Raw genomic sequence first — 144,179 nt, forward strand, 5'->3', positions numbered from 1 at the left:
TACGAGCCTTTGGTCATTAATATGGTTGAATCCGGAAACTATCAATTCGAAAGCAAAACGTTTATTATTTCAGTAAAATTCGGAACCATTCGTAGTTTTATCTAACGGGTGGCATCCCTAAGTATAAATATTCTTGTTACATTGTACAACCTTCAATGTTACGTCATAATTACGTAAAAGTCTGGCAAATTAGTTCACAATGAGCCAGGCTACCCAAACTTGCATATACATTGACTCTGCGTACAATGAACGCAAGAGTGACACAATTTCACCTGGTTAATTTTGCTTGCTAACCTGGATTTCTTTTAGCTAAATATGCAGGTTTAAAAATATATACTTCTGTGTATTGATTTTAAGAAAGGCATGGGTGTTTATGGTTAGTCGTGCAACGATTGTGCTTTTTTCGCAAATGCACTTTTGTTAAATAATCCCCCAGCGTTGCATCGATTATATGCAACGCAGGACACACTAGATAAACTAGTAATATCAACCATGTGTAGTTAACTAGTGATTGATTGATTGTTTTTTTATAAGATAAGTTTAATGCTAGCTAGCAACCTACCTTGGCTTCTACTGCATTCGCGTAACAGGCAGGCTCCTCGTGGAGTGCAATGAGAGGCAGGTGGTTAGAGCGTTAGACTAGTTAACCGTCATTGAAAATAAGAATGTGTTCTTAACTGACTTGCCTAGTTAAATAAAGGTGTAAAATAATAATAATAAAAAATTGGAAATCGGCGTCCAAAAAAAACAATTTCCGATTGCTATGAAAAATCGATTGTTATTGAAATCGACCCTAATTAATCGACCATTCCGATTAATCGGTGGACCTTTAATACAGATGCACTTCACTCAGCCATTCTGAACAGACTCGGTGACGTTCAAGGGTGAACTGGCTTCCCGGGACAACCCTGACACTCTGGATGAGCTCATCGTTCTGGCCATCCGGATTGACAACCGGCTTTGGGAATGTCGTAGTAAGAGGACAGATGGGTTCCGAGTGGTCTCCAGTGTTTCGGGTCACGCAAATGTATTTTAATTTTTCTGCAGCCCTTTCAGCACCCCTTCCTGCAGCGCTGTTTTCTTCCATGTGCTGTGCCGCCAAGGCCAAATAAATGTATCAACACTTACTATCATTAATTCAATCGATTGTGGTCAGTAACCCCATATGAGGTTATTGTGTAGGTGGGCCTACTGTTACAATAATACTTAAAATAATCTATCAGCATGTAGCCTAGCATAAAATTACGAGAATAGATTCAGTAAATGAATGAAGCCAATAGTGGTTTCAACTATATTGCTATTGAAACGATGTAGGCCTCATTAACTTTTTAAACAATAAAATATGTCAAATGACTTGAATAGTCTATTGGAAAGGTGTCAAATGTGTTCACGTCAATAGGCTAAGTGACTGAAATGCATCGGAAAAGTACTGGAAAGTTCAGGAAAACATCAGGGAAGCTCATCAGGTAGGCTATAGGCCTAATGTGTGTAGATTTATCAAGATGAGTTCCCATGCTTCGCCATGACGATTTCCCAAACAAAATGGTGCTGGAATCATCAGCTGACCACACATGGAAATTTCTTTACATTCATTTTAACCGGTGGTCTAGTGGTATTTTTTGGTAGCCTACCGGAGCACCATTTTGTATTATTAAGCCATAATTTCTGAATGAAAGTTAGTACCAAAATGAGGTTTATTGTATAAAATCATTTTAGAATATAGGTTACATACAATGCATCATCCAACTTACATTATGTAAAGGCATAGGAAATAATGCAAGAGGAAGTTTTTATATTTTTTAAATCCTAAAACACCAAATTACGCCCATTTTATTATAGATTATGACATCATCATGGTCGATCGTGAATGATAACATCCATGCTGCATACATGCTAACCATTTTATCCCAATCCGTTTCATGGGAATATACATGTCGATCTTCTTGAATGATGTAAGGAAAGTTGACTAACTAGCCTAACTAATCAAATTTTAGAGATGAAATCAAACACAGCCACCGCATGAGGAACAAAATGCAGCATTTGAGCACAATCATCCTAAATTGTCATAAGAAGTTACGTGGTGTTTTTGGTATAACAGTAGCCTGATATTATCATGCTATTATATTTGGTTTGTTATGAAGAATATAATTAATAATGAAGTGATCTTGCAAGACAAAGCACCATTCTAAGAAGAGGCGTAGAGCCGCTCCGCTGTGCACCCACAGCACTGCAGCCCTGATTATAAAGGTTGGACTGAACGTCCATGAGTAAGAGACACCTTCAAGACCGCTTAGTGGAACACAAGTACGCCATAAGGGTAGGCATTGAAGACTACCCCATGGCAAGGCACTACAAGTTCTTACACCATGGCGACCATGCCTTCCTACAAGTTTTAGGTATTGATCATGTTCCGGCCTCAATTAGAAAAGGGGACCGTCTTAAACAACTAAACCAAAGGGAAGGTTTTGGGATTTACAAACTACAGGCCACTAAGTGTCCTAGTTTAAATTAAGATATGGATTTCTCACTTTTCCTGTAGGGTTGAGAGAGTTCCCTTTGCCGTCACCTAGTGTACATACTGCTGTATTGCCCTCCAGGTATGTTTAGACTGCCGCGGCCCATGTTCGCTGTTATCTAGTGTACTATAAACATACATGGCTCTCCTATTCTCAGTTGTGGAAGAGTACCAAATTGTCATACTCTAGTAGAAGTAAAGATACCTTAATATAAAAAGTAAAAATGAGTCACCCAGTAAAGTCTAAAAGTAGTTGGTTTAAAATCTACTTAAGTATCAAAAGTTAATGTAATTGCAAATATATACTTTACTAAAAGTTTAAATCATTTCAAATTGCTTATATTAAGAAAGCCTGATGGCACAATAATGTATTATTTTGAAAATGTACAGAGGCACAATCCAACACTCACACATAATTTACAAACAAAGCATTTGTGTTTAGTGAGCCCGCCAGATCAGAGGCAGTAGGCATGTTGTCTTGACAAGTGTGTGAACTGGAACATTTTCCTCTCCTGCTAAACATACAAAATGTAACGAGTACTTTTGGGTGTCCGGGAAAATGTATGGAGTAAAAAGTACATTATTTTCTTTAGGAATGTAGTGAAGTAAAAGTTGCAAAGAATATAAATAATAAAGTAAAGCACAGATAACAGTAGTACTTAAGTAGTTTTTTGGGGTAAGTACTTTACACCACTGCCAGTTCTTACCACTTTGCAGTGGCGACCCGTCGTTCAGGGAAAAGCCCTACTGTTTTTTTTGTTTTGTTGTTGTTGTTGCCTGTTTTGCATGTTATTTTGGCATTAATTACGTGTCAAATATAAAAGTTTGCAGACAATGTCAACATTTTTTAAAATAATAATTGATTTAATAAAGCCGTATACAAACGTGGTCTCTTTTTTGCTTTCTTGAGTAAGGCAGCTACCAAATGCAGGTGTTTCAGCCTATCTCAGTGTTTTCTGTGGTGGTGGGGCAGCCAGAGGTAAATACAGAGCCTAGGGGTTGGTAATGTTCTCTAGTTGCGCCGTGGTTGGATCCGTGTTCTGTCACTCATGGGGACACTACGTCACCGAAAAATACAGGGAGAGCTCGAAAATTCAAGCTGCCATAGAGTTACATTAGAAGTAACCTTCCAAGAAGGGTGGAGGTCATTGGCCACATAATTTTAAAATCTTAGCTAGCAAGCTAGCAGTCATCATCATGACTCAAGTCGACAACCTACTGTCTAATCAATACTTGTCATATGAAGAGAAATTATAGATAAAGTATCAGTGTGCATCGGCCATAAACATTACACAACAAAGTTGGAAATCGCAAATTCAACAATGAGTGATTTGGAAGGAATCAGTGCCTAACTGCAAGCATTGCAAACAATCACTGGCCTGCTATTCAGTGGAGTGGATGTGTGGTCCAAGTCTGGGTTTAGTGGTCTCTTTTACAAGTTTAAAAGGTTAAAGATTCAGCATTGGTCAATCCAGCATGACTTTTGCCCGGTTCAAAACAACTGGAAACAACTGGAGTTCAAGAGAACTGAGAACTCTGGGGGGGGGGGGGGGGGATAGCTCAGACTGGGAAAACTTGGAATTCCAAGTCTCAAACTGAAGATAACTAATGTCATGATTTGAACTCGTCCCCACCCAGAGTTCCCAGTTGTCTTGAAAAAAAAACAAATCCAGAGAATGCCAGAATTTGCCCACGAAGGACCACTACACCACCTTCCTGTTCAAGTGAGCACAGCACAACAAGAGTTCAAAAATGTATTGTATGCTACTGCATAAATTATGTAATATGCCAGGGAGATATGTATACTGTAGCTAGGAAAGTAATACGTGTAATAAGTGTATGTTGTGTAGTAAGCTGTTTGTAGCCTATGTGACTCACCCTAATAATGTGGTCCCTTTTCCCCCTCATAATTTAGCCGACTGTTCTGACTTGGTGGAGCACATGTAGCCTGTAGCTTGTTTTAGAGAAATGTCAAATATTTTAAGAGCTTTCATTGTCTGCTCATTTTCTTTTCACCATTATATGCCACCTGTATCTGTCCTACGGTTCTGACTTGGTGTACAGGGAGAATACTGTAAGAACGGCCTATGTTCTGAATTCTGACGCTTTAAACTTAAAGTGCTAAACATATAGTTATATTAACTAACGTCCGTCCGAGCTCGCTCTGGAGCGGTGTCCCGAAATCGGGACAGTTTTTTGTTAATCAATATTCAAACATGTGACTAGAATTGACATTGTAAACAACAGCCAACTTTCCGGGACAAAGACAATTATTGTATGGGCAGGACGCTTAAATGATTGCTGATCTGACTGCAGTGTTCAATTTACAGTAGCTATTACAGCGAAAAAAATACCATACTATTGTTTGAGGATAGTGCACAACAACAAAACACTTATCAAGTGGTTTGATTACATTCACCTCTGAAGGTAAATAATGTACTTCCATTCAGTAGTCTTGCTCTGATTTGTCATCCTGAGGGTCCCCGAGATAAAATGTGGCATAGTTTTGTTTGATAAAATACATTTTTATATCCTATCATGATCCATGTTGTATACAGCGTTTCTCATGAATTCCGACTCAACTTCCATCAAAACAATTGATGAAATATAAACACTATACCATGCTTTACCCAGTAAACTTCTATTACTGTGCAATCCTCAGACACTCTAGAAGGCAACCAAACATTGTTTCACCATTCTACATTAGGTATTGGCTACACAACACCTCTTTTAGCCCATGAAGGACAGACATTACGCACCAATAAGACAGGTGGTGTTCACTTGATTGACTGTATTTTGGTCCAATGACCACCGATCGTGTTTGAAGTATAACTAGCTAGCCAATGAGCTGGGCTTTACATGAGTATGTGATGGCCCTTTGTATGAGTAAAGGCCATTGTGCTAAGCCCACGCGCAACGGGATTCATTCTCCATTGAAAATAAACTGGTCGAAGAGGAGTTTGCATTATGCATAGCTCAATTAGTTCTTCCCCATACTCTGTATAATATGTTTATTTGATGTATTGATGCAGGGCTCATCTGTAAAATGGTTGATGCTCATCTCCTGCTAAAATAAAGGTTAAATCAAATAAGTAATAGTAAACTTGAGTTCTAACTGATCTGGATCCTTTAGTCTGACCATTCGGCTGTCTCTGGCTCCACACTAACCCCGTCCGGACATCTAGATGTGTGAAGGTTAGTGTCTTTTATGTAGGGAAGCTAATGATCCATCATGTATGACAAATTTATTACCATAATATTTTTGCATGTTCTCTATAGTTACGTACTTGGGAATTTATCAATTGACCAATTCAGACACTTGGATATATTTGGGCAAACTCTTGAGGGACACCAGGGATAAAAAATATTATGTAGAATCAGTCTGATGCACACACACTGGCGCCATCTTCTGGACAACATCTAAATTACACCCATATTCCTAATGTATGGCCTTCTTTTTGCATTTCAAAGAAAACTTGTTATTTTGTTTGTTTTATCTTGAACCATATCTAATGTGTTATTCTCCTACATACTTTTCACATTTCCACAAATGTTAAAGTTTTTCCTTTCAAATAGTTTCAGAAATATGCATATCCTTGATTCAGGTCCTGAGCTACAGGCAGATGATTTGGTTATGTCATTTTATTTGCATTTTGATAACATATCTACAGTATTTCACTTTTTAATGAGTATAGTATTGCTTACTAGGTATTGTCCAATGAATTATGTAACCTCTCCCCCTTCAAATCGGGGTTGATTGGAAAAAGCTGTTCAAAAGAGGACATGGTTTTATCATATCTTTGTACTCCCGGCCAAAGCCAAGCAGCCAAAACGCGTTGTCGTTTTTCACCTTTGTTTCCCTTGAACATGTCTTAGAAATGAAGGCATTTTAATTAATTATATGAAGAGTGCCCTGGTCCTCCTTTATTTTTGATTACCAGTGTTCCCCTTCTACGAAAGTGCGCCTTCATGTCGACCAAACCCTACTATTGTGTACCTTAGCAGTGCTTCCCTTCCTTTTTTCTGCAACATAGTACCATACTTGGCAACATTCTGAAGATAGAAAATGTTGGTAATGCTTTTGGAATGACAGTAACAACCACACCAGTTTAACTGCTACATGCATACTTGGAAACAAAGGTCGCCACCTAACTATGTTATTTATTGACATTGCCATCAAACAAAGAAAATGTGTGGTATATCACCATTCATTCTCAAAAGTTATCCTACATGAACACATACTCCAAGACCCTTTGTCGATATTCGCTCTGGTAAAATTTGGCCTAATTTACTACATTGTTTACTTAAGGCCAAGAAAGCATTACTGGTGTGGCACCAGGAAAAAAAACACATCGATTTATATTTTGCTTATGACAGAATTTCACACTACTTCGCCTCATATAAACATTCTTGAAATGGCTAAAAAATGTAGTTTAACATAACTTCAGATGCATTGCCTACTTTGCTCATTGATAAGATCACCGTTGTTATTTTATTAACCTTTAACTAGGCAAGGCAGTTAAGAACAAATCTAATTTACAATGATGGCCTACACCGGCCAAACCTGGATGACGCTGGGCCAATTGTGCGCCGCCCTATGGGACTCACAATCATGGCCAGTTGTGATACAGCCTGGATTCAAACCAGGGGGTCTGTGGTGATGCCTCTAGCACTGAGATGCAGTGCCTTAGACCGCTATGCCACTCAAGATAGTTTAGAAATGTTTGTGTCAGATGTAACCTGTTGAGAAATAACCTTTCCGATGGACTATATCAACGTTACACAGCGCATGCATTAGTACTTGTTCTTAAAACACATTATTGCAAAAACTATTGGCGTACTTGTACTGTATACTGTATCAAGCAAGCCTTAGGATGACATTTCAAAACCCTATTTATTTAGATAGACAAATCAGTGTACATGCAATCTTCATAACGAAAACATTAACTTACCTTCATAATAATATAGATACCCTTCATGGAAGAAATGTTAGCCTTTGTTTTTTCCTAAATTTGTTTGTAGATGCCATGTACCAAGTTCTGTGGAGATCGATCATTCAGTGCCAGAGGAGTATCGAGTGTTTTTCCACAAAATTAAAAATAGCGAATAATTCATCATGGAGCCCATTATGTGTTCTTAAGGCAAATTTGTTCCTTGTGAGGGGAGGGACCTATGTACTGAATTTCAGGACTTTAGGTCACATGGGGTGAGGGGAGTTTCCCTTTTCAATCGCTTGTTATAGCACCACTATGTGGCCAAATGGCATTGCATGAGAGTACGTGGCCTTTACCATTATGCAACTTTACATCCTCCTAGGCCTTGTTATGTCAGCAAATTTGCATTGCAGTGTATTATAGTGTTTTATTGTATTTCTACACACCATATATTTCAGAAAGTAACAATACTTTTTTCACAGTCAGTCAGACAGTGAAGTATGTTTTATCTACAGTAGGAGCAGACAATATATTGTCAGGCTGAAAGCTGAAGGTAAGTATAATGTCAAAGGTTAAAGTTTAAGATTGTTGCACTTCTATAGGCTTTCACCTCACGCCCTGTCTATTCACATTAAGTCATCCTCTGTAGTCAATGATACCGGACCCTGCCATTGAAATCACATCTGTACCATTGTTAAGGTAGAATTTGTTTTACATATATATGAGAAAATAGGGAACATATTCTATACAATCAGAAATAGAAAAGATAAAGGATGGGGAGAATGAGAAAATACTCACAAAATATAAATACAATAAACAAGATAATAATCCTCCAACTCTAAGACCACACACACACACTTTCTCGAACTCACTTTACACACACACACACACACACACACACACACACACACACACACACACACACACACACACACACACACACACACACCACACTCTCCATGGGACAGCATACTCCCGAGTTGCAGCAAGGGTGATGGAAGCTCATCAAGACAGGAAGCGTACATCACATTGATAATCAGCCAGGTGGGAAGCTTCAGATGTGTGGGACTAGGACAGTGGCTTAGTGTGTGTTTAGGGGGATTGATGCTTCACCCCTGGGGTGGGGAGGGGTCACCTCTGTGTGAAGGGGCTGGTGCTGCAGGACAGGGGGTGAAGGGGGCAGGGGGGAAGGAGAGGGGTGAAGTTGTCGCTCAGTCACTCTGGGCAGGGTGGGTTGGAGCTGAGTCTCAGTGTGTTTCTCCATAGAGCATTCTCTCGCTCCCTTTTTCACTATCACTCCCTTCCTGGTCAGGACAGTCGGTCTTCCAGTCAACCATCTTGCATCTACAGCTGAGGTAGAGAGAAATACATGTTATTAGTAAATGGATACCATTATCCTTGGAAACACACGTTATAACTACTACTGTTCCCTGAAGGTGGGAAACAAGGTTCAACACAACTATGGGCAGTTGCACTCTAGCGACCTCGATTGAAGAACAAAAATCAGGCCAAAAATCATGGGTGATAAAAAAAATGCTCGGATTAATTCCTTCAATTCAGTACTGCACTTCACAGAGCCTAGGAACGGGCGGTGCGGGGCCAAACAGGTGTTGTACCTCATTTCCCTCCTTCAGGGAACAGTAGTTATATTCATAACATTACGTTCCCTTTCAGTCAGTACTCGTGGTACAACACAACTATGGGGAACTAGAAGCTGGCCCCAACGGATACCAAATGAAATGGCCCATTGCAGACCACCCAGACCTCCACCCCTCAAGATGCAGTAGTTGGGTATTGTGCACATGGGACATGCTGCCTAATGACCCTCTCCTGTCCTAGCTGTATACATGCTGTGGGCTACGCTGGGAGCAGTGACATCCAAGCAATAAAACCTCACAAATGTGAGTGGTGATGCTCGCCTCAGCACAAATATGCCCTACAGTCAACCCTTTAAATAATGTCCAAGACGCTGCCAGACACCTGTTGGAGTGGGCGCGAAACAACGCTATGTAACCCTTGGCCCTTTCTGGTATTTGCCAGGGAGATAGCCTCCACAATACAGTGGGAGAGACGCTTAGAGAGTGCCCTGCCGTGAGCTGGTAAAACAGAAAAAAAGCTGGTCACCTAACCGGAAATCCCAGGTCCGCTCAATGTACGTGCGCAAAGCTCGTACTGGACACAGGGCATGTGACCTCTGTTGCTCTTCAGAAGCAAAGGGAAATTGCTCAATCTAAAGACCTGTGGGACATAACCATGACTTTCAGGAAGAAGGCAGCATTCGGATGCAATGTCCCCTTACCGTTGCCAGGGGCGAACTGAGTACAGGAAGGGTATATGGGTGACGCGTGCAGGTCCCCAACACGTTTAGCTGAGGCCAAAGCCATGAGCTGAAAGGTCATGTAGGAGAGAATCTTAAGATCCACCGACTTCAGAGTCTCAAAAGGCGCCTCCAAAACCATAGCCAAATCCCATGTTGGCGCAATAGGTTTAGAGACCGCTCTGAGACAGCACACACCTTTAAGGAACCTAACAACCAGGGGTTGGGCCCCCAGTGTGGAGAATGCCCGACCCTGCTCGGAAAGCTCCTGTAGGAACACTAGGATGTCTCTCACAAAGAACTGAAAATGAACAAGTCCTTTATCTTGGTACCAGAGCTCAAACGCCTGTCACTTATACACATACAGCCCTCTCATGGAGGGTGTCCTTGCAGACAGAATAGTCTGGGCCCGGCCCTCTCAACTAAATTATGTTGATTTGTTGATGCTCCAGTGCGTTCCGAAAGTAATCACACCCCTTAGAAAAATTGTAACATTTGTAGAAGATTAAAAAAACACACAAAAAACACGTCTTGATTAGATAAGTATTCAACCCCCTAAATCATTACATGTTAGAATCCCCTTTGGCAGAGATTACAGCTGTGAGTCTTTCTGGGTAAATCTCTAAGAGCCTTCCATACCTGTATTATGCCAGGTGAGGAAGGCCTCTGCATGGATATAAAAATTGTGATTCACGTGCAAGTCTAACTCTAGACCCAGGAGCAGAATGCACTGCAATGGGGTCCGACAGCTCTTTTTCTGGTTTACAATAAAACCTAGAGACTGAATATGGAACACTAGCCTGGATGTGTGCAACATCGCTTGTTCCCTTGACTCTGCTGCTATCAGCCAATCATCCAGATAGGCCAACACACTCAGCCCCTGGCCCCTCATGGGTGCCAGAGCTGCCTCCACTACCTTTAAAAAGGCACAAAGCGAGAGGGACAGACCGCACAACAGGACCAAAAACCCGTAGGCTATTGCCTCATAATGGAACCTCCAACATTTCCTGTGACTGGGGTACATGGGCACATTAAAATATGCCTCCTTCAGGTTGATTGTGGCGATCCAATCGCCGGGACGCATGGACCATAACAGCCTCTGGTTTGTGAGCATCCTGAATGTGCAAACCCAGAGTTGCTTGTTTAGGGTACGAAGGTCTAGAATGGAACGTAGACCCTTCCCTTTTCAGAATATTGACTGTACCAGTCGTTCTGGGCCTCCGACAGAAGAACCATCCCTGAAGGATGCACTATGCAGAAATCGCTCCGCCATTTCCTGGTTGCAAAAATTTGAATAGTTCACCTAATTTCAGTTTATGTGACAAGACACGGAAGACAACTGTCTGAATGTGGAAGAGGGACATGAATGATTGAAATCACATGTGGGATACACAATACATTTTGGATGGCTAGTTTGGATGGCGCAAAGTTAGATAGTCTTGTGTTCCCAAAAATGTAGTTTTTAGTAGAGTGAACCGTTATTGCTCACATCGAGGTGAAGAGTGGGAAAATTCTACTAATGAATCTGAGCCTAACGCTTACACTTGTCAAAGTCGTGAGAGTCTGACTCCCCAAAGTTGTGTTGTACCGAGAGTGCTGACTGAAAGGGAACTGGTCTCCATCTCCCATCCTGTGGATAGCAATTAGGCAATTGAGTTATCTAGAAAAGTCCATTCAGTGATTGAATTTTCTTCTAATAACTTTATGACTCATGTGTCTGAGTGGAGAATGTTTTTTGGGATATATTGTAGATTACATCTCTCGCTCTCTCTCTCACTCTCCCTTCCCCCTAATAAAAATAGGGCCCATTGTTATTTTTAAAAAGCCACCATGAGAATATTGTGTGATACCCGACAAAGGAATTCTGGAAACAACAAAATAAATGTGGGTACTCTTTTTTATCACTCTTTCTTTGCTAGTGGAATAAAATAACCATAATAACATATCTAGACTTGATTCCTTGGTAAAACACAAGAAAACGCTTTCTTTCACTTTCTTGTGGTAGAAGACAAGGCAGAGGGTATGATCAGATGACTAACATTAACTAAATGCATTTACAGTAATTATGGGGAAATATTTTTGGAACTCTTTGACAACATCCACTCATTGCTTAAAACAGGTAATTGTATAATATAGACTGCTCACCTGCTCACGATGCTGCCTTAAGCTCTTAGGAGACAGGTTTGATCTACTTCACCACCTCCTCAATCACCTGCACCATCACCTCCGCACACTTCACCGACATCGCCTTCTCTGCCGCTGCCTCCGCTGGGCTGGCAACTGTCACAGCCATGGCAACAGCAACCTCCTCTTCCATGCTGTTAACGGGGGCATCTTGGATGGCAGCCACAGCCTCTATTGAAACATACATTTGATGCTCTTCCAGTGCTGTCTGGGGGTCATCCGATACCTTTCCCTGAACTGCGGCACTGTCATATTTCATGTTTGTTTCGACAACATCGGCAACAGTTGGAGCAGGGGCGGGGGTATCTGGTGTGGGTTCAGGGGTGGGGGTGTCTGGCATTTGTTCAGGGTCTGTTGTGTCTTCTTTGGCCGGAGCTTCCTTTGTCTCTGGTGAGCTTACAATGGCATCTTTTTCTACCACCTCCAACATGATTTCCTCCTCTGCCTCTTTAATGATCTCTGTTGCCTGTATGACCACCTGTGTGGTATGTGGGACTACGACCTCTGCAGTTGTCCCCTCTGGCTGGGCTGGGGCTTCAGCAGTCTCTGTGGGGGCATCTGGGACTGGGGTCTCTTCTGTTACAATCGTTGCTTCTGACTTCTCTTCAGCTGTCTCTGGAGTGGGAACATCTGCTATCACTTCCTGAACCACCGTTATTACCTCAGCTTGTTGAACCTCAAGTTGGCATTCCTTAACTACTTCCTCTACCTCAGATTGTGGAACTTCCTGAACCTCTAATGCCTCAATGTTGCCCTCTACCTCTTTGATCTCCTCCTCTGCCTTTCCATCTGTCTCACTCTCTGTCTGTTCCACCTCTGTTACAACTTCAACAACTTTCTCCACACTTACATTGACCTCCATTGCTTGCTTTAATTCCACTTCATGTTTAATTTCCTCTACTTCCTCTTTGAGAACATACTCCACCTCCTTGGTAAACTCTTCCATGATACTCTTTGTGATTTCAATTGTGACTGGAATGGTCTCAATGACCTGGACAGCCTCGTGGACTTCCTTTGGTGGTTTTTCAGCCTCGGCTGGTGCCTCTGGAGTAGTAGACACCTCTGCTGGGGTTTCTGGTGCTGGTTCCTCAACTTGGACTACAGGTGTTTCAGCAATGACAGGTTTCTCCTCTGCTACTAGTTCAATCTCTTTCTCTATCGTTGCTACCGCCTGGACTGGTAGAGCATCTTCAGTTGTGATGGTAGCAGTGGCAGAGGCAGGCGCTTTGGGTTCAAACTCTGCTTCAGACACTTTCTTCACAGCACTCTGGATAACCACCTGAGCGATGACCAAGCCCGTCTCCTCCATGGCCTCTGACTCCTTTGTCTCTTCAGCCTCTGTAATGCCAACCTCAGTCACCTGCACTTGAATTTGGTCATCGCCAGTGGGCTCTGCAACTGCCACTGAGAGCTTTTCCACTGCCACAGCCTCTGTGACCTCCACTTGCTGGGTTTCCAAGGACTCGGACAGTGGGCAGACGAGGTACGTGGTCTTCTTTACAATGGCAAACTCTAAAGCAGGGGCAACAATGGCTGCCTCGCACACTTCAGTGACTGTGGGCTGGTTGGCATCAGTTAGTGAAGTGACCATTTTTTGGGCAGCAGGCTCATTCACCTCCTCTACAGCAGCAATCTCTTCGACAGCGGCCGTCTCTTCTTTACTTTTGACCTCAATGACAGGTGCCTCAGAGCCATCCACAATGTTAGCGGCAATGGAGTCTTCAACAGTTGGTACAATGAGGTCCACGATATTCTCATTCACCGCAGGGGCCTCAACAATTTCAACCTCCATCTTGATATTATTGACCCTGGCGACCTTTTCATCTTCATGCTCTTTACCCTCAGTGGCTATATCAGGATCTGGGATGTCTTCAATAGATTCCTCTAGTGGCGGCTCCAGGAATATGCTTTCGACCTGCTCCACTTGAGCCTTGAATACTGGGTCTTCATTAGCGTCAGCCGCCTCAGTTGGATCAGCCTTATCTTCTACCGGCATCTCAGCAGACAGACCATTGCTGATCTCAGGTAGACATTCCATGGTGGGAATTACAAGTTTCTCCACAGCCACCTTGGTGATCTCCTTGGTGCCCAGGTCAGTGCAGATGGCAGAACCCTCAATTTCTTCATGCACCATCAAGACAACCTTTGATTTGGTTTCGGTGAACTTGATCGGCGGTGTGGGTTCTGGGATGGAAGCAGCCTCCTCCAGTTGGATCTCTATGATTTCCATAGAAGTCAGGCTTGGAAGATCACTGAGCAGCTCCACAGCCTCCTGCGGGACCTCCAAAGACTCTGTCTCAGGCTCATTGGGCAGAGGGGTGGTTTCGCCATACGTGGCTGGGATCATCTCTTCAGTTACCTCAAAAACAGACAGCTCAGGCTCCTGGCAAGTGACTGTTTCTGGGATCTGCTCTAAAATGTTCTTGGCATCAGAATTTGCAGTCACCTCGGCAACAGACAACTCAGGTTCCTGCTCTTGGCATGGGACTGTCTCTAAGGTCTGTTCTGCAATGTCCTCTGCGATGGTGGTGTCAGCAGATTTGGGGGTGGCGGCACCCTCTTCTGGGATGTCACTCAGCTGATCATGTGGGATCTCCTGGAGGTTTTCCATGACAGCCGTGGCTGAGATCCAAGAGGGGGATCTCTCTTCAATGGACAATTGGACCTGAGTGATTGGTGCTGCTTCCTCAGAGTCCTTTGTCTCTACTGTCATTTCGGCTTCAGCCTCTTCTTTACTCTCGGCGTGCTCATTGTCGTACTCTGAGAGAGGGACCACGGCTGGTGTGTCGGAATCTTCCTCACCAGACCCCAGATTGGAGGAAAGCACCTTCTTCTTTCTGCGTCCGGGAATGAGTTTCCTCAGAGAGAAGGAGGAATCTTCTTTGGGAATTTCACTGTCTGAGATTACCTGTTCGCCACCAGATTCATCTGTCCTCTCCTCGTTTTTGGGCTTCTTTCTATGGGTGACAAGACGCTTGAGAGTATCCCATGTGGAGTCTCCTGCGGCGGGGCTAGTGGATGGTTCGGGGGATGACACTGTGTTTTCCTGATCTGCCTCTCCAGAGCTGTCAAAAGGAGAGACTGCTGTCTTAACCTGCTCTTCCCCAGTTGGTGGTGCCTCCTCTTCGATTTTGGTCTCCTCATCTTCAGAGTCAGAGGTCTTCCTGGTCCTCTTCTTGTTTCCGCCCATACACATCAGGGCCTCCCAGGAGAGTGAGGTGTCCATCTTCATCTTTTTGGGGTCCTCTGTGGTGCCTTCCAGGTCCTCTGTGGTTTCGGCTTTTGGCTCCTCTTCAGGGAGTTCCGGCTCCTCTTTCTTTTTCTCCACAAACACGGCACTGTCAGTGGAGAACAGGGTGGCCGACATGGCCTTCTCAACAGTTGCCTCGTCCTCGCTCTCAGAGGGCCTCTTGACTCGTTTCTTGGGTGTCACCAGCTTCTTGAAGGAGGACCAGGGCATTATACCTTCTTTCTTCTTCCCTTCGTCTGAGCTTGTTACCTCCTCATCAGCCTCTTGGCTGGCCTCAGCTTGGGTGGCTTCCACCCCGATGGCATGCTCACCAGACTCCTCTGGAGATGATGCCCCACTGTCAGGTTTCTGGACCTCTGTCAACTCTGTAGAGGACTGGAGCTGTTCAGCCGCCTGTTCCCCAGACTCGGTCAGCTTGGTCTCCGTATCTTTCTTGTCTTTCTTCTGTTTCTTGGTAGAGAGCTTCTTCAGGCCAGCCCCAGTAAACAGTTTTTTCAGTGGGCTACCCTGGGCCTTGACCTTCTTCTGGGGTGAGAAAAGCTCAGCCTCGGTGGTGACCTCAACTGGGGCCTTGTCTGATTCCACAGCTTCTTCAACATTCTCCTCCGCTTGTTTGGCGTCATCAGTAACAGCAGCTTCTGAGGTTTCCATGGCAGATTCGGCTTGGATCTCCTCTTTGATCTCTTCCGCAGATACTTCAGGTTTCTCAGTTTCCGGTGTTGTCACGGGCTCCACCTCCTTCACCCCTTCCTTTGCTTTCTCTCGCTCCTCCTCCACCCCAGCCTCTGCTTTCTCCTCTCCCTCCTTTATCTTCTCCTCAGCAGCTTTCTCTTTTGGTTCCTTCTCTTTGGCACTTTTGATACTTGCCTTCTTGCGCTGATTGGAGAAGATTCCCTGTGTAAAGAACCTTCTGAAGGGGGATAGGGGGGCCTCCTGGCCATGTGGGGTATTTGCTGCTGCAGCTGGGTCCGAGGGCTCTTTTTCTGCAGCGTCTCCATCCACAGTCTGAGATGGGGAATCCACTGGAGTTGCAGCCTCAGTTGTGGTTTCAGAGAAGTCAGCCTCAACAGTGGCGGTCTCTGGCTCCGCTGCCTTCCCCTCCTCTGCAGTGGCGGCTTCCTCCTTAGTTTCCTCAGACCCCTTTGTCCCTCCTTCCACTTCCTTGTCCATCAACTTCAGCATCTGCACCGGGTCAGTCTTCTCATTCTTGTCCTTCTTCAGAGTGAACTTGAAGCCGATGAAATTGAAGATCTTCTTGAAGCCCACCTCATTGGCCTCGCCCGGTTTCTCCTCAACAACCTTCTCTTCAGGCCTGGTGATGTTGTTGGCATCAGAAGACTCGTTCTCCTCCTCCTCTCTGTTCACCTGAGAGGCCACCACAGCCTGGAGGGAGTCCATCGTCTCAAGAACCTCCTCCTTCCGAGACACGGACACGCCATCAACTGAAATGACAGAGATAAGTATTCATCTTTAGGTTGAGGTAATAGACATTCCCACAAACAGAAAGATAATTATTTATTTCAACATTCCCAGTGGGTCAGAAGTTTACAAATAGTATTTGGTAGAATTGCATTTAAATTGTATAACTTGGGTCAAACATTTCAGGTAGCCTTGCACAAGCTTCTCACAATAAATTGGGTGAATTTTGGCCCATTTCTCCTGACAGAGCTGGTGTAACTGAGTCAGGTTTGTAGGCCTCAATTCTCACACACACACTTTCAGTTCTGCCCACACATTTTCTATAGGGTTGAGGTCAGGGCTTTATGATGGCCTCTCCAATACCTTGACTTTGTTGTCCTTAAACCATTTTGCCACAACTTTGGAAGCATGCTTGGGGCCATTGTCCATTTGGAAGACGCATTTGCGACCAAGCTTTAACTTCCTGACTGATGTCTTGAGATGTTGCGTCAATATATCCACATAATTTTCCGGCCTCGTGATGCCATCTATTTTGTGAAGTGCACCAGTCCCTCCTGCAGCAAAGCACCCCTACAACATGATGCTGCCACACCTGTTCTTCACGGTTGGGATGGTGTTCTTCGGCTTGCAAGCATCCCCCTTTTTCCTCCAAACATAATGATGGTCATTATGGCCAAATAGTTCTATTTTTGTTTCATCAGACCAGAGGACATTTCTCACAAAAATATGATATTTGTCCCCATGTGCAGTTGCAAACAGTAGTCTGGCTATTTATGGTGGTTTTGGAGCAGTTGCTTCTTCCTTGCTGAGCGGCCTTTTAGGTTATGTTGATATAGGACTCGTTTTACTGTGGATATAGATTATTTTGTAACTAATTCATCCAGCATCTTCACAAGGTCCTTTGCTGTTGTTCTGGGATTGATTTGCACTTTTCGCAACAAAGTACGTTCATCTCTAGGAGACAGAACGTGTCTCCTTCCTGAGCGGTATGACGGCTGCGTGGTCCCATGGTGTTTATACTTTCGTACTATTGTTTGTAGAGATGAATGAGGTACCTTCAGGCATTTGGAAATTTCTCCCAAGGATGAACCAGACTTGTGGAGGTCTACAATTTTTTCTGAGGTCTTGGCTAATTTCTTTTTATTTTCCCATAATGTCAAGCAAAGAGGCACAATGACTCCAACCTAAGTGTATGTAAACTTCCAACTTCAACTGTATCTAAAGATTCCATCTTCAACATTTGAAGATCACCACATTACAAAAACAATAGCTGAGAGATTTTGACCCCCTGAGTGGATTCAATCATTTGATAGATTAATTGCAGTCAGATTAAGTAAAAAAAGAATGGTTTGATCATTGACACCAGCCAACAACAAGCCCTGGAGGAGACTGCAGCATGTTTCACAATGAAAACAATTCCATTGCCATCGCTTGAACAAAGATTCAGTCTCAAAACAAAGAAAGCTTACAGACAAGGGTATACTGTAAACCTCTCGGCTGTGTTGCTTTTTCCAAAATTATAGCTGACTTCATCCACTCATGCATCTACTGTAAGACATATTTTCTCTATTGTTTAGGTTATAAAATGGCGCCAAAAGAAAAGGCAGCAGTTTTACGGGCACCTCACCAATGTTTTTGTTTTTTTTGCGTTATTTGTAACTTATTTTGACAACTTGTTTCTGCAACCGTATCTTACAGCAAAAAATTGGTCTGTGCATATTTGTAAACAACAGCTGGTGCACGAAAACTAAGGAAGTCTCTAGATTTTGCTCGCCTGAAGTAGAGTATATTGTGATATATTGCAGGCCATACTACTTGCCTAGAGAGCTATACTTTTCGCAGCTGTTTATTTACCACCACAGACAGATGCTGGCACTAAGACTGCACTGAGTCAGCTGTATAAGGAAACAAGCAAACAGGAAACCACTCACCCAGAGGCGGCGCTCCTAGTGGCCGGAGACTTTAATGCAGGGAAACTTAAATCAGTTCTACCTAATTTCTATCAACATGTTGTTTTTATTTCTTTACTTACCTATTGTTCACCTAATACATTTTTTGCACTATTGGTTAGAGCCTGTAAGTAAGCATTTCACTGTAAGGTCTACACCTGTTATATTCTGCGCATGCAACAAATAAACTTTGATTTAACAGGAAAAAAATGTGGCTGTTGAACTAGTGACAGGTGAGATAAAAAGAAACATACACACACACTGCCTGAAATTCCTGCCATGTGTATCTGTGTTTTGACAGAAGTGGGGTGGAGGTAGTGGGCTGGGGGTGGGATAAGTTCACAGGCTCTGTAAACCTATGAGGCCCTCTTTCCTGTGACATCCCCCTACAGCAGGGGAAAGCTCAGATCTGGTGCTGGGACTCTCAAAACAAACTCCCAGCATTTTTTATTAATGGATATCACCTTACCTAGATACACACCCAGACTGGGAGACACACACAGTCTCTTAATCAGACAAACATGCTCATATCCTCATAGTGACCATGTCACTCTCTCTTCTGACTCTCTATCTGCCAGATCAACACTCACACACACAGGCCCCTAGCCCCCCACCACACACACACACGCAATTTACCCATAAAACAACAGTATTAGAATACAGTTCAATATGAATAATTTTCCCTCTGACAACCTTCGATCGGGTTCAAGTCCAGGCTCTGGCTGGGCCACTCAAGGACATTCAGAGACTTATCCTGAAGCTACTCCTTCGTTGTCTTGGCTGTGTGCTTACGGTTATTTTCCTGTTGGAAGGTGAACCTTCACTCCAGTCTGAGGTTCTGAGCGCTCTGGAGCAGGTTTTCATCAAGTACCTAATTTCATCTTTCCCTCCTCCCAGTCCCTGCCGCTGAAAAACATCCATACAGGATGATGCAGCCACCACCATGCTTCACCGTAGGGATGGTGCTTGGTTTCCTTCAGATTTGACGCTTGGCATACAAGCCAGAGGTTAATCTTGGTTTCATCAGATCAGAGAATCTCTTTTCTCATGGTCAGAGTCCTTTAGGTGCCTTTTGTCAAATTCTAAGTGGTGTGTCATGTGCCTTTTACTGAGTAGTGGCTTCCGTCTGGCCACTCTACCATAAAGGCCTGATTGGTGGAGTGCTGCAGATTGGTGGAGTGCTCCCATCTCCACAGAGGAACTCTGGAGCTCTGTCAGTGACCATCAGGTTCTTGGTCACCTCCATGACAAAGGCCCTTTTCCTCGATTGCTTTGTTTGGCCAGGCGCCCAGCGCTTGTTGTTTCCAATCTTTTTCCATTTAAGAATGATGGAGGCCACTGTGTTCTTGGGGACCTTCAATGCTGCAGACATTTTTTTGGAACCCTTCCCCAGATCTGAACTCCTTCAACCTCATGTAAATAAGGTATTTGTTTTTTATTAGTAATACATTTTCAAAAAATCCCAAAAACCTGTTAATCAATTTTAGAATAATAATAACAAAATATGGAAAAGGGGAAGAGATCTGAATACTTTTCAGAATGCACCGTATATCCCTAAAAACATTTATATTTTAAGAGAGATATGTGAGGCTAGGGCTGTGGCAGTCATGAAATGTCATCAGCTGGTGATTGTCAAACAATTAACTGTCGGTCTCACAGTAATTGACCGTTAATTAACAAACACATTTATCATCTCCTGGAAAAGTCTAATAAATCCATGTAATATAGCCTACACCTTCACAATAAATCCATTATTTATTTTAGACCGGTCTAAAAGAAGCATGATATGTAGAAAATGTAGTCCATTTTAGAAAAAAATTATAGCATATTGTTAGGTTCTAATTATTATATTAAGAACTCGGACACTGAAAGCTTAAAGCAAGTTTATTCTTCCCAAAGGATCAATCAGCTGAATCGACGAAAACATATTCACACGAGCACTTGCAGCCCTTTCTCCTATGCCGAGTCTCCTCGTACACATCTGAACAGCCAATACATCTCTGTTGCTAGACAGAACCTGTAGTGATATCTGTTCTTCCTCACTTCATCTGACCTGACCTCTGCTCCAAAGTGCTCACTCCTCCCCAACTCACATGAAGGATGCCTGTATACCTGTAGTGAATGGGTGTATTGATACACCATCCGAAGTGTAAATAATAACTTCACCATGCTCAAAGGGACTGGTACCAGACTGTATCTCGTCTACTCCCAGAGTATCCCTGATGGCTAGCAATAACATATCTTGACATAATATAAGCGTTATCCATTACCCTCTCTACCTTAGTGACGTGAATAAGTATATTTCCTATTCTCAGAACCCAAAATACTCTGAGCTGTCCTTATGTTAGATCCTGATGTGGCTATGCCAAATGGCTGTGGGCTACACTGGTTAATTTAGCAGACAAGATTTGTTTAATATTCCGTGGCATTATTTTATAGTATGAAGAACACAATTGAACAAAGCTGAATAAAATACATATTTTCTCCAAACGGCTATTCTGTCTTGAGCGGTTAAGAAATCGGTACTCCTACGTATATGCTTAATTTAGAGTTATTAATGTAGCTTTAATTGTTCTACAAAAATTTCAATACATTGTAAGGCTGTATGATGAGACTGTTGATATGAAAAAAGTTGCTTGAAAGGCATGAGCTCTGCTTTGTTTGTTTGTGTGCAAGCTGTACACACTCCAATAGTCTCTCATTCACAATTTGACAAGCACTTGATAATGCCTCGAGTTTCTCGGCGGCATCCCCTTCGTGGCCGTAATGCACCCTAAACAAATCGATGCCTAATGCGACCCGGAGTGCTGTGTTGTGCCTTTCATAACCCTTGACTTATTCCACATTGATGTGTTGGCCTGAATTAGAAAATGTCTCTCACCAATCTATACACAATATCTCAATGGAAAAGTGAAAACATGTTTTTATGAAATTGTTCAAAATGCTTGAACATATGAAGAATGGTACTCAGTGATGTGTTGTGTGGTTTTGCCTCAAACCATTTCTTTGACATTTTTTGCAGTCTCACTTTAGTGCCTTATTGCAAACAGGATACATTTTGGAATATTTGTATTCTGTACAGGCTTCCTTCTTTTCACTCTGTCATTTAGGTTAGTATTGTTGAGTAACTACAATGTTGATCCATCCTCAGTTTTCTCCTATTACAGCTATTAACCTGCCTAGGACTGCTAGCGGATGTTTAAAAAAATATTAGAAAATAAATATTTTTAAAAAACAGTACACCCTTTGGAAGTCCTCTACACAATATTTTGCTGCCTGTGCCATGTCCCATAGCAGTCTCTTTCTGATGTAAAGCATAGGCAAACTGAACAAGTGGTGCAGTTCATGCGACACAGAACACAACAACGCCTCCATGCTGTGCCCTTTTGGCCCTGAGGCACAGTCATGCCTGCAGTAATGAACTGTGGCATATGAACACCACTGGGGGCAGAGGTAGAGCGGGCAGCTTGGCACAGTCGGAGTCGCTATCACTGTGAAAGAAAACATAAAACAAATATATTGTGTTGATATTTATTGTATAGAACAGAGGGAACAGTCACTAAGGTGAAGTGCTGTTCCATTCAACTCCGGCCATTGTTGTGGGCCTGCCTTCCCCTGAACAGCACTCAATGGCTATTTCATATGGAAATGGAGAGGAGTAGCAGGCGCAGTGGCCATGTGTGTGTTTGCTGTTCTACTCCATTCCATTTGAATAAAAAAATGGAAAATATAATCTGACATGGAATATATATATATATATATATACATACATACACACACACACACACACACACACACACACACACACACACACACACACACACACACTTCATTGCAAATTGCAAAATATATATATATATTTTTTTTTTCCTTCATAAAACGGCATTAGCACTTACCCGTCCAGAAGTACGTCCTGTCCTTGCAGAAACAGCTCCTCAGTTCCTGTTTGAATCATAACACTGAAAGATTCCTCAAAAAAAATCTCTCATTTCCACTTTTTCACTTTCACTTTAGACTTCTTCAATGAAATCGTTGGAAATACTGCTGCGTGTAACAAGCATCACAGCAAGTCCTGTGATAGTCAAGGCGAGAATGGAGTTCCTTACGCGTGTATTTACAAACAAGGAATGGTGGTCCAACCCAAAACCATTACATACTGGCGTTTACCTCAGCTCATTGGCTATCTACCCAGCTAGATTTAAAAAAGATCAGTGGTCATTGGGCAGAAATACAGTCAATCAATGAAGCTTCGCAAAAATGATTGGTGAGCAAGGAAGTAATTGCTCGTTGTCTTCAAATCAGTTCACTTCGGTCAATACTCCCCGCAAAAATAACTATGACGTTTGGCTGTGTTGCAAACATCCAGAGGAATGCACTGAAACCAACCATGACTAGATAAACGATTGTTTACGTTGTGTAATCACGTCGAATGCTCTAAAAAAATGATAGAGATGGAATTCACGGCACAAACGGTTTACAAAATGTTTCGATTTAGGCTATAAAAATGTATTTTATCAAAGAAAACAGCACTTCATTTGATCACTGGGACCCTCAGGAAGAGAAATAAGAGCAGGATATCAGAATGTAAGTCATAATCTTACCTTCAGATGTGAATGTGTAAAAACTGTCATGGTGGAAAATGTTTCTGTTGTTGATTGCTCTTCTCAAACAAAAGCATGGTATTTGTTCTCTGTAATAGCTATTTTAAATCGGAAAACGTAGTTTGATTACCAAGATTCTAATATTTTGAAGGATACATTTTCAAGAATGCTTAATGTTACAACGTTGTATTTTTAGTTGTCACTCTGAAATTTCCCCTGATGTTGATCCCTGTACAGGGATCGCAGCAATAATAGGTTAAAAAGGTCTACAGCAATCGTGAGGGCGAACAGACACACACACGTTGTTCAATCGATCCTGAGGAAAAGAGAGAAAAACTTCAGAGCGCGCATTGGGTACACTTTTTTTCGGCGTGACCGAGACCTTTCGGCACGCTGAACGTCTTGTGAGCGCGCGATTCTCACAGTTACACGCCTCATCGAAAGCAGGCTTCGCGCTGAAGACGTAGAAACTGTTCCCATGGTTATAACTGCTTGGTAAGTGCGTATACGATGACGTCAAAGTGGTGGCAACTTTTGCCATTACAAGAGAGACTTTGGGAGAATGCATGCCCTGACACTTCTGCTTTACATAGAGACAAAATTTAAACGGTTTTAGAAGCTTTAGAGTGTTTTCTATTCGATAATATTTTTTATATGCATATATTAGCAACTTTTGACAAAAATGTATCATGTTTTATATGGGTACCGAATTCCTCCAGAAGGGGCAGTAATCAGGGCTAGCCCTAACAGCCACAGTGTCTGATTTCAAAAAGGATTTACAGCGAAAGCACCACAAACGATTATGTTAGGTCACCACCAAGCCACAGAAAAACATTTTTCCAGCCAAAGAGAGGAAGGAGTCACAAAAAGCAGAAATAGAGATACAATTAATCACTAACCTTTGATGATCTTCATCAGATGACACTCATAGGACCTCATGTTACACAAAATATGTATGTTTTGTTTGATAAAGTTCATATTTATATAAAAAAATCTGAGTTTACATTGGCACGTTACGTTCAGTAGTTCTAAAACATGCGGTGATTGTGCAGAGAGCCACATCAATTTACAGAAATACTCATAATAAACATTGATAAAGATACGACTATTATACATGGAACTTTAGATAAACTTCTCCTTAATGCAACCTTGTATCAGATTTCCCAAAAACTTTACGGAGAAAGCAAACCATGCAATAATCTGAGTACAGCCTTTAGACAACAAAGCAGCCAAAAAGATACCCGCCATATTGGGTAGTCAACATTACTCAGAAATAGCATTTTAAATATTCACTTACCTTTGATGATCTTCATCAGAATGCACTCCCATGAATTCCAGTTCCACCATAAATGTTTGATTTGTTCGATAATGTCCATCAGTTATGTCCAAATATCTTCTTTTGTTAGGGCGTTTGGTAAACAAATCCAAAAGCGCGATCAGGTCGCGCTGAACGTCGGACGAAAAGTTCAAAAAGTTCCATTACAGCACGTAGAAACATGCCAAACTAAGTATGGAATCAATCTTTAGGATGTTTTTAACATAAAACTTCATTAAAAAAAGTGAAAATGCTGCCCCCTATCCCAAAAAGGTTCAACTCTAACTGTTGTAGAGTCTCCATTTGCCTCATGGTGAAATCCCTGAGCGGTTTCCTTGCTCTTCCGGTAACTGGGTTAGGAAGGACGCCTGTATATTTGTAGTGAATGGGTGTATTGATACACCACCCGAAGTCTAAATAATAACTCCACCATGCTCAAAGGGATATTCAATTACTGTTTATTTTATTGTTTTACCCATCTACAAATAGGTGTCCTTTGAGAGGCATTGGAAAACCTCCCTGGTCTTTGTGTTTGAATCTGAGAAGAGACCAGACGAGTAACCAGTGGTTAGGATAGACATAAACACTTTACTGGGAAAAAGTTCAACAGTAGTGTGGCGTACAGGAGGTCAGCCATGATGGGGAGACTCGTCGAGGCCTGGTAACAGATGGTGTATACATCACGAGACGATGGCTCCATCCGCTGGACGTGCCAGGTCTCGACGGGCTCTCCAGCCAGGACTAATTGGGGCTGATTGCGAGCTAGTGAGTAATCAAGGGTGGATTGCTCATCAGCTGTGCAAGGCCCATAAAGCTGCCAGAAGGGAAGCACACAGGAGGACTGAGGGAAGTGAGGTGACTTCCATGTGGTTGGATACGGTTACCCGAGCTAAGACGAGGGAGTTGAGTTTGTGTGCCCGACAGGATACAGGAAGACCCAGAGCCCAGGAGAAGGTATCCCGGAGAGGGTCTCATGGGGGAGACCTTTTCTTTTTTATTTATTATTTAATAAACACCCTTCAAACTGAGCTAATCATACTCTGTCCGTGTCTGATCTATGTAAACATCTTGACCAAACCCCCGGTTCTGCAACAGAAGGTACAAAGTTTGTGAAAACAAAAAACACAATGAACCCGAACTGACACTCGAATGGAGACATTCCAGTGGACGAGTTCGGCAGTGTGTTGTGAGCATCTTGCTCACCAGACGAGGAACTTGCTCCAGTCAGTGGCCTGAGTGGTCCAAAACAGCGGAGGAAACCTTGTGATATACTTGATACGATTCCACCTATTCCGCTCCAGCCAATACCACAAGCCCGCTCTCCCCAATTAAGGTGCCACCAACCTCCTGTGGTTGAATACTTGCTACGGTTTGTCTGTGTTCTTTTGCCCATCTTAATCTTTTATTTTTATTGGCCAGTCTGAGATATGGCTTTTTCTTTGCAACTCTGCTTAGAAGGCCAGCATCTCGGAGTAGCCTCTTCACTGTTGACGTTGAGACTGGTGTTTTGCGGGTACTATTTAATGAATCTGGCAGTTGGAGACTTGTGAGGCGTCTGTTTCTCAAACTAAACACAAATGTACTTGTCCCCTTGCTCAGTTGTCTACCCGGGCCTCCCACTCCTCTTTCTATTCTAGTTAGAGGCAGTTTGCGATGTTCTGTGAAGAGAGTAGTACACAGCGTTGTACGAGATCTTCAGTTTCTTGGCAATTTCTTGCGTGGAATAGCCTTAATTTCTCAGGACAAGAATAGACTGACGAGTTTCATAAGAAAGGTCTTTTTTTGAGTCTGTAATTGAACCCACAGACGCTGATGATCGAGATACTCAACTCGTCTAAAGAATGCCCAGTTTATTTCTTCTTTAACCAGCACAAGTTTTCATCTGTGCTAACACAATTGCAAAAGGGTTTTCTAATGATCAATTAGCCTTTTAAAATGATTAACTTGGATTAGCTCACACAAGGTGCCATTGGAACACAGGAGCGATGGTTACTGATAATGGGCCTCTGTACGCCGTTTCCAGCTACAATAGTCATTTTCAAAATTAACAATGTCCACACTATTTCTGATCAATTTGATGTTATTTTAATGGACAAAAAAACGATGCTTTTCTTTCAAAAGCAAGGACATTTCTAACTGACCTCAAACATTTGAACGGTAGTGTATACAGTCGTGGCCAAAAGTTTTGAGAATGACACAAATATTAATTTTCACAAAGTCTGCTGCCTCAGTTTGTATGATTGCAATTTGCATATACTCCAGCATTTTATGAAAAGTGATCAGATGAATTGCAATTCATTGCAAAGTCCCTCTTTGCCATGCAAATGAACTGAATCCCCCAAAAACATTTCCACTGCATTTCAGCCCTGCCACAAAAGGACCAGCTGACATCATGTCAGTGATACTCTCGTTAACACAGGTGTGAGTGTTTACGAGGACAAGGCTGGAGATCACTCTGTCATACTGATTGAGTTCAAATAACAGACTGGAAGCTTCAAAAGGAGGGTGGTGCTTGGAATCATTGTTCTTCTTCTGTCACCATGTTTACCTGCAAGGAAACATGTGCTGTCATCATTGCTTTGCAAAAAAAGGGCTTCACCGGCAAGGATATTGCTGCCAGTAAGATTGCACCTAAATCAACCATTTATTGGATCATCAAGAACTTCAAGGAGAGCGGGTCAATTGTTGTGACGAATGCTTCAGGGCGTCCAAGAAAGTCCAGCAAGCGCCAGGACCGTCTCCTAAAGTTGATTCAGCTGCGGGATCGGGGCACCACCAGTACAGAGCTTGCTCAGGAATGGCAGCAGGCAGGTGTGAGTGCATCTGCACGCACAGTGAGGCGAAGACTTTTGGAGGATGGCCTGGCGTCAAAAAGGGCAGCCAAGAAGCCACTTCTCTCCAGGAAAAACACCAGGGACAGACTGATATTCTGCAAAACGTACAGGGATTGGACTGCGGAGGACTGGGGTAAAGTAATTTTCTCTGATGAATCCCCTTTCCGATTGTTTGGGGACCTTGGAAAAAAGCTTTTCTGTAGAAGACAAGGTGAACGCTACCATCAGTCCTGTGTCATGCCAACATTAAAGCATCCTGAGACCATTCATGTGTGGGGTTGCTTCTTAGCCAAGGGAGTGGGCTCACTCACAATTTTGTCTAAGAACACAGACATGAATAAAGAATGGTACAAACACATCCTCCGAGAGCAACTTCTCCCAACCATCCAGGAACAGTTTGGTGATGAACAATGCCTTTTCCAGCATGATGGGGCTCCTTGCCATAAGGCAAACGTGATAACTAAGTGGCTAGGGGAACAAACATCGATATGTTGGGTCCATGGCCAGGAAACTCCCCAGACCTTAATCCCATTGAGAACTTGTGGTCAATCCTCAAGAGGCGGGTGTACAAACAAAACCCCACAAATGCTGACAAACTCCAAGCATTGATTATGCAAGAATGGGCCCAGAAGTTAATTGACAGCATGCCAGGGCGGATTGCAGAGGTCTTGAAAAAGGGTCAACCCTGCAAATATTGACTCTTTGCATCAACTTCATGTAATTGTCAATAAAAGTCTTTGACACATATGAAATGCTTGTAATTATACTTCAGTATTCCATAGTAACATCTGAAGCAGCAAACTTTGTGGAAATTAATATTTGTGTCATTCTCAAAACTTTTGGCCATGACTGTGTGTGTGTGTGTGTGTGTGTGTGTGTATATATAGGTATATATTGTGGCAAAGAAGGGGGTCGAGTGATAAATGGCAGATATTTGAGAGCAGAACTAATAAACAGGCTCTTCCCGATCACTAAAATGGCCACCCTGATCAGAACTACAGATCACAAAATGGCTGACTGCCAAAACTACAAATCCCAGAAGCAAGGGGAACCCTCAGAAGGTGGGTCCGGCTCACAGATAAAGGGTCAAGACAAACCAGGAAGAGAGAGAGAGGATCTGTGAACCATAGAGAAAGAGACAATATATATTGGCTGGATTTACCGTGTATGAGCTAGACTGTTGGCATTTGGACCTGGACCCTCTGAGAACCCGATTCGTGTACCGAACCCTGCTATCCTCGATCTTGCCTGCGGCCTGGGTGGACCCGGATGGAGAAACAAACACACAGGTACTGTCCTGTTTGGGGAAACTATCATTCTGGGGTGATTTTGGTGACAGTTTCCCACTTAATTTGCGACAAACACTCCTAACCTTGAAGAGGTTTGTCACACGTGGTGGAGAATGGTTAGGTAGAAGACAAAAATCGTTCAGTTAGCACTCCAAAGGGGAGTCAGGTTTTTTTTTTGTGTGGCTTTGTTTGGTTAGGACAGTTTCTCAGGAAAATGACTATGGAGGGAGCCATACAGGCCCTGTTACAAGCGGTGTCCACCCAACAAGAGGCAACTAGAGCTCAACAAATAGCTCATCAGGATGCAATGCGAGTGTATCAGGACACGTTACAGGTCCAACATTGCACCAACCAGCTGCTCAGAGAAGAGCAAGAGAGAAACACCCGGAAGTTAAGAGGAGGCCTAAAGGAGCTAGCGGACCAAATTGGGGCTCAGTTACCAGCTGCAAATAGCCATAGGCAGGCCAATCATTTTCTTTAAAAAAATGACAAAGCAGGATGATGTGGAAGCATATCTTACCACCTTCGAAGGGACGGCAGAGAGGGAGAAGTGAAAGAAGAATGGGCAGGACTTCTGGCACCATACCTGTCAGGGGACGCTCAAAAAGCGTATTTCGACATGGAGTTGAAAGATGCACAGGATTATGATAAACTAAAGGGAGACATTCTGACTAGACTGGGAGTGACCGATACCGTGAGGGCACACCGCTTCCACCAGAGTTCGTACTGACCTGGCCAACCCCCCGAATATAGATGTTTGACTTGATTCACCTGGCACGGAAATGGTTGCGACTGGAGATCCGTTCATCCGCCGAGATCGTCGAGGCCATCGTACTCGACCAGTTTCAGCGAGGTCTACCCAAAGAAGTGCAACGATGGGTTGGCCAGAACAAGGTACTTTTTGCCGACCATCTTGTGGGCCTTTTTCAACGGTATTGTACGGCAGGAACAGTTGAGCAGGCACAGGAGGAAAGATTCCCATTCCCCAGGCCTGGGCAAACCAGCGGACAGGGTAAAACTGTCCCAACATGTGGAGGTGGAAGAGAGCAGCGGTGGGCCATGAGGAAAGAATCAGTATTGGGCCAAGACACTAAGGAAAAAACTGAAAACCGGGACCGGGGGTTGAGGGGTCTCCCCCCCGAAACCCTATTCTCTGTTACAATTGTAATCACCCGGGACATATTGCAGCCTCCTGCCCTATAAAAGAAGAGTGAATGCAATTTAACCTCTGTGAAAAAGAAGATGATATATGGTATGCATGTCCTGTGGTAACCACTGTACTTGAAAGATCAAGAAACAAACGTATGTGCAGGGGGAAGGTTGAAGGGAAAGAGGTTGAAGCACTGCTGGATTCCGGCAGTATGCTAACCCTGGTCGTTGCAGGCCTAGTGCCGACTCATAAACTGGATACAAGTCAGGATATCAGTGTTACATGCATTCATGGGGATAGCCATCTGTACCCCACAGCCTTAGTGAGCATACAAACCGAGGACGGTCTGCTGGATTATGAGGTCGGCGTGGTCCCAAAGATACCATATGATGTAATATTGGGTAGATACTTTGCAAAGTTAGGCCAAAAGAATGGCATATTTGAATCATACAGACGAAGAACCATATATGTGACAATTTTTCAATTTTTTAAGATAATCAGTTATTTTTATATTATTAATTGTGTTACCACATTAGGTGTTTTATGGTTGACAAATAATTCACCATACCCATATCTTCCAACAACAATTTTTATATTTTTTGTTATTTCAAAAAATACTTTTTTTATTGCCGTTTTAATTTTTAGAATGTGGAAGAACCATATATCTCCAGTGATGATTTCAGTTTGTGGAAGAACAGTATATGTGACATTTTGCATGACTCTTGTAAGATGTCCTTTTTTAACACCTGATATGATGTTTTAAGTACTTTCAAGTACAGATGCCCTTCATGTAAATAACTTAAATGCAATATGTAGTTAATTAATTTGTATGGAGGTTCATTTAAAGGTGGTCTATCAACTTTAGCACTGATGACTTTTCTTAAAAGTTGAGTCATGAAATCTTAGTCACATTTAAAATGAAGCCCTCAATGTAAACATACCATAGAATAACTACAAAAATAGAATACAATTAAATTAATTTAGTCAAAACAAACACAACTTGTACATATCAAATATGGATCAATGTGATGTACCAATATGCATGTCCATTATGCAGGTCCCTAAGGTCAACATTATAAAACGTTCAGAAAACCATACTCTTTGCCTTTAACACGATGATCAGCAAATAAGTTTTGAATCGCGTTAAAATCATGCTAAAGGCAAGAAATGTCCTTCTGTACTGAGGTGACGGCAGTAAATAAGTATTACAGTGGGGCAAAAAAGTATTTAGTCAGCCACCAATTGTGCAAGTTCTCCCACTTAAAAAGATGAGTCCTGTAATTTTCATCATAAGTACCATTCAACTATGACAGACAAAATGAGAAAAAAAATCCAGAAAATCACATTGTAAGATTTTTTATGAATTTATTTTCAAATTATGGTGGAAAATAAGTATTTGGTCACCTACAAACAAGCAAGATTTCTGGTTCTCACAGACCTTTTTTAAGAGGCTCCTCTGTCCTCCACTCGTTACCTGTATTAATGGCACCTGTTTGAACTTGTTATCAGTATAAAAGACACCTGTCCACATCCTCAAACAGTTACACTCCAAACTCCACTATGGCCAAGACCAAAGAGCTGTCAAAGGACACCATAAACAAAATTGTAGACCTGCACCAGGCTGGGAAGACTGAATCTGCAATATGTAAGCAGCTTGGTTTGAAGAAATCAACTGTGGGAGCAATTATTAGGAAATGGAAGACATACAAGACCACTGATAATCTCCCTCGATCTGGGGCTCCACTCAAGATCTCACCCCGTGGGGTCAAAATCATCACAAGAACAGTGAGCAAAAATCCCAGAACCACATGGGGGGACCTAGTGAATGACCTGCAGAGAGCTGGGACCAAAGTAACAAAGCCTACCATTAGTAACACACTACGCCGCCAGGGACTCAAATCCTGCAGTGCCAGACGTGTCCCCCTGCTTAAGCCAGTAAATGTCCAGGCCCATCTGAAGTTTGCTAGAGAGCATTTGGATGATCCAGAAGAAGATTGGGAGAATGTCATATGGTCAGATGAAACCCAAATTGAACTTTTTGGTAAAAACTCAACTCGTCGTGTTTGGAGGACAAAGAATGATGAGTTGCATCCAAATAACACCATACCTACTGTGAAGCATGGGGGTGGAAACATCATGCTTTTGGGGCTGTTTTTCTGCAAAGGGACCAGGACGACTGATCCGTGTAAAGGAAAGAATGAATGGGGCCATGTATCGTGAGATTTTGAGTGAAAACCTCCTTCCATCAGCAAGGGCATTAAAGATGAAACGTGGCTGGGTCTTTCAGCATGACAATGATCCCAAACACACCGCCCCGGGCAACGAAGGAGTGGCTTCGTAAGAGGCATTTCAAGGTCCTGGAGTGGCCTTTCCAGTCTCTAGATCTCAACCCCATAGAAAATCTTTGCAGGGAGTTGAAAGTCTGTGTTGCCCAGCAACAGCCCCCCAAAAATCACTGCTCTAGAGGAGATCTGCATGGAGGAATGGGCCAAAATACCAGAAACAGTGTGTGAAAACCTTGTGAAGACTTACAGAAAACGTTTGACCTTTGTCATTGCCAACAAAGGGTATATAACAAAGTATTGAGAAACTTTTGTTATTGACCAAATACTTATTTTCCACCATAATTTGCAAATAAATTCATTAAAAATCCTACAATATGATTTTCTGGATTTGTTTCTCTCATTTTGTCTGTCATAGTTGAAGTGTACCTATGATGAAAATTTACAGGCCTCTCTCATCTTTTTAAGTCGGAGAACTTGCACAATTGGTGGCTGACTAAATACTTTTTTGTCCCACTGTACATTTTAGTTACTGTACTCCATAGCTAGCTAGCTTGATTGTTTGATATACGGTTCTTCCACATACCTCTTGGTTTTTTTCTTGACCCTTACGATTTGTATAGGGTTTTCCCGCATCCCGTAAGATCTTCCTTTGCCTGTCTTTCCATTCTTTTATTTTGTTTTACGTTTCTTTCCTACATTTTGGCGATTATCATCAGCCACAGAAAAGTTGTGTGCTTGTCCGTCCATTCTGAGTGGAGCCTATCTTTAAATTTAAAATGATTGTTAATTAGCGCGTGGAACGCTTGTGAAACGGGTTCACTGTAGAAAAAGGGTGTCCAATAATGATTGTTGATTTATCTATATATTTTTTTTAAAATATTTATTTTTATTTTTATATATATATATTTTTTTATGTCACATATATGGTTCTTCGTCTGTAGGATTAATTTGAGAAGTCAACAACCATGACCAAGCAGGAAGAAGCATGGGGCCTTTAACCAAAGCCAAGAAAAGAGGTCTCCCAGGGGCCAACGTCACAGGTACTAGTAGGGGAGGATGAGGATGAAATGGCAGACCTCGTTGATAACGAACTGCCGGTACTAGTGGGGCTGGGGTCGATCTCAATCCAGAGGAAAACTATCTAGAACCAGCAGATCTGGCAGGGTCCTTGACTAATTTCGGGACCGCCCAAAACCAGGATCTAACCCTGCAACAATCCAGAGCAGATGTGCAGGTCGTAGATGGTACTCCCATAAATGATGGGACGATGCCTAATAGTTTTCCCCACTTCATCATGAAAAAGGGTTCGGACGATAATTGTCAGGCGCATCTCTAGAGTTACACCAACCTCAACGGACTGTTAGTGTGTGTCACTTCCGGTCACAACTTGCAGACTTGTTTATGTGCTGCTGTGCGTTTTGTTGCTAACCTTGCTTTGCTACCTGACAATTTGACGGTTTTTACTTTTTAATTACGTTTATATTTTTAGTTTTCATTAAACTTTTTCACTCCGGACGCTTTATCTGAACGTGGTTCGTCAGGACATCCACTAGCCAAAGCTAAGTAGTAACATTAACATGATGCCTTCTAATTTCAGTCATTGTACTCATAATATACAGGAGTACGATTGCCTTACGGCGAGGATAGCTGTGCTTCAGACGCAATCGTTAGGCAAGGGTAATTTCAGAGTAGGAAAGGATAAAATAGCGTCTGTGCCACCAGTAAGTACAGATAGTAGTATAAATCCCCTCGCACAGTCCCTGCAGCTGGACAAATTTCTCATGGCTTCTGGAGGGAAATGCTGTAGGAATGCTCAACCGGTGTCGCTCATTCATCCGACAGAAACTTTCAAACGGTTCTCTCCACAGAGGCCGAGCCTTCCCGGGTCTCTACTCTTCCCGTTACGGGCTCTGAGACGCCGAAGCCTCGCACCATTAGCTCTGACAAATTGAAAACCCTAGTCACTGGCGACTCCATTACACGTAGTATTAGACTTAAAATGAATAATTCAGCGATCATACTGTTTACCAGGGTGCAGGGCTACCGACTTTAAGGCTAATCTGAAGATGGTTCTGGCTAAAACTAAAACTGGCGAGTGTAGAGTATTGGAATATTGTTATCCACGTTGGCACCAACAATGTTAGGATGAAACAGTCAGAGGTCACCAAGCGCAACATAGCTTCAACGTGTAAATCAGCTAGAAAGATGTGTTGGCATCAAGTATTTGTCTCTGGCCCCCTCAAAGTTTGATGAGCTCTACAGCAGAGTCTCACAACTCAATCGCTGGTTGAAAACTGTTTTCTGCTCCTCCCAAAACATAGAATTCGTAGATAATTGGCCCTCTTTCTGGGACTCACCCACAAACAGGACCAAGCCTGGCCTGTTGAGGAGTGACGGAATCCATCCTAGCTGGAGGGGTGCTCTCATCTGATCTACGAACATAGACAGGGCTTTAACTCCCCTAGCTCCACAATGAAATAGGGTGCAGGCCAGGCAGCAGGCTATTAGCCAGCCTGCCAGCTTAGTGGAGTCTGCCATTAGCACAGTCAGTGTAGTCAGCTCAGCTATCCCCATTGAGACCGTGTCTGTGCCTCGACTTAGGTTGGGCAAAACTAAACATGGCGGTGTTCGCCTTAGCAATCTCACTGGAATAAAGACCTCCATATCTGCCATTATTGAAAGAGATTGTGATACCTCACATTTCAAAATAGGGCTACTTAATGTTAGATCCCTCACTTCCAAGGCAGTTATGGTCAATGAACTAATAACTGATCATAATCTTAATGTGATTGGGCTGACTGAAACATGGCTTAAGCCTGATGAATTTACTGTGTTAAATGAGGCCCCACCTCCTGGTTACACTAGTGACCATATCCCCTGCACATCCTGCAAAGGCAGAGGTGTTGCTAACATTTATGCAAGCAAATTTCAATTGACCAAAAAAGCTTCAAGTCATGAAATCTATGCAGCCAACTCAATCACTTTTTATAGCTACTGTTTACAGGCCTCCTGGGCCATATACAGATTTCCTCACGGAGTTCCCTGAATTGCTATTGGACCTTCTAGTCATGGCAGATAATATTTTAATTTTTGGAGCCATCATCGACGACATCGACTCAGTGGGTTTTGTCCAAAATGTCTCCGGACCTACTCACTACCACAGTCATACTCTGGACCTAGTTTTGTCCCGTGGAATCAATGTTGTGGATCTTAATGTTTTTCCTCATAATCCTGGACCACCAGACCACCATTTAATTACGTTTGCAATCGAAACAAATAATCTGCTCAGATCCAAACCAAGGATCATCAAAAGTTGTTCTATAAATTCTCGCACAACCCAAAGATTCCTAGAAGCCCTTCCAGATTCCCTCCGCCGACCCAAGGACGTCAAAGTACAAAAATCAGTTAACCACCTAACTGGTGAACTCAATTTAACCTTGCACAATACGCTAGATGCAGTCACACCCCTAAAAACATTTGTCATAAGAAACAAGCTCTCTGGTATACAGAAAAGTCCCGAGCTCTGAAGCAAGCCTCCAGAAAATTGGAACGGAAATGGCGCCACGCCAAACTGGAAGTCTTCCGACTTGCTTGGAAAGACAGTACCGTGCAGTATCGAAGAGCTCTCACTGCTGCTTGATCATCCTTTTGTTCCAACTTAATTGAGGAAAATAAGAACTGTCGCACAGCTACCTAAAAAGCTGGATTCCCCAAGAGAGGATGGCTTTCACTTCAGCAGTGATAAATTCATGAACTTCTTTGAGGAAAAGATCATGATCATTAGAAAGCAAATTACGCACTCCTCTTTAAATCTGCGTATTCCTCCAAACCTCAGTTTCCCTGAGTCTAAACAACTGCCAGGACCTAGGATCAAGGGAGACACTCAAGTGTTTTAGTACTATATCTCTTGAAACAATGATGAAAATAATCATGGTCTCTAAACCTTCAAGCTGCATACTGGACCCTATTCCAACTAAACTACTGAAAGAGCTGCTTCCTGTGCTTGGCCCTCCTATGTTGAACATAATAAACGGCTCTCTTTCCACCGGATGTGTACCAAACTCACTAAAAGTGGCAGTAATAAAGCCTCTCTTGAAAAAGCCAAACCTTGACCCAGAAAATATGAAGAACTATCGGCCTATATCGAATCTCCCATTCCTCTCAAAAATATTAGAAAAAGCTGTTGCACAGCAACTCACTGCCTTCCTGAAAACAAACAATGTATATGAAACGCTTCAGTCTGGTTTTAGGCCCCATCATAGCACTGAGACTGCACTTATGAAGGTGGTAAATTACCTTTTAATGGTGTCAGACCGAGGCTCTGCATCTGTCCTCGTGTTCATAGACCTTAGTGCTGCTTTTGATAACATCGATCACCACATTCTTTTGGAGAGATTGGAAACGTCAAATTGGTCTACACGGACAAGTTCTGGCCTGGTTTAGATCTTATCTGTTGGAAAGATATCAGTTTGTCTCTGTGGATGGTTTGTCCTCTGACAAATCAACTATACATTTCGGTGTTCCTCAAGGTCCCGTTTTAGGACCACTATTATTTTCACTATATATTTTACCTCTTGGTGATGTAATTCGGAAACATAATGTTAACTTTCACTATTATGCGGATGACACACAGCTGTACATTTCGATGAAACATGGTGAAGCCCCAAAATTGCCCTCGCTGGAAGCCTTTGTTTCAGACATAAGGAAGTGGATGGCTGCAAATGTTTTACTTTTAAACTCGGACAAAACAGAGATGCTTGTTCTAGGTCCCAAGACACAAAGAGATCTTCTGACATTTAATCTTGATGGTTGTACAGTCGTCTCTAAATTAAACTGTGACGGAGATCGGCGTTACTCTGGACCCTGATCTCTCTTTTGACGAACATATCAAGACTGTTTCAAAGACAGCTTTTTTCCATCTACGTAACATTGCAAAAATCTGAAACTTTCTGTCCAAAAATGATGCATAAAAATGTATCCATGCTTTTGTTACTTCTAGGTTAGACTGCAATGCTCTACTTTCCGGCTACTCGGATAAAGCACTAAGTAAACTTCAGTTAGTGCTAAACACGGCTGCTAGAATCTTGACTAGAACCACAAAATTTGATCATATTACTCCAGGACTAGACTCTCTACACTGGCTTCCTGTTAAGGCAAGGGCTGATTTCAAGGTTTTACCGCTAACCTACAAAGCATTACATGGGCTTGCTCCTACCTATCTTTCCGATTTGGTCCTGCTGTTCATATCTACACATACGCTAAGGTCACAAGACGCAGGCCTCTTTACTGTCCCTAACATTTCTAAACAAACAGCTGAAGGCAGGGCTTTCTCCTATAGAGCTCCATTTTTATGGAATGGTCTGCCTACCCATGTGAGAGACGCAGACTCGGTCTCAACCTTTAAGTCTTTATTGAAGACTCATCTCTTCAGTAGGTCCTATGATAGAGTGTAGTCTTTCCCAGGAGTGTAAAGGTGAACGGAAAGGCACTGGAGCAACGAACCATCCTTGCTGTCTCTGCCTGGCCGGTTCCCCTCGCTCCACAGGAATTCTCTGCCTCTAACCCTGTTACAGGGGCTGAGTCACTGGCTTACTGGTGCTCTTCCATGCCGTTCCTGGGAGGGGTGCGTTACTTGAGTGGGTTGAGTCATTGACATGATCTTCCTGTCTGGGTTGGCGCCCCCCTCCTTGAGTCGTGCCGTGGTGGAGATCTTTGTGGGCTATACTCGGCCTTGTCTCAGGATTGTACGTTGGTGGTTGAAGATATCCCTCTAGTGGTGTGGGGGCTGTGCTTTGGCAAAGTGGGTGGGGTTATATCCTGCCTGTTTGGCCTTGTCCGGGGGTCTCGTCGGATGGGGCCACAGTGTCTCACGACCACTCACTCTCTATGATGCAGTATTTTGTGTCAGGAGGCCAGTCTGTTATATCTGGAGTATTTATCCTGTCTTATCCGGTGTCCTGTGTGAATTTAAGTATGCTCTCTAACTCTTTCTTTCTTTCTCTCTCTCGGAGGACCTGAGCCCTAGGACCATACCTCAGGACTATCTGGCCTGATGACTCCTTGCTGTCCCCAGTCCACCTGGCCGCGCTGCTGCTCCAGTTTCAACTGTTCTGCCTGCGGCTACCTCTAGAGACAGCAGGAGCAGCAGAGATACTCTGAATGATCAGCTATGAAAATCCAACTGACATTTACTCCTGAGGTGCTGACTTGTTGCACCCTCGACATCCACTGTGATTATTATTATTTGACCCTGCTGGTCACCTATGAACATTTGAACATCTTGGCCATGTTCTGTTATAATCTCCACCCAGCACCGCCAGAAGAGGACTGGCCACCCCTCATAGCCTGGTTCCTCTCTAGGTTTCTTTCTAGGTTCTGGCCTTTCTAGGGAGCTTTTCCTAGCCACAGTGCTTCAAAACCTGCATTGCTTACTTTTTGGAGTTTTAGGCTGCGTTTCTGTACAGCACTTTGAGATATCAGCTGTTGTAAGAAGGGCTTTATCAATACATTTGATTTGATTTACAGTTCATAGAAGGAAATCAGTCAATTGAAATCAATAAATTAGGCCCTAATTTATGGACTTCACTTAAATGGGCTGGGGAGCCAGGCCCACCCACTGGGGAGCCAGGCCCAGCCAATCAGAGTTTTTCCCCCCAAAAGGGCTTTAATACAGACAGAAATACTCCTCAGCACCACCCCCGCCCTCCTCAGACAATCCTGCAGGTGAAGAAACCGGATGTGGAGGTCCTGGGCTGGCGTGGTCACAAGTGATCTGCGGTTGTGAGCCTGGTTGGACATACAGCCAAATTCTCTAAAACGACATTGGAGGCTGCTTATGGTAGAGAAATTCGGATTCAAATATTTGGCAACAGCTCTGTTTGACATTCCTGCAGTCAGCATGCCAATTGCACGCTCCCTCAACTTGAGACATCTGTGGCATTGTGTTGTGTGACAAAACTGCACATTTTAGAGTGGCCTTTTATTGTCACCAGCACAAGCTGCACCTGTGTAATGATCATTCTGTTCATTAGGCTTCTTGAAATGCCACACCTGTCATGTGGATTAATTATCTTGGCAAAGGAGAAACGCTCACTAACAGGGGTGTAAATACATTTGTCCACAACGTTTGAGAGAAATAAGCTTTTTGTGGGTATGGAACATTTCTGGGATCTTTTACTTCAGCTCATGAAACATGAGACCAAAACTTCACATGTTGCGTTTATATTTTTGTCCAGTATTTAAAAAAACTGGAAAATCACTTTAATTGCACTGCCACTTTAATACTGGAATGTTGAAGTGGGGATTTTAACACAAGAGGGTGATGGGGTTGATAGAGCAGTCCAAACGGTCTCACAACCGCAGACCACGTGTATGGCATCAACTGTAACGGGCAGATGGCAGACAGCGTGTGTGGTGCCATGTTGGCGATTGGTTTGCTGATGTCAACGTTGTGAACAGAGTCCCCCATGGTGTTGGTGGGGTTATGGTATTGGCAACACAATTGCATTTCATCGATGGCAATTTGAATGCACATAGAAACCATGACGAGATCCTGCGGTCCATGCACAGCTATTTTCAGGTCTCTCCAGAGATATTCGATCAGGTTCAAATCCTGGCTCTGGCTGGGCCACTCAAGGACATTCAGAGACTTGTCCCGAAGCTGAGGACCATTTTCCTGTTGGAAGGTGAACCGTCGCCCCAGTCTGAGGTCCTGAGCGCTCTGGACTAGTCTGAAAAACATCTACACAGAATGATGCTGCCACCACCATGTTTCACCTTAGGGATGGTGCCAGGTTTCCTCCAGATGTGACGCTTGGCAGTCAGGCCAAAAATAGTTCAATTTTGGTTTCATCAGAACAGAGAATCTAGTTTCTCAAGTTCTGAGAGTCCTTTAGGCAAACTCGAAGCCAGCGGTCATGTGCCTTTTACTGAGGAGTGGCTTCTGTCTGGCCACTCTACAATATTAAATAAATTGTATTGGTTACATACACATATTTAACATGTTATTGAAGGTGTAGTGAAATGCTTGTGTTCCTAGCTCCAACAGTGCAGTATTATCTAACGATTCACACATCTACAAGTAAAAAATTGAATTATATAAATATTGAGATTCATCAATGTCGGAGTGGCATTGACTAAAATAGAGTACAATAGAATACAGTATATACATATGAGATGAGTAAAGTGACTAGCGTTCCAATTATTAAAGTGGCAAGTGATTCCAAGTCTATGTTTGATGATTGGTGCAGTGCTGCAAAGATGGTTGTCCTTCTGGAAGGTTCTCCCATCTCCACAGACGAACTCTAGAGCTCTGTCAGAGTGACCATCGGGTTCTTGGTCACCTTCATGACCATGGCCCTTCTCCCCCGATTGCTCAGTTTGGCCTGGCGACCAGCTCTAGGAAAAGTCTTGGTGGTTCCAAACTTCTTCCTTTTAAGAATGATGGAGGCCACTGTGTTCTTGGGGACCTTCAATGCTGCAGAAGTGTTTTGGTACCCTTCCTCAGATCTGTGCCTCGACACCATCCTCTCTCTGAGCTCTACGGACAATTCTTTTGACCTTATATAGACAGGAGTGTGCCTTTCCAAATCACGTACAATCAATTGAATTTACCACAGGTGGACTCCATTCAAGTTGTAGAAACATCTCAAGGATGATCAATGGAAACAGGATGTACCTCAGCTCAATTTTGAGTCTCAGAGCAAAGGGTCTGAATACTTATGTAAATAAGTTATTTCTGATTTAAAATTTGCAAAACTTAGAAAAACCTGTTTTCGCTTTCTCAGATTTTTTATTTATTTAATCCATTTTAGAATAAGGCTGTAACGTAACAAAATGCTGAAAAAAGTGAAAGGGTCTGAATACTTTCCTAATGTACTGTATGTCTAATCTCACCAGATCTTTCTCTACATACAGTGCATCACTTCATTAAATAGGCTTTTTGACAGTGTGGTATGTGACCTATCCCTCTGTTTAAAGAAGTATAGAGTTACTCCTTCCCCTGGCAGAACAGAGTTATTAAACGGCGATGGTCACTTTTGTTCGAGTCGGGTCGCAGCCTGCTAAATATTTATCTGGGAGGGCTGTACGGGCACTTTCCTCCCTAGATGGAGACCCTGTTAGGAACGTTAACGTAAATAAACAAACACGCATACACAGAGTGGGCAGGGTCGTAAGGAATTCTACCTGGCTTTAGTTAAGACCCCACAAACAAATTACTTTCAAGCTAGTTCAAGTTAATGGGCAGGTGTCTACACACAGTCTTACACCTGATTACCTAGAACAACTAAGCCTCCATGCAGTCCAGGTGTGCGTTGGCTATGTGAGTGTGTGACATGCAGACCACATGGCTCGCATGCGCGAGGGATGCAAAATAAATGTACACATAAATGTTATTCAATCATTGCACCACACTGCTAGCGCGCGTCAACAAGCGTCTGCGTAGCCAGGCGCTAAAATAGAACTTGGTTCTATTTGTGATGCTTGACGCACTGCAAGTCCCGCCTCTCCCATCTCCTCATTGGTTTTTAGGAGCACATACCCATGTGGGTGATTGAAAGATGAACTGAGTTCTTCACTCCAGTCCAGTTGGTAATGCACCTTAAAGTTGGTTGCTAACCGCCATATAAAGTCCAGAGAAGAAGAAGAATCCTGAAGGAGGAGAGATTACTAGAATCAACCTCGGTTTCTGTGGATTATTGTCGGAGTAGAGGACCTTGTGCATTTCAGGTAAAATAACAACCCAATGTTTATATCCCAGGACAAATTAGCTAGCAACAGCAAGCTAGCAAGCTACATTTCCATTTATGTTTAATGCTTTTTGACCTGTCCCCAAATTAATATAGTTGGTTCAGATTTCATTTTGAAATTTCAACCTGCGTGTCCTGATTGCGTCTGGTGTGGGTGAACAAAATTATGTGCGCGATGTTGCACATGGACGGTCTGGTCACCATGTGAGGGACCTGTTTCAAAGCTCCAATAGGAAACTGTAGGTGTCCCTTCAGCGTTGACAGAAAGATTAGTGAAGGATCAAGAGGCTCTCGAGGGACATAGTTGCAGGGATCTACAGATCACACAGACACCCACACCCACACACAAAGGGCCAGAGGCTGAACATGGGTGGCATTGTATTTTGTGTCTGTCAGGGGCCATACCACACTCACACACACACTCTCTCACACACCCCCCCACCCACCTGCACATCGAATGCACAAATACGATCAGGGACAAACTCAAACAGACACATCCATACATAAACACAAGCTCACAGACAATCACAATCATATAGATAAATAAACAACTGTCTCTCTAACCTTCCTCTGCTAGGGTGTTGTCCTCTGAGTGGTCATTGAGCTCTGTCTGTTCATCTGCCTTCCCATTCAGACTGGTGATGGAGATCTGTCCATTCTTCTGCTGGAACTGATGAGGAAGGGGGGAGAGGAGAGAGCACTGAAAGATAACTTCAACAACACAGCAGAGATACTCATCAGTAAAAGCACAGCATCTGCACAGTATTCAATACACAAATTGTCATGCCAAGAGAGCAGAAAAAACTAATGGTTTTCAACAAGGTTTCAAAATAAAGAAACATGTATCATAATAATATTCCTCCATCCAACAATGACATATAATGTCAAATTCATAACAAAGTAGCTATACACCTCCCAGAGGTGTCATGCCCATAGGGTGCACAAGGGTAAGTGCCATCTCAGACTTAAAACAGTGCAGTAATAATACCTGTGCCTCGACACAATCCTGTCTCGGCGCTCTACGGACAAATATTTTTGTCCAAGCCATGGCTTGGTTTTTGCTCTGACATGCACTGTCAACTGTGGGACCTTGTAAAGACAGGTGTGTGCCTTTCTGTCACGCCCTTGACCTTAGGTATCTTTGTTTTCTTTATTATTTTGGTTAGGTCAGGGTGTGACAAGGGTGGTATGTGTGTTTTCGCCTTGTCTAGGGTTTTTGTACATCTATGGGATTTTGGTTTGTCTAGGTAAATGTAGGTCTATGGTGGCCTGAATTGGTTCCCAATCAGAGACGGCTGTTTATCGTTGTCTCTGATTGGGGATCCTATTTAGGTTGCCATTTCCCATTTTGGTTTGGTGGGTTATTGTCTGTGTAGTTGCCTGTCAGCACTCGGGTTATATAGCGTCACGGTTATTTTGTTTAGTGTTCTTTCTTTATTAAAAGAAGTATGTATTGAAATCACGCTGTGCCTTGGTATCATCAATACGACGAACGTGACACTTTCCAAATCATGTCCAATCAATAGAATTTACCACCGGTGGATCAAGTTATGGAAACATCTCAAGGATGATCAGTGGAAACAGGATGCACCTGAGATCTCATAGCATATGGTCTGAATACTTATGTCAATAAGGTACTTCTGTTTTTAATACATCTGCAAAAAAAAATTTAAACCTGTTTTCGCTTTGTCATTATGGTGTATTATGTGTAGATTGATGAGGAGAAACACTAATATAATCCATTTTAGAATAACGCTGTAACATAACAAAATGTGGTAAAAGTCAAGGAGTCTGAATACTTCGGGATATAAAAACTCTGCAAAAAAAGAAACTTCCTTTTTCAGGACCCTGTCGTTCAAAATAATTCGTAAAAATCCAAATAACTTCACAGACCTTCATTGTAAAGGGTTTAAACATTTAAACAAAGTTTCATGTGCAGGGTCCCTGCTCATCTGCGTGAACATGTCTTAGGCTTGCTGCAAGGAAGCAAGAGGACTGCAGATGTGGTTAGGGCAATAGATTGCAATGTGAGACGTCTAAGACAGCACTACATGGAGACAGGATGGACCGCTGATCGTCCTCGCAGTGGCAGATCACGTGTAACAACACCTGCACGGGATCGGTACAGCCGAACATCACACCTGTGGGACAGGTACAGGATGGCAACAACTACTGCCCGAGTTACACCAGGAACGCACAATCCCTCTATCAGTGCTCAGACTGTCTGCAATAGGCTGAGAGAGGCTGAATTGAGGACTGATAGGCCTGTTGTAAGGCAGGTCCTCACCAGACATCACCGGCAACAACAAACCCACCATCGCTGCCCTTCACTGACGAGTTGCGGTTTTGTCTCACCAGGGGTGATGGTCAGATTCGAGTTTATCGTTGAAGGAATGAGCGTTACTCCAAGGCCAGTACTCTGGAGCGGGATCGATTTGGAGGTGGAGGGTCCGTCATGGTCTGGGGAGGTGTGTCACAGCATCATCGGACTTGGGGTTGTTGTCCTTGGTTGTTGTCCTTGCAGGCTATCTCAATGCTGTGCGTTACAGGAAAGACATCCTCCTCCCTCATGTGGTAACCTTCCTGCAGGTTCTTCCTGACATGACCCTCCAGCATGACAATGCCACCAGCCATACTGCTCGTTTTGTGCGTGATTTCCTGCCAGAAAGGACTGTCAGTGTTCTGCCATGGCCAGCGAAGAGCCCGGATCTCAATCCCATTGAGCACGTCTGGGACCTGTTGGATCGGAGGGTGAGGGCTATGGCCATTCCCACCAGAAAGTTCTGGGAACTTGCAGGTGCCTTGGTGGAAGAGTGGGGTAACATCTCACATCAAGAACTGGCAAATCTGGTGTGGTCCCATGAGGAGAAGATGCAGTTCTGCAGTTCTTAATGCAGCAGGTGGCTACACTAGATACTGACTGTTACTTTTTATTTTATACCCCCCCTTTGCTCAGGGACACATTATTAAATTTCTGTTAGTCACATGTCTGTGGAACTTGTTCAGTTTATGTCTCAGTTGTTGAATCTTTGTATGTTAATACAAATATTTACAAATGTTAACTTTGCTGAAAATAAACACAGTTGACAGTGAGAGGACATTTATTTTTTAGCTGAGTTTACATTTTGTACTGTTATCGTTTTAAAGTTGATAACAATTTGGAGGTTCAACAATATGTAAACAATGTGCCTTGCAAATGCCCATAATGCTAATGCCATCATACTTTAGGCCAGTGCTTCCCAACTGGTCCTCGAGTACCCCCAACAGTACACAGTTTTATTGAAGCATACGTCATTCAACTTGTCAACTAATCATCAGGCCCTCAATTAGCGGTAATGCAGCCATTCAAGATGCTCTCAAAGGTGCAGCTGTAGAACTTTTTGAGGATCTGAAGGCCCATGCCGAATCCTAACACATCTTAAAACAGGCAGCATGCTGTGAAGGCAGATTTGTTTTCCTTTGGTAGAGGAATGACCTTTAACTCTTTCCAGATTTCTGGGCACATCCCACACACCAAGCACCAATTAGAATTGGGGTGATATTGTGGTTGGTTGTAACTCTAAGCAATTTGCCCAAATTGCAGTTCCTATGGCTTTCACTAGATGTCAACAGTCATTATATATGGTTTCTGACTTGTATTCTGAAAAACCAACGAAGAATAGTTGTTTATCCTCAGGGAGTCCTATGGCAAAACTAGTCTCATTGCGCGCGTGACCGAGGGAGCGCGCTACGTTCTTTTCCTTTCCTCTTGAAAATAGTTTGCTCCGTATTAAATATTGTTTATTTAGATATTAGAGTACCTAATAATGGATTAGAAACGTTGTTTGATTTGTTTGGACTAACTTTACAGGTAACTTTTGGAACTCCTATGTCTGCATTCTGAACGGGTGGATTACTGAACTCAATGACGCCTACTAATCGGACTGTTTGGGATATAAAGAAGGAATGTATCGAACAAAATTACCATTCATTGTGTTCCTGGGACTCTTGTGATCGCGATCAGAGGAAGGTCTTCAAAGGGAAGTGACTTATTTTGTCGATATATGGGATTTTGTGATGCCTGTGCCTGTTTGGATATTATGATGTTGTGGGGTGCTGACCTCAGATAATCGAATGCTGTGCTTTCGCCGTAAAGCCTTTTTGCAATCAGACGATGTGGTAAGATTGCCAAGATTCTAAGCTAAAGAATCATGTATGACACTTGTATTATCATGAATGTTTAATATTGCGTTTATTGTATTTTTAATTTGGCGTGCTGCAATTTCACCGGATGTTGTCGAGGTGGGTCGCTAGCGGAACGCCTGCGCCAGAAAGGTTAAAGACTTGATAGATCAGACACAGTATATTAATGAGTGAAAGAGACTGGGTCTCTGTAGAAAGACAGATAGCTGTGGAATGTGTAAAGGAGCAATAAAGGTTTGGTATCCTGTTACCTTCTTTATTATCTTCCTGTAGAGCCATAACATGTAAGGATTGGAGAGAAGGAGTGCCTTAAGTGGGATATAAATATCTGGATGTGACAAATGTTTGGTTGTCTGATTAGAGCTGTACAGAACCGTTGGGAAGAATTAAACTTGGTTCAAGCTTCTCTAGAGTCCGTGGGTTATCAGCTCTGAAAAATAAGAATCTAACAGATGGCGAGCTAGCCAGGAGTTCACCACAATTTGTAGTCAAACCAAAGAGTCCAGATCAGTGGAGCAGAGCTGGCAACAAGCAAGGTAGGCTAGTTCCTATATCTGTTTCCACTCATTTTGACATCTTGGGTAGATGAGAATCGTTGGCTGAACTAATTATGGGATTTGGACCTGGAGAGCCTAAATTTAATTCTATAGGCCCATTGTGTGACGACCGGTCCTAGCTTTATAGTAAATGGTAAGTCCCGGAAGAAACTCATACAGGCTGGTACCTGTAGGGTAAGTCCTAGGGGGTAGCTCCCTAGTAGGTTGGTTCCTGCTAGTACTATAAAGTCAATAGCTAATCCCAGTGGATTAATACCTGTGATTACTATTAATATAGGGTGAGTCCCGGAAGGTAAACCCGAGCAGGCTGGAACCTGCGAAGGGTGAGTCCTAGGGGGTAAATACCAGCGGGGTTGGTTCCCTGCATAGCCCTGTTGGGGTGATGAACCATGGCAGAGTATGTGGAAATAGGAAGACAATTGTGAATAATTTTGATGATGTGTGTTATCAATAATCGTGATATTTGAGGAAGTACTGGAATAGGACAAAGTATTGTCCGTGTTCTCCAGTAATACATTTGCAGAAACTATGGTATTGGTTATAATACAAGGTATTAAGTGCCGTGACCAACTAATTATTATCCGGGGAAGTGTCTTGTGCCATCTTAGAAAATAGTTAATAGAAGGTGGGTATTATAGACGGGAGTGAAGAAATCTAAAATACCCTGAACACCGTCGGGCGTGTTCACGGAATAATAACTATTGATATGGCGACAAACAGACTTGTTTCTCCCTGTAATATAGAGAAAGCTGTCACACCCTGACCTTAGAGAGCTTTTTATATCTCTATTTTGGTTTGGTTAGGGTGTGATTTGGGTGGGCATTCTATGTTCCTTTTTCTATGTTTTGTATTTCTTTGTTTTGGCCGGGTATGGTTCTCAATCAGGGACAGCTGACTATCGTTGTCTCTGATTGGGAACCATACTTAGGTAGCTTTTTCCCACCTATGTTTTGTGGGAAGTTTTCTGTTTAGTGTTTTCTGCACCTGACAGCACTGTTTCGGTTTCGTTTTGCACTTTGTTCTTTTTGTTTCAGTGTTCAGTTAAATAAAAGTCATGAACACTTACCCCGCTGCGCTTTGGTCCGAGACAATGTTTTGAGAGTGGAATATGACTCCGCTCGCCTCACAGACATGTGAAGGGTTAGTAGAGCCATAGAGGAAATCACTAACTATAGTTTCAATGGCCAGGATAAAACTAAGAAACGTAGCGAAAAAAACATTAAAGTGTAAGGAGATGGCTCCCTGTTTTAGATGTGGGACAATCAGGCATTGGCATTAGCAGGAAATGCAGCTATACAAGAGTTTGCATCTTTTTCAAAGAGATTAGAGATTACGGTTTCTATGTGATGGAAGACGTATAAGATCACGTTTTACCTCATTTTTAGTAGAGTACTGATGGGATTTAAAAACAGTCCCACGTGGTATCATTTTGCATTGAAATAATCGTTAAAAGGGTGTCAATTGTAGGTTCTGTGTTGGTATAATACGTGGATGAAAGAAACTCACATGCGAGACCGCACCACATTGGTAGACAATTTGGTGGAACAGGGTCATAAAGCATCGTATGACAAAGCACAACTACCAAAGCAAAAGGTAACATATTTTGGGGTTTTCCATTTTTTCTCAGGAAAACTTTAGGAGTTTTCAATTTTGTTCAACATTTTATTCCATCATTCTCTGAAATTGCTGAGCCGCTTACAGAGTTGACGTAAGGGGGGAAGGGTCCACATGAGAAGATGAAGTGTTTGTTGAGGTAAAGAAGCAATTGTGTCAAGCGCCAGCATTGGGATTGCTAAACCTAAAATGACATTTTAAAAAATTGTTCATGAACAAGAGGGACATTGTAGAGCGGTGGTTATGCAAAATCATGGGGGTAGAGAAAGACCAGTAATGTACTGGAGTAAATCGCTAGACTCGGTGGCAAAAGAATGTCACACCGTGCCTTAGAGCGATACAGGCAACTGAAATGGTGTTGCATAACACGGCTTCCATTACAATGGGTCAAAAAGTAGATATGTATATACCACACGCAGTAGCAACCATAGTGAACAGCATGAAAGCACAACATGTTAATAGTGCAAGATGGACAAAATGGGAATTAACGTTAAATGGGGAAAATCTACAATTTCATAAGATTGGTGCTTTGAATCCTGCGTTATTAATGCCGTTGCATGGGGAAGGTGAATCGCATACATGTGACCCAGATCAAATTACTCCAAAATCTAGACCTGATTTGCAAGAGGGAAAAATATTGTATAAAGATGGCTCTAGTTACATGAACACAGACGAGAATAGAGTAACGGGGTAGGCTCTGTGTGGTATGCATTTGGAGTAGTTCATGATTTCGGTACATTGTGGTCATCACGGGGCATGTTAACAGCGACAGAAGAATGTCAGTTAACCAGTAAATTAGCAGTGGTGAAATGTGAAGCTCATACTAGTCGAACAGATACAATCGCCATAGGCAATCGTAAAGCAGACAAAATGTTTAAGGCGGCTGCCTTGGTGAGAGAAAGTGTTATAGAACCTGCGTATTCCCTACAATGAGAAATTGGCTAAATATGCCACACGAAAACTTATTTTGGGTTGAAGATTTTAGGCGAAATGCCAGGGGAATGGATTCTAAAGGGAACACATTTAAATGAAATGGCCAAACACTCCTTGCATAGTACCTGCAGTGGTTAAGATCGTCATGTCTCTCCTTGGGGGGTGCATAGTTCTCACATGAAGTGAGGTCCAACTGCATAATGGGTGAGTGAAGACACCATGACAGAGGAAGCGGAGCGAGAGAGAGACTAGATTCCACCGTAAGACATACGGATAGATTGGTTCTGGGAACTACTATAAACATCATAGTTGGTTTGGGGTTTAACTGCTTTATGGGTTAACGCATCATATGATAGAGGATTGTCCATTGTACTGTGAACAAAATGTTGAAGGCATAGATGTGAAAGCATATACAATGCTGTTTTACCTCAAGAGGATGGAACATGGATTACGGATACGCACTTGCATATCAGGTGTTGTGCCTATCAGGTGAAATCGAGAAGATGGGCAACAAAGTGGCAACATGACTTGGGAACACCTCTTGGGACCTGGGTCCTAAAGACAGGGCAAAAGCATGAGGAAGCTTTTTAGAGCTTTCATTTCTGTGGAACCCAGCAGGAAAGTATCCTGGAGGCATAGAGTCAGGTGAAGAGAGAGCGGGAATTGTCATGGTCTTAGACTTTGGTTGTCATATGCATATATATTTATGCATTGCTTATCACATCGTTAATAATGTTATGTTTTGTGTGTCTTTTTGTTGCTTTCCAAGTCTTGTGCTATCACGCTCTTAGGAACCAGAAAAGGGAAGCTGCTCCATGTGCCATTGAATGAGACCGCAGATTCAGCTGGAATGGCATTTTGTTGTGTGATCATAGTTCGGAGGCCATAAGTCTCTGAATTGGTACACCTCGCGGTAACAGTTTGTTCATTTGTTTGTTTGTTTAATTCTTGTTTTTTAATCCATTCTGATTAATCTGTCAATAATAACCAGATGAATAACCAGACATCTGAACTGGAGAATCCACAGACACAGTGGAATAAACCTGTCCGGTGCTGTGTGTAAAATATAACAGGACTAGAATAAAAGACAACCTGTTAGATTAGAGAGCCACAGACCAGACGGCTCTCCATGTGATGTTTCCCTTATCCCTATAACGCAAAATAACTAACAGAGAAACACAGACAGACACTAATGCTGTCTCAAGGATGGCCTCCAAAGAGGGGGTAAGCCTATTTCAGGAACATTTTAAGATAATCATAATATAATTTATGTAATTCCCTGAAACTCATTATCATGTAACGGGATTGAACTCTCCGTCAGAGGGAGCGAGGGGTGAGAAACTTACAAAAGAACAAGAGCCTCCTCTCCTTTTTAAAAGCCCAAATACACAAGTCCATTATTTTCAGAGCTGAGCTGGCGGTGGATCTGACATGGCCAAAATGGGGGGATGGAGGACAAACTCTAATTACACACAAGCTTCTTCCCATTTCTCCTCCATTAAGAGAGAAAGAGAGGCAAGAGAAGAGAGCTCGTACAGAGCAGTGAGACATAAAGACCAAAACAACAAACAAAGTACACACTCTGGGAAGAGAACATTGTAGCGTTACTAGTAGGGTGGCACATTTTGGGTTATATTCAGAGGTGGAAACATCCGTGGGAATTAACGGGAATATATGGGAATTAACAGAAATATATGCAAATGAATATGAATCCCATTTAAATGTAGATTTTTTTGCATTGGATATATTTGCCATATCACATGGAGAGAAAAACATAAACATTTTACCTTATCATAAGAAGACATATTTATTCAATTCTGTAAAATGATAGTTTCTAGACTAACGCTTTGGTTGTCTTCCTCTCAGGCATTCATGTCTTCTCCCTGGACCACAACAATGTCCACCACATGAACATCAGACTCTGAGTCCTCATCTTCACTGTCACTTTCCAACCTTGTTGTGGAAGGCTGGTTGTCAGGTTCAAAAAGCCTCACATTTGCCCGGATGGCCACCAGTTTTTTAACCCTTGTACTGGTCAGCCTGTTGCGGGTTTTGGTGTCTGTTGGTGGGATTTGGAGGATGATGGAGGAAAATGAGAAAGGGCCTCAGATCCACGAAGTCCCTTCCACCAGGTGGCTGATGAGATATGTTGGCACAACTGCCATATTGCATCTCCAACCCAAAGCCCTTGCTTGGAAATGTACTTCGCCAGACAACCAAGAACCTTTCCCTCATCCAAGCCAAGGTGGCGAGACACGGTAGTGATGACACCATAGGCCTTGTTGATCTCTGCACCAGACAGGATGCTCTTGCTAGCATACTTGGGGTCCAACATGGACGCTGTGGCGTGTATGGGCTTCAGGCAGAAGTCTTCACGCTTTTTTATTTATTTCAGAACTGCAGTTTCCTCTGCTTGGCGCAACAGGGAAGTGGGCAGGGTAGTAAAGATTTATTCTCTTACATCTGCAAGCAGAGTCTGAACATCAGACAAGATGGCATTGTCTCCCTCAATCTGTGCAATGGCTACTGCTATTTAGGTTTCAGGAGTTTCAGGCTGCTTACCTCTCCCAAAATACATCATCCAGGAGGATCCTCTTGATGGGGCTGTCCATATCGGTAGACAGTGATATGGCCATTTCTTGGAGAGACTCCTTCCCCTCCAGGAGACTGTCAAACATGATGACAACACCACCCCAACGGCTTCAATGTGGTGCTCTCTAGTAGAGTGTATCCATTGTTTTCAGTGGCATAATGTCATTGAGGAGCAGATTCAATGCATGAGCAGCACAGCCAATGGGTGTGATGTCAGGGTAGGACTCCCACTTTAGACCAAGTAGCCTTCATGTTCGCAGCATTGTCTGTCACCAGTGGAAATACCTTCTGTGGTCCAAGGTCATTGATGACTGCCTTCAGCTCAGCTGCAATGTAGAGACCGGTGTGTCTGTTGTCCCTTGTGTCTGTGCTCTTGTAGAATACTGGTTGAGGGGTGGAGATGACGTTGTTAATTATTCCTTGCCCACGAACATTCGACCACTCATCAGAGATGATTGCAATACAGTCTGCTTTCTCTATGATTTGCTTGACTTTCACTTGAACTGTGTTGAACTCTGCATCCAGCAAATTAGTAGATAAGGCATGTCTGGTTGGAGGGGTGTATGCTGGGCGAAGAACATTCAGAAATCTCTTCCAATACACATTACCTGTGAGCATCAGAGGTAAACCAGTTGCATACACACCTCAGCATTTCAAAAAAACTTCTGATTCCAGGAGGACCATGAGCTGTTGCTATTGATAAGGTGTCTGATTCATCATTTTCACCGCGAATAAAAGTAGAGAGACTTTTGTCAGAGGTTGCTTGTTGTGAGCGCTGAGGGAACTTTATGCACTTGCCAGATGTTTCTGCATCTTTGTTGCATTCGTCACATATGATATGGCACAGTATTTTCAAATGTACACAGCTTTTCCTTCTACATTAGCTGCAGTGAAATGTGTCCACACATCACATAGTGCCCGTGGCATTTTCCTGTAAAGATTAGCAACAAATCTGTAAAATAAAAAACAAATATAATTCCATGTACAGATAAATAGTTAAGCAGTTAGACAACTCCTTTGTAAGAAAAATGTTTTAAAATGAAACACGTATGGAAACAGGTGAATTAACACTCCTCAGTTAGCAGGCTCAAGCAAGCTAAAACCCACATGGTAGCAAAACCTAACTAGCAGAAATTGTTTACAAGTTAGAAATGATTTAAACACACTTTGCTGTAGACCACTATTTACTAGTTAACAAAAAACCCTGTTTGTCGTATAAAATATATTCACCCCACCCAGTATTGTAATCAAAACTTACCAGACAGCGTAGTAGTGTGGACTCAATAGCATCTCATTAGTGTGCAAGATCTTAAGAATCAGCTGTACATGTGATGGAAGAGTATATGGAAGAGTGTACTGCACGTGTGATGGACGAATGCACTGTGCATGCAGAGGGTTGCAATTCCATTGAATTGGGGATAGTTAAACCAAAATATGGCACAAGACCTAGAATTGCCTTGTGTGTTCCACAAAAAAATGTTTGCTCTTATAAGCTGACTTTTTTCATGAATTTAAGAAAAATTCCAGGGTTTAACTTCCCATGTAAAATTTCCGGAACGTTTCCGACCCTTTGCAACCCTAGTTACTAGTTTAAATCAAACAAGATATGCTTGGTGACAACAATACTCCCAATCAGGGAGAAAATAAGCATATCAGATAAGATAAAGGGAATTCCAATTCTATTTCCCTTCTCAAATTGCTTTTGCCTTTCATAAAGAATTAGGCCAATCCCCTTCCCTAATTCTCCTTTCTGTTGACACCCAAGGGAGCAATTCCAATCACTCATCCCCATTCTAGTGTCCATAGCGATTGATTTTCGCACCTCTAATCACCTTACAATTATCTATGCATTCTATGCATGGTTAGGCTTATATTGGGCTGACCATGAGTTAGAGAGGATGTATTGAAGATAAAGAGCTAAGATGGAGATCTTTGCAGGGACCTATTTATGTGAGGAAGGAACAACTTATCACTTTGGGAGGTGACACATTATGGGGTGCTCAGTTTTCCTGGAGGAAAATGGCAATCAAATACATAGACAACACAATCTTGTGCACTTATATGCACATGAGAAAGGTACCATCGCAAATGGACTGTATATGTGTTGCACGTGCATTCTGTCTCTTGCATACATCTCCGTTCAATCTTAACGAATTAGGCTCCCTCCATATATCCCTCGACTGGTGTGGGGGCAGTGCTCTGGCAAAGTGGGTGGGGTTATATCCTGCCATGTTGGCCCTGTCCAGGGGTATCGACGGACGGGGCCACAGTGTCTCAGTCTCCAGTAATTATGCTGCAACAGTTTATGTGTCGGGGAGATAGCGTCAGTCTGTTACAGTGGCTTGTGAAAGTATTCACCCCCTTGGCATTTTTCCCATTTTGTTGAATACAATCTGGGCTTTGACTAGGCCATTCCAAGACATTTAAATGTTTCCCCTTAAGCAGTATGCTTAGGCTCATTGTCCTGCTGGAAGGTGAACCTCCGTCCCAGTCTCAAATCTCTGGAAGCCTGAAACAGGTTTCCCTCAAGAATTTCCTTGTGTTTAGTGCCATCCATCATTCCTTCAATTCTGACCAGTTTCCCAGTCCCTGACGATGATGTTGCCACCACCATGCTTCACTGTGGGGATGGTATTCTCGGGGTGATGAGAGGAGTTGGGTTTGCGCCATACATAGTGTTTTCCTTGAAGGCCAAACAGCTCAATTTTAGACTTATCTGACCAGAGTACCTTCTTCCATACATTTGGGGAGTCTCCCACATGCCTTTTGGCGAACACCAAACGTGTTTGCTTATTATTTTCTTTAAGCGATGGCTTTTTTTCTGGTCACTCTTCCGTAAAGCCCAGCTCTGTGGAGTGTACGGCTTAAAGTGGTCCTATTGGCAGATACTCCAATCTCCGCTGTGGAGCTTAGCAGCTCCTTCAGGGTAATCTTTGGTCTCTTTGTTGCCTCTCTGGCTAATGCCCTCCTTGCCTGGTCCATGAGTTTTGGTGGGCGGCCATCTTTTGGCAGGTTTGTTGTGGTGCCATATTCTTTCCATTTTTTAATAATGGATTTAATGGTGGGATGTTCAAGTATAACCCAACCCTGATCTGTACTTCTCCACAACTTTGTACCTGACCTGTTTGGAGGGCTTCTTGGTCTTCATGGTGCCGCTTTCTTGGTGGTGCCCCTTGCTTAGTGGTGTTGCAGACTCTGGGGCCATCCAGAACAGGTGTATATATTGTGACGTACAGCAGGTCAGCCACCAGGGGGAGATTCGTTGAGGCCTGGTGACAGACGGAGTATACATCATGGGGCGATGGCGCCATCTGCTGGACGTGCCAGGTCTCAACAGGTTCTCCGGCCAGGACTAATTGGGGCTGATTGGGGATTGGTGAGTAATCAAGGGATGATTGCTCACCAGCTGTACAACTCCCATAAAGGGCAGCACACAATGGAGGGGGGTGGACTTGCGTATAGTTGGGGACGGTACCAGAGGTAACAGGAGGGAGTTCCGTTTTTGATCCCCACAGGATATAGCAAGACCCGGAGCCCAGAAGACGGTATCCCGGAGAGGGTCTCTTGGGCGAGACCTATTATTTTAATCAACACCTTTTGAAACTGAGGTAGTCCTACTCTGTGTCTGATCTGTGTAAACGTTTCGACCCAACACCCTGGTCTGCCACAATATACTGAGATCAGGTGACAGATCATGTGACACTTAAATTGCACACAGGTGGACTTCATTTAACTCATTTTGTGACTTCTGAAGGTAATTGGTTGCACTAAATCTTAATTAGGGGCTTCATAGCAAATGCACGCACCCCTTTTCCATTTGTATATTTTGCAAGGCACTGTATATCGAGTATTTCTGTCTTATTCGGTGTCCTGTATGAATTTAAGTATCCTCCATCTAATTATTTTTCTCCCTCTCTCGGAGGACCATTCCTCAGAACTACCTGGCCTGATGACTCCTTGCTGTCCCCAGTCCACCTGCTCGTGCTGCTGCTCCAGTTTCAGCTTTTCTGCCTGCGGCTATGGAACCCTGACCTGTTCACCAGACATGCTACATGTCCCGGACCTGCTGTTTTCGACTCTCTCTCTCTCTCTCTCTCTCTCTCTCTCTCTACCGCACCTGTTGCCAACTGGCATTTAGTCCTGAGGTGCTGACCTTTGGCACCCTCTACAACCACTATGATTATTATTATTTGATCCTGCTGGTCATCTATGAACATCTTGGCCATCTTCTGTTATAATCTCCACCCAGCAGAGCCAGAAGAGAACTGGCCACTCCTCAGAGCCTGGGTCCTCTCTTTGTTTCTTCCTAGGTTCCTGCCTTTTCTAGGGAGTTTTTCCTAGCCACTGTGCTTCTACATCTGCATTGTTGGGGGTTTTAGTCTGGGTTTCTGTACAGAACTTTGACATCGGCTGATGTGAAAAAGGGCTTTATAAATAAATGTGATTGACCTCCAGAAGCCTCTTCCATTATTGTTTAACTGAATTATGTAATCAGGTGAGGCTCCTATAACATGAACCTAGTCAATGAAAGGTTGAATCTAAGGCATGCATGTCCCAGTCTTCATTAGCAAACTCTCATTGTCTTTCCTTTGTGATCAAAGATCTGACAGGACTGGATAGGTTAATGCTATATTGTTGCATCCTATCCAGCCCTTCCACCCCTCAGTTGTCATGAAGAGAATAAGTTGGGGAACGGAGGGAGGCCTTGTGAGAGTATTGGGACCTAGCTACAGACTCCTACTTAGTCCAAACTCTCCCATTAACCCATAGCTGCAGATGAGAGACGAGGTACTCGATCCAACTAGCTCTCTCAGTCTCATGTCAGAATTAGACGTTCATCTTATGTTTCTCAAACGTCAAATTTCGAAGTTGTTGCAAACATCACATTTTGAAGTATTTAAGTTAAGGCAATAACTCTGAAATTGTAAGGGTTAAGTTCGGGCTCCCAAGTGATGCAGCGGTCTAAGGCACTGCATCTCAACGCTAGAGGCATCACTACAGATCCTGGTACGACTCTAGGCTGAATCACAACCGGAAGTGATTGGGTGTCCCCTAGTCACAAGTGGCCCAGCGCCGCCAGGGTAGGCCGTCATTGTAAATAAGAATTTGTTCTTAACTAACTTGCCTTGTTAAATAAATATAAAGTTTAGGCATTAACTCCAAATGGTCAAGGTAAGGGTTAAGGTTTGGGATATGCTTAGAACAGAAAATTTAAAAAACAACTTTCTATTGCTGGATTTGAACCTGCAACTTTTGGAATCAGAGGCAGATGCTTATGCCCATTTGTCAACCCCATCTACAATCAAAAATTGAAATCTACTTGAAGGTAACACCGCTCATTGTTGCCCCTAGTGGCCAGTTTCCACGTCATCTTCCAACTTGTTCAGACATGGATGGACGTCGAATACTGACTTGTATCACGGGTTGCCTGGCTGCCTAGATCTCCCCTTAGACTCTTTCTTTACCTGAGTCCGTTTCACTCTCTACCCCTGCTGTCATCAGGGTCCTTTTAACCAAGGGGACCAAGAACAATCACCCGATTCATCGGTCTTTGTCACCCTGGCAGGTCCCCATTTCACTCCACCTCTCGGGCTCTCTCTCTACCTCTCTCCTCCCCTCGCTCTCCCACTCTCTGTCTCTCATCCCTCCATCCCCCCACCCACCCAAAACACTCTCCTTCCTGGCTGTTTTGGGCTTGTGCACACTCAAGCCTGTCTCCCTCAGCCAATCCTCAATGGCTCCTCAATTTGGCTTTACGCACTCCCCTCCTCCCCCCTCCTCACCCACTCCCATCCCTCTATGCCTGCCTCGTCCTTCAGTCCTAAACAGGATAATAAGACTCATAATGGAGCTAGACCAGCCAAAGCTCATTATAAAAGAACGTATGGGCCTTTAAGCGATCTACTCATTACATTACATTACCCATGTCAATGTTTATAATCACCCGCTACTGTGTTCTGCTTACAGCAAGTGAATGGCCCTCTATTGTGAACTGCATGTAGCATGACACAGGCATGTGTAAACAGTGTTTGTATGAATGCATGTACTGTATGTGCTTATGGATGGATGGTGTTAATGTTACATACATTTCTTGATTGACACAGGTATTGTGTGTCAGGAGCAAAACAATGTATTTAGTAGGGCTGGGAATTGCCAGCGACCTCACGATACAATATTGTCACAATACTTAGGTGCCGATACTATATGTATTGCGATGCTCACGAATCAAAATGTATTGCGAGACGATACGGCGATTCTATTGCAATTTGATGGTCCAAACATATTGCTCACTATATGTCTGCTACAGAGAGATGAGAGAGCATGAGAAAATACATTTATCAGTCAGGGAAATAAAAGTACTGAAAATATGTTGGCTCATTATTTAAAAAGAAGATGGAGAACAAGCTATAGGATGAAAAATAACCGAGTTTTGGTGCAAGTAGTGCTGACTAGCGGTAGTTATCACTAGCTATATTAGCTAGTCGGCTTTTTACAAATCGATACTAGGAGTCAAATATCGATATTCTATCTTCCAAAAATAATATTGTGATAAGTAAATATAGATTCCCCCCCCCTCCCCCAATTACTAGTATTTAGGATCCCGCCTATTCTCACGTAACCATATATCAAAATCACGATGTTGTCACGCCTCCTTTTGAAACGGCTAGAACGGACCGCTGGATTCCAGCAGCTACATTTTGATAGATGTTACATTTCAAGAACCCTCCTCACATGCCCATAGAAGGGTGCGCGTATTAGTCACTAATTTCCGAGTCGATGAAGGCAACAACTCCTCTGCTTGAACACTCTACAACACTCTAAACTAAGCAGATGCCGTAACAGGCAGCGATGCAACCAGTCAGGATGCTCTCGATGTTGCAGCTGTAGAACCTTATGAGGTTCTGAGGACCCATGCCAAATATTTTCAGTCTCCTGAGGGGGAATAGGTTTTGTCTTGCCCTCTTCACGACTGTCTTGGTGTGTTTGGACCATTCTAGTTTGTTGGTGATGTGGACACCAAGGAACCTGAAGCTCTCAACCTGCTCCACTACAGCCCCGTCGAAGAGAATGGGGGCATGCTCGGTCCTCCTTTTCCTGTCGTCCACAATCATCTCCTCTGTCTTGATTATATTGAGGGATATTGTTATTCTGGCACCACCCGGCCAGGTCTCTGACCTCCTCCCTATAGGCTGTCTCTTTGTTGTCAGTGATCAGGCCTACCATTGTGGTGTCGTCTGCAAACTTAATGGTGGTGTTGGAGTCGTGCCTGGCCATGCAGTCATGGGTGAACAGGGAGTACAGAAGGGGACTGAGCACGCACCCCTGAGGGGCTCCAGTGTTACGGATCAGCGTGGCAGATGTGTTGTTACCTACCCTTACCACTTGGGGGCGGCCCGTCAGGTCCAGGATCCAGTGGCAGAGGGATGTGTTTAGTCCCAGGATCCTTAGCTTTGTGGTGAGCTTTGAGGGCACTATGGTCCCTGTAGTCAATGAATAGCATGCTCACGTAGGTGTTCCTTTTGTCCAGGTGGGAAAGGACAGTGTGGAGTGCAATAGAGATTGCATCATCTGTGGATCTGTTAGAGCTGTATCCCCATCATTCCTGAGATGGTCTGGCTTCTCATTGACACTGGGTGACAATCTTACATTTCAATATCATAAAGATGGTATAACTATGTTATAACAGGTCATGGGGGTCTAATCAGTCAGATGGGCTGGATTATATGACATACGAGGTAAGCAAAATCTCAAACCATAAGGTAGGCTTAAAGACAACGGCAAACGTCTAAAGCTGGCTGGATTTGCATCCCGACCAAAACTCTTAACACATGATGGCCCTGAGAGAGAAGGTCCTAGTCCAAATGACAAAGACTCTGCCATAAACATGCATTGAATAGGTGTGTATGCAACTCATAGCTACTTCAGGGAGGATTTGATCTCTTCCTGGTCTTATCAAGTTTAGTCACTAAAGGGCTGAAAAACGGTAAACCTTTGATTTACTTCAGGCTGAAACTGAATAGATGTGTATGCAACTCATAGCTACTTCAGTGAGGATTTGATATCCTCCTGATCTTATCAAGTTTAGTCTCTAAAGGCCTGAAAACGGTAAACTTTTGATTTACTTCAGGCTGAAACTGAATAGGTGTGTATGCAACTCATAGCTACTTCAGTGAGGATTTGATCTCTTCCTGGTCTTATCAAGTTTAGAATGCTCTCCAGTTCGATAGGTGGATATTAAACCAATCAGATGGGAAACATTTTAGATGGGAAACCATCAAAATCACGACCTTCATCGTCATTGCATAAAGCTGGCTCCTGTATCCAATCCTCCAACTTAGTTTGGTAAAAATGCAAGAAGTTACTAAAATTTGAGATTGGTGAGAAAGCAAAAATGTTTGAAGTAGCAAAGTAGCAAGTTGCTTGAATAGTCCTACAAAGCTGCTAAAGTGGGGAACTCATTGTCATCTAAAATACATACATGCCTATTTCTCTGTTCTTGCTAAAATCACAAATCACAATACCCTCACTATTACACACCATGACATCAGGAGCAAACACAGCACACAGAAAAACAAGCTTGAGGGAATGCTTAGTTTGTGCTATACAGCTGCATCAAAATACAAGGGAAATGGATATTTGAACGTCTCTAATATTTACTATTCATTTGCTGTTCAGCATAGAATAGTAATATTAAAATACTCTTTGATGTAGCTGTTGACCTTTAAAATACAACGAAATAAAGATCAACTTGACTTTACACCTTCTGGCTACTAAAAGGTCAAGAAATGCATTATGTTTAATGGTGCTTCAAAAACAGCAGGTTGCTAAATGTACCAAGCCATTAACTGAAGTCCTCCTAAAGCTGAATTATTCACGCATAACCTACAGAAGCGTTCACAGAGGTAATATATCCATAACCCATCTGGAGTCAGTGGGCCTATCTCCTCTTACCTTACAGTAGAACAAAAACATCACTGATGCCTATCCACAGCTCCCAGCTGCAGAGTGTATCGTGTTGGACACCCACTGTGTGTGTGTGTGTGTGTGTGTGTGTGTGTGTGTGTGTGTGTGTGCGTGCGTGTTTGCGTCTGTGAGTCTGGATCTTAAGTCAGAACCAGCCAAGCACCCCCTTGGACATTTGCTGTGCTCTTGTTATTTTTCTTTTCACATGGTGCAAATTGAGACATGCCTTCGGGGCACTGCACTGTCCACCACAGCAGAATCCGTGTCAGTCATATGGACCTTGTTGTCAACATGGTTCATTGTTCACAATATAACACAGATGTGGCAGTTATGTACCCTACATACTAACATGGGACCAGCAAATTGTTTGATTTGACAGCTATGTATGAGCTGGGACAAGCACATTGGAATCAAAACATGGCATTATCATGTGACACAAAAAGCTAAAAGGTTTTACTGGCCAATACCTTTTTTATGATTTTCATCATTTTATCTAGGGTATCTTTGAATATGTTTCAAAAAGTGCAGGAAACTATCTAGATGTGGAGGCTAAATCTGAAGACCAAGACATGCGGCTGTCAATCAACGTGGGGAGTGCCATTGATTACAAGCTACAAAATATTGCAGCCTGTATTGTGACTGCATGTGTGTTATGAATATAAATGTTTAATACATCTCTGTTTTATTCTTCTTCTTATCATTCTCCATCATCAGCAGCAGCAGATCCATGTTAGGCTGCTATAGGCTATTGAAACGCACACAGGGACTGTTGATGCCGTGAGCCCATGGTAATTGAGCCGTAAATCGTGACCACGGCAGACCACAGTTGGCGTTTTGATTACTGCGGGAGTAGAGTTTAGTCCGCTACTACAGCCTAGTACAGACAGGCTAACTGCAGCGACCACAGGCACCTTATAGCATTACTCAGCAAAAAAAAAGTTGCACTGGATCGCAGCATCGTGAGTTTATAATTTCTTAAAAATATTCAACATTGATGCCCAATATTTTATACTTTGTTTTTCTATCAAAATAAACTAAAATATGTTTATAAACATGGGGTGTAGGCTAAGCCTGAGGGTAGTAGATATTGACATTGTCAGCTGTAAAGTGGCCATTACTGGGTACCGTTGTTTTACCTTGGATTCGACGACGCTATCTACCTCCAAAATCGCGTTCACCGCTGATCTCAGATTCTCGGCTGAAGCATCCTCTTGGCTCTTCCCGTCCCGATGCGATGAGGTCTGTGCTCCCATCGCGAAAACCGCACTTATTTCACCTTTTTGGCTCCTGCTTGTCCGGAAACCACAGCAAATGTGATAAAAGCAATAAAAAAGGTAGTCAGTGATAGCAAGTATGCATCCACGCGCCTAAAATGCGTCCTAGGACCGAGACGGGGTAGTCGAGCGCTCAAGTGATGAAACGTGAGAGGCAGCGAACTCTTTTAGGACCCCGGTCCTCCCCTCCCTACAACATGGCCAAGGCCAGTGTGCAATAGCAAGCGTTGCATAATCACTTAATTTGGTAGCAGCATCGTGTCACTGTGACTTTCTACCTGCTACACAGAGCGCGTTGTTTTCAGATCAAAGGGGAGGAGCATCTTTATTCTATTTTCCCTATTGTACTGTACCATATGTATTGTTTATGCCTACATTTTCAAGTATTGGAAATAAAAAAGTATAATTTTGGATCCTATAGGCAGTGTCGATTTTGGCATGTACATCTTGACAGGCAAAAAAAACAACATGCCAGCAAAGCCACTACACAACACAAAACTAAACAATGCATGAATTGCACTATAATGGTGACAAACGCTGCCCACAAACTGTTAGGGCCTACATAAAGCTGTCCCAACAGCAGGCTCAACACCTTACCACTGCGACACCTGGCGATCAGCGGAGCCTTGTTGGCAGCGAAACAGTTCATTCAGCCTCATTTACGGCCTATAAAAAAAACATTGCTGACATGGCTGACTTGCTTAAACAAATGTGGTTTCTACTGACAAGTGAGATGTAGAAACTATGGCATAAGGGGACGACAAGCGGATAAGAGGCCATCCGTAATTTCAATTAAGACAATGAGCAATCTAGGACGAACGTAGTCAATACAACTATTTGTTCAGCACTTTTGAAATGTACAGTGACAGAATTCAGAACATGGGCCGTTCTTACAGTGCTCTCCCTGTACACAAAGTCAGAACGGTAGGATAAATAAAGGCTGAATATAAGCAGACAATGAAAGCACCTACAATATTCAATGATTACATTTCTCAAAAACAGGTTGTAGGCTACATGTGCACCATCAAGTCAGAACAGTAGGCGAAATTAAGAGGTGAAAATATACAAAATTATTAGAGTGAGGCACATGGGCTACACAACATACACTTAGTATTACTTTCTTAGCTACAGTATACATATCCCCTTACATTTACATTTACATTTAAGTCATTTAGCAGACGCTCTTATCCAGAGCGACTTACAAATTGGTGCGTTCACCTTAAGACATCCAGTGGAACAGCCACTTTACAATAGTGCATCTAAATCTTTTAAGGGGGGAGGGGGTGAGAAGGATTACTTTATCCTATCCTAGGTATTCCTGAAAGAGGTGGGGTTTCAGGTGTCTCCGGAAGGTGGTGATTGACTCCGCTGTCCTGGCGTCGTGAGGGAGTTTGTTCCACCATTGGGGGGCCAGAGCAGCGAACAGTTTTGACTGGGCTGCTCGGGAACTGTACTTCCTCAGTGGTAGGGAGGCGAGCAGGCCAGAGGTGGATGAACGCAGTGCCCTTGTTTGGGTGTAGGGCCTGATCAGAGCCTGGAGGTACTGAGGTGCCGTTCCCCTCACAGCTCCGTAGGCAAGCACCATGGTCTTGTAGCGGATGCGAGCTTCAACTGGAAGCCAGTGGAGAGAGCGGAGGAGCGGGGTGACGTGAGAGAACTTGGGAAGGTTGAACACCAGACGGGCTGCGGCGTTCTGGATGAGTTGTAGGGGTTTAATGGCACAGGCAGGGAGCCCAGCCAACAGCGAGTTGCAGTAATCCAGACGGGAGATGACAAGTGCCTGGATTAGGACCTGCGCTGCTTCCTGTGTGAGGCAGGGTCGTACTCTGCGGATGTTGTAGAGCATGAACCTACAAGAACGGGCCACCGCCTTGATGTTAGTTGAGAACGACAAGGTGTTGTCCAGGATCACGCCAAGGTTCTTAGCGCTCCGGGAGGAGGACACAATGGAGTTGTCAACCGTGATGGCGAGATCATGGAACGGGCAGTCCTTCCCCGGGAGGAAGAGCAGCTCCGTCTTGCCCTTGGCATATGACATCATTTATGCAGCAGCATACAACACATTTTTGGACTCACCTTGTTGTGCTGTGCTCACTTGAACAGGAAGGTGGTGTGGCGGCCATATGTAGGCAAACTTTGCCATCAAAGTCTGGCATTCTCTGGATTTATGGTGCTTTCAAGACAACTGGGGAAAACAGTTGAATCATGATGACATCAGTGATCTTCAGGGCGTAGATCTAGAAAGAGGCCCGAGTTCCGAATTTACAATTCCGAGTTGGATGAAAGTTCCAATCTGTCACGCCTGCTCCCTCTCCCCCTCTCTTACGCTCGAAGGCCGCCCATCATTACGCAAAACTGTCACCATAATTACGTGCATCAGCGCTTCATTGGACTCACCTGGACTCCATTACTTTATTGATTGCCTCCTCTAGAGTATATTTGTCTATTCCTCAGTTTGATCCCTGTGTCAGCATTAATGTTATGTTTCCCTTGTCCAGAAGCTGTCCGGGTTTTGTTTCATGTCTGTTATTTATTAAATATTCCCTCCCTGTGCTTGCTTCGCATCTCCCAGCGTCTGTCCATACACAAACGTATTTTCCCAGTCGTAGCTCATTTTTTCCCTAGTTCCCAGTAGTCTTGAACTCACTAAAGTCTGCAGTTCCGAGTTAACGATTTTGCAGTTACGAGTTAACAGTTGTTTTGAGCGCTGAACAAATCATGCTTCATTGACACCTTGGCCAATGTTGAATGTTTATCATTTTAAAATAGTTAAAGAGAGCCTTAATCTTAGACTTGGGACCACACAGCCACTCCACTGAATAGCAGGCTAATGGTTGCTTTGCAATGCTTGCAGTTAGCCACACTGATTCCTTGTTTTATTTTGCGTTTTCCAACTTGTTGTGTAATGTTTATGTCCAATGGACGATGAGCACCGATACATTTTATCTATAATTTATCTTCATTAATACTCTTCATATACAAGGATTAAAAAGGATTTGCCAGTAAGATTGTCGACTTCATTCATGATGATGACTGCTAGCTTAGATTTTGAAAGTATGATGTTGACATGATCAGTCCAATCAAAGCTACTGTAGATATAATGTGATTTGACGTAATGTTATCTGTGGCCACTGACCTTGACCCTTCTTGGATGGGCACTTCTAATGTAACTATATGGCAGCACCCAAGGAGCTTGAATTTTCTAGCTCTACCCTTAGACGTGGTGGTGATTTAGTGTCCCCATGAGTGATAGAACACTGAGCCAATCACGGCGCAACTCAATATTTTCTGCTGGCTTTCCCCACCACCACAGAAAACACAGAGCTAGGCTGAAACACCTGCATTTTGGAGCTGCTTTACTCAAGAAAAGTACTTTCTTAACTCAATTAAATATGTATATATATATATATTATTTACATTGTTTGCAAACTGATATGTGACATGTATTAATGCCTAAATACAAAACAGGAAAGCCCCACCTGCCCTGAATGGGTTGCCACTGCCTATAGGATTCTCGCAGTCCTAAAGTATTTTGTGTCACCAGTATCAGAATCCAAATGGTATCATATTTGACAACTTTCTCCCCCGATTGGAAATCAAAAGTATTTATATTGTTCCATATATGATAGGATTTTGTATCACCTATATCAGAATCCTATAGGACTATTTTTGTTCCTACTGGAAATCAAAGTAATTCGATTGAATCTTATGGTTATTAAATGTTTTATTATTTTTGTCGCAACAATACAAAACATACACATATAAACGTCAACATATTCAAAGATCCACAACATCAACCTTGCCCAGGCCCACCTGCTCACACCCCTATCTCCAGCCTCCCAATCGGTATCAACTTACCTGTAAGAAAGCATGTCCCTTTAAGAGTGACTGATGACGTCACAGCTAGCACGAGCTTGCAGTGTTAATTAGCCTAACTCCCAAGGTCAGCTTCTAACGTTATTATTCTAGAAATGTTTTTTCTTGTTTGTTATTGCTAAATATACAGTGCATTCGGAAAGCATTCAGACCCCTTTACTTTTTCCACATTTTGTTATGTTACAGCCTTATTCTGAAATGGATTCAATTAAATTAAATGTCCTCATCAATCTACACACAATAGCCCATAATGACAAAGCAAAAACAGGTTTTAGAAATGTTTGCAAATGTATTAAAAATAAAAAACAGACCCTTTGCTATGAGACTCGAAATTGAGCTCAGGTGCATCCTGTTTCCATTGATCATCCTTGAGATGTTTCTGCAACTTGATTGGAGTCCACCTGTAGGAAATTCAATTGATTGGACATGATTTAGAAAGGCACACTCCTGTATTTATAAGGTTCCACATTTGACTTTGCATGTCAGAGCAAGAACCAAGCCATGAGGTCAAATGAAATGTCCATAGAGCGCCGAAACAGGATTGTGTCGAGGCACAGATCTGGGGAAGGGTAGCAAAACATTTCTGCAGCATTGAAGGTCCCCAAGAACACAGTGGACTCCATCATTCTTAAATGGAAGAAGTTTGAAACGTCCAAGACTCTTCCTAGAACTGGCAATCAGGGGAGAAGAGCCTTGGTCAGGGAGGTGACCAAGAATCTGATGGGCATTCTGACAGAGCTCCAGAATTCCTCTGTGGAGATGGGAGAACCTTCCAGAAGGAAAACAATCTCTGCAGCACTGCACCAATCCAGCCTTTATAGTAGAGTGGACCGACTGAAGCCACTCCTCAGTAAAAGGCACATGACAGCCCGCTTAGAGTTAACTGTATGTGTATATGTATGAATGTATGAATGTATGTATGTATGTATGTATGTATGTATGTATGTATGTATGTATGTATGTATGTATGAATGTATGTTTACCCCAAAAATATATGGGGGATTGGAAATACAGACAATTACATTGATGGAAGCAACAATCTTCCCACAATATTAAAGCTTATCCACCCCTGATTGTTTTTCTTCTCAAATTCAAAAACATTCAAGGATTTCAAGGACCCGTGGGAACCCTGTGCAAGTTACCAGGCTGTGTGAGAAGTTTCTCTCTTACGCAACATATCCATATGAGGAAATATCTGATTAAGAGGAACAATTTGGCAAAGTCACAATGCACAGCACTCATGTTACTATTAACATGTGATGCATAAACTCTCTTACACACAAACACACACGTATTTTCAACCTGAGATGGTGTGCCTGTCTAGTAAATCATAAATGTGCTGGTGACTGTTTGTCCATCAAGATGTGGTTACGGGTTTGTGTAGCAGTAACATTTTGTTTGGAATTTCAGAATTTGCAAATTACAGGCCTCCTCAGCAAGTAACACCAAGTTTGTAAATACCCTAGTAGATTGACTGATAACCTGGTTACAGTTTGAAGCTTTTTTTAGTTAGCAGATTTTTTTTATTTATTTTTTACTACGCAAGTCAGTTAAGAACAAATTCTTATTTTCAATGACGGCCTAGGAACAGTGGGTTAACTGCCTGTTCAGGGGCAGAACGACAGATTTTGTACCTTGACAGCTCGGGGATTTGAACTTGCAACCTTTCGGTTACTAGTCCAATGCTCTAACTACTAGGCTACCCTGCCGCCCCTGATGAAAGCCCATCAATATTAAGGTCACTCTCTGTGTATATCTCTCTGTTGATATCACATACATTATCATTTCACAAATATTATCCAGACTGACTGTTAGCACTTGGTGGTCTATAGCAACTCTCCACAAGAAAGGGCTTCAGGTGAGGCAGGTGAACCTGTAGCCATATTACTAGCATCTCAACTGGCCAATTTCCAGGGGAAATGCAGCGCGCCAGATTTAAAAAAAAAATGCTATAAAATTCAAACTTTCATTAAATCACACATGTAAGAAACTTGTTGTGAATCCAGGCAACATGTCAGATTTAAAAAATGCTTTTCGGCGAAAGCATAAGAAGCTATTATCTGATAGCCTGCAGCCATCTGCACCAGCAGTAAACAAAGGAGCTAGCGTAGCAGGCGCTACACAAAACGCTAAAATAAAATATAAAATATGCATTACCTTTGACAAGCTTCTTTTGTTGGCACTCCAATATGTACCATAAACATCACAAGGCACTGTATTAGAGCAGGGTGAGCTGCACATGGTGATCTTCCTACTATGGCACACCACCACAGTGGTAACAGTATAACTCTGGTTCAACGGCTCATGATTACTGCATATAATAGCTGTAGGATCAACAGAGGTATTCAGGGCAATTAGGGGGACATAATTGAAGTTACTTCCATTGTGTCTGCTAATGCCCCTAGGATCACGTACATTTGATGCAGCATTATGATGACTCATTGTCACAATGGTAGGGATTAACTGAGCTAGTCTTGGGTCATTGTTTCAACGCAGCCTTGATTTGGATGGACACCGTCATTCCTGTAGAGTATCTTCTGTTTCCAGGTGTCAAAGTTATCTATAAAAGTGATTCTAATAAAACATGGTATTGTATATTACTGCCTTTATGTTGCTGGACCCCAGAAAGAATGGGGATCCTTAATAAATACAAAGGTTTTATCAAATAATTTTTGTAAAAAAATATATTATATCTAAAGGGGTCCTAAAATTCAAAATCAAAAATGTAAATGATCCTTGGTATGACCATCTTAAAACAATTCCCTATGTTAGCATAGTAGAACCACCCCCCGGCTTCACCTCTTAAATGGATACTTCAGGATTTTGACAATGAGGCCCTTTGTTTACTTCCCCAGAGTCAGATGATCTAAGGGATACTATTTTTATGTATCTGTGTCCAGTATGAAGGAAGTTAAAGGTAGATTTGTGAGCCAATGCTAACTAGCATTAGTGCAATGACTGGAAGTCTATGGGTATCTGCTTGCAGGGTAGGGGGAACCCTATTCTAAGAGTATGTATTAAGTTGTTTGAGAGAAGGTTTAAATCCCAATCAAGCCATTCAATGTGACTACATCTGTTGTTGAAGTACAGTAAATCAATACAGCTACAGTACTCAAGCAGTAGTCAAGCTGATTGTGCTGAAAGTCTTTTTTCCAGAAGGTCTGATAATAGCATAAATCCTGCCACCATACATTATTACTGTGCATTATAACTATTTGAAATCACATAAAACAACATGACTGTCAATGGCAGCCTAAAGTTGTTGATTTTCAAAATGTTTACAGCTTTTTAACAGTTTAAGCTACAGACACTAGATCAACTGTAAAAAGGTCTTACAATTACACAATGATTTAAAGTGCCTACATTTGCATGAAAGGAATACATTTACCACAGTACATAACTTCCACATTATGTATTTTATAAATGGTAAATGTGACTGCTTCACATGCCTTGATTTTATTAAACAGTTACCAACATATTAAAGTAAAGCTGAAATATGTACCTTTTTTGGCCACATGACCAAATTCAAATAGAAATGTGAGTTATAGATCTGTCATTCTCATTGAAGCAAATCTAAGAAGTGGTTGGTTTTTGAGCAATTGCCATGCTTCCTGTTAATAACCTTTTTTGTACACCATCTTCAAACAGCTGAAAATACAATTTCACATCAATTTACATGACAATGATGATTCATCACATAAACCAAAGTTCAGTGAACTATTCAAATTTTGCATATTGCAAACATCGCTTCATACAATTAAATTCTTCCACCAGAAAATATAGTCCAGACAAAAATCTGGTTGTTAGCTCTGTTGATCATGTTGCGGCAGACGGGTTGGTTGTTTACCAATTTGTACACTGTAAATTGACCACAAGGAGCCCAAACAGCTTGCTAGTTAACATTAGTTAAAACAAACCAATGGGGGTTAGCTAGTTAGCTTGGTTAAAAGTTCTTATATGTGCCTTTTTCTGCAGATTATTCCATGCATTGCTCTGTTTGTGTATCACAACGTTAGATGTTGAACATAGGTACTAGCTAGCCACATTAGCTAGATATCTAGCTAGGTTAAGTAACATTTGAACATTGATAGCTCCTGAATGTTAGCTACCTAGCCAGTTATTTAGTTGGCTATTTATGACTATTCCAGAAATACAAATAATTTGGCTATGCATTGTCTTGATCTAGCTATCTAGTTAATGTTATTAACCAGATATACATTCAGGTCTTACCTAGCTACGATTCCTAGCTAGATGTCTAATGCTAGCTGTAAACAGCCGAGTTGACTTCCTATTTTAAAAGGCCTTGATGAGTAGAATAACTCGCTAATTAATGTTATTATTTGAAACCATCTAGTCCATTTAAATACCTATAATTTACAAAGCTTTATTTGTTTCTGGCAGTCATACCTGATATGATGTAAAAAAAAAAACTGTCTACATCAAGGATATCCACCTGTAATCCACCAACACATTTGAAAATACAGTACAACCCCAATTAAGTACAGAATACTTTTTTTTTTACAGTTACCCTTTGCTCAATATTGTAATATTGTATTTACAAGATGTTCTACTGGAAAGTTGCCTATATACTGCATATGTAAGTGGGTGTGTGTAACAATGTGTATATCTCCCGCAAATGTAACACTCCTAGATGCGATCCCTGCTTTGAGAAGGGTCTGGAGGAGGTGACCCGCTACATGGAGGAGATGGATTCTATCTTTGACCAATCCCAGGAGGAGGAGAGGAAGAGGATCAGCAATGATCCACAATGAACGTCATCAACAATGAGAGGATGGCTACACCTGCAGTCAGACTGTTACGAGGAGGGTGTGTAGAGATTGGGTGTTTTTTCTTTATCACATCTCTCACGGATACTTTCTGTCATGCCCTGATCTCTCATTTCCCCTTTCTCCGTCCCATTTCTATCCTTCTCTTTCCCCCTTTTCTCCCTCTCTCCTCTCTCCCAGTGTGAAGACTGTGCATAATGAGCGCCACAATGTGCTCATGGCCATCAATGAGCGGGACAAAATGTGCTGATGGAAGAATACCCACAGACCAGCCTCAGTTCCAGGTGCAACACACACATGGCGGGCTAATGGCAGTTAATGGGGCCTAATGGAGTGTACTCTAATATGGGATGATTCCAGCCCCTATGTTAGTTTGTCTAATGTAGTGAACAGTGTTTCAAACTCATGTAGCAGACTGTATGACAGTAGTGTATGGTACAAATATGTGAATATTATTAGACACTACTGGAGGGAAATATAAAAGACCGGTCTGCCTTGTTGTTCAATGGAGTCCAATAAAATCTTTCTTTCAGCAGTAGGAACCAGAAAATATATATATATTTTTTTACAAAGATTAGAGGCACAGCAAGGCACAATAGAGGTAAGCATGTCATCTGTCTTTATGACCTTATTCCACAGTACAACTCAATGTTAGTGATGCTAAGGACCTTTGCAGACTGTCCTAAATTAAAATCTTGGATATCAACCCAGCAGATTATACAATTTGCTTCAGTTTTGTCGTCACATTCTGTAATTGGTTTGCAGGGCTACGTCAGCTGACTTAGGCTACATTAACTGCAGCAGTGTATTTGATCTGGGCTTGTGACTGCACCAGCAGCGCAAGCCTTTCTCTATGCTATGTGTGAGTGAAGTTCAGAAAAACTGAAAGTAGGTCTATGCATCTTAGAAATAGTTTTCACATACACATTTTTTATGTCCGAACAGAATCAAATAGGCTTCCCCAAAAGAACATGGTAGAACGTTTATTTTGATTGTATCCGTAAATTGACAGTTGATAGTCGGATCAGATGATACTCGTGATCGGGAAAAACTGAAGTGTTTAAATGTGTTTTATGTGGCAAACTACCTCCCTGCACATTCTCACTGAAAAAGCTGCAGATTAGGAGCAACGCGCAGAGGGGTGTGTGTGTCTGTTTGTGTGTCCTCAATTATTTTGTAACATCTTTGAAATGCAAGAGAAAGACCATAATGTATTATTCCAGCCCAGGCGCAATTTAGATTTTGGCCACTAGATGGCAGCAGTGTATGTGCAAAGTTGGATCTGATCCAATGAACTTTGCATTTCTGATCAAAATGTTGTATCAAGACTGTATAAATGTGCCTAATTTGTTTATTAATACATTTCCAAGTTCTTAACTGTGTACTCTCCCCAAACAATAGCATGGTATTATTTCACTGTAATAGCTACTGTAAATTGGACTGTGCAGTTAGATTAACAAGATTTTAAGCTTTCTGCCAATATCAGACATGTCTATGTCCTGGGAATTGTTTTTGTTACTTACATTACTTACATCACATTATGTTACATTAGCTCAACCATCCCACGGGGGACCCTCCGATCCTGTAGAGGCAATTAGATTGACTTCGACTGTCCCATGTGTAGAATTTCCACAACAATTTGGCATCAACGAACAGTATTATTGAATCTGTCTGCGGAGCTATCCAGTGGGGGTCTGCGAGGAAAACGGGTGGCGTATTTTATGAAGCGCGAGGGAAATTCTCATCTGACCAAAAGAGGACGAGGACCCACGCAGACCAGACACTCACTGTGAGCTGCCCAGGAGAGACACATCATCTGTGAACAATTGAGGGACATGTCTTCTCAATTTCAGGAAGTCAATTAAATTAATTGGTATAAAAAATAAATGATAAAACCAATAGAATTAAGTCAAGTAACGCATAAAATGGTATCCATAGTCTTATAGGAGAAGGCTATTCACTAGTCTTATGAGAAGACAAGAGTGAGGGCGTAACGGTACCATGGAAAACCCTGCTGACAGCTGTCTAGGCATTTATAAGAGAAGTGTCTTCGTGGTCTGCAGCCTTCGGAAAGTATTCAGACCCCTTTACTTTTTCCACATTTTGTTATGTTACAGGCTTATTCTAAAATGCATTGAATGCTATTTTCAGGTCTCTCCAAAGACGTTCGATCAGGTTCAAGTCAAATCAAACTTTATTTGTCACATGCGCCGAAAACCACAGGGTCAGAACTTGCAGTAAAATGCTTACTTCTAAGCCCTTAATTAACCAACAATGCAGTTCAAGAGATAGAGTTAAGAAAATATTTGCGAAATAAACTAAAGTAAAGAAATCAAATAAAGTCAATGCGCAGGGGTAAAGGTTAGCCCAGGTAATTTTTGAGGTGACTATACATAGACAACAAACAGCGGGTAGCAGCAGCATGATGGCATTCCTCTGCCACCGCCTAGCATGTAGGTCCTGGATGGCAGGACGCTTGGCCCCAGTGATGCAGTGGGCCATACGAACTACCCTCTGTAGCGTCTTATGTTCGGATGCTGAGCAGTTGCCATAACAGGCGGTGATGCAAAGGGTCAGGATGCTTTTGTTGGTGCAGCTGAATAAATATTTGAGGATCTGGGGTCCCATGCCAAATATTTTTAGTCTTGTGTCCTCTTCACGACTTTCTTGGTGTGCCTGGACCATGATAGTTTGTTGGTGATGTGGACACCAAGAAACTTGAAACTCACGACCCGCTCCACTACAGCCCCGTCGATGTGAATGGGGGGGGGGGGGGGGGGGGGGGGGGGGGGGTTCAGCTATCCTTTTTCTGTTGTCCATGAGCATCTTCTTTGTCTTGCTCACATTGAGGGAGAGGTTGTTGTCCTGGCACCAAAATGCCAGGTCTCTGACATCTCCCTGTAGGCTCATCAATGTCGGAGATCAGGCCTACCAACGTTGTGTCATCAGCAAAATTAATGATGTTGAAGTCGTGCTTGGCCACACAGTCGTGGGTGAACAGGGAGTACAGGAGGGGACTAATCACGCACCCCCATGTTGAGGATCAGTGTGCCAGATGTGTTGTTGCCTACCCTTATCACATGGGGAGGTTACCTCCACTTTCTTGGGCACAGGGACTATGGTGATCTGCTTGAAACATGTAGGGAATTACAGACTCGGTCAGGGAAAGGTTGAAAATGTCAGTGAAGACACTTGCCAGCTGGTCCACGCATACTGTGAGTACACATCCTGGTAAGCTGCCTCCCGCAGCTTGTGAACGTTGACCTAGTTAAAGGTCTTGCTCACATCGGCCTATGGAGAGTGTAATCACACAGTCGTCCAGAACAGCTGGTTCTCTCATGCATGCTTCAGTGTTGCTTGCCTCGAAAGGAGGCATAAAAGCATTTAGCCAATCTGGTAGGCTCGTGTCACTGGGCAGCGCACGGCTGGGTTTCCCTTTGTAGTTCGTAATAGTTTGTAAGCCCTGCCACATCCGACGAGCATCAGAGCCGGTGTAGTAGGATTCAATCTTAGTCCTGTGTTTGACGCTATGCCTGTTTGATTGTTTGTCTGAGGGCATAGCAGGATTTCTTATAAGCGTCTGGATTAGTGTCCCGCTCCTTGAAAGCGGCAGCTCTAGCCTTTAGCTCGGAGCAGATGTTGCCTGTAATCCATGGCTTCTTGTTGGGATATGTACGTACAGTCACTGTGGGAACGATGTTGTCAATGCACTTATTGATGAAGCCAATGATTAAGGTGGTATACTCCTCAATGCCATTGGATGAATCCCAGAAAATATTCCAGTCTGTGCTAACAAAACAATCCTGTAGCGTAGCATCTGTTTCATCTGACCACTTCCGTATTGAGCGAGTCACTGGTACTTCCTGCTTAGTTTTTGCTTGTAAGCAGGAATCAGGAGGATAGAATTATGGTCAGATTTGCTAAATGGAGGGTGAGGGAGAGCTTGTGTGTGGAATAAAGGTGAGTCTTTTTTGGTTGCTCTGGTTGCATGTGACGTGCTGGTAGAAATTAGGTAAAATGGATTTAAGTTTGCCTGCATTAAGTCCACGGCCACTAGGAGCGCCAAATCTGGATGAGCATTTTCTTGTTCGCTTATGGCCTTATATAGCTTGTTGAGTGCGGTGTTAGTGCCAGCATCGGTTTGTGATGGTAAATCAAATCAAATCAAATGTATTCATATAGCCCTTCGTACATCAGCTGATATCTCAAAGTGCTGTACAGAAACCCAGCCTAAAACCCCAAACAGCAAGCAATGCAGGTGTAGGAGCACGGTGGCTAGGAAAAACTCCCTAGAAAGGCCAAAACCTAGGAAGAAACCTAGAGAGGAACCAGGCTATGTGGGGTGGCCAGTCCTCTTCTGGCTGTGCCGGGTGGAGATTATAACAGAACATGGCCAAGATATTCAAATGTTCATAAATGACCAGCATGGTCGAATAATAATAAGGCAGAACAGTTGAAACTGGAGCAGCAGCACGGCCAGGTGGACTGGGGACAGCAAGGAGTCATCATGTCAGGTAGTCCTGGGGCATAAATAGACCACTACGAAGAATATAGATAAACTCTCTTGGTCGATAGTGTGGTCTACAGCTTATCATGAGGTACTCTACCTTAGACGAGCAATACCTCAATACCTTAATATTAGACATTGACAAATAGACACACACCCCCACCCCTCGGACGCAGTTGTTCTGTCCTGCCGATGCACGGAACACCCAGCCAACTGTATATTATCCGTGTCATCGTTCAGTCATGTCACGGTGAAACATAAGATATTACAGTTTTTATTGTCCCATATATGTCTATCTGTATATATTCTGTTTACTTTGGTCAGCACCATTTCATCAGGTTAAATTCCCCGTACATGTAAATGTACATGACAAATGAAAGTGATTCTGATTCTAATCTAAATGTTTAATCTCAAAAGATGAGGTGTCTGTCACATTTACCCAGGAGACAAAAGTTAAAACAACCTATGGATTACAGTATGTCTTGTGCTTGTTGACAGTCCTTAGCTCAGGTTGTAAACCATGCCTGGCCAGACATCTGAGGACAGCTACATGATACCACCGCTAATCAAACAGACAAGCATTGGCTCCATTGACCTACACACACCAGCGCATGCACGTGAGCAATCCAGTCTCTCAGGTAAGTAATATAATTGCACCTCCAAAAACTAAAAATAACAGTCAACCCTTGCCCTCTAAAGCAGACACGGACATAATCATCTTGATTTTCTCTCCACCACAAAATGCTATTATAGAACAAGCTTGCAAAACAGTCTCCTCAGCCATGGAGAGAATGCCCACTCCTTCTCTCAAAGCTACACAATCTCATCAATATTTGTTTTGTCTTTAATTCTAATCAGATTTATTACGGTCAATTAAATAAATGATTCCTCAGACCTTGAATATTGTTGATGTTTTGTTCTATAAAATTCCCACAAACAAATAATTACATTTAAATTTGATAAAAACAAGCAGATATTGTTGTTGTGTTCCTATTCCATCTGGATGAGATCTGCAATCAACAAGTCATGTCTTGTTGGATCTTATTCTCTGTAGGTTCCTGTGGTACCAGATACCATTTCCCACTGCTGTGACTTTGACCCATCCCAGGCTCCAGCACAGTGTTAATCTAATTCACTCTTTCCTTCCATCCATTACTGTAATGACCTTATACCTAAACAGCCCTGCCCACAATAACTATCTCTCACCGATCTTACATTTACATTTACATTTAAGTCATTTAGCAGACGCTCTTATCCAGAGCGACTTACAAATTGGTGCGTTCACCTTAAGACATCCAGTGGAACAGCCACTTTACAATAGTGCATCTAAATCTTTTAAGGGGGGAGGGGGTGAGAAGGATTACTTTATCCTATCCTAGGTATTCCTGAAAGAGGTGGGGTTTCAGGTGTCTCCGGAAGGTGGTGATTGACTCCGCTGTCCTGGCGTCGTGAGGGAGTTTGTTCCACCATTGGGGGGCCAGAGCAGCGAACAGTTTTGACTGGGCTGCGCGGGAACTGTACTTCCTCAGTGGTAGGGAGGCGAGCAGGCCAGAGGTGGATGAACGCAGTGCCCTTGTTTGGGTGTAGGGCCTGATCAGAGCCTGGAGGTACTGAGGTGCCGTTCCCCTCACAGCTCCGTAGGCAAGCACCATGGTCTTGTAGCGGATGCGAGCTTCAACTGGAAGCCAGTGGAGAGAGCGGAGGAGCGGGGTGACGTGAGAGAACTTGGGAAGGTTGAACACCAGACGGGCGGTGGCGTTCTGGATGAGTTGTAGGGGTTTAATGGCACAGGCAGGGAGCCCAGCCAACAGCGAGTTGCAGTAATCCAGACGGGAGATGACAAGTGCCTGGATTAGGACCTGCGCTGCTTCCTGTGTGAGGCAGGGTCGTACTCTGCGGATGTTGTAGAGCATGAACCTACAAGAACGGGCCACCGCCTTGATGTTAGTTGAGAACGACAGGGTGTTGTCCAGGATCACGCCAAGGTTCTTAGCGCTCTGGGAGGAGGACACAATGGAGTTGTCAACCGTGATGGCGAGATCATGGAACGGGCAGTCCTTCCCCGGGAGGAAGAGCAGCTCCGTCTTGCCGAGGTTCAGCTTGAGGTGGTGATCCGTCATCCACACTGATATGTTTGCCAGACATGCAGAGATGCGATTCGCCACCTGGTCATCAGAAGGGGGAAAGGAGAAGATTAATTGTGTGTCGTCTGCATAGCAATGATAGGAGAGACCATGTGAGGTTATGACAGAGCCAAGTCAAAAAAAAATCTTAAAATGACTTGAAAATTGTAAGCAGCATGGTTATAATGAAGAAGCATGATGGTGGCTCCCCAGATATATACTTTAGTCAGCTATGTATTTTTTACTCCATACTGAACACACCTATGTGGCAAATCTGAATGGCAGAGTCTGCAAAAGCATCGACTGTGAATCAGGCCCCTCAGGCCGTCGGCTGTTTGTCTGTATCTGTCCAGTTAGTCACCAGTCACTGGTCTTTAATAATCTTGTGGTTAGAAGAGGCTTCATCCACATGAGCCTAGATTCGTTTTAAGACTTTAACTCTGGGTCAACATATTTCACACTGTACCGCTATAAAGGTATTACAGGGACAATGTGCACAGGCTGAACGTAAATGTCTAAGACTGAGAACCTCAGTTATCATCGTGGGACTGACTAGGGGAGCTCAAGTCTCCAGGTGCCGGGCAAGGTTAATCATCACTTGAGTAACCACCTCTCTACTAGCTGTATGGTTGGCCCAAAGCAGGCCCAGTCTTGGCCAGTGTTCTCTTCACACCTCTGTATGGCATAGCAGAGGAATGACAAGCTCCAAACAATGTCACAGGCCAGTGCTACACCATGCTAATGCTAACAACCACCAAGTGCTTACACATAAATAAGATAGCACTGTGTCTCATTGCCGTAGGTTCACATAAAACCCCATATACTGTAATGCTAGAATTGTTGGAGAAATGAATAACTTCTCCAACTGGTGTATAAACAAAGTGTGTTATATTGGGGCATTTTATAATGACCGGACATAGCAACCTAATTCCTGCACACTCGTACATCACAAGCCAGAAGGCTTTGCAGAAACGTGACAAGCCCGTCTATTTAGCCTACTTCCTTTCACATACTTCCATGATGATATAGCATCGCATCCGACGCCTCAGACTCGTTGGCGATCTTGCACACCAGGTCAATCTCTGCCTGGGTATTTGTCCTGTGGAGTAACCAAGAATACCGTAACCTTAGAGGCAACCAGAGGAACAAACGTAGAGCAATGAATGGTGTGGTGTGACACAGCCATTGGGACACATGATGTATTTAAATGAGAGGGCAACCTTGAGGTATTTAAAGCTTGAATCCTTCATTGAAACAAAGCCATCTCCCCACCTTTCTTTTGGTAAAAAGCTGAGGGATGGACCTGGAGAAATGTAACCACACTCTAATAGCTGCTGACAGGCCACAGTTCCTGTGTAAACTCCTCAGTTACACTGACAGACTAATGCTAGGTCAAACAAATTCAGCTCTCTAAACACTGACCTCAACTACATTACGCGTGTGTGTGGTCACGGACGCTCATATGTGTTTGCGTATCTTTGTCGCAAACTGATCTAAATTCTAAGACCATACATGTTGTGTCTGCATAAGTGCATTGCATGCTTTTAAGAAATCTGGGGTCAGAGAGAGAGAGGAAGAGACCCAGTCCAGCTGAGGATACAGCTGTTGAGCTGCTCAGACTGAAATTCTTACTTGAAGATGTTGAGAGCCACGACCACAAGGACTCCAAACAGGTGGGCTATATGGATCTGCTTCTTCAGGTTACTGATGGAGCCCTCCGCCACCATACTCAGGTTCTACGATACTCAGGTTCTACGATACAAAAGGGAGAGAGACAGAGAGAGAGATAGAGATTCATTCCAACCTAATGGAAACATAGTAAGTCAATGTGAAACTCAATGCTAAATGTAAATTAAACTCATCATGGTCAGAAGTGCAGTGGTGTTGGATGTCAGGCACAGAGAATGGGTAGGTATTCATCTGTATCATTTCAACAAGGGGAAGCTAACTACCTGATTACACTGATTGCAAGAAGCTTGACCAATGACTCAGGAATTCTTACTCATAACGTATGACACGGTGTGTGTGTTTGTATGCAAGAGATGGCTATTCTCCCCCGCCCTTCTGCTTCTCGTCACAGCCCTCACAATTAACTTAGCTAACCCACTTCATTATTTGCTCAGCTGAGGAGCTGTCTGAAAGGGCAGTGATTTAAACCAGGAGTGGGGTTTGAACATACACCCCACCCTCCTTCGTCTCCATTTAACCCCCCTCCTTGACCGGAGACCCAGGCCAAGGTTCTATTTGCCCTGTGTGCTGACGTGGCCCTTTTTGGGTATAGCTAGTGGCTTCCACCTCTCTCTCTCTCTCCTACACCCAGGTTCTGTTATCTCAGATCGTAAATTCATGGAGGAGATGCCTCTCCCCCTGGCCATGCAGAAAGAGACACATAGAGAGAACAAAGGATTTCACATGGTGAACTCCTAAATCATCAAAATGTCTTGTGAGAAGGTGGGGATTGTCCGTGGACACTTAAGGGACGGGTATGATGAGTGTGCTTCAATTGCTGACCTCAGAGAGGACAGGAAACACACATGACTATATCTCTGAATATGTACATTTCTCAATTATGGGGTTTGCAATTTGTTGTATAAAATTAATTAGTAAAGTTATCTCTTTGTGAAGAACTCTTTGTTAAATGATGAAATATGATGTTAATCTTTAAACGTGTAAGAATTTTATTCTCTATTGAAGTTGAACTAAGTCTTTGGTCCACCCCTGTGAGCACAGACATGATCTGGCGTCATGGAACAGCCCTTTTCTACTGTTATAAATAAACCACCTCCTGAGGAAATCGTCTTCAGACCCCGCATACCTCGATGGACACCGAGGGGGCACAGGTTGAGTTTAGACCACAAAAACCTCAGCGTAAGCTAAGGTTGGTATGGTTGTTGAATTCCTAACCATACCACATGGAGCATTGGCTACACAGGTGGAAATGGGATCAATAGTCTCAGAGTTGAACCGACGGAATAAGAGCAAATCTTAGATACTAATTACTAGTCTGCAGCTAGAAATTATGTAAACCTGGGATGCGAAGATCGGCAACTGCCGAAACTATGAGAACATTCCTGAATAGTACTCTGAAGTATCCATTCTAACCACGAAAGACTGATCTTCAGTTCGCATGAACTCTCCAACAGACAGATGGACGATTCCAAAAGAGATCACGACGACATACTGAGCGTAAATATATCTTTATTGCAGTAATTCCCGAATGAGTGAGCGTTCATGTGCAAAGGATTAGCATTTCAATTAATACAATTATCAACTGTGTAGTGATTCCTTTTTTGTTTTTCCCACTGTTCTCAGTCCACACCCACTTGCCTTTGTCCACCAAGCCGTCATATCGGCTTAGCCCACTAGGGAACCTCCCCTATCATTTTATTAGTATCATATCTACTGTGTTGTTTGTTTATGTATTTCTGTGATTATGTAGTTAGTAAATCAATTATTATGACAATTGGTGTATGGATGATTCATAGTAAAGGCTGGGTTCGTGCAGATAACCAACAATTAACAACGTTTGGAATGAGACTAACGTGAGGTAAAGAATAATTAATTAATTAGGAGACAAATTGATCAGATATGAAAATATCTGAAGAGTTATATAAGGAAAATTCTAACTTTGTAATCTGAAGTTTTTCATTGGTGCCCCGACTTCCTAGTTAATTACATTTACATGATTAGTTTAATCACGTAATAATAATTACAGAGAATGTGTTTGATAAAATAACAGTCTTCACTTTAATGATGCCAAAGACACGACACCTGCTAATCAAATGATTACTTCAAATCATGTTAGAAAGGAGGGAGCGAAAGAGAGATATGTGGGAAATTGAATGAGGAAGGACCAAGGGGGAGGCTTTTATTTATTAGGTTACACATGAGCCAACGCCTAAGGCGACAACTAGTCTCACTGAGGTGCGACACAATAGAAATACATTACAGAAAAAATACTTTACATACATTTAAAAACATTAACACGTGTGTTAGCTATGTTAATTGTGAGGTCTGTAATGAGAAGCAGAAGGGCTGGGGAGTCTCTCCCTCTCGCCCTCCCCGAGTATGGTGGTGGAGGACTGCATTGGTAACCTGAAAAACCAGATCCAGATAGCCCATCTGTTTGGAGTCTTTTTGGTCATGGCTCTCATCGTCTTCAAGTAAGAATTCCAGTCTCTTTCAGTCTGAGCAGCTCAACAGCTGTAGCCTCAGCTGGCCTGGGTCTCTCCTTCTCTCTGACCCCAGATTGTATACAAGCATGTAATGCAGACATAAACACACACAACGTCTTGTATAAATAATCTTGTGGGGACACACAATTCAGTCACATTCAAAACCCCTAACCCTAATTGACCTTGACCTTGTGGGGACTAATAAAAGGACCCCAGTTGGTCAAATTTTTGTTTGTTTACTATTCTTGTTGGGACTTCTGGTCCTTCTGGCACCTGAGCTCAATTTCGAGTCTCATAGCAAATGGTCTAAATACTTATTCTAAAAAATACATACCTTATTTACAAAACTATTCTGACTCCTTAATGTTGTCACGTCACAGCCTTAATCTAAAAATGCACATCTTATTTACATAAGGCTGTAACATAACAACATTTTGAAAAAGTCAAGGAGTCTGAATAATTTCCAAATGCACTGTAGATTTGAACAGATAGTGAAGAGAACAGGTCCCAAAATCGACCCCTGTGGTGCCTCCTTTATGTATTTCAAGAAATTCAGACTTAACCCCATGAATCACGATGTCCTGATTTCTGTTACTAAGATAATCATGAAACCATGAACAGGAGTTAGAACTCTGGCCTATCGTAGACAACTTATTCAATAAAATAGCATGATCAACAGTATCAAACCCAGCTAGCAATGAGAAATCGGCCCAGAAGCAGCCCCCCAGAACTGATTGAATCGGCCTGGAATCAATCGGGTGTCGGACTGGGCCCGGGATCAAAATGAATGACTGCCCAGAATCGGCCCAAGTACATCGGGCCCTTTCCATCTATCGGAATTCAGCCGACTTTGACGGGATCTTACTAGAATCCCCCCAGAAGCAGCCCGATGCTAATTTTAATTAATTAATAGAAAATTAGCCGATTTTGTAATTTTAAATATTACTATTATACTTTTTATTCAGACAAAGTATAGCCATCCACAGGATGATCATGTTGGGCCGAGGCACGGAGGCCCTGCACTTGATATTGAAGAACTTGTCTGTCACGAAACCAGCCTCAGTGACTCTGTAGAGAGAGATGAGAGGAGAGAAGGGGTCTGGAGTCAACATCAGAGTTATAGATGGGAAGTAGTATACGTTAAAAGGTGCACTATGCAGAAATCTCTGTCATTTACTGGTTGCTAATAGTTCAAATAGTTCTCCTAATTTCAGTTTATTTGAAAAACAAGCAAGTATAGTGTAGAGTATCACTGTACCATCTAAACTGCTGTGAAATATATTTTCCATAAATAAACATTCTATTTTCAGCTGGTGTACAAAACTGAAAGTAAAAGATGCAAAAATGAAACTTAAGCACAGGAAGCATACAAAAAGTGAACAGAGAACAGCTCAACCACTTCTAAGACTTAATTTCAATGACAATGACAGATCTATATCTTACATTTTTATGTGGATTTCGTCAGGTCCCCCCAAAAATAAACATATTGCAGCTTTAAGAATAGGGAAGGGCATAATGAGTCATCGAGTATCTTTAACCAAAAACATATATTTTTTAAATACTGTAAAACTATATTTTTGTCTTGAGGAATACATTAATTTTCTTTGGCTCTAGTGTTCCATTTGTACATGTGCATTTGCAGGGCACAACAAAAAAAGAAGCCAAGCATCACACAGTTCTTCTCCCTAGATTCCCTTTCCCCTCTGTGTCTCACTCCCTCAACTGCATTAGGACTTTTCCCTATACACACCCGTGCTGAGCACACACACAAGCAAAAAGTGTCGGACTGGCCGTAGGGACATTTCCCGGTGGCCTGAGGGTCGTTTTGGCCTGCTGTGAATAATCAACTTGACCAGCAATAATATAGCAAGCAGGAATAAGTTGATGGAGAATCCACGCATCGGGTGCGACTCTCACTCTCTCGCTGCAGTGTCCCTGCCGAGGGTGAAATCAAAGTTAATTTGTCACATTCCCCGAATAAAACAGGTGTAGACCTTAAAGTGAAATACTTATTTACAGGCCCTAACCAACAGTGAAATGTTTAAGTAAAAATGTGGTATTAGGTGAACAATAGATATAGCGCTAAAATAAATCACTTACCTTTGAAGATCTTCCTCTGTTTGCAATCCCAAGGGATGCAGCTTCACAATGAATGGTCGTTATGTTCGAGAAAGTCCTTTATATCCAAAAAGTTAGTTTAGTTGGCGCCATTGATTTCAGTAATCCACTCGTTCAACATGCATACAAACGAATCCAAAAAGTTTCCGGTAAAGTTCATCCAAACAAGTCAAACGATGTTTCTAATTAATCCTCAGGTACTCTAATATCTAAATAAATTGTAATATTTAAGACGGAGAATAGTATGTACAATAGGGAAGATAAATAACGAAGAGCGTGCACCTCATTCACAGGGGCAAAAGACCACTTTTCTAATGAGGGACACCTTGGATAAACTACAACTCGTTTTTCAAGAAACAAGCCTGAAACCCTATCTAAAGACTGTTGACATCTAGTGGAAGCCATAGGAACTGCAATCTGGGTCCTATTTTTTGTATATCCCATAGGCTTCCATTGAAATGGCCTGTGACCTCAAGAAAAATAATTCTGGATGGATTTTCCTCTGGTTTTTGCCTGCCATATCAGTTCTGTTATACTCACAGACATTATTCTAACATTTTTAGAAACTTCAGAGTGTTTTCTATCCAATGCTACCAATATGCATATCCTAGCTTCTGGGCCTGAGTAACAGGCAGTTTACTTTGGGCACGTCAGTCTATCGGAATTAAGAATACTGCCCCCTAGCCCTAAGAGGATTTAAGGTAAATGGTGAAATAAGTATAGCCAGTTGTAATTGTAATGGCATAGCAGATGATAAGAAAAGACGATCAGTATTTACCTGGCTAAAAGAGAATGGATATAATATATATTGTTTACAGGAAACTCAACAATTTTAGATGAAGTTGTGTGGAAAAAGGACTGGGGGGGGGGAAATAAATTGCTCCCATGGGCAAAGAAATTCAAAAGGGGTGATGATATTAATTAACAGTCATTTTTATCAGAATGTGGTCAAATGGTCAAACAGATCCTCAAGGTACAGTAGATGGATGATTTTAAATGTGTTATTGGACCATAAACAGATATGGCGTATTAACCTATATGGTCCAAATAACTATCATCTACTCATCTTTGAAAATATATCTAAAAATTGATCAATTCTACAAGCAACAATAATACAGTTTGAAATACATCTATGGACCTTAAGGGAAATTACACTTAAGGAAATCACGAATTTCATGGATATATTGGACCTGGGGGATATATGGAGGCTTAAATATCCTGACCTAGTGAGGTATAATGGTGGAGGCTGAATCAAGCTAGTCATCTTGGCTGCTTTTTTATGTCATTCTCTCTGGCACCAAAAGTTTAAAAAGTGTTGATTGGGGATAGAATTACAGTCAGACCATCAAATAATTGACATATTTACATTTACATTTAAGTCATTTAGCAGACGCTCTTATCCAGAGCGACTTACAAATTGGTGCATTCACCTTATGACATCCAGTGGAACAGTAGTGCATCTAAATCTTTTAAGGGGGGGGGTGAGAGGGATTACTTTATCCTATCCCTAGGTATTCCTTAAAGAGGTGGGGTTTCAGGTGTCTCCGGAAGGTGGTGATTGACTCCGCTGTCCTGGCGTCGTGAGGGAGTTTGTTCCACCATTGGGGGGCCAGAGCAGCGAACAGTTTTGACTGGGCTGAGCGGGAACTGTACTTCCTCAGTGGTAGGGAGGCGAGCAGGCCAGAGGTGGATGAACGCAGTGCCCTTGTTTGGGTGTAGGGGCTGATCAGAGCCTGGAGGTACTGAGGTGCCGTTCCCCTCACAGCTCCGTAGGCAAGCACCATGGTCTTGTAGCGAATGCGAGCTTCAACTGGAAGCCAGTGGAGAGAGCGGAGGAGCGGGGTGACGTGAGAGAACTTGGGAAGGTTGAACACCAGACGGGCTGCGGCGTTCTGGATGAGTTGTAGGGGTTTAATGGCACAGGCAGGGAGCCCAGCCAACAGCGAGTTGCAGTAATCCAGACGGGAGATGACAAGTGCCTGGATTAGGACCTGCGCCGCTTCCTGTGTGAGGCAGGGTCGTACTCTGCGGATGTTGTAGAGCATGAACCTACAGGAACGGGCCACCGCCTTGATGTTAGTTGAGAACGACAGGGTGTTGTCCAGGATCACGCCAAGGTTCTTAGCGCTCTGGGAGGAGGACACAATGGAGTTGTCAACCGTGATGGCGAGATCATGGAACGGGCAGTCCTTCCCCGGGAGGAAGAGCAGCTCCGTCTTGCCGAGGTTCAGCTTGAGGTGGTGATCCGTCATCCACACTGATATGTCTGCCAGACATGCAGAGATGCGATTCGCCACCTGGTCATCAGAAGGGGAAAGGAGAAGATTAATTGTGTGTCGTCTGCATAGCAATGATAGGAGAGACCATGTGAGGTTATGACAGAGCCAAGTGACTTGGTGTATAGCGAGAATAGGAGAGGGCCTAGAACAGAGCCCTGGGGGACGCCAGTGGTGAGAGCGCGTGGTGAGGAGACAGATTCTCGCCACGCCACCTGGTAGGAGCGACCTGTCAGGTAGGACGCAATCCAAGCGTGGGCCGCGCCGGAGATGCCCAACTCGGAGAGGGTGGAGAGGAGGATCTGATGGTTCACAGTATCGAAGGCAGCCGATAGGTCTAGAAGGATGAGAGCAGAGGAGAGAGAGTTAGCTTTAGCAGTGCGGAGCGCCTCCGTGATACAGAGAAGAGCAGTCTCAGTTGAATGACTAGTCTTGAAACCTGACTGATTTGGATCAAGAAGGTCATTCTGAGAGAGATAGCGGGAGAGCTGGCCAAGGACGGCACGTTCAAGAGTTTTGGAGAGAAAAGAAAGAAGGGATACTGGTCTGTAGTTGTTGACATCGGAGGGATCGAGTGTAGGTTTTTTCAGAAGGGGTGCAACTCTCGCTCTCTTGAAGACGGAAGGGACGTAGCCAGCAGTCAGGGATGAGTTGATGAGCGAGGTGAGGTAAGGGAGAAGGTCTCCGGAAATGGTCTGGAGAAGAGAGGAGGGGATAGGGTCAAGCGGGCAGGTTGTTGGGCGGCCGGCCGTCACAAGACGCGAGATTTCATCTGGAGAGAGAGGGGAGAAAGAGGTCAGAGCACAGGGTAGGGCAGTGTGAGCAGAACCAGCGGTGTCGTTTGACTTAGCAAACGAGGATCGGATGTCGTCGACCTTCTTTTCAAAATGGTTGACGAAGTCATCTGCAGAGAGGGAGGAGGGGGGGGAGGAGGATTCAGGAGGGAGGAGAAGGTGGCAAAGAGCTTCCTAGGGTTAGACATACATATATATTACTCTGACAGAATTTCCACCTGGGCGAGGATATTGGAAATTAAATCAAAGCTTATTGGATGATAACTTGCTTTTAACTAGGACTAAACATAACAACCAAAAAAGTGTTAAACAAATTGCCTTGATGCCAACTTTGCACACACTTGGCATTCTATTAACCCTACCACCCTCCCCTAATTGGAGTAAACTAATGAACAACACTTAGGCTTCTACTTCCAGCTTATACACACTATATACACTACCATTCAAAGGTTTGGGGTCACTTAGAAATGTCCTTGTTTTTGAAAGAAAAGCACATTTTTTGTCCATTAACTTCTCTAGGGTAGGGGGCAGCATTTGGAATTTTGGATGAAAAGTGTGCCCAAATTAAACTGCCTTCTTCTCAGGCCCAGAAGCTAGGATATGCATATAATTGCTTGATTTGGATAGAAAACACTCTAAAGTTTCCAAAACTGTTAAAAAATAATGTCTGTGAATAAAACAGAACTGATTTGGCAGGCGAAAACCTGAGAAAAATCCATTCAGGAAGTAGGATTCTTTTGTTGTTGTAGTTTTCTATTCAATGCAATTACAATATCCATTGACTTACGACTCAAATTGCAGTTCCTATGCAGTCCACTAGATGTCAACAGTCTTTAGAAATTGTTTCAGGCTTGTAATTCTGAAAAATGAGGGAGTAAGAGCAGTCAATGAGTGGACCCTGCTGTGTCACAGAGCTTTTTCATGCGTGTGACCGAGAGAGTGCATTTATTGTTTACCTTTCATATTGACGACGTTATTGTCTGGTTGAAATATTATCGATTATTTAGGCTAAAAACAACCTGATGATTGAATATGAACATCGTTTGACATGTTTCTATGAACTTTATGGATACAATTTGGATTTTTCGTCTGCCTGTTGTGACTGCGTTTGAGCCTGTGAATTACTGAAGAAAACGCGCAAACCAAAACGGAGGTTTTCGGATATAAAGAGAGACTTTATCGAACAAAAGGAACATTTATTGAATAAATGAATGTCTTCTGAGTGCAACCATATCAAAGGTAAGTGATTCATTTTATATCTATTTCTGACTTGTGTAACTCTTCTACTTGGCTGGTTACTGTTTGTAATGATTTGTCTGCTGGGCAATGTTCTCAAATAATCGTAAGGTATGCTTTCGCCGTGAAGCACTTTTGAAATCTGACACTGTGGTTGGATTCACAAGAAGTTGATCTTTACACCTATGTAAAATAGTTGTATCTTTTCTGAATTTGTATATATTATATATTTCTGTATTTGAATTTGGCGCTCTGCAATCTCACTGGATGTTGACCAGATGGGACGCTAGCATCCCACATACCCTAGAGAGGTTAAAATAACATCAAATTGATCCAAAATATAGTGTAGACATTGTTAATGTTGTAAATGACTATTGTAGCTGGAAATGGCAGATGTTTATGGAATATCTACATAGGCATACAGAGGCCCATTATCAGCAACCATCACTCCTGTGTTCCAATGGCACGTTGTGTTAGCTAATCCAAATGTATCATTTTAAAAGGCTAATTGATCATTACAATACCCTTTTGCAATTATGTGTTCACAGTAGAAAACTGTTGTACTGATTAAAGAAGCAATAAAACTGAAAAAAAGAGCCGGAAACAAAAGGGCTCAAAAGGGCCAGAAACAAATAACTTTCTTCTGAAACTCGTCAGTCTATTCTTGTTCTGAGAAATGTTGATACTACTCCCTTCACAGACTGTCTCTAACCAGAATAGAAAGAGGATTTGGAGGCTCCGGTGGACGACTGAGCAAGAAGACAAGTACATTAGAGTTTTAAGTTTGAGAAACAGACGCCTCACAAGTCCTCAACTGGCAGCTTCATTAAATAGTACCTGCAAATCACCCGTCTCAACATCAGCAGTGAAGAGGCGACTCTGGGATGTTGGCCTTCTAGGCAGAGTTCCTCTGTCCAGTGTCTGTGTTCTTTTGCCCATCTTAATCTTTTATTTTTATTGGCCAGTCTGAGATATGGCTTTTTCTTTGCAACTCTGCCTAGAAGGCCAGCATCCCAGAGTTCCCTCTTCACTGGTGTTTTGCGGGTACTATTTAATGAAGCTGCCAGTTTCACAGGAAAAATTTATGTAAAATCTGTTTTAGTTAAACATTCCAATTCTAATGAGTGTACTATGGATGAGGGAGATCAGTGAACTAACGTCAAATGGTTTTAGAAGTACATGTCATTAGGACTGGTAGCTTTAGTACATCTAAGGGGATGAACTTAGAAAAGGTAATCTGATGCAGCATTCCATCACTCTGCTTCTTGGTCAAATACCCCTTACACAGTCTGGAGGTGTGGTGGATCATTGTCCTTTTGAAAAACAAATGATAGTCCCACTAAGCACAAACCAGATGGGATGGTGTATCGCTGCAGAATGCTGTGGTAGCCATGCAGGTTAAGCGTGACTTGAATTCTAAATATATCACTGACAGTGTCATTAGCAAAGCACCCCACACCATCACACCTCCTCCTCCATGCTTCACAGTGGGAACCACACTTGCAGAGATAATCAGTACACCTACTCTGCGTCTCACAAAGACACTGCGGTTGGAACCAAAAATCTCAAATTTGGACTCAACAGACGAAAGTACAGATTTCCACTGTTCTAATGTCCATTGCTCGTGTCTCTTGGCCCAAGCAAGTCTCTTCTTATTATTGATGTCCTTTAGTAGTGGATTATTTGCAGCAAATCGACCATGAAGGCCTGATTCACACTGTCTCCTCTGAACAGTTGATGAAGCATTTATTTGGGCTGAAATTTCTGAGTTGCAGTTATCTCTAATGACCTTATCCTCTGCATCAGAGGTAACTCTGAGTCTTCCATTCCAGTGGCGGTCCTCATGAGAGACAGTTTCATCATAGGGCTTGATGGGTTTTGTGACTGCGCTTGAAGAAACTTTGAAAGTTCTTGAGATTTTCCGGATTGACTTACCTCCATGTCTTAAAGTAATGATGGGCTGTCATTTCTCTTTGCTTATCTGAGCTGTTCTTGCCATAATGTGGACTTGATCATTTACCAAATAGGACTATCGTTTGTTTACCACCCCTACCTTGTCAAAACTCATGTGATTGGCTCAAAATCCACAAATTCCCTTTTAACAAGGCACACCTGTTGATTCAAATTCATTCCAGGTGACTACCTCATGAAGATGGTTGAGAGAGTGCCAAGAGTGTGCAAAGCTGTCATCAAGGCAAAGGGTGGCGATTTTGAACAATCTCAAATATTAAATATATTTTGATTCGCTTAACACTTTTTTTTGGTTACTACATGATTCCATGTGTTATTTCATAATGTTGATGTCTTCACTATTATCCTACAATGTAGAAAGTAGTCAAATTAAAGAAAAACCCTTGAATGAGTAGGTGTGTCCACACTTTTGACTGGTTTTGTATGTACTGTATATCATTTCCAAGTTAACGAATGGATGTAGCAACTACAATTTTAAGTCTTTCAAAAGTGTGCAAGTTTGAACATGTGTCCATTATATCACACCCTGATCTGTTTCACCTGTCTTTGTGATTGTCTCCTCCCCACTCCAGGTGTGGCTTATTTTCCCCATCATCCACTGTGTTGTTATACCTGTGTTCTCTGTTCGTCTTGTTTGTTCAAGCCTACCAGCGTTTTTTGTATCAGCTCCTGCTTTTCCCCAGTCTCTCTTTTCTCGTCCTCCTGGTTTTGACACGTGCCTGTCCTGACCCTGATCCCACCTGCCTGGCCACTCTGCCAGACCCTGAGCCTGCCTGCCATCCTGTACCTTTGCCCCACCTCTGGATTACTGACCTCTGCCTGACCTGAGCCTGACTGCTGTCCTGTACCTTTGCCCCTGTTGCTCTAATAAACATTGTTACTTCGACACAGTCTGCATCTGGTTCTTACCTGATTCCTGATAGTACGAACTGGCCATGACTGACCCAGCAAACCCGGACCAGCTGTGCAATACCATCTCTTCGCAACGAGCCTCCATTTGTAGGCACGAGGAGTTGCTTCGTGGGCTGATGGAGTGGGTACAAATGTTGGCTGAGCGCAATGACCAGGCATTGGACATACTGCAGGATTAATTCCGCGGGTTGTCTGGGGTCAGCCTGCCACGGTGGTAACCCCACTGCCCCCCAGTAACTCAGCAGTTAGCAGCGCCGCCCCTCAGGCCACTCCACCTTCCCGGGAGCTCCATTTACCTCCCCTGGAACACATTAATGGAGAGATGAGCAACTTTCAGGCATTTTTAACTCAGTGTGCCCTCAGTTTCAAGCTTCAACCCTCCTCCTTCCCCTCAGATCGCTCCAAGATAGCCTACCTCATTACGCTGATGTCTGGGAGGGCTCTCACTTGGGCTTCCGCCTTATGGGAACAGCAGCCGGCAGCCTGGAGGGGTTTGTGGGAGAGGTGAGGAAGGTTTTCGATGCCCCATTCTCTGGGAGAAAAGCTGCTTGGAAGCTAATCCAGCTCCGGCAGGATGCCCGCACTGTGGCCGACTATGCAGTGGATTTCCCCACATTGGCAGCGAAGCATTGTTCGACATGTTCCTGCATGGCATCTCGGAGGAGGTTAAGGACGAGCTTGCGGCTCGGGAGTTACCCACGGATCTTGACTCCCTCATCGCTTTAACCATCCGCATTGATGGGCGATTGCAGGAATGAAGGATGGAGAGGGAATTTGATGTTGCTCGCCCGTCCAGGGATTCTACCTCGCCTTCAAGCCACCCAGAAGTCCCCGACTGTCCCATGGCCGAGAGGACCCAAGGTTTCCGGACCTTCCTCGAGAGTCACCAAAGACGGACGAGGCACTGTGTCCCAAGCCCATGCAACTAGGCAGAGCTGGGCTGTCACCAGCGGAACGGTAACATAGGGTCAGCACAAGGAGCTGTCTGTATTGCGGGACTTTTGGTCATGTTGTGTCCTCGTGCACGGTTAAGGACCAGGCTCACTAGGGAGCGAGTACTTGGGTGGGTCTGATGAAGAAAGTTTCTGCTTCCCTTACTCACACCCCTTTTCATGTCATTCTGCTGTGGGGGAAACAGTCCAAATCTCTCCGGGTCCTCATTGACTCTGGACTCTAGAGCTTTTGGACCCCACACTAGCTTCCGAGCTGAACATCCTCACTCATACCCTCTCCATTACCATGGATGTTCGAGCGCTGGACAGGCACTCTATAGGTCAGGTCACCCACAACATCACTCCCATCAACCTACGTGTGTCAGGGAATCACAGCGAGACCATTCAGTTCCTGCTCATCAAATCCCCCCAGATCCCTGTGGTTTTGGAATTCTCCTGGCTCCAGTGACACAATCCATTAATTAACTGGTCTACGGGAGCCATCCGGGGCTGGAGTCTGTTCTGTCACGCCCATTGTCTGAAGTTTGCACAGTCTGCCCCGGGACGTCTTCCTGGGTCCTCTGAGGTAGATTTGGATCTCTCCGCCATCCCCGCGGAGTACCAGCATCTTCAGGAGGTGTTCAGCAAGTCCCGGGCCACTTCCTTTGCGCTGCACCGCCCCTAGCACCACGCCGCCCAGGGGGCATCTGTACTCGCTGTCGGGACCCCAAACCACGGCTATTAGGGACTCCCTAGCTATTGGATTTATCCACCCCTCTTCCTCTCCTACTGGCGCAGGGTTCTTCTTCGTGGAGAAGAAGGACAAGACCCTGCGCCCATGCATTGACTACTGAGGACTCAATGACATCACGGTAAAGAACTGTTACCCGCTACCACTTATTTCCTCGGCCTTCAAGCCACTCCAGGGGGCAACTGTGTTCTCCAAGCTGGATCTACGTAACGCCTATCACCTGGTGCGGATACAAGAGGGGGAAGACTGCCTTCAACACGGTCAGCGGCCACTATGAATATCTGGTCATGCCCTTTAGCATCACCAACGCCCCTGCTGTGTTTCAGGCTCTTGCTGAACCGTCTTCGTCTACATTGATGACATCCTTGTCTTCTCCTGCTCCCCCCAAGAACAAGTGCTCCATGTCCGGCAGGTTTTCCAGCACCTTCTGGAGAGCCAGTTGTTTGTTAAGGCTACATCATCTCTGCTGTAAGAGTCCAGATAGATCCCGAGAAGGTGAAAGCGGTGGTGGACTGGCCTCAGCCTATGTCCAGGGTGCAGCTGCAATGCTTCCTGGGGTTGCCAAATTTTATCGCTGCTTAATCAGGGGTTACAGCACCCTGGCCTCCCCCTTGTCTACCCTTACCAAGATTCTGTTCACGTGGTCCACAGCCACAGACCGGCATTCCAGAACCTTAAAACATCGCTTCACCATGGCTCCAATCCTAGTTCATACGGACTCTCCTCATCAGTTCGGGGTGGAGGCCGATGCTTTGGATGTTGGAGTGGGGGCTGTTAAAATTATGTCTGTGAGTATATCAGAACTGATATGGCAGGTGAAAACCCAAGGAGAATCCATCCAGGAAGTGCCATTATTTTGAAATGTCTGTTTTTCCAATGCAAGCCTATCCACCATTTAAAGGGATAGGACCCAGATTCCGTTCCCTATGGCTTCCACTAGTTTTGAACAGTCTATAGGCATTGTTTCAAGCTTTTAATCTGAAAAATGAGGGAGAATGACCACTTTGAGTGAGTGGATAGTGGGATGTCCCCAGAGCTGTTTCCTGCGCACGACCGAGAGAGCACCTTTCTTGATTTTCTTTTATATTGGACCCCGGCTCCCCGGTAACGGCTAGGGAAGAAGGTATGCCTATCCATCCGGGATCTGTTCCTCCGGGTGGAATCCCGTAAGCTCTCCCCCCGGTGGAAATATGATCAATTATTTAGAATAAAAACAACCAGAGGATTGATTATAAACATCGTTTGACATGTTTCTACGAACTTTACGGATACTATTTGGAATGTTTGTCTGCCTGTTGTAACTGCATTTGAGCCATTGGATTACTAAACAAAATGCGCTAAATAAATGCAGGTTTTTGGATATAAAGAGGGACTTTATCGAACAAAACGAACACTTATTGTGTAACTGTGAGTCTTGTTAGTGCAACCATACGAAGATCATCAAAGGTAAGTGATTAATTTTATGGCTATTTCTGACTGCCATGACTAATCTACTTGGCTGGTAATGTTTTGTGTGCTGGGCGCTGTCCTCAAATAATCACATGGTTTGCTTTCACCGTAAAGCCTGGTTGAAATCTGACAAGCGGCTGGATTAACAAAGTTAAGCTTTATTTTGATGTATTACACTTCTGATTTCATGAAAGTTAAATATTTATAGTAATTTCATGAAAGTTAAATATTTATAGTAATTTCATGAAAGTTAAATATTTATGGTAATTTAACTTCTTGGTGACAGGGGGGTAGTATTGAGTAGCTTGGATGAATAGCGTGCCCAGAGTAAACTGCCTAGCACTCTGTCCCATATGCTAAGTATTGGATAGAAAACACTCTGAAGTTTCTAAAACTGTTTGAATTATGTCTGTGAGTATAACAGAACTCATATGGCAGGCGAAAACCTGAGGAAAATCCGACCAGGAAGTGGGAAATCTGAGATTTGTAGTTTTTCAACTATTTGCCATTCCAATATACAGTGTAAATTGGGTCATATTGCACTTCCTTGGGCTTCCACTAGATGTCAACAGTCTTTAGAACTTTGTTTCAGGCCTCTACTATGAAAGGGGAGCGAATGAGAGCTGATTTAGCCAGGTGTCTGGCAGAGTGCCACAGGCTATAAGGCGCGGTCACGAGAGCGTTAGCTCTCATTCCTTTGCTTTTCTACAGACAGGAATTCTCATGATAAAAACATCCAAAAGATTGATTATATACTTAGTTTGACAAGTTTCTACGGGCTTTAATATAACTTTTTAAAACTTTTCGTCCGACCTGAACGGGCGTTTGGATATGTTTACCAAACGCGCTCACAAAATAAGCTATTTGGACATAAATGATTAACTTTATCGAACAAATCAAACATTTATCGTGGAACTGTGATTCCTGGGAGTGCATTCTGATGAAGATCATTCAAAGGTAAGTGAATATTTATAATGCTATTTCTGACTAATGTTGCCTGCAGAATATGGTAGATATATTTTTGGCTGCTTTGTTGTCTGAACGCTGTGCTCAGATTATTGCATGGTTTGCTTTTTCCGTAAAGTTTTTTTGAAATCTGGCACAGCGGTTGCATTAACTTCTTTTGGCTGGGGGGCAGTATTGAGTAGCTTTGATGAATAAGTTGCCCAAACTAAACGGCCTGCTCCTCAGTCTCAGTTGCTAATATATGCATATTATTAGTAGTATTGGATAGAAAACACTCTAAAGTTTCCAAGTACCCTCTCCTCCACTTTAGATCAGACCACTAAGGATGCAGGAATCTGACATGTGGAATGCATTTCAAATGGGAATCTGTCTAGGACTAGCCTCCACTCAGGTTGCATTCTATTTCTCTCTCTTATCTAAACTACAGTCAGAACAAGACTGAAGGCTGAAACTGACTTGAAACATACCACAACTAAAATATTTACTGCAATAAGTAATTAACCACATAATGCTGGTGTTGTCATTAACTACATGGTATGAAGCATATAATAGAAATTAGATGTAGGGAATCATTAACTACACTCCTATTATATGTTGAGAATCCTTAACGACTCGTGAACTACACTTAATACCACTAATATCCTGTGAATATTGAAGTGTAACTAACCATTAACTAGCAAATAACTATTACATCACCATTTCATCAAGCACGAAAGCATGCTCTCTCATGGGTAGAGTCGATATGGAGACCATATGAAAACGAAGGCTATGGAGGCTTAGTCAACTGTAAACTAAGTTAGGAGCACAGCACTCTCCAAACTATTAGACTACAAAGGTTAGCACAGCCGCGAGCTGCCCAGTGACACGAGCCTACCAGACGAGCTAAATCACTTCTATGCTCGCTTCGAGGCAAGCAACACTGAGTCATGCATGAGAGCATCAGCTGTTTTGGACGACTTAGTGATCACGCTCTCCGTAGCCAACGTGAGTAAGACCTTTAAAGAGGTCAACATACACAAGACTGCGGGGCCTGACGGATTACCAGGCCATGTGCTCCGGGCATGTGCTGACCAACTGGTAGGTGTCTTCACTGACATTTTCAACATGTCCTTGATTGAGTCTGTAATACCAACATGTTTCAAGCCGACCATCATAGTCCCTGGGCCCAAGAACACAAAGGCAACCTGCCTAAATGACTACAGACCATAGCACTCATGTCCGTAGCCATGAGGTGCTTTGAAAGGCTGGTAATGACTCACATCAACACCATTATCCCAGAAACCCTAGACCCACTCCAATTTGCATAACACCCAAACAGATCCACAGATGATGGAATCTCTATTGCACGGCACACTGCCCTTTCCCACCTAGACAAAAGGAACACTTATTTGAGAATGCTATTCATTGACTACAGCTCAGCGTTCAACAGCATAGTACCCTCAAAGCTCATCACCTAGCTAATGATCCTGGGACTAAACACCTCCCTCCATCCTGGACTTCCTGACAGGCCCCCCAAGGTGGTGAGGGTAGGAAGCAACACATCTGCCGCACTGATCCTCAACACTGGAGCCCCCAAGGGATGCGTGCTCAGTCCCGTCCTGTACTCCCTGTTCACCCATGACTGCATGGCCAGGCACGACTCCAACACCAGCATTAAGATTGCAGACGACACAACAATGATAGGCCTGATCACTGACAATGACAAGACAGCCTACAGGGAGGAGGTCAGAGACCTGGCCAGTTGGTTCCAGAACAACCTTTCCCTCAACATAACCAAGACTAAGGAGATTATTGTGGACTACAGGAAAAGGAGGACTGAGCACGCCCCCATTCTCATCGATAGGGCTGTAAGTGAAGCAGGTTTGGAGCTTCAAGTTCCTTGGTGTCCACATCATTAACAGTCGTGAAGAGGGCACGACAAGCCTATTCCCCCTCAGGAAATGAAAAAGATTTGGCATGGGTCCTGAGATCCTCAAAAGTTTCTACAGCTTCAACATCGAGAGCATCCTGACTGGTTGCATCACTGCCTGTTACGGCAATTGCTCGGCCTCCGACTGCAAGGCACTATAGAGGGTAGTGCGTGCGGCCCAGTACATCACTGGGGCTAAGCTGCCTGCCATCCAGGCCCTCCACAACAGGCGGTGTCAGAGGAAGGCCCTAAAAATTGTCAAAGACCCCAGCCACCCCAGTCATAGACTGCTCTCTCTACTACCACATGGCAAGCGGTACCGTATAACCAAGTGCTTCCCGAACTATTTGCATTGTGTGCTCCCCCCACCCCTCTTTTACACTGCTGCAACTCTCTGTTTATCATATATGCATAGTCACTTTAACTATACATTCATGTACATACAGTGGGGCAAAAAAGTATTTAGTCAGCCACCAATTGTGCAAGTTCTCCCACTTAAAAAGATGAGAGAGGCCTGTAATTTTCATCATAGGTACACTTCAACAAAATGAGAAAAAAATGCAGAAAATCACATTGTAGGATTTTTAATGAATTTATTTGCAAATTATGTTGGAAAATAAGTACCTCAATTGGGCCGACCTACCAGTGCTCCCGCACATTGGCTATCTGCATTGTGTCCCGCCACCCACCACCCACCACCCGCCAACCCCTCTTTACCCTACTGCTACCCTGTACATCATATATGCATCGTCACCTTAACCATATCTACATGTACATACTACCTCAATCAGCCTGACTAACTGGCATCTGTATGTAGCCTCGCTACTTTTATAGCCTCTCTACTGTTTTTCACTGTCTTTCTGTTGTTTTTATTTATTTACTTAACTATTGTTCACCTTTTTTTGCACTGTTGGTTAGAGCCTGTAAGTAAGCATTTCACTGTAAGGTGAAATTTTGTATTCGGTGCATTTGACAAATAAACTTTGATTTGATTTGAATCCATCTCCAGTATAAATAAAAACAGTGTAGCAACCTTGGCAGTGGGCATCACTCCGATTCTTCTCAAAAGAGGAGGAGTGGGGGTCAAAACTGCCCAAGGAGCTTCAGAGGGGAGGGAGAGTTCCTCACATACCTGAGAGTCAAGTAACAAAGAGAGAGAGGAGTGAAAGAGAAAGTGAGGCAGGAAAAAGACAGGGAGGGATATGACCCCTTCCACATTTCTCTCCTCCTGACTGTGTCGTGAAACTCTAAGCTGGGAGCGTATTGCCTACACATTTCTCCAGGTCAGTGAAAGTTACTAACTGGGCATGAAGGAGGCCACACACAAACATTGTAACTAGGTGATAAGTAGTAGTACGGTGGGTTAGCTGGAACTACAAACACACCTGACATGCCCTTAAAAGACAGTTCACTACCACTATGTGTCCACAGGCAAAAACACACACATTCTCATCATGAGAATGCAGAGATAAAGAAAAAGAGAGAGATAGAGAGAGTGAAAGAGCGAAAGAGAGATGAGAGAATAATTGTAAGACAGGGAAGGGAGGTTAGATAAAGAAAGATAGAGAGAAAGTCAGGTATGATTTGATATTGATGGGATTAGACCATGAGGTGCACATTTCGGTTTTTTGCCCTCAAATAATCAACTATTCATCCAGCTTTGATCATTTGAATCAGCTGTGTAGTGTTAGGACAAAAAACAAAATGTGCACCGCTTGGGCTTCCGAGGACCAGGTTTGGGAAACACTGGATTAGGCTGATTTACGCTAAAGTATTGCACAGGCTCTTACAATTACAGATCTTCTTCCTCCTCTAGTGCAACATTTCCACAGTTCATAGAAAGCTGTGGACTTCTCCAAGAACCAACTCTGAGATACCAGGAATATCGAGGCTAGAGCTAGGCCCAGGGCAGGACTCGGGAGTAAGTAGGCCAAAGGAGTGCAAAGTAAGTTTGTTGTTGCTGAACGCTGTCAAACGTCAAAACTGAAACCTGTCGAAAGCTGAAACCTAAAGACCTCGGTTTAAAAGCGGAAAGTGTTTTTCTAGACTTTTATTTTATTTTGAATCCTGTGGCTCTGTTGGGCTAAATTGCTACTGCTATCTGTCCTGCCAGATTCCGTATAGGGGGAGAGAAGCGAAAGCCCAGCTAGCCTAGGTGGCTCGGCGGTTTCAAAGGGAGGCCGCTTTTGAATGTTTCCAACGTTGCAGGAGCTGTGTTAACTTTACTTTGTGGATGACAATGTGGATCGCGTTGACTTTCAGTGTAGCAACTGCTTGCTTGCAGAGGACTACAGGAGCAAATTTACTACTCTTAGCAAGCAAGTAGAAAACCTACATAAGCTACTGGGGAACCCGTGCCCACCTAATTCTATTTTTAGTTTCACCGCCGTGTCGGATCTCCAAAGCCGACTAGCCGGTGATTGGCAGGGTTCCATCCCTGAAGGGGTCTCCCCCTTCCCTGGAGAACGTAGCCGATTTAGACCCAACCAACCAGCCATAAAGGTAAGTCTAAGAAGGCGTTCTCTGGCAACAGGGGTCTCCAAGGAGATGTTGAACCCGGAACTGACACAGACCAGAAACAGCTTTGCTGCCCTGGATCCAGAGTTTCCGGCGCCTTTGTCCGTGGTGACTTCCCAATCCAGATCGGAACCGGAAGTACCTGCGTCTTCGTCCTCGGCTCCGTCTCCTTCTCCTGTGACTTCTACCTCGGGTTCAGATCCTCAGAGCTCCCAGCCTCACCAGACCGTGAGGCTGCCTTAGAGACCGGCCCATTCAACATCACCAGCTGTCATCATAGGCAGCTCTATGTTGAGAAACATCTCGGTCCCCAAGGCAAAAACCCTGTGCTACCCAGGAGCATGAGGACAGGATATTACAGGGCTGCTTCTGACTGTTCTACCACAGATGCCAGGAGTCCATGTGGGGTCAAACAACATCAGGAAGGCTAGCTCAGAACATTTGAAAATGGATTTTAAACAACTGATTTTAGCATTAAAAAACACCAAAAAACAGACAATAATGTTAGGTCCAGTAGCATCGTTGGGCCGCGGGTTTGAAGGATTCAGCAAACTGCTGGCAATACACATCTGGCTAAAAGACTACTGTAGCTCTGCTGGAGTCACTTTCAATTATAACTTTCACACCTTCTGGAAAAAGAAGATACTCTACAGGACTGACAGAGTCCATTAAAAAATCATCTTGGCTCCTGGACTTACATTTGCGTTGAAACAATGACTGGTAAATTAAACAAGACCAGCTCAGTTAATCCCTACCATTGTGACAATGAGTCAACATAATGCTGCATCAAATGTACATGATCTTAGGGGCATTAGCAAACACAATGTAAGTATTTTCATTTATGCACCCGTAATTGCACCAAATACATATGTTTATCCTACAGCTATTGTAAGCAGGAATCATGAGCCTATAAACCAGAGTTACACTGTCAGCACTGAGGCGGTGTGCAATAGTAGGAAGACCACTTTATGCAGCTCATCCTGCACTACCAGCTCCAATGTAAATAATATGAGTAAGTCCACCTCTGATAAGCTTCCCAGTAAAGCATTAAAAACAATCAAGCAACCCAGAAATGTGCTAAAAAAATTGCCCAGATTAACATATTTAGCCTAAGAAACAAGGTCCATGAAGTCAATAACTTGCTTGTAACAGATGACACTCCTCTTCTGACGATCTCTGAAACTCACTTAGATAATACCTTTGATGATACAGTGGTATAATACATGGTTATAACATCTACCGAAAAGACAGAAATGCCAAAGGAGGCGGTGTTGCGGTCTATATTCAGAACCACATTCCTGTAAAGCTTAGAGACAATCTAATGTTAATTACTTCAACAGTATTATGGCTACAGGTTCATATGCCTCACCTAAAGCCCATTCTTGTGGGAAGCTGCTATAGACCACCAAGTGCTAACAGTCAGTATCTGGATAATATGTGTGAAATGCTTGATAATGTAAGTGATATAACAGAGAAGTATATTTTCTGGGTGATTTAAATATTGACTGGCTATCATCAAGCTGCCCACTCAGGAAAAAACGTCAAACTGTAACCAGTGCCTGCAACCTGGATCAGGTTGTCAGTCAACCTACCTGGGTAGTTACAAACAGCACAGGAATGAAATCATCAACATGTACTGATCACATTTTTACTAACGCTGCAGATATTTGTTTTAAAGCAGTATCCAAATACATTGAATGTAGTGATCACAATATAATAGCCATATCTAGGAAAACCAAAGTTCCAAATGCTAGGCCTAAGATAGTGTATAAGATGTCATAGAAGAAGTTTTGTAATGATTCATATGTGGATGATGTAAATAATATTTGCTGGTCGTTGGTGTGTAATGAGGAGCAACCAGATGCTGCACTTGACGCATTTATGAAACTACTTATTCCAGTTACTAATAAGCACACAACCATTACGAAAATGACTGTTAAATCGCCTTGGATTGATGAGGAAGTGAAAAATTGTATGGTTGAGAGGAATGAGGCAAAAAGTATGGCAATTAAGTCTGGCAGCGCAACTGATTGGCAAACGTACTGCAAATTAACCTCTTGGGGATAGTGAGACACTAGCGTCTCACGTGGCCAATAGCCTCGGGAAATGCATAGCGCCAAATTCAAATAAAACGCGATAAAACTCAAACTTTCATTAAATCACACATGCAGGGTACTCAATTAAAGCTACACTCATTGTGAATCCAGCCAACATGTCAGATTTTAAAAATTATTTTCGGCGAAATCATGAGAAGCTATTATCTGATAGCATGCACCCCCCTGAACCAGTTGTAAACAAAAGAACTAGCGGAGCAGGCGCTACACAAAACGCTGAAATAAAATATAAAACATGCATTACCTTTGACGAGCTTCTTTGTTGGCACTCCAATATGTCCCATAAACATCACTTAATCAATTAATTCCGTCCATGTATACCCAAAATGTCCATTTATAAAGCAGGTTTGATCCGGAAAAAAACAGCTTTCCAAAACACAATGTCACTATAAAACATTTCAAAAGTTGCCTATAAACTTTGCCAAAATATTTCAAACTACTTTTGTAATAAACTTTAGGTATTTTTAAACGTTAATAATCGATCAAATTGTAGACGGCGCAATCTGTATTCAATAGAGCAAGTAAACAAAACATGCACCATTTTCCCTCTTGCGTAACTATCAACAGTGTAACGTTGTTCCAGGATGTGCCTCTTCTTCATTGCACCAATGATTAACTCCAACCCAATTCCAAAGACTGGTGACAACCTGTGGAAGACGTAGGAACTGTATAATGGGTGCTATCAAATTTCTGTTGGCAAAGACAACAGAGGGAACGGTCAGAAGAAAAAAAAAGAATCTGAACAGCTTTTCCTCAGGGTTTTGCCTGCTACATAAGTTCTGTTATAGTCACAGAGATGATTGAACCAGTTTTAGAAACTTCAGAGTGTTTTCTATCCACACCTACTAATCATATGCATATAATATATTCCTGGCATGAGTAGCAGGAAGTTGAAATTGTGCACACTATTTATCCAAAAGTGGAAATGCTGCCCCCTTAAGAAATCATGTGACTAAATTAAATAAAAAATAAATTACAATATGAAACAAAGATACATTATATAAAGAATGATAGTAAAAAGCTTTGGGACACCTTAAAATAGATCTTTGGGAAAAATGTCAACTTGGCTCCTTCATTTATTGAATCAGATGGCTCATTCATCACAAAGCCCACTGATATTGCAAACTACTTTCATGACTTTTTCATTGGCAAGATAATCAAACTTAGGGATGACATGCCAGCAACAAACGCTGACACTACACATCCAAGTATATCGTACTAAATTTTGAAAGACGAGAATTTTACTTTTGAATTCTGTAAAGTCAGTGTGGAAGAGGTGAAAAAATGAGGATAATAGCAGACAATATTGCCACTCTTATTTATCACATCTTCAATTTAAGCCTACTAGAGAGCATGTGCCATCAAGGCCTGGAGGGAAGCTAAAGTCATTCCGCTACCCAAGAATAGTAAAGCCCCCTTTACTGGCTCCAATAGCCGACCAATCAGCCTGTTAGTAACCTTCTGGAAAAAATTGTGTTTGACCAGATACAATGCTATTTTACAGTAAACAAATTGACAACAGAATTTCAGCATGCTTATAGGGAAGGACACTCAACAACATTAAATAGTACCCGCAAAACACCAGCCTCAACATCAACAGTGAAGAGGCGACTCTGGGATGCTGGCCTTCTAGGTAGAGTTGCAAAAGAAAAAGCCATATCTCAGACTGGCCAATAAAAATAAAAGATTAAGATGGGCAAAAGAACACAGACAATGGACAGAGGAACTCTGCCTTGAAGGCCACTATCCCGGAGTCACCTCTTCACTGTTGACGTTGAGACTGGTGTTTTGCAGGTACTATTTAATGAAGCTGCAATTTGAGGACTTGTGAGGTGTCTGTTTCTCAAACTAGACACTCTAATCTACTTGTCTCTTGCTCAGTTATGCCCCCGGGGCCTCCCCCTCCACTTTCTATTCTGGTTAGGTTAGAACCAGTTTGCGCTGTTCTGTATCTTTTTGTTAACTTCTTCGATATAGGGGGCGCTCTTTTAATTTTTGGATAAATTAACGTTCCCGTTTTAAACAAGATATTTTGTCACGAAAAGATGCTCGACTATGCATATAATTGACAGCTTTGGATAGAAAACACTCTGACGTTTCCAAAACTGCAAAGATATTGTCTGTGAGTGCAACAGAACTGATGTTAAAAATCCAATCAGGAAGTGCCGCATTTTTTGAAACCGCCTCATGCCAATGACTCCTTATATGGCTGTGAATGAGCTTACATTTTCTACGTATTCCCCAAGGTGTCTACAGCATTGTGACGTCTTCTTACGCATTTCTGTTGAAGAATAGCCATAAGGGACCACATTTAGCAAGTGTTCACATGATGTCTCCCGCAGAAAATCTTGTGTAAAATACTGAGGTAGCCATTTTTCCAATCGCTTCTTATGAGAAACCAATTGCCTCGATGGATATATTATCGAATACATATGTTAAAAACACCTTGAGGATTGATTCTAAACAGCGTTTGCCATGTTTCTGTCGATGTTATGGAGCTAATTTGGAAAAAAGTTCGGCGTTGTAGTGATAGCATTTTCCGGTCGATTTCTCAGCCAAGCATGATGAACAAACGGGAGCTATTTTGCCTACAAAAATAATATTTCTGGAAAAAAGGAACATTTGCTATCTAACTGGGAGTCTCCTGAGTGAAAACATCCGAAGTTCTTCAAAGGTAAATTATTTAATTAATTTGATTGCTTTTCTTATTTTCATGAAAATGTTGCCTGCTGCCAGTAGAGCCTAGCATAGCATTATGCCATGATAAACTTACACAAATGCTTGTCTAGCATTGGCTGTAACGCATATTTTGAAAATCTGAGATGACAGTGTGATTAACAAAAGGCTAAGCTGTGTCTCAATATATGTAATTTGTGATTTTCATGAATAGGAACATTTTCTAGGGGTATTTATGTCCGCCGCGTTATGCTAATTCGCTCCCGGATCCGGGATTGCTAGTCGCAAGAAGTTAAAGAGATGCTTTACATTGAAATATAGATAGAGAGGTAGTAGTCCCAGAGTTAATGATTCAAGGTCAGTTTTGCATTTCACCTCCTGATGATTATGATGACTGACCATGTTAGAATAAAAAAACAAAGCTTAATCATGCTCTCTCTCTATCCATCTCTCTCATCTGCAGGTATGTTTTGATGTGAGTGAGGAAGCCAGTCCCGTCATCGCCACCTCACCCGCTCCAAAGATAACCTTTGGGCTAAGTGGGAGCCCAAGGCTGGTTAGGAGACACCGCTTGAGACACTATGTAATTGTGATGAACTGACAGAATATTAGGGTAGCACTGTAATTCTTTAACTTGTTATTATCCCCCTATCGTGATAAGTGTCATCAACAACCGCTGAAGAGCATAGCGCTACATTCAATAAATATTACTACAAATATTTATATTCATGAAATCACAAGTGCAATATAGGAAAACACAGTTTAGCCTTTTGTTAATCCATTTACATTACATTTACATTTAAGTCATTTAGCAGACGCTCTTATCCAGAGCGACTTACAAATTGGTGCGTTCACCTTAAGACATCCAGTGGAACAGCCACTTTACAATAGTGCATCTAAATCTTTTAAGGGGGGAGGGGGTGAGAAGGATTACTTTATCCTATCCTAGGTATTCCTGAAAGAGGTGGGGTTTCAGGTGTCTCCGGAAGGTGGTGATTGACTCCGCTGTCCTGGCGTCGTGAGGGAGTTTGTTCCACCATTGGGGGGCCAGAGCAGCGAACAGTTTTGACTGGGCTGCGCGGGAACTGTACTTCCTCAGTGGTAGGGAGGCGAGCAGGCCAGAGGTGGATGAACGCAGTGCCCTTGTTTGGGTGTAGGGCCTGATCAGAGCCTGGAGGTACTGAGGTGCCGTTCCCCTCACAGCTCCGTAGGCAAGCACCATGGTCTTGTAGCGGATGCGAGCTTCAACTGGAAGCCAGTGGAGAGAGTCCACCTGTCTTGTCAGATTTTGAAATTATGCTTTACAGCGAAAACAATCCAAAAGTTTGTGTAAATTTATCGATCACACAACAAAACATTAAGTACACTTAGCATCAGGAAGGTTGGACACGAAAATCAGAAAAGCAATCAAATTAATCCTTTACCTTTGATGATCTTCGGATGTTTTCACTCACGAGACTCCCAGTTACACAACAAATGTTCCTTTTGTTCCATAAAGATTATTTTTATATCCGAAATACCTCCGTTTGTTTGTCGCGTTATGTTCAGAAATCCACAGGAAAGAGCGGTCACGACAACGCAGACGAAAATTCCAAATAGTTTCCATAATGTCCACAGAAACATGTCAAACATTTTTTATAATCAATCCTCAGGTTTAAAAAATATATATATAATCGATAATATATCAACCGCAAATGTCTTTCACAGTAGGAGAGGGAAAAGCAATACCTATCCAAAGTCTGTTGCACGTGCAAAACTCATGTGACCACTTGACGCGATGTTATCATTCTGGCTCATTTTTCAAAATAAAAGCCTGAAACTATGTCTGAAAACTGTTGACACCTTGAGGAAGCGATAGGAAAGGGAATCTGGTTCATATCCTTTTAAATCCAGCAAAGGGAGGCTATGGAGTTTTCAAACTAGAAGCCACTTCAGTTCTGTTATACTCACAGACAATATTTTGACAGTTTGGAAACTTTAGAGTTTTTTATCCAATACTAATAATAATATGCATATATTAGCAACTGAGACTGAGGAACTGGCCGTTTACAATGGGCACCTTTTCATCCAAGCTACTCAATACTGCCCCTGCAGCCATATAAATATGCTGTCTTCCCTGCTCCTCTGTTTTACCTCTTTCCTTTTCTGTCTTCTACACCTCTTTGTTCCTCTTTTTTTATAATGCACACCATATGTGCATTGAAGTACAGATTGATCTTATATTTATAATATAATATTACAATTATAATATTTAGAATACATGTATTATGTATTTAAAACACCTGGATAATGAACTTTCAATAAAGCATTTCACATTCTCCACTGGTTGAAATTAAGTATCTCATTAGAATACTACACCTATCCTGTATCCTCAGATTAATGCAGATGAAGGGAGTTAGATACGCATAGGAAGTGTAGTGTACTGTTTTTTTCTGTATATATGAATTACAAATCAGCCTTTACTTAAATCATGTTTCTAGTCTATTGCATAGTTACAATGTGTAATCATTGATGTCCCAGGAGCAGGAGAGGTAAACACTGTTGAAGTGTATAATTGTAATACATACATGCAGACACAGCATAATTCAAAGAATGGAGTTTGATACACCTGGTAGTGGATATGAATGAAAAAGAATGTCTCAAAGAGATTCATACCTAAACCGCTCTTTTATTTGCCAAGAAAGAGTACATGATCAGTGAATATATTCTATGTACAGGCTACAATTTGGGGATCTCAATAAAATAAATACAGTACATGTACAGTTGAAGTCGGGAAATTACATACACTTAGGTTGGAGTCATTAAAACTAGTTTTTCAACCACTCCACAAATTTCTACTTTGTGCATGACACAAGTCAATTTTCCAACAATTGTTTACAGACAGATTATTTCACTTATAATTCACTGTATCACAATTCCAGTGGGTCAGAAGTTTACATACACTAAGTTGACTGTGCCTTTAAACAGCTTGGGCAATTCCCGAAAAATATGTCATGGCTTTAGAAGCTTCTGATAGGCTAATTGACATCATTTGAGTCAATTGGAGGTGTACCTGTGGATGTATTTCAAGGCCTACCTTGAAACGCATTGCCTCTTTGCTTGACATCATGGGAAAATCAAACGAAATCAGCCAAGACCTCAGAAAAACAATTGTAGACCTCCACGAGTCTGGTTCATCCCTGGGAGCAATTCCAAAGGACCCTGTGAAGATGCTCGAGGGAACAGGTACAAAAATATCTATATCCACAGTAAAACAAGTCCTATATCGACATATCCTGAAAGGCCGCTCAGCAAGGAAGTAGCAACTGCTCCAAAACCACCATAAAAAAGCCCGACTACGGTTTGCAACTGAACATGGGGACAAAGATGGTACTTTTTGGAGAAAAAACCTCTGGTCTGATGAAACGAAAATACACCTGTTTGGCCATAATGACCATGTTGGAGGAAAAAGGGGGAGGCAAGCCGAAGAACACCATCCCAACCGTGAAGCACGGGTGGCAGCATCATGTTGTGGGGGTGCTTTGCTGAAGGAGGGACTGGTGCACTTCACAAAATAGATGGCTTCATGAGGGAGGAAAATTATGTGGATATATTGAAGCAACATCTCAAGACATCAGTCAGGAACATAAAGCTTGGTCACAAATGGGTCATCCAAATGGACAATGACCCTAAGCATACTTCCAAAGTTGTGGCAAAATGGCTGAAGGACAACAGAGTCAAGGTATTGGAGTGGCCATCACAAAGCCCTGACCTCAATCCTATAGCAAATTTTTGGTCTGAACTGAAAAAGCATGTGCGAGCAAGGAGGCCTTCAAACCTGAGTCAGTTACACCAGCTCTTTCAGGAGGAATGGGCCAACATTCACCCAACTTATTGTGGGAAGGTTGTGAAAGGCTACCCCTAAACGTTTGACCCAAGTTAAACAATTTAAAGGCAATGCTACCAAATACTAATAAAGTGTATGTAAACTTCTGACCCACTGGGAATGTGATGAAATAAATAAAAGCTGAAATAAATCATTCTCCCTACTGTTACTCTGACCGTTTACATTCTTAAAATAAAGTGGTGATCCTAACTGACCTACACAGGCAATTTTTACTATGATTAAATGTCAGGAATTGTGAAAGACTGAGTTTATATGTATATGGCTAAGGTGTATGTAAACTTCCGTTTTCAACTGTATATAGGACTTCCATCCTTGGCACAATAAAGTTATTATATTCTACTAAATCCATAGGCTTCATTTATGCCATTCAGACTTGAAGTCGATACAACAACTATTATAGCTGAGGTTCATGCTGCTCTACCAAGCAAAAAGGCAGTAACGGCTCATTTTGTCTAAAATGAGTTAATGTAATTGTTGATACATGAAATACATGCTTAATCATGTGGACTAGTATCCTGCCTCTATTGTATTGTGTTCAGGAAAATATGGGGGTCATGTAAGCAGTAACTGCATAAAGTTACTGTGAAACCAAGGTAAATAAAAGCCATTTTTCTTAGTTCCACGCTATGAGCAGTGTTCTGCCTTTTTGCTCGGTAGGGCAGCATTGGCTCTGAACTAATATTCATACCAAACATTTTAGGGTCCATACACAGATCGGCCTCATACTGTATCTAGCTACACATCCATAGGCATACAGTTATTTTTATCCTCCACTACACAATAAGCAAATACATTGTTAGCTGGCTATGTTACTTCAGTTGCATTGCATGGCAAATATAAGCAAGGCAGGCGAACACAAGATTCTTCACTTAATGCAAATTAATTACTTAAAAATCATACAATGTGATTTTCTGGAGTTTTGTTTTAGATTCCGTCTCTCACAGTAAAAGAGACGTAAAAATGACAGACCTCTACATGCTTTGTATGTAGGAAAACCTGCAAAATCGGCAGTGTATCAAATACTTGTTCTCCCCACTGTATGTATATCTCATTAAGGGAGCCTAAAGATAAATCATCCTCAGTTTTTAATTAAGCATTAAAATGTAAGGTGAGTGTGTTGGGGGCAACTGCCCCTCCTACAAACGGAGCAACTGGGGCCCCCAGCAAACCAATGCAAGCAATGGTACCTAAAATAGCATCTTCCAAATCATGTCCAACGTCATTGAGTTACACAGATATTTTATATATACTGTGTGATGATTTGGACATGATTTGGCACGAAAATGAAAAGAGGGACCTTACATCAAAACCTCATCATAGTGAGGATATTAATAGCGAGATGTGCAATACCATTTTGTTTCAATATTTGATTTATTTAAGTAAAATAAGACACCTAGACTTTAGCTTTTAAGAGTTCATTACAACATCAAAAAATCTAAAGAAAATAGATTATAACACTGGCGGGCTGTTACCCCATAGTTGGGGGAAAATGCCCCTTTTCTAAAAACAATATTTCATTAAATAACAACAACAAGTGTAAAATGTATCCACTTATTTCCCTTCATAGTTGGTTTGCCTTTGCAAAATCATCACAACACATACCTAATTTTTACCAAATGTTTTTGTGTCAACAAATTGCTATCAAGGATGAATCAGACTTGTGAAAGTCTACACTTCTTTTCTGAGGTCTTGGCTGATTTCTTTAGATTTCCCCATGATGTCAAGCAAAGAGGCACTGAGTATGAAGGTAGACCTTGAAATACATCCACAGGTACACCCCCAATTGACTCAAATTATGTCAATTAGCCTCAGAAGCTTCTAAAGCCATGACATCATTTACGAGCATTTTCCAAGCTGTATAAAGGCACAGTTAACTTACTGTATGCAAACTGCTGACCCACTGGAATTGTAATATAATTCACTGTAAGTGAAATAATGTGTCTGTAAACAATTGTTGGGAAAATTACTTGTGTCATGCACGGTTAGTAGTCCTAACCGACTTGCCAAAACGATAGTTTGTCAACAAGAAATTTGTGGAGTGGTTAAAAAACTAGTTTTAATGATTCCATCCTAAGTGTATGTAAACTTCCGACTTCAACTGTATCTAATTGATATTAAAGGGCACAAGCCAACACTTGGAAACCTAAAATGGAAATCTGAAAAACAGTCTCTGCCTGGACCCCAGTGGCTTTAGTGACGCAGAGATGTTGATCTTCCATTGTAGGCTGTTGTCCGGATCATTGTACAAATTAGTGCTCCACAGGGCCCTCGTGCTGTTTTCAGGGAACAGCACAGGTAAAGTGAGCCGACCAAAGAGGAGGACTCCAAAAAGAAGATGGAATGTAAGACCAACTGGTTTATCGGTCAGGTTCGGAAGGAGAGCTTATATGTAGGGAAAAGAACCACAGGCCAAATGTCAACTCATGATGGGCTACATAGGCTATAGGCAGCTGACATGTCACCATTAGGCTACATGCTAAAACATGCATGAAATTAGTCAACATTTGATATTAAATGTTGACTACACTGGCAGCAGTATCTGTATCAGGTCTTGCACTATGTTTTACATAATGCCATGTATTTACAAAGCTACTAGTTAATACAATGTTTACAGTTATTTTATTAGTGTAATTACATAGATATATGGAAACCTATCATAAAGTCTTTACTGTCTGATATATATAATACTGCTTTAATTCTTGTAATGTAAATTATGTTGTGCCCTTGGCCTGAAAATTATGTAATTGAATGGGCATGTATTGCAGGCCTAATCATAATGGAGTTCTCATGACCCCTTGTGTCCAAAAGAGGACATCGCCCTGTCATTTAATCACTGACGAAACAAAATAATAACTTTATTCTAAGCACAGATGTGGCATGAATGAAGCTCAGGAGTAAAATAGTAATAGTCAAGTGCACGTTCTGTATTTCAACAATAAGTACACTCTACACATTGTTATTACAACATTATTATATCGTAGTTAATCAAGACAATACATTACATTGGCCAGTAGGAGGTAGCCATATACGCTTTATCATTTGACAAAAACGAGAAATAAACAGTAATACAATATATTAAACTGGTTCTTTATATGACATAAAGGTGTTACAATAATAGTAGCCCTTTACTATCAGACATGCTTTTGCGATCTAACACACTGACAATGGTGCCGGATTACGTTGCAACATTCTAGTTTCGTTTATTGCTACAAACTGAATGCAGCATGTACAAGCAATACACTACGGTTGTGTAGAGCATCGGCCTACAATTACAAACCCTTCAATTGAATAACCAATGCCGCATATGTTTGTGTTCATGGAAGTGGGTCTAATTTCACGGAATTCCTTGAGAAAAATATTCTACCAGGAGTGGGGTTCGAACCCACGCGGACACATGTCCATTGGATCTTAAGTCCAACGCCTTAACCACTCGGCCATCCTGGTATGTACAACTACTTGTCATGACATTTTGATGTATAAACCTGAGACTGAACCATTTTTACAACGACGATAGTTGCATGCATGCCAAAATGCACAGTAATAATTCCATATTAACTGTAAACACCTTACTTTGTTTATCTTAATCGTCAAGGTCAAAAACGAAGTAAGCATACGCCTATTAAAATACTCTAGTTGTGTTAGAATACCCATACTAACATACTGTATAATACATTCTTAATAAGTAACGTCATATACTACCTACTATATACTAATACATAATTTTAGTATACCATAAATGAACGGTATTCTTTCAACTGAGAGTACGGCGCGCTTTGCCTGTTTATCGGAAATTGATGTTGTTGCTATGCAATCTCTTGTTAGCTTAACAAGTTACTTAAAAATATATATATATATTGATATATTAAACAGTAACATCAAGAGAAAAAATATAATAATAATACAAATCCACATATCAATTCAAATACAGACATGTAGTGAATAAATGTTTGACATTTTGTTTTGTATACGTTTTAATGAGTCTGAAATAGTTTTCCAAAAAAGATAACAAATTACGAAAAGGGTCTTTTTCTTCATAAATGTTGATTCGTGTATGAAACATTTTCCTAATAAAACAAAGAGATGCAATAACATACGTTCAATTGTGGAATCAGTATAGTAAAATAATATGTCAAACTTAGATATTTCCATGGTTGTATGCATTTTGTTGCAAAGATATAGTATTACATCAGTCCAGAACACTATGTAAACAATGACAGAAGAAGTGTTTTTATTTCTTATTTCTTTAACTTTTATTTAACTAGGCAAGTCAGTTAAGAACAAATTATTATTTTACAATGACAGGGTTCAGGGGCAAAATGACAGAATTTTACATTGTCAGCTCAGGGTTTCAATCCAGCAAACTTTCAGTTAGTGGCCCAATGCTCTAACCACCAGGCTATCTGCCACCCCAATATATTCAGTTTCTAGTTCACAAAAACTGCATTTACTGGTACCATCAGGTCTATATTTAGAAATCAAGCTATTTCACGGATATAATCTAAGGATAATCTTAAAGGAAATCTCCTTTACTGTATTGGTCACCATAACTTTGTGTGGAGTGAGCCAGGCATGGCGCCAGATGAAGCCCAACAAAATATCGCAGAGGGAATAGACTTCCTGTAGAAGATATCTCTTATCTAGTAAACCAATGCCAGGTTTTATCCCACTAGGTATAGCTCCTATAACGGTGTCATACTCATTACTTGAAACATCAAAGATGTTTCTTTCCATAAATTCTCTCCGCGTAAATAGATTCCCACCAATACTAACTAATTGGCTGACAAGGATAATGTTTTTCGAGAACAAGTTAAGGTAAAATAACATATTTTCTCGATCTAAAATCGACCCATTATTCCATATGAACATTTATGAGGTGAAAAGTTGTTTATATAGCAAAGCCTGGCACATTAAAGCCTGCTTGTAAAAAGATGCCTATTTCACAGGAAGTTTACCCACAATATAGGGACATTGTAGTAAAAAATTAAGCCCTCCGAGCTTCTGAAAAACAAAATGAGGTACACAATTTCAGAAACTATGAGGATTTTTAAAGTACCTTTGAACGCAGTTGACTTTTGATATCTGATTAAAGAGAGTGAAGTCTAAGACATTTAGACCGCCATCACAAACCCTGTTGGTGATAAGATAAAAATCTAATGTAATCTTATGTGGTTTGTTTATCCATATGAAGTTGTACAATAACCTATCTAAGGTACAGCAAGTGGATTTGGGAATGTCAAAGATGAAAAAAGAGGATGCACAAGATAGTCCCTCAGCTTTGGATTAAAGCATTATTCCATGAAGACTTAAATCCCTAACTAACCACGAGGATCTTTTTTTGTTGACAGATTCCGTTGACAGGGTTCAAATTAAGACTATTCACAGCCTTAAGATGTTTGGTGAACTTTACACCAAGCTAGGTTACAGTATATTTTTCTGAGGTGTTACAATTTGCTGGATTGACAGCTCCTATCAGAACAAACATCTCACATTTGGAAAGATGTAGTACCAAACCTGAGATTTTGGAGAACTGCTTCACAATATCCAATGCTAATCGAGCTTGTAACACATTTTTCAAAAAAAGTGAGTTGTCATCCACCAGTTGGGATATCTTGATCTTTCTGGCCTGGAATGTAAATGCCGATAAATTAATGAGCATAAGATTTGAGATTACTAACAAAAATTTTAAAAAGTTTGATTGGACAACCTTGTCGTGTTCCTTTGCAAATGTTAAACCTTGATGATGTTCAATGACAGAGTTTGATACAGCTATTGCCACCATTATACAGAGTTCTAACAGCATCAACTGTCACGTTCGTCGTAAGAATTATCGGACCAAGGTGCAGCGTGATATGGTTTCCACATGTTTATTAACTGAAAACGCACAAAACAATAAAGAATGAACAAAACGTGAAGACAATGGAGTGCTCACAGGCAACTACACAAAACCAAGATCCCACAAAACACAATATGGAAATGGCTGCCTAAATATGATCCCCAATCAGAGACAACGATAAACAGCTGCCTCTGATTGGGATCCATACCAGGCTAACATAGAAATAAACAACCTAGATTACCCACCCTAGTCACACCCCGACCTAACCAAAATAGAGAATAAAAAGGCTCTCTATGGTCAGTGCGTGACAGTACCCCCCCCCCCCAAAGGTGCGGACTCCGACCGCAAAACCTGACTCTAAAGGGGAGGGTCCGGGTGGGCATCTAGCATCGGTGGCGGCTCCGGTGCGGGACGAAGAACCCGCTCATCCAGCGGATCCGCCAGCATCGAGGGCGGCTCTGGTGCGGGCGAAGAACCTGCTCAGCTCGCGGATCCGCCAGCATCGGTGGCGGCTCTGGTGCGGGACGAAGAACCCGCTCATCCTGCATTTATCAAGAATGCCATCAGATCAGGTAGCCTGATGTCATATGTGTCCATGTAAAATAGGAATAGGCAAAACATGTAAACTTTTTAATCTAACTATCATATTATTCTGACTATCAGCAATAATTACATAATTGTGTGCATGTAACCATTACTATGTGACCCTAATTAACTGTCTCATCTGCTATCGTTAGCCAAGTTAGCTAGTAATGTTAGCTAGCTAGTAGCCTTTGAATATAGTCTAAACATAATTATTTGTGCAGCGTAATTATGTTTTTCTTTCCCAGAAAAACCTTGAATCTTAACTCATAAATTGCTAGCATACTAGCAAGCTTACAAATACAGCCTAGCTAGCTAGCCAGCTTATTGGCTAGTTAGCCATCTTATGCATACCACACTTCATTCTTTCATCCACTAATGTAAGATATTAATATGCATTAACAAGCAGGCGTTAGAATGTCTTGGAAGTTGGAACTACTTTCATGGAACTGACACGGAGCTTTACTGCCTCCTTCTGCTTAAAAAGTGCAGCAGAGATGAGGATGGTGGAATTGTGTGTCTTCACAAAAAGTAACTTTGTTATGTTAGATTTGTTAGAAAAACAACTCAGATTCAAATTGTGTACTTTTTTGGGGTGGAAGGAAATACGGGCATTTCGGATTTGTTTGAAATTGACCTACATCAATCAATGTTTTCTTTAAGCACAAAAGCTAACCGACTAACTTGCCAGCTACTTCCAAACACCTCACACTGACCATTTCACTCGCCCTAGCAGAGCTGGTTAGGCTGTTTTCATGTAATCCAGAGAGTTGTTGACTGTAACCTTGACTGCTGCTTAATTTAATTACTTTTTTTTTGCCAACGTTTACTGACACTGGCCATATTCAACGGGTGTTGAGCGTTTGTAAATTAATCTGTTATTCTTCGCTCTGAAATGAATCGGAGTGGAAGGAAATACGGGCATTTCACATATCAGTTTGCAAACAGTGTATATATATATATATATATATATATATATATATATATATATATATGTGTATATACAGTGGGGCAAAAAAGTATTTAGTCAGCCACCAATTGTGCAAGTTCTCCCACTTAAAAAGATGAGAGAGGCCTGTAATTTTCATCATAGGTACACTTCAACTATGACAGACAAAATGAGAAAAAAAAATAAGTGTCCCCCTGCTTAAGCCAGTACATGTCCAGGCCCGTCTGAAGTTTGCTAGAGAGCATTTGGATGATCCAGAAGAAGATTGGGAGAATCATATGGTCAGATGAAACCAAAATATAACTTTTTGGTAAAAACTCAACTCGTCATGTTTGGAGGACAAAGAATGCTGAGTTGCATCCAAAGAACACCATACCTACTGTGAAGCATGGGGGTGGAAACATCATGCTTTGGGGCTGTTTTTCTGCAAAGGGACGAGGACGACTGATCCGTGTAAAGGAAAGAATGAATGGGGCCATGTATCGTGAGATTTTGAGTGAAAACCTTCTTCCATCAGCAAGGTCATTGAAGATGAAACGTGGCACCGCCCGGGCAACGAAGGAGTGGCTTCGTAAGAAGCATTTCTAGGTCCTGGAGTGGCCTAGCCAGTCTCCAGATCTCAACCCCATACAAAATCTTTGGAGGGAGTTGAAAGTCCGTGTTGCCCAGCAACAGCCCCAAAACATCACTGCTCTAGAGGAGATCTGCATGGAGGAATGGGCCAAAATACCAGCAACAGTGTGTGAAAACCTTGTGAAGACTTACAGAAAATGTTTGACCTCTGTCATAGCCAACAAAGGGTATAAAACAAAGTATTGAGATAAACTTTCCTTATTGACCAAATACTTATTTTCCACCATAATTTGCAAATAAATTCAATAAAAATCATACAATGTGATTTTCTGGATTTTTTTTTCATTTCGTCTGTCATAGTTGAAGTGTACCTATGATGAAAATTTACAGGCCTCTCTCATCTTTTTAAGTGGGAGAACTTGCACAATTGGTGGCTGACTAAATACTTTTTTGCCCCCCTGTATATATATATATAGAGAGAGAAATTGAATTAATAAAGCCACATACAAACATGGTCTCTCGTTTGTTTTCTTGAGTAAGGCAGCTCTAAAATGCAGGTGTTTCAGCCTTGCTCAGTGCTTTCTGTGGTGGTAGGGTGGGCCAGCAGAAAATAGGAGCATTGCACTGTGATTGGCTCAGTATTCTGCCACTCATTGGGACCTTGCGCCATCACCAAGCTTCAGTCCTTTAGTAAGGGTAGACATCCAATATTTCAGCCCTTTGGGCCCTACCATAGTGTTATATTACAAGTGCCCTTCCAAGAAGGCTCAAGGCCATTGGCCACAGAAGTGACGTCAAATCATGTTATATGTACAGTAGCTTTGATTGGACTGATACTCAACATCTTATTTTCACAATCTTAGCTAGCAGTCATCATCGTGAATCAAGTATACTGGCAAATCCTCTTGTCATATGAAGAGAAATAAAACTTATCGGTGCTCATCGGCCATTGGACATAAACATTACATAAGTTGGAAATTAATCAATGACTGGTTTGGAAGGAATCAGTGGCTAACTGTGAGTTCAAGAACTCTGGGAACTCTGGAAAAATGAGCTACGACTGGGAAAATAAGTTTTGAACGGTCATTCAAGAATTGTAAATCCGGCATCTTTCCATTTGATGACAAAATTTGCCCACGAAGGACCGCCGCGCCACTTTCCTGTCCAAGCACATCACAACAATATGAGTCCATAAATGTCTTATGCTGCTTCATAAATGATTTAGGATGTCAGAGAGATATGTATACTGCAGCTAAGAAAGTAATACTAAGTGTATGTTTTGTCGTAAGCTGTTAGCAGCCCATGTGCCTCACCCTAATAATTTGGTCTATTTTCACCAACGTGGTATTGTAAACACATCGTTTGTGGCCGGTATGTGCTTGTTTGCCTATAACCCGTTTTAGAGAAATGTAATTATTGAATATTATAAGATCTTTAATTGTCTGTTTATATTGCCTCTTTATTTATCCTACGGTTCTGACTTGTTGTACAGGGAGTACACTGTAAGAACAGCCCATGTTCTAAATTCTGTCGGCGTACATTTCAATAGTGCTGAACAAATAGTTATATTGACTACATCCGTCCTAGATCGCTCATTTATATCCTAATTGAAATTATGGATTGCCTCTTATCCGCTTGTCGTCCCCTTATGCCATAGTTTGTACATCTCAATTGTCAGTAGAAACCACATTTGTTTAAGCAAGTCAGCCATATCAGCTATGTTTTTTTTAAAGGCAGCAAATGAGGTTCAATGAACTGTTTCACTGCCAGACAAGGCTCAGCTGAAAGCCAGGTGTAGCAGTGGTAAGATGATAGGACTGCAGCTGCGACAGCTTTATGAAGTTCCTAACAGTTTGTGAGCACCGTTTGTCACTGTTATAGTGCAATTGATGTATTTGTTTGTGTTGTGTAGTGTAGTGGCTTTGCTGGCATGCATCCCACGTTTTTATTTGCCCCACCAAGATGTACATGCTAAAACCGCCACTGCCCATAAATGGAAGATAGGCTAGCGACTAAGCCTTTTAGCCAGGTAGCCTAGGACAACAACAATTAAAATTGTGTACTGTATGACAGAGTGACAGACTGTTTCGTAAACATGAAAGAGAGGAGGATGGCATTGGTGTTTCTCTACAATTAGGGTGAATAAACATGTGTTCTACTTGCAAGAACGCATGGACACAAACAGAAATCAGAACCATGGACAGCCACATCATATTTAGCTGATGGCGATTGGACTTTTTGGTATCTTTTAGTTATCACTGTATTAGACGAAGCAGAGGTGATTTGATGATGTTGAAATGATGCTAGAATAGTGGAGGCAGTTCCTGTTTTCTTTGCGTCTTGCGGTAACTCTCTGTGGTTCTAAATCAATAGTTGTTTAGTGGTGGACAAAAATGTCAAACATTAACTTGCTTAACCATGCTATAAGACATGTAACTGTGTTACGTGCAATATGCGTCCTGCTTTCCGGTTTTGTATTGTCTCTGCCTTTAGGCCTATATATCACGGTCGCAAGGCAGATGAATTAACAGACACAATTATCACAACACATCCAGTGTAGGTTGTAATATGGCTTTTTTGGGGGGCGGGGTGGCTTGTCGAGTTACTGCCCGGGAGCCCCACATTGATTTTGTTTGTCATTCTCACTCAGATATCATATTAAAAACTGCAAACAGCTCACTTTCCTATCTGCCCCATGACAAAGTGAGTAGAATTGCATGTAATTACTTGGGGGCGGTGCGGGGTTGGCAACTGCGGCCCCTCATGATTAGATTATTTGTGACGCCACCCCATCAACGTTTCACATCCCTGACCTAAATGGTTCCATCACCAGATCAAAGGCTAGGGCTATGAGGTTTTGTTTTAAATTACTCAACTGCCATTATGTCAAATTCAAATGTTATATCGTGCATTCATCTAAATATAGGTTGTATGATGTTGCCTAGTTCAGGAAAAAGTGAGTCAACTCATGACACATGACGAAAAATCTGGATGAGCCAGGTGATTCAGGTCTGGGTACTTGTTTCACTTTTCCTTGTGACAGAGGAGAACTTCTTCCTGAGTCACCATTCAGTTACGTCTTTCACTTCAGCATAGCGGAAATAGAAGTGACCCACTCATCTACCCACAGGCTCACGCACACACACACACACACATACATCCACATTTCATTTGAGAAATCTGGACAAGTCAACACTTACCATTGCATTACATTTATTACATGATTTATTAAATTTTGCACTTAGACATTATTCCTATTGGATATGACTTGTCCAAATGGCATTAGTCCAATGGGTCAACTGCACAGAACCTGATATTCAAAGCAGTTGCATTTCCGTTCTGTGCTATTGACACTTCTTGTCTTAGATGGGTTTAGCTCTGCGTTTTCTGTTCGGCAGCAAATTGCTTTGTAAAAAGCTCTAACTAAATAAATATAACTCAATTGATTTGATAAGACTTTTACTACAAAGTAGGTCTCCAGCAGGGTAGACAGGAGCAGCACTGCTGAAAGGGGTTCTTCCTCTTGTACTGTAACGCCCTCTTCATCTGCACGTTGACCCTGCCGATGTACTCCTCGGTGCCACACACATTGGCCTCAATGTTGTTTAGCATGGTCCCCTGCTCCTCTACCAACATGGCCATCTGCTGGAACAGATCATGCACCTCCCTCAGCCTGGCCTCTAGCTCTACCAACTCCTTATACCTTCCTTTTATGCCCAGCGGGATGAATGCCCCTCGGTCTGCAGGCTCTGGGACAGCTCCCCCCAGCCCTCACCCCCATTCTCTATGATGGAGGCCTATCTCTGGAGGCGTGAGCAGCACATTTCTCTTTGGGCCTCCTCTACCTGGTTGTATCCTGCTATGGTGGCATGGAAGGCCCGGGTGAGTTTGACGTGCTGGGTGTGGGCGATGCGGGCCACGGCGGCCTTGGGTCCGTGTTTCTCCTCCAGCTCACAGCTCTGCGCCCCCAGGGCCTGGAGTCTGACGTACAGGGCTTCGCCATGCTGGTGAATCCCCCTGGCGATGGAGTTGGAGTCATGCTTGATGATGGTCAGGCTGCAGACTGTGGTGCCGATGCGCTCATTGTGCTCGACCAGACGCTCCACCTCCAGGTGGAGCAGGGAGATCTCCTGGCGCATGGAGTGGGCCTCCTCCAGGATACTGTCCATGGTGGGGGAGGAAGAGAAAGAGGCCTGGAAAACCACAGCCTCCTGGGAGATCTCCACCTTGTTCAAGTCATATTCTGGTCCATACAGCTCTGTCTCAGGCTCCTTGCTGATAGTCTGCATGTGACACAGACTGTCCCGCATCCTGCCTGCCTGCAAGAGAGGAGCACATAGTTAGGGTCCAATAAACAATGGGATACAGTGCTCTTCAATGGATATTCGCTGACTCTAATGCAAAGAATTGTAAATATATTGTTTAAATGACCACAGTGTGGCAGGGCCTTGTGAGATGCGACTGCCAACGGACCAAAGCTAGGAGGGGTGTCACGGTACACAGGCTCAGTGATGCAGGATTAAGGTCCTAAATGTTTACTCATTACCTGGGTCTTTGTGAAACATTACGTGGAAAGTCTGGATTTGATATTTAATAATGACAAAAAAATGTAGGACCTTAATCTTGCATCACTGAGCCTGTGTACCGTGACAGCCCTACTAGCTCTGCTCTGATGGCAGTCACCTCTCACAAGGACCTGCCTCACTGGTCAAATAAACTGTCACGAATCCCGCTTCCTGAGTCTGTGTTTGCCTGTGTTTCTGTCCTGGAGTGTGTTTCAGGTGTCCTGGAACGCACCTTGTCTGGTTGCCGGGCGAATTAGCTTGTTGGGAGATCGATGTTCACCCGCACCTGTATCCCATCAGTAATCTGCACACCTGTCCTGATCATCACCTCTCCCCTTCAAAAGCTCTGACCTGACATCCATTCCCTGCCGGATCGTTAGCCATGAACAGTATGTTGTGCCATAGTATCAGCCTCAAGTTGGATAGAATTTGTTTTGTTGTTTTTTTACGTATTGCTTGCCTTAAACTTACCTCCGTTTGTTCTGTCTTCAGTTACTCACCCGGATCATTTACCCCATTCCCGCCTGGTCGGAGGAGGATTCCGCTACCCCATTGGATCCACCTATTTACTCCCATCAACTCACCACCGCTGCCCGCTACGCCACCTGGATATATCTACCCATTCACATTCACTTGTAAATAAATACTCACCTTCTTCCCACTCTCCTTGTCCTGGTCTGCTTCTGGGTTCGATTTTGAAAGAACGTGACATAAACAATATATTTACAGCTCCCAAACCTCTGCTCAGTCAGCAAAATGCAACAGTTTTTATAGTGGTGGTGGCTACTTGACTGGCCAATCACACCCTTGGCGCAATTGGGGCCAGCTGAGTCACCCTTAATCAGCCAGGGCCCGGTTTCCCGATAGCGATTGGAAGAGTTTGTGCATATTTTACGACTACATTTTGTGATGTTTTTTTGGCTGTTCGGGCACACAAATATTTTTACCAGGGCAAGCCAAAATTGGTAGCCTAAATCCGCTCTAGGGCTGTGGTGGTCATGAAATTTGTTATGCAAATTAGTGCCGGTCTCACGGTACCTAACTGTTAATTAACATAAACATGTATAGCTTCTCCAGGCCTCCGCGCATACATACAGCTGCATACAAACTGCTGATGCATGCCTTTGGACCATATACATTTATAAAAGTATAATAAATCAATATAATATTCACTATCATAATGAATCCATTAATTATTTTAGTCAGTTCTAAAGAAACATGAAATGAAATGAAATATGAATATGAGTTGGCCTACTGTATGTTATCTAACTATGCTCCATGCCATAGGCTGTAGGCTTGTTCATTTATCTGACAAGATATGCTTATAAGTCCTGTGCCATTATTTTATATTATATGATTTTATAGTAAGTATAATATAATGAACTTAGCTGAATAAAATAGAAAGGATATATTTTGTTGTGTTAGACTTTGAAACAACATCCACAACGACCATGTTATTATACACTACTGTTGAACTGTCTTCAAATTGATCTTCACAGTGAGGTAAGTTTTTTAAAAGCATCATACTGTTTTGATGGTAAATGTTTGATGTGATTTTAAAAAATTAAAACAATTAAGAGGTGGATCAGCTTAGTATTGCGGAAAGATTGTTGCTTCCATCAATGTAATTGTCTGCATAACTTCCAATCCACCATACATTTTTTGGCTAAATATATATATCCATATACATACACATATGCATACATATACACATACCTATATAGATATACATACTTTTTTAAGAATATACCTTTATTATTTCCTGCAAACCCTACCACCCTTCCCCCAATTGGAGTAAACTAAGAAAACACTTAAGGCTTCTACTTTCAGTTTATACATCTTATACACATTTTACAGACACAATCTATTTTACAATAGTTATATTTAGTTTGTTTTTAGTCCTTCCTCTATTTCCATTCAGTTTTATTTCTATTTGTAACTGTGGTATTTCACAAAAGTCTGAACCTATATACATTTTACAGACCCCTTATCTGTAAAATGTTACATTGGGTATCTTGTTACTGGTCCCACCCTTCATTCAACCCCTCCCATCGATCTCTCAACATCATCCATTTTGGATTTCTATTTGCCATATATTTTTTAACTGTGCTGTGATGCTTCACAAAAATACTGAACCTTTCTATTCTCATAGCTTCTACAGATTGTAAATTAAAAATAAACATTTTTGAAAAATAATTATTACATTATTGATTGATTGTCTATGGCTTTTCAAATCACCCAGTATTGCTATCCAAAAGATCCATACAATCAGTTTCAGTTAGTGGAGATGGAGGAGACTAAAACGAAAACATATTCTAAAAGTACTTTACTTCCTCTTTCAAAATAGAATTTGGTGAATCATGCGTGACTCCATCATTTGTAACAAATGTCAATACATTTTTTTTGGTAGCATTTCTATATTGAAGAATATCGAAAAATAATTTCGTGCATTTTTCCCATATTCCATCCAGTTCGCTTTATTTTTATAATATAATACACTGGATCTTTCTTTAATAAGTTCCTCCATTTGTTTTTCCTCTAACTTATTCTGTGCCTCTATAGTACCGTTTTTATTGCTATCTAACTGTACTGTTAGTCCTTCAATTTCCTTTGTTAATATGGACTCTTTTGATTTAAATTGCTTGTTTTATAGATGAGTACTGAATTACATGACCTCTAAAGGCACATTTAAAGGTGTCCCATACAATAAGGGGATCTGTTGTACCTATGTTATGTTTGAAAAAAAGTCAGTATGAATTCTTCTGTCATAGTTCTAAACAATTTATCATCTAGTAGGCTTGATTACATTTCAAATATCCTCGCCCACGTGGGAATTCTGTAAGAGTAACATATATGCCAATCATGTGATGATCCGACCGCATTCTGTCCCCTATCAACACTTTTTAAACTTTTGGTGCCAGAGAGAATGGCATAAGAAAGTAGTCAAGACGACTAGTTTGATTAAGCCTTCGCCATGTATATCTCACTAGGTCAGGGTATTTAAGTCTCCATATATCCACTAATTCCAATATATCCATGACAGTCATGTGTGCCTGAGGGTGATAGTTTGTAGTGTGATTTCCTTTCCGGGCCATAGAGGTATTTAAGACCGTATTAAAATCTCCCGCCAAAATAATAGAGGCTAGTGTTGCTTGTAGAGTTGATAAATTTGTCTACGGTCTATATTTTCAAAGAAGCTTGGATCATCATTATTTGGACCGTATAGGTTAATAAGCCACATTGGTTTATTCTCCAATAACATATTTAAAATAACCAATCTACCTTGAAGATCTGTTTGGACAATTTGCACATCAAAATGACTGTTAATTAAAACCATCACCCCTTTTAAATTTCTTTGCCCGTGGGAGAAATATATTTTGCCCCCCCCAGTCCTTTTTCCACAAAACTTAATCAAAAATTGTTGAATGAGTTTCCTGTAAACAATATATATTATATTCCTTCTCTTTTAGCCAGGTGAATACTGATCGTCTTTTCTTATTATCTGCTAAGCCATTACAATTGTAATGTCCTTATTTCACAACTTACCATAATGAGACACAACTTTCAATTCTCTTTATCAAAATATATGTTTGTAAATGTACCAGTAAAAAGTAACATGATGATTGAGTTGCATTGTAGCGCTGTACCATGATAGTTGCATTGCTACTAATAAAACTCCAATTGGTCCCCACTATTCCACTCTCTAAAAGCCCTCCTCATCCCGAGTTGGGTTGTCATCCCAATGCCCGGCAGACCACCCCCGATCCCCCGTATTCCATAGCCCTGAAAAGACTGGGATCCATCCTTCGAAAAGAGCACACAGTGCAATTTACATAACAGAAGTAGATCAACCGCCAAATGCTTTTCCATCGCCCTCACCTCGATTTGTATTATATATAGCCATCAAAACAATATATATATATATTTTAAAAATAATGTTTCTTATTTTCCATAATTAGCTATTTATATTTGTAGTAACGTAGGCAATTCTCACCAATCTCGCCATTACCAAAATTACAATATTATTATATTAGCAAAAAATTATTGTGAAACTTCCTATATTGTCCCTAACATATTTTACTCCTTCGCAACAGTTGTGGGATAAGCACATACACCCACACACTCAACACTTTCCCCCCACACAAACATAGGCTCACATTCTCAACAGTTGCACCATCCCAGAGCCCAACTCTAGAAAGGTCTTGGTTTACGAATGGATATACAGTTGCAGCTGTATGAGAAGGCCTGCAAGACCGTGCAAAAAAAAAAAAATGGGCAGAAATGGAGAGATTTTATTTACCAATGTCACATCCTAGATGGAGGTCAAATGTACACCTTTTCCCTGAAACACCCACATCACGGTCCCCCGTATTGACCATATTCCCAAGCATCTCCATGCAGTCAGTCAGACTTTTGATTTTGTGCCACAATTATATACCCCCTCTCTGAATGTACAAGATCGTCAATGTTCTCATTAGCACCTTTGAGAATTTCCTTGTATAGTATGCTCTCCCTTTATGGGGCTTTGGCTTTGCAGGACCAACCCTGCCAAGCAGGCTCAAAATCTTGAGGGGGCAGTTCTGCTCTAGGTCTCTGACTGCATTTTGCCTGCATACAGACTGCTTACAGCAGGTCCATGAAAGTCAGGGACTTCTTCTCCTTAGTATCTGTATCAGTATTTGAGTCATTCAGGTGGGTGTCTAGGGTATAGGGTTGTGGACAATTCCATCAATATAGGATCATAAATAAATACATTACATATATAATTTATTTAAACAATTTAGTTCCCCATGAGAGGACAATAAATAAATAAATAAAATACGACATATAAATCATTATTAAAATTATATCCATCATCTGAACAACATTGAAAGCTCTCTCACACCCCCACTCACAGCAATACATTGGTTCTGGGATATGCAACCATTTCCTTTCTCACTCAACGACACACTTCCCAAACATAACAACATTTTATTTTTTAATAAACACACATCACACCATCCACACATACTGTGCCTTCTGTTTATTGAGTTTTTATCTACACCATGTGGAATTAGTGCTTGTGTGTGTTCCAATTAATTACACACTGCTCAAAAAAATAAAGGGAACACTAAAATAACACATCCTAGATCCGAATGTATGAAATACTCTCTTTTCATTACATAGTTGAATGTGCTGACAACAAAATCACACAAATATTATCAATGGAAATCAAATTTATCAACCCATGGAGGTCTGGATTTGGAGTCACACTCAAAATTAAAGTGGAAAACCACACTACAGGCTGATCCAACTTTGATGTAATGTCCTTAAAACAAGTCAAAATGAGGCTCCGTAGTGTGTGTGGCCTCCACGTGCCTGTATGACCTCCCTACAACGCCTGGGCATGCTCTTGATGAGTTGGAGGATGGTCTCTTGAGGGATCTCCTCCCAGACCTGGACTAAAGCATCCGCCAACTCCTGGAAAGTCTGTGGTGCAACGTGGCGTTGGTGGATGGAGCGAGACATGCTGTCCCAGATGTGCTCAATTGGATTCAGGTCTGGGGAACGGGGCAGGCCAGTCCATAGCATCAATGTCTTCCTCTTGCAGGAACTGCTGGCACACTCCAGCCACATGAGGTCTAGCATTGTCTTGCATTAGGAGGAACCAGGGCCAACCGCACCAGCATATGGTCTCACAAGGGGTCTGAGGATCTCATCTCGGTACCAAATGGCAGTCAGGCTACCTCTGGCGAGCACATGGAGGTCTGTGCGGCCCCCCAAAGAAATGCCACCCCATGACTGATCCACCGCCAAACCGGTCATGCTGGAGGATGTTGCAGGCAGCAGAACATTCTCCACAGCGTCTCCAGACTCTGTCACGCCTGTTACGTGCTCAGTGTGAACCTGCTTTCATCTGTGAAGAGCACAGGGCACCAGTGGCGAATTTGCCAATCTTGGTGTTCTCTGGCAAATGCCAAACGTCCTGCACGGTGTTGGGCTGTAAGCACAACCCCCACCTGTGGACGTCGGGCCCTCATACCACCCTCATGTAGTCTGTTTCTGACCGTTTGAGCAGACACATGCACATTTGTGGCCTGCTGGAGGTCATTTTGCAGGGCTCTGGCAGTGCTCCTCCTTGCACAAAGGCGGAGGTAGTGGTCCTGCGGCTTGTTGTTGCCCTCCTACGGCCTCCTCCACGTCTCCTGATGTACTGGCCTGTCTCCTGGTAGCGCCTCCATGCTCTGGACACTACGCTGACAGACACAGCAAACCTTCTTGCCACAGCTCGCATTGATGTGCCATTCTGGATGAGCTGCACTACCTGAGCCACTTGTGTGGGTTGTAGACTCCATCTCAGGCTACTACTAGAGTGAAAGCACCACCAGCATTCAAAAGTGACCAAAACATCAGCCAGGAAGCATAGGAACTGAGAAGTGGTCTGTGGTCCCCACCTGCAGAACCACTCCTTTATTGGGGGTGTCTTGCTTATTGCCTATAATTTCCACCTGTTTTTTTTTTTTGCACAACAGCAAGTGAAATTTATTGTCAATCAGTGTTGCTTCCTAAGTGGACAGTTTGATTTCACATAAGTGTGATTGACTTGGAGTTACATTGTGTTGTTTAAGTGTTCCCTTTATTTTTTTGAGCAGTGTATTTGAAGATACAGTGGGGCAAAAAAGTAATTAGTAAGCCACCAATTGTGCAAGTTCTCCCACTTAAAAATATGAGAGAGGCCTTTAATTTTCATCATAGGTACACTTCAACTATGACAGAAAAAATTGAAAAAAAATCCAGAAAATCACATTGTAGGATTTTTTATGAATTTATTAGCAAATTATGGTGGAAAATAAGTATTTGGTCAAGAACAAAAGTTTATCTCAATACTTTGTTATATACCCTTTGTTGGCAATGACAGAGGTCAAACGATTTCTGTAAGTCCTCACAAGGTTTTCACACACTGGCCCATTCCTCCCTGCAGATCTCCTCTAGAGCAATGATGTTTTGGGGCTGTTGCTGGGCAACACGGACTTTCAAGTCCCTCCAAAGATTTTCTATGGGGTTGAGATCTGGAGACTGGCTAGGCCACTCCAGGACCTTGAAATGCTTCTTACGAAGCCACTCCTTCGTTGCCCGGGCGGTGTGTTTGGGATCATTGTCATGCTGAAAGACCCAGCCACGTTTCATCTTTAATGCCCTTGCTGATGGAAGGAGGTTTTCACTCAAAATCTCACGATACATGGCCCCATTCATTCTTTCCTTTACACGGATCAGTCGTCCTCGTCCCTTTGCAGAAAAACAGCCCCAAAGCATGATGTTTCCACCCCCATGCTTCACAGTAGTTATGGTGTTCTTTGGATGCAACTCAGCATTCTTTGTCCTCCAAACACGACAAGTTGAGTTTTTACTATTTTGGTTTCATCTGACCATATGACATTCTCCCAATCTTCTTCTGGATCATCCAAATGCTCTCTAGCAAACTTCAGACGGGCCTGGACATGTACTGGCTTAAGCAGGGGGACACATCTGGCACTGCAGGATTTGAGTCCCTGGCGGCATAGTGTGTTACTGATGGTAGGCTTTGTTACTTTGGTCCCAGCTCTCTGCAGGTCATTCACTAGGTCCCCCCGTGTGGTTCTGGGATTTTTGCTCACCGTTCTTGTGATCATTTTGACCCCACGGGGTGAGATCTTGTGTGGAGCCCCAGATCGAGGGAGATTATCAGTGGTCTTGTATGTCTTCCATTTCCTAATAATTGCTCCCACAGTTGATTTCTTCAAACCAAGCTGCTTACCTATTGCAGATTCAGTCTTCCCAGCCTGGTGCAGGTCTACAATTTTGTTTCTGGTGTCCTTTGACAGCTCTTTGGTCTTTGCCATAGTGGAGTTTGGAGTGTGACTGTTTGAAGTTGTGGACATGTGTCTTTTATACTGATAACAAGTTCAAACAGGTGCCATTTATACAGGTAACGAGTGGAGGACAGAGAGCCTCTTAAAGAAGAAGTTACAGGTCTGTGAGAGTCAGAAATCTTGCTTGTTTGTAGGTGACCAAATACTTATTTTCCACCATAATTTGCAAATAAATTCATAAAACATCCTACAATGTGATTTTCTGGATTTTCTCATTTTGTCTGTCATAGTTGAAGTGTACCTATGATGACAATTACAGGCCTCTCTCATCTTTTTAAGTGGGAGAACTTGCACAATTGGTGGCTGACTAAATACTTTTTTGCCCCACTGTAAGTACCACCAGTCATTTTCAATTTTGTGTGTTGAATTACACTCTTAGAAAAAAAGGTGCAATCTAGAACCTAAAAGTGTTCTTTGGCCATCCCCATAGGAGAACCCTTTGAAGAACAATTTTTGGTTCCAGTTAAAACCCTTTTGGTCCCAAGTAGAATCCTTTTCGGTTCAATGTGGAAGCCTTTCCACAGAATGTTCGACATGGAACTAAAAATGGTTCTCTTATAGGGACAGCTTAAGAACCCTGTTGGAACCCTTTTTTTTCTGAGTGTACTATTTATTCTAATTATTGTTGATCCTTATTCAGAATTGTTGTGTATCACTTCGCTTTGGCAACATTGACCTGCCATTCATGCCAGTAAAGGGGTGAGGGAAGGAGAGGGAAAGAGAGAGATACACACACTATGTCAACAATATTGTGGCTGATAATCAAATTAAATGTGACATTGAGCTCATGTACAAAATACTCTTCGCCTGCCATATCAGTTCTGTGATACTCACAGACATTATTTTAACAGTTATTTCTATCCAAATATATTAATTATATGCATATCATAGCCTCTGGGCCTGAGTAACGGGCAGTTAACTTTAGGCATGCAGACTCTCCAAACTTCCAAATACTGGCCCTTATCCCGAAGAAGATTTTAAGCCATTTTACACAACTTTGGAAGTATGCTTCGGGTCATTGTCCATTTGTAAGACCCAATTGCGACCAAGCTTTAACTTCCTGACTGATGTCTTGAGATGTTGCTTCAATATATCCACATAATTTTCCTTCCTCATGACGTTATCTATTTTGTGATGTGCACCAGTCCCTCCTGCAGCAAAACACCCCCACAACATGATGCTGCCACCGCCGTGCTTCATGGTTGGGATGGTGTTCTTCAGCTTGCTAGCCTCCCCCCTTTTCCTCCAAACATAACAATGGTCATTATGGCCAAACAGTTCTATTTTTGTTTCATCAGACCAGTACAATATTTTTCACCATGAGCAGTTGCAGCTCTTTTATGGCAATTTTGCTGGGCAGCCTTACTGGTTATGTCAATATAGGACTTGTTTTACTGTGGATATAGATACTTTTGTACCTGTTTCCTTACGGCTGCTTGGTCCCATAGTGTTTATACCTCCGTACTATTGTTTATACAGATGAATATGGTACCTTCAGGCATTTGGAAATTGCTCCCAAGGATGAACCAGACTTGTGGAGGTCTACAATTCTATTTCTTAGGTATTGGCTGATTTATTTAGATTTTCCCCAATGTCAAGCAAAGAGGCATTGAGTTTGAAGGTTGGCCTTGAAATACATCCACAGGTACACCTCCAATTGACTAAAATGATGTCAATTAGCCTGTTTAAAGTTGTTTAACCTGTTGCAACGAGCAATCCCGTATCCGGGATCGTAATTATAGCCTCAAGCTCATTACCATAACGCAACATTAACTATTCATGAAAATCGCAAATGAAATTAAATAAATATATTGGCTCTCAAGCTTAGTCTTTTGTTAACAACACTGTCATCTCAGATTTTCAAAATATGCTTTTCAACCATAGCAAAACAAGCATTTGTGTAAGAGTATTGATAGCTAGCATAGCATTAAGCCTAGCATTCAGCAGGCAACATTTTCACAAAAACAAGAAAAGCATTCAAATAAAATCATTTTCCTTTGAAGAACTTTGGATGTTTTCAATGAGGAGACTCTCAGTTAGATAGCAAATGTTCAGTTTTTCCAAAAAGATTATTTGTGTAGGAGAAATCGCTCAGTTTTTGTTCATCACGTTTGGCTGAGAAAACCCCCAGAAAATTCAGTCATCAAAACGCCGAACTTTTTTCCAAATTAACTCCATAATATCGACTGAAACATGGCAAACGTTGTTTAGAACCAATCCTCAAGGTGTTTTTCACATATCTCTTCGATGATATATGGTTCGTGGAAGTCTGCTTTCCCCTCTGAATCTCATGGAAAAATGCATGCAGCTGAAGATTACGTAACAATTTAGACAAAGGACACCGGGCGGACCCCTGGCAAATGTAGTCTCTTATGGCCAATCTTCCAATGATATGCCTACAAATACGTCACAATGCTGCAGACATCTTGGACGAACGGCAGAGAGCTTAGGTTCATTCATGGCACATTCACAGCCATATAAGGAGACAATGGGAAACAGAGCCTCAAAAATTCTGCTCATTTCCTGTTTGAGGTTTCATCTTGGTTTCGCCTGTAGCATGAGTTCTGTGACACTCACAGATAATATCTTTGCAGTTTTGAAAATGTCAGAGTGTTTTCTTTCCAAAGCTGCCAATTATATGCATAGTCGAGCATCTTTTCGTCGAAGCGAGCATAAAAGGCATTTAGCCTGTCTGGCAGGCTCGCATCACTGGGCTGCTCGCGTCTGGATTTCACTTTGTAATCCGTAATACTTTTCAAGCTAAGCAGGATGAGTGCCAGTGGAGGTGGGAGACGCTGACAGGTGAGAAAGAAGAGTACAGTTAATGCAGAGGGAAAGTGAGATTTATTTGATCAAATAGAAGTTTTGTAATTTTTAGGCTGTCACAAATGTACTGATACAGGTGGATGCACGTGGCATTCCGGCAACTTTGAGAAAAACAACAGTTTTGCCTGTTGCTCACACACTTATCTGCCCTCTAATTGGCTAGAATGGACCCACCTGATCTAGCCTGCCTTCAACCATTGAGGAAATGTATGTTCATTATTAGAGTCGTCTCTCTGCTATTTTGTCAATCTAATAGATCCCCTTTGGTTCAAGCAACACTGGATTGTGAATTAAAGTGTGACAAAATCTCTAGAAACAAACAATAAAGCCTGCTCCTTTTCCTGTGTATCCCTTTTTAATCTGTGTCAGTGTCTTTTTTTAAACGTTGTAGCATTTGATAGGATAAGACACTCTGGAGTGTACTATTACACTGTAATCTGACAGTGGTCCATGTTATCTCTGTGTTGTGCATAGCTGCTGGGCCACCAGGGGTGTGTGAGTGAGAGCCAGGAGAGGCAGGTGAACCTGAAGAAAGACTTGGCAGAGATGCAGGAGTGGATGGCCCAGGTGGGCGAGGGGTTTCTCGTGAGAGAGACTTTGAGTACAAGAGTCCTGGGGAGCTGGAGGGCGCACTGGAAGAGATAAAGGTGGGGAACAAAAGACAGAACTGAAAAACTGGTACAACTAGGAACTCCTTACTCCTAACAACTAACCTAGACGATCCCACTTCAACCCTATGTTGCCATTTATGTCCCCTGTTTTTATTATTTATTATTTTATTAGGATCCCCATCAGCTGTCATTGAAGCAGCAGCTACTCGTCCTGAAAATACTATCCTGATAATCTGGCATGTCTCTTTCTTTCCCCCTTTGATCATCTCTTTCCCTCTCTCTCACCTACCCAACAAAGAGGATGTGTTACAGAAGGAAGTGAGAGTGAAGATATTGAAAGACAGCATTAACATGTTGCTGGCCAAGAATATGACGCCCTCTGGTGGCGGAGGACAGGACCTGACAGAGGAGCTGGGGGGAGTCCTGGAGAACTACCATAAACTCTGTGACCGCTTCAAGAGCAAGTGTCACAAGCTGGACGTAAAGAGTTTGACAAGACTAGTCCAAACTGCTGATGAGTGTTAAAATCATAAGGTAATGTGATTGTAGGCGTTTGTGTTTGACAGTGTCTCGTATGGTCTCTGACCTTGTTTTTTGTGATTGTGAATTGTTGTAGTTGTGATTTTGTTTGAAATGTGTTTGTAGTCTTTCTCAGTACAAGGGACAGTCCAGGTCTCCTCTATCGGAGGTGTGGTCATGTTGGATGGAGCTTCTGCAGTACTTGGACCTGGAGCAGGGCTGGCTCAACACTCTGGAGGAGAAGGTTCAGGCTACAGAGAACCTACCTGAGAGCACTGAGGCTGTCAATGAGGCTTTGGAGGTGGATATCTCTTTTTAAACCTATCCATTCTTCTTTCATTCCTATTTCATCTCCTCTCTCTTCTGCTTTATCACATGCTCTCTCCTGTAATCCCTACATCCTCCTTCCTTCCCGTCTCTCTGACTCACCCTCTCTTTATCTCGTTTTCCCCTTCACTCCTCCCTCTGTACTTTTCCTATTTTCTTTCACCCTATTCTATTTTCTTTTCCTTTGGGCCCTTAGAATGTATGTTTTGTGTTCTGTCTGTTTCTCTTCCTTTGATGTCACCCGTCTGTCGTCTATGAACAGACTAGCATTTTATTTTGACTGCCTACATCAGGTACTGTAAGAGTGACGCTGACCTACATAAACACTAACACATTCTTTCTATTCTCTGTCTTTATTTCTCTTTCTCCATTCTCTCTCTTACTGCTGCATTTACTGTTTGAGCTCCTGTTCCGTCTTACCTCTCTCATTCACTGTCTTTCTCTCTCCTCGTTCTCACCCTGTCATCTTTATTCTCTCTCTCTCTCCCTCTCGCCTCCCTTCCTCTCCCTCTAGTCGTTGGATTAGTCCTTTGGTATCAGGGTGTGGTTAACGCAGCCGCATACTTAGTTTTCTTCAGGGCTGACCCCTCTGAGGATGTACCTTCTTGGGGTTCCTTTGAATCATAATCCTCAGGATTTGTATATATTATGCACTTCCTTAGCCGAACAATGCTCTGCCGCTTTTGTCTCCATACAAAAAGAGAGTCCAACAACTCTAACATTTTCAATTCCATTAGATTCCAACTTTTAAAAGGAATAAGCATGCGCAACCTTAAATTCCCAGTCACGCCACCTTCACAAATGTTTTTCTTCGTTGTTGATGTTAGAACTCCACGCACCCACATGGAAGTCCATTATTTCTTTGTATTTTCATCCTGTGAAATACTCTTCCTGAGGAGTCAGGGGTACCTTCCCAATGGGTCTCGTAGCCTGTGAACACGCTATACCCCTTTGTGATAACTCTCAGTTCGGGACACACCACTTTGCGAAAAACCTGCCAGTCTTCAAGCCCGTAGTCCACTCCTAAAGTCTGGTCTGTATTTTCTTCTCCTTCGGCTACGGTATAGAGTTTCACTCTACAGGCCTGGTAATCAAACTGATATCCTCATTGCTGTCCATTAGACATCATCACTTGATGAGTGCCGTTGCAAGCGGTATTTGGGTTCTATGCACATTTAGAAACCACTTTTTTGGCGCATCGTATATGGTTGCTTTATACTCTTTCTCTATGTTTCAACCGCAGTCCTGCTTCCGTTGTTAGTCATCACTGCTTTGCCGCTGATCACAAAATCCATGTTTAATTTCTTTAGTGGTTTATCGTGGTCGATTGTGTTGTTCTGGGTCTTATTTACCCCCAGGACATTCCTGCTTCATAGACAACAGCCCTAAGGGCAATAATATAGGGGGTGTGGGGCCATCCTCTTTGAAATGTTCAAACACATCCCCCTCAGTTCAACGAGGTCCCTACACATCAATCATCATGACAACTTCAAAGGAATAGATGCAATATATGCATAAATTAACACACACTCTAACACGTGATAACAGGAACAGGACGCACTTATATGGGCATAACCACGTGAACATTTCCTGCCAGGATGTCCTGACAAGATGCCCATATTTGGGCAAGCCCTAGAGCACGTGAAACTTCCCGCCAGAATGTCCTGGCCGGATCAAATCAAATCAAATCGAATTTATTTATATAGCCCTTCGTACATCAGCTGATATCTCAAAGTGCTGTACAGAAACCCAGCCTAAAACCCCAAACAGCAAGCAATGCAGGTGTAGAAGCACGGTGGCTAGGAAAAACTCCCTAGAAAGGCCAAAACCTAGGAAGAAACCTAGAGAGGAACCAGGCTATGTGGGGTGGCCAGTCCTCTTCTGGCTGTGCCGGGTGGAGATTATAACAGAACATGGCCAAGATGTTCAAATGTTCATAAATGACCAGCATGGTCGAATAATAATAAGGCAGAACAGTTGAAACTGGAGCAGCAGCACAGTCAGGTGGAAGTTGAAACTGGAGCAGCAGCATGGCCAGGTGGACTGGGGACAGCCGGATGCCCATATTTGGGCATGCTCACGTCATCCGTACATAGGGTCATAAATCAAACGTTTGACGCGTGCTGTCTACTGTATTCTCTTTTCTGTTTGTTGATTTCGATTTGGCTCCATTTGAGCCCCTGTGTTCTCAATTTGTATTAATGTTTTGGGAAATGGGATCTATATGCAGATGATACAGTCATATATTCATGTGCTTCTTCTCTGGTTCAGGCTGTTGGAGAGCTCCAGACTGCTTCTCAGTCACTGCAGGCCTCCCTTTATGGTCTCAAACTTGTCTTGAATATACAAAAAACTAAATTCATGACCTTTACCAGAGCTAGATCTCTGCCAGAGAACGTTAGCATTGTCACATCTGTTGGCTTATCCATTGAAAAAGTGTCATCCTACAAATACCTAGGTATTTGGTTGGATGACAAGTTGTCCTTTAAAGTTCATTTGGATAAGCTTGTGACAAAGCTTACATTGAAATTGGGTTTTTATCTTCGTAATAAGGCTTGCTTCCTGCTTATGGCTAGAAAGAAGCTTGTTCGGGCCACTTTACCCTCTATAATTGATTATGGTGACTTGCTGTATATGCATGTAACCTCTTCCATCTTACAGAGACTGGACTCTGTTTATCATGCATCCTTGTGCTTTATTACAAATGCCAAGTCACTCACCCACCATTGCACATTGTACCAAATGGTAGATTGGGCCTCACTTTATATGCGCAGAAAGATACATTTGTTATGTGTTCATCTACAAAGCCCTTTTGTGTAAACTCCCTCTTTTCCTATGTAGTCTGGTCTCCTTCACCACCAGCAGTTACCATACCTGGTCTGCTAGATGGTTTCTGTGCCTTCTCGTCTTGTGCACCAGACGCATGGAATGCTTCATCTAGATATGTTAGTATTGATGGGACTGTTACAGGAGTGTCAATGTTTTTTTAAGGCTGGATCATGTTGTATTGTTGTTTGTTTTAATTATGTAATGTATTGATTGTTGCCGCTTTCTTGGCCAGGTCTTCCTTGAAAAACAGACTCTGGGTCTCAATGGGCTTTTCCTGGTTAAAAAAATAAAAGCATGGGGAGTGACAAATTCCAGAGTGGAACTGAAGGCCCACAATTCACCGTATGAAATGTGTTCAATATTGGTTTATTACAATTTAATTTTACTCTATTAGCAGAGTTTGAGAATATTAGCCTGTGTGGTAAAATAATAATTTGAGTAATAGCTATTGACGAACCTGTTAATGTATTAATTGTTTGATTGATGTGTTCTGTGTAGACCCTGCTAGAGGAGCTGGATGACATCAGTCTGAGTGTGGACAGTGTGACAGACCAGGCCACCCTGATGACCAGTAGAGGTCCTGCCTGCAGAGATGTAGTGGAACCCAAACTGGCCAAACTCAACCGCAACTTCCGCATGGTCTCCCAGTGAATCAAAGCTGCCACGGTACAACTACTCTCACATCACTGTTTCAGTGTGTCACAATTACAACTGTTCAGAGCTTTATCATTCAATCCGTCGACACGCACAGAGGTGTAATTCGGTCACTCTTTTGTTCCTGATACCCAGATGTACTGTAGGTTCCCTTCTTTGCGAGGCATTGGAAAACCTCCCTGATCTTTGTGTTTGAATATGTATTTAATATTCACTGCTCCACTGAGGGACCTTACAGATAATTGTATGTGTATGTGTCAAAAATCATGTTAAACACTATTATTGCACACAGAGTGATTCCACGCAACTTATTATGTGACTTGTTACATTTTTACTGCTGAACTTATTTAGTCTTTACATGGAAAAGGTGCTGAATACCTATTGACTCAAGGCATTTCAGCTTTTGATTTTTAATTCATTTGCTAAACTTTCTAAAACTATAATTTCACTTTGGCATTATGATTTAATCCATTTTAAATACAACAAAATGTTGAACAAGTCTAGGGGTGTGAATACGTTTTGAAGGCGCTGTATAGCCTAACACAGTACAAATACAATTATCGCATTGACAAGAGTACATTGTACAGATTGAGAGAGGAAGAGTAACATTAGCAAGCTTTTTAATTTGAATACATTGAAGTGCTTTGCTGCATTTCAGATGTAAATTTATTCCCATCTCATAGCACAGTAGAGCTCTGTTTAAGATCTGGAGGACTGTTGGCCTTGGCTATATTATCCTGGTAATCTGTTTGTGTGTGTCTAAATCCCTCTCTCATCTCTACTGGAGATGAGGGTGCTGAGAGTGCGACAGGTGGAGATCTCCATGGACCCTTCTTCTTTATACATCTTCACAGAGACAAAGACAGGACCTGACTGGAGAAGTCAGAGACATTCTTTCATTATCATTACACGCAGGCTTACTGTTTTTACTAGCTAGCAGGCTTGGTAACTAAGGCTAAACTGTAACAGCTGTGAATTATTTTATTCACTATCGGTCTTTATTTTAATTACCTTGTTTTGTTGTGACATATGATAGTTACGTTAAAGGGGAAGTTCACCCATTGTTACATGTGGCCTGATTTTCACTCTTTCTGTGCTTTCATCCTTTTTAAAAATATTTAATTTTGGTTGTCACATTTTGCGGAGTCATCACTTGCCATTGACTGTAATGCAAATACACTCTATAAAACACTCCACACCAACTCATATTACATCAGAATCCTATTCTGAATGATGTCTCTGCACTTAATGTTGTATTTGTTTTGACTGAGCCATAAATCCATGTTTGAAAGATGCTGTTTACAATAACAAATATATGCAAATGTGGATTCATGGGACAGTGCAGAAACATCATTCAGAATATGATTTGGATTGGAGTGTTTTGGAGTCTTTTCTAACATGCTTTAGAAACATTTTCATAATGCATTGTAGTCGATGGAAAGTGATAACTCAGCAAATATTTTCTACCAATTGTCTCTGTAATGAAACAAAACATAAACATTTTTTGGGGGGGTTCAACTATAATCCCAGAAAGAGTGAAAATATGTATACATAGAAATGTGTGAACTTGCTATTTGATATAAAAAAGTTTGACATGTGATGCTTCCCAGTTCCCACACAGATTGATATGGTTATGTTACCTATCTTGTTTGAATGTACTGGTTGTAAAGTCACTCTTAGAGTGTCTGCTAAATGTAATGGTAAAATGTAATAGATTCACACACACACCCATACACATGCATTCACTGTTTCTAACATAATACTGTCTCTTGCCAACTGATGGAGCCAGAGGAGAGGGCATACTCTCTCAGTCCCTCAGACTATCTGATGGATATCAACAAGGTTCTGCTGGCCATGGCCGACAACGAACTGCTGCTCAACTCTATCGAGCTCAGCAGTGGTCTCTACGACGACTTCTCCAGGCAGGGGGTGGAGGGTGAGAGAGAGGTGAGGGGAGATATAGGAAGGGGAAGGGAATACCTGTGTTATCTTGTGGGTCTGAATGGAGACCTCTCACTCATTCAACTCCTTCACCTCTCTCTCCTCTCTCCCTGCCTCCTCTCTCTCTCCCAGAGTATAAAGGAGAGTCTGGAGTCGGGGAGCAGGTGACGTTGATCCATGAGCGCCATCCTGGAGGCATCGCAGAGCAAGGTGGCACAGTTCAGAGACACCCTCACCCAGCTCAAAGCAGAGTGGGACCGCCTCAACTGCATGTACAACCACCGCAAAGGGTGGGTGATGGACAATCAACATTAAGTTACTCAGTAACTGCCAAGATCTTAATACTTAATGACAATGAAAGAGTGTAAAGAAGAAGAAACTGAAAAATATACTCATTGTAGCAACGCAATAACGGGGAAATGAGCAGCTCTGTAAAGTTTTTGCATTTCCACTATTGGATGTGAGAGGATCTGTTTGTCTCCTCTAACAGGGCTATGTACTGTAGTTGTAGCTTAACTCTCATCACTGATTGGTTAGTCATCCACAGAGAGAGAGTGAGTGTATGATGTCACTTAGTCATGACCTTGTCTCCATCCTGTCTCTGTACTGTCAGGGAGTTCCATCTACAACTGACCTATCCTGGGTACATGAATAAATTACTTCTATCAGCTACGGACGAGGAGCGAGGATGGAGATATATGCCAGTGCACGTACTGTATACCAAGACCTCAGCACACACACACGCACACACACAGACTGATCAACACAGGCCAAGTTGACTGGGAGCGCACATACACAGACATGCTCCCGAGTGGCGCATCGGTCTAAGGCACTGCATCTCAGTGATAGAGGCATCACTACAGACCCTGGTTCGATCCCGGGCTGTATCACAACCGGCCGTGATTGGGAGTCCCATAGGGCGGTGCACAATTGGCCCAGCATCATCCGGGTTTGGCTGGGGTATGATTGCATTGTAAATAAGAATTTGTTCTTAAAAACAACTTTGGGATAGGGGGCAGCATTGGAAAGTTTGAATGAAAAGCGTGCCCAGAGTAAACTGCCTGTTACTCAGGCCCAGAAGCTAGAATATGAATATAATTAGTAGATTTGGATAGAATACACTAAAGTTTCCAGAACTGTTAAAATAATGTCTGTGAGTATAACAGAACTCATATGGCAGGTGAAAACATGAGAAGAATCCAACCAGGAAGTGGGAATTCTGAGGTTTGTAGTATTCAAGTGAATGCCTATTGTCTGTGGGGTCAGAATGCACTTCCTAATGCTTCCAGTAGATATCAACAGTCTTTAGAAGTTGTTTCAGGCTTCAATTGTGAAAGGGAAGAGAATAAGACCACTCAAAGCAAGTGGCTCAGCTGAAAGCCATGAGTTGTTTATCCCGAGTGGCTGTGTGCGCGACGTTCGTTCCCTTTCTAATGAAAACAGTATTGTCCGGTTGAAACATTGTTGAATATTTATGATAAAAATACCCTAAGGATGGATTAGAAACATCGTTTGACATGTTTCTACGAACTTTAATGGAACTTTTTTGACTTTTCATCTTGACTTTGTGCCCACAGCTTGTGCATTTGGATTACTGGGCCAAACGCGCTAACATAAAGGAGGCATTTGGACATAAAGATCAACTTTATTGAACAAAACAAACATTTATTGTCTAACATGGAGACCTGGGAGTGTCATCAGATGAAGATCATCAAAGGTAAGTGATTCATTTTAATGCTATTTCTGACACCTCTCCTTGGCTGGAAAATGGCTGTGTGGTTTTCTGTGGCTAGGCGCTAACCTAACATAATCGCATGGTGTGCTTTCGCCGTAAAGCCTTTTTGAAATCGGACACAGCGTCTGGATTAACCTCTTAAGTCGACCCTCTACTTTTTTGAACATTCTGTTAAAAATCGCGCAACATTTCAGCGCCCTGCTACTCATGCCAGGAATATAGTATATACATTTGCTTAGTCTGTGTGGATAGAAAACACTCAGACGTTTAAAAAACTGGTTAAATCATTGCTGTGGCTTTACCAGAACGGCATTTACATCGAAAAGCACAGGAAAAACTGATCACTGAAAATGGGAAAATATATCCATGCGCTTCTTGAACCCATTGATAAACGTGAACCACAATTAATTGACTGAGGTTGCAGTACCTACAGCTTCCACACGGTGTCTAGAGTCTTGTCATTTCCCTTCGAGTTTTTTCTTGGTCAAACACATGCAGGACACCGTATCTCCTCCGGTCTAGGACCGGATATTTTCGTTGAGTTTCTAGCCGGACATTTTTCCAGACGGACAGCTAATGATCTTTACATCGCCTCCTGATGAATTTTATCGCTTATTAACGTTTACTAATACCTAAAGTTGCATTACAAACGTATTTCGAAGTGTTTTGTGAAAGTTTATCGTCGACTTTTTGAATTTTAAAAAATGACGTTACGTTTTGAAACTATGTTTTTTTCGTTTATCACACAGTCTACATATAACGATATCTAGGCTTTATATGGACCGATTTAATCGAAATAAAGACCCAAATAGTGTTTATGGGACATCTAGGAGTGCCAACAAAGAAGATGGTGAAAGGTAATGAATGTTTTCTATTTTATTGTGCGGTTTGTGTAACGCCGAAATGCTAATTATTTTGTTTACGTCCCCTGTGGGTCTTTTGGGGTGTTGCATGCTATCAGATAATAGCTTCTCATGCTTTCGCCGAAAAGCATTTTAAAAATCTGACTTGTTGCCTGGATTCACAACGAGTGTAGCTTTAATTCGATACCCTGCATGTGTATTTTAATGAACTTTTGAGTTTTAACTAATACTATTAGCATTTAGCGTAGCGCATTTGCATTTCCAGAGCTCTAGTTGGGACGCAAGCGTCCCGAGTAGAAGCAACAGGTTAACAAGAAGTTTTTTTAATCCTATGTATAACACTTGTATCTTTCATCATTGTTTTTGATGAGTGTTTCTGTAATTTGATGTGGCTCTCTGCAATTTCACCTGATGTTTGTTTGAGACAATGCATTTCTGAACATAACACGCCAATTTCAAATGAGGTTTTTGGACATAAAGATTATCTTTATTGAACAAAACAAACATGTATCGTGTAACATGGAGTCCTGGGAGTGCCACCAGATGAAGATCATCAAAGGTTAGTGATTCATTTTAACGCTATTTCTGACTTTTGTGACACCTCTCCTTGGCTGGAAAATGTCTGTATGGTTATTGTGACTAGGTGCTGTCGCATTGGTGTGCTTTCGCCGTAAAGCCTTTTTGAAATCGGACACTGTGGTTAGATTAACAACACGTTTATCATTAAAACGGTGTATAATATTTGTATGTTTTGAGGAATTTTAATTTTGAGATTTCTGTTGTTTATATTTGGCGCCCAGCAATTTCACTGGCTGTAGGCCAGGTGTTCCGCTAGCGGAACCCCCTTCCCAGAAATTAATTGACTTGGTTAGTTAAATAAATGTTTAATAAAAAATAAAGAAATCAACACAGGCCAATTTGACAAGGAGCCCACACACACACAGGCAGACTGATCAACACATACAGTACACTATATATATATCAGACATTGAGTGATATAGTCCAACTTTATTTTGAATTAAGAACAAAATTGGCATTCAACCAATACAACTTTACCATCTAATCTATCAATATATACTTTAAAATGTTTAATTAGGAGTAGCGAATTTGAGTATTTTAAACCATTTTTTATTTCACTTTTATTTAACCAGTTAAGCTAGTTGCGAACAAGATCTCATTTACAACTGCGACATGGCCAAGATAAGCAAAGCAGTGCAACACAAACAACAACACAGAGTTACACATGGAATTAACAAAACATACAGTCAATAACACAATAGAAAAAATGAAAGTCTATATACAGTGTGTTCAAATGGCGTGAGGAGGTAAGGCAATAAATAGGCCATAGTAGCAAAGTAGTTACAATTTAGCAGATTAACACTGGATTGATAGATGAGCAGATGATGATGTGCAAGTAGTGAAACTGGTGTGCAAAAGAGCAGAAAAGTACATAAAAACAATATGCGGGTCGAGGTAGGTAGATTGGGTGTGCTATTTACAGATGATTATGTACAGCTGCAGCGAGTGGTTAGCTGCTCGGTTAGCTGCTGAGGTTTAGGTTTAAAGTTAGTGAGGGAAATGTAAGTCTCCAGCTTCAGCGATTTTTGCAATTCGTTACAGTCACTGGCAGCAGAGAACTCGAAGGAAAGGAGGCCCTTAGAGGTGTTGGCTTTGGGGATGACCAGTTAGAGGTCCGAACAACAGGCCCTCCGATTTGACACACTGAACTCTATCTGTGAAGTAGTTGGTGAACCAGACGAGGCAGACATTTGATAAACCAAGGCTATTGAGTCTGTCGATAAGATTACGGTGATTGACAGAGTCGAAAGCCTTGGCCAGGTCGATGAAGACGGCTGCACAGTACTGTCTTTTATCGATGATGGTTATGATATCGTTTTGTACCTTGAGCGTGGCTGAGGTGCACCCATGACCAGCTCGGAAACCGGACGATACAAAAGAGAGGTTGAATAGACTGGTAATATGGGGTTGCAACAATGGCGGCAGATTTTATAAAGAGAGGGTCCAGATTGTTTAGCCCAGCTGATTTGTACGGGTCCAGGTTTTGCAGCTCTTTCAGAACATCAGATATCTGGATTTGGGTGAAGGAGAAGCTGGGGAGGCTCGGGCAAGTAGCTGGGGGTGGTGCGGAGCTGTTGGCTGAGATTGGGGTAGCCAGCAGGAAAGCATGGCCAGCCAGTGAGAAATTCTTCTAAACATTTTCGATTATCATGGATTTATCGGTGGTGTCTGTGTTACCTTGCCTCAGCGCAGTGGGCAGCTGGGAAGAGGTGCTCTTGTTCTCCATGGACTTTACAGTGTCCCAAAACCTTTTGGAGTTAGAGCTACAGGATGCAAATTTCTGTTTGAAAAAGCTAGCCTTTGCTTTCCTGACTCACAGCGTGTATTGGTTCCTGACTTCCCTGAACAGTTGCATATCGCGGCGACTTTTCGATTTCTATTGCAGTCCGCCACAGGATATTTTTGTACTGGTCAAGGGCAGTCAGGTCTGGAGTGAACCAAGGGCAATATATGTTCTTAGTTCTAAATTTTTTGAAAGGGGCATGCCTATTTAAGATGTTGAGGAAATTACTTTTAAAGAACGACCAGGCTTCCTCAACTGGCGGGATGAGGTCAATATACTTCCAGGATACCCAGGATACATATTGTTTTTATTTCCAGGTCGATTTGAAATTCCTGCTTGCAGAAGTGTTTTAGGGAGCGTTTGACAGTGATGAGGCGTAGTTGTTTGACCGTGGACCCTTAGCGGATGCAGGCAATGATGCAGTAATCGCTGAGATCCTGATTGAAAACAGCAGAGGTGTATTTGGAGGGCAAGTTGGTCAGGATAATATCTATGAGGGTGCCCATGGTGGTTGGTGGTTTCCTTGGTAATTTGTGTGAGATTGAGGGCTTAGATTGTAGGACTGCTGGGGTGTTAAGCATATCCCAGTTTAGGTCGCCTAACAGAACGACCTCTGAAGATAAATGGGGGCCAATCAATTCACATATGGTGTCCAGAGCACAGCTGGGAGCTGAGGGGGGTCTATAACAGGTGGCAACAGTGAGAGACTTCTTCTTTCTGGAGAGATTCATGTTTAAAATTAGAAGCTCGAACTGTTTGGGCATAGACCTGGAAAGTATGACAGAACTTTGCAAGCTATCTCTGCAGTAGATTGCAACTCCTCCCCCTTTGGCAGTTCTATCTTGACGGAACACGTTGTAGTTGGGTATGGAAATCTCAGAATTTTTGGTGGCTTTCCTAAGCAAGGATTCAGACACGACAAGGACATCAGGGTTGGCGGAGTGTGCTAAAGCAGTGAGTAAATCAAACTTAGGGAGGGCTCTTCTGATGTTAACATGCATGAAACCAAGGCTTTTTTGATTACAGAAGTCAACAAATGAGAGTGCCTGGGGACACGCAGGGCCTGCGTTAAGCTCCACATCACCCAAGGAACAGAGGAGGAGTAGGATGAGGATACAGCTAAAGGCTAGCAAAACTGGTCGTCTTGTGCGTTGTTGACAGAGAATAAAAGGAGCATATATCTGGGCGTGGTAGAATAGATTCAGGACATAATGTGCAGACAGTGGTATGGTGGGGTGC

General features: G+C 42.4%; 1 protein-coding gene, 1 non-coding gene and 1 pseudogene across 3 annotated transcripts; all 3 read right to left on the bottom strand.

Annotated features, from left to right (window-relative positions):
• Positions 1-6,656: 6,656 nt before the first annotated feature.
• LOC115108027 (A-kinase anchor protein 12-like) lies at positions 6,657-62,120 on the bottom strand. Of its 2 annotated transcripts, none has more exons than XM_029631898.2 (4): positions 61,770-62,120; positions 42,356-42,461; positions 11,912-16,642; positions 6,657-8,799 (listed from the first exon to the last, which is right to left on the bottom strand). In XM_029631898.2, the coding sequence occupies exons 1-3, from the start codon at positions 61,884-61,886 to the stop codon at positions 11,955-11,957; spliced, it is 4,911 nt and encodes a 1,636-aa protein (XP_029487758.1). In that variant the 5' UTR covers positions 61,887-62,120; the 3' UTR covers positions 6,657-8,799; positions 11,912-11,954. The 2 variants fall into 2 exon arrangements, with proteins under 2 accessions (XP_029487758.1, XP_064864990.1); XM_065008918.1 differs by lacking the exon at positions 6,657-8,799 and adding an exon at positions 8,806-11,396.
• Positions 62,121-111,243: 49,123 nt separating this feature from the next.
• trnal-uaa (transfer RNA leucine (anticodon UAA)) lies at positions 111,244-111,326 on the bottom strand. Its single transcript has one exon. It is a non-coding gene; the product is annotated as a tRNA-Leu (tRNA).
• A 7,955-nt stretch (positions 111,327-119,281) lies between these two features.
• Positions 119,282-120,129, bottom strand: LOC115107506 (syntaxin-11-like; annotated as a pseudogene).
• Between the last annotated feature and the right edge of the window lie 24,050 nt (positions 120,130-144,179).

The sequence above is a fragment of the Oncorhynchus nerka genome, linkage group LG24 (assembly GCF_034236695.1).
Source record: "Oncorhynchus nerka isolate Pitt River linkage group LG24, Oner_Uvic_2.0, whole genome shotgun sequence".
Taxonomy (NCBI): Eukaryota; Metazoa; Chordata; class Actinopteri; order Salmoniformes; family Salmonidae; genus Oncorhynchus; species Oncorhynchus nerka.

Excerpts from the sequence above, each read along its gene's own strand:
- LOC115108027 (XM_029631898.2), bottom strand. The coding sequence starts at position 61,886 with ATGGGAGCACAGACCTCATCGCATCGGGACGGGAAGAGCCAAGAGGAT. Across the intron at positions 42,462-61,769 it reads ATAGCGTCGTCGAATCCAAG|TTCCAGCAGAAGAATGGACA; the intron begins GTAAAACAACGG and ends CTTCCTCATCAG. Across the intron at positions 16,643-42,355 it reads CAACACCCTAGCAGAGGAAG|TTGATGGCGTGTCCGTGTCT; the intron begins GTTAGAGAGACA and ends CTGTCATTTCAG.